Source organism: Nicotiana sylvestris, chromosome 3 (assembly GCF_000393655.2).
Source record: "Nicotiana sylvestris chromosome 3, ASM39365v2, whole genome shotgun sequence".
NCBI classification, from domain to species: domain Eukaryota; kingdom Viridiplantae; phylum Streptophyta; class Magnoliopsida; order Solanales; family Solanaceae; genus Nicotiana; species Nicotiana sylvestris.
In genome coordinates this window covers 40431316-40575494 of record NC_091059.1, presented here as the reverse complement: position 1 = coordinate 40575494, position 144179 = coordinate 40431316, and the positions used below count along the sequence as shown (strand labels likewise).

Genomic DNA, 144179 nt, shown 5'->3' with positions numbered 1-144179 from the left:
TTTTGATTCTGAATCATGGAACCTCCTCCTGATCCATCTTCACTTCCGCTTTGATCTGACCAGGTAATGATTCTACATTTTCAAAAATAGTTTGACATCTCTGTTTTTCTCCAAGGTTTGCTAATAAATCAGCCATCATGTTTTCTTCTCTAAGAGTATGTACAAAAACAAACTCTCCTTTGCCTGATAGTTCTTTGATTTAGTCAATGATCCTTCTAATCTGCCAAGGTGGTTTCAATTTGTTGTTAATCATATCAATAATTAGCTACGAATCAGATTCCACTATAATCTTGATTCTCCTCCTACTAATATAAAAAATTAAACCCTGCAAGATAGCTTTGGCCTCAGCCAAATTATTGGTGGATTGATCATAGAATTCAGGAAAAGTCAATATCATATTACCTAGGCTGTCTCTAAGAATTCCTCCACCATCTGAACTCCCTGGATTCCCTTTGCTACAGCCATCAGTGTTAAGCTTTAACCAATCATTATTCGGTTTTTGGCATCTAACCAATTGGTTATTAGTTATCTATTGTGCCTTTTCAAATGCTAAGCACATATCTCCCCATGAATGAGTTAATTGTAGCAGAGGAAATTGACAATCCAATAGAACCTTCTCTGGAAACCTGTTGATTTATGAACCTGACATTCATGTTTATATTATAAAACCTAGCAGAGCACTTACTCTTCAACAATTCCCAGCATATAACAGAAGGAATCCACTGTAGGAAAGTTGCATGAGCTTTATTCCTCGTCTTGTAAAGCCACCAAGTTGTCTGATATTTTCCATCTTATCTGAATGCCACAATAGCTACTAAAGAAAGACCACACCTGTTTTGCAAAATGAGATATAGTTTCTATCAGAGAAATTCTACAACTGACACACCTAGGAGGGACTGTAATGCCAAATTTCTGAATAGCATCATCTGTGGGTAACCTATGCTGAAGCAGTCTCACTATAAAAAATGATATGTTGAATGGAAGCTTTTTCTACCAAATAATCTTGGATGTCATGGAGATATTTCTTTGCCTTTTCACAGTCTGCCAGGCAGTTTTACATGTGAAACTTCCTATGGTATAAGGTGTCCAAATAGAAAAATCATCCCTCCCTACATTTATATCAATATTAATGATAGTATTGACAATATTTGTAGATAAGAAGGTTCTGAGTGAATCCACCTTTCATTTACCTTCTTCAAAGAAATCTTTGACTTTTGTATTCTTTGGTAAAACATCAAAATGAATTTGTTTTGCCAGGGGCCCTTCACCTGTTCAATTATCCCGCCAGAAGGAGATGTACGTGATCCTATCTTCCATAAGATATATTTCTTAGCATCTTCATTGATATCCATAAATCTCTTCCATGTATGAGATTGCCCATAAGTCCATTCGGGTGCTTCCTCTTGCAATTTTTGGTTTCAAGGAACTCTCTTAACGTAGTTTTCTGAGTTCTAAAACTCTACCATATCTTAATAGAGAAAGAACTACATATGCCATGCAAGGATTTAAAATCAACTCCACCTTCAAGAATGGGATAACATAAGTCTGCCCAAGCTTTCCAGTGATGTTTGCTTATATCCTCCAATTTTCCCCAAAAACAATTTGGCATGATCTTTTCCATTTGTGCTAAAATAATTTTTGGAGGGTGGAGTACAGACAATAAATTAAGAGGAAGAGCTTGTAAAATAAATTTCACCAATACATCTTTACCTCCATATGATAGCATCTTTCCTTGTCATCCTTGAAATCTGTTGGAAACCTTAGCCATCATGTTATTGAAGTAGAACACTTTCTTTCTACCATAGTAGATAGGGCACCCTAGATACAACATAGGGAATTGGAAATAAGGGATACCAATAGTGCATTTGATATCTCTAATCTTCTGTTCATCATAATTTGTTCGCACATAGGACCCTGACTTACTCCTATTCACCATTTGCCCTAAAACGTTTTCATATGGCTCTAGTTTAGACATAATCATATGCAATGACAAAGAGTCTCCATATGAAACAAGTATAGTATCATCTGCATAACACAAATGAGTAACTATAGGATCCTTTTTATCATATGAGTAAAGAATGAAACCCTCTTGTGAAAGTTTGTTCATCAACTGGGATAGAAGTTCTGCTTCAATCACAAATAAATATGAGGACAAGGGATCTCCTTGCTGGATACCTCTACTAGACTTGAAGAAACCATGCCTAACACTATTAATATTGATGGAATATCAAACATTTGAGATCAATCTCCATACTCTATCAACCCATATTTCATCAAACTCCATTCGTCTCAGTACTTTACATAAATAATCCCAGTCCACTCCGTCGTATGCCTTAGGCATATCCAGCTTTGGTAAATGAGCTCCTGCAAAAAAATCGCAAACCATTGGTAGTAAATCATCCTCGATGATCTCCCAATACTTGTGATAAAATTTTCCATATATGCCATCTGGTCCTGGGATACTGTGAGTATTCATGCAAAAGACTATCTCTTTTAATTCCTACATAGTTAGTGGTGCTATCAATTTACTGTTATCTGCGTCAGTCACCACCGTCAGAATACAATTTAAAATTGTGAAATCCCTATGTTGTTTTTCTTGTGAGAACTGCTGATGATAGGCTATAATTGCGTATTTTAGTCGCTTATTACACTCTTATATACTGCACTTTAATTGAGTTTGAGCTTTAATCGCTAGTGTTTTGCACTAATTATGTGTTTTATGCGTTGTAGGAGTGATTCCGAGCTACGTAGATATTATGGAATGAATTCAAGTGATTTGGAGCTTTGAAGTCTGAGTAAAAGCCCAAAGAATTAAGCCGGGATCGTGTTGGGGGATCAACAGATGATAGTTAAAACGAAACGAAGAATCGAGCGGGCATACGGTGCATTGTCTAGTAAAATACATATAACGTTTCACTCAAACTCCGTTTAGGTCCACAATATATTGTTGGAAAGCTATTTGAAAGGGCTACAACTTTCATGTTTTGAGTTTTATAAAATTCTCAATACCGCGGTGCATGGTGGGGCGCGAAGTGCGCTGCACCTGTGGAAATTTCCTACAGCCTGTCAGAATCAGCAATCTGAACTTTCCCACTGCCGCACCGCATGGTGCGGCGCGGTAGTGCAGATTTTACAGAGTGGTTGTCCTATTTCGCGCGGGAGAAAGTATTTTCGTCTGGGATCGACTCTACTTGGTATAAATATATGTAAAAACGCTATTTTGTGAATGTTGGACATACTTTTGACACAGATTCGACCTAAGGAGGCAGAGACACAATAGGAGCAAGGCGGGAAATTCTTCTACTAGTTTTTCCTTCCTCTTCCTTTTTTTCATTGTTGGTTATGAGTTTTAGTATTGTAGTTTTACATACTATTATGAATAGCTAATTTGTTATCTAGAGTTTTGATGGAACCTTTTGTAGGATAAATTCTTGTTATGTTTTTATATAATTGAGCTGTAGTATAATCTCTATTTGTTCAACTATGTTTTAGTTGTAGTTAATTGATAGTATCCTCAATTAGATGTGCCTATTTAGTATGTATTACTCGGGAGAGAGTGCATATTTAGGTAGTTGTCGAACAACATCACTCCCGACGTATGTGAGGAATCGATAACCAAGGGTTTAAAGGTGGTATTAGGGATAACGAAACCTTGGATGTGATCTAAGTGAGTTGTAATTAAAGCCAGCTAGCGTAACTTGGGAGAGTATGTCTAGTAAATTGTCGTAATTACTCGGGCGATAATTACAACACGCAGAGCACTCATTATTGGTAGAGAATACTTAGGCGAAATTATAGAAGACATAGCGGGAAGGATTCCGACAATTGGGGAAATCATAACTCTAAACCTCCTTAATATTTTCTCCAACCTGTATTATCTTTAGTGTTAATTTATTATTTTAATTTGTTAGTTAGTTAGTTAAAAACTAAAATCTAAATATTTATAAGTTAGGAACTGTTCAAGCTTGTCTTCTTAGCAATATTGAACAGTTGTAGCTAAGCCTTAATTTTCTGTGGGAATCGACTCCGGACTTGTAAACTGGATTATATTTGCAACGACCGCTTAGTCTTTTTTATAAGGCATAGTTGGGCGTGATCAAATTTTGGCGCCGTTGCCGGGGAACTAACGGGTGTAGTTGTAGGTGTACATATTGTTAGGTTTCAAGTTTGAACTTTTATGTTATTTTATTTAGTATTTGATTTTTTATTTTATTTTTTTTTATTTTAGTTTTATTTGTTTATTTGAGAAACATGGCATCATGGAATTATGAGAATTTTGATGTTGGTAATTCTACTTTTAATCCTCCTTATGCATATTGTAAAGGAAACCACCCAGGGCTATTCCCGAGAGCGAGTTTTGTGCACCAACTCAATCTTATGTGTGGAATGTGTGTGATATGTGTGGTGGTCAAGATGGTCTCATTAACGGTTGTGATTATATTTTTTACCTTCCCCTAACCCCTTACTTTGATGGTTCTTCTTTTTCTGGTGAAGTTAATAGGAACAAAGAACCCAGGGAAGCTGACCTAAAGAAGATCGAAGATATGTTAAAGTGCATTTTGGAACAACATAGTAAATTACAACTGCAGATAGAAAGGCACGAGGAAACTATTCACAACTTGAAAGTTCACATGAGTCAACTGGTTGAAGTTTTTAAGGCTCAACAAGCCAATATTGTGAATAGTATCCAAGAAAAGCGTGAATTAGATACAGAAATTGAGGAGCTAGAGGATAAGGCCAGAGTAAAACACCAACAATCAATCAAACTAGATTTTGAGAATGCCAATGTCGTAGAAGAGATACTAGAGTCAACCAAGGATATTGAGGATACATATTTAGTTGACTCTATTGTCATTAGTATTGAGAATATAGACAGTCCCAATATTCATGTAGTTGAGCGCATTGGTCCACACTCCAAGCATTTTTTCACATGGTGTTTGGATAATGTTATGGAAATAGAGTCGTCCGAGCCACTTGAGGAGTCAAGGAATGAGGAACAAAGTGCTTACATTTTGGAATTCTTCTTGCTGAAAGTCGGGATTACACACCTCATCCAAAGGCCAAGAAGTGCAGAATACTACATTGTTTTATTGGGCCAGTCAGATTCGTTCTACCACCCCAGGCGCATGATCACAGAGCAAAATCAAAACTTGGGGTTCAATTCATAAGTTTGAAGTGGAGGCAGAAAGTGATTCGCGTCGTACCACGACGTTAAATCAAGCGCTTGTTGGGAGGCAACCCAACTTTACTGCTTTATTTTATTTTTGTTTTGTTTTCTTAATGTATTATTTTGTAGTGTCGATTTTTTATTTTCTAGGAGTATGGAAAGAAAACCTATTGGAAGGATGCAACAACAAACCAGATGGTTGGAACTAAGTGTGAGGTACCCGCACGAAGGACCAAGCCCGGGAGAAGACTGAGTACCCCATGAGTTGCTAGTGCTTCGGCCTTTGTCCTACCAGGGCGTTTCTTTTACCCTCTTATTAGTATGGTGTGCGTTGGGGACAATGCACAATTTTAGGTGTGGGGTGAGGAGATTGTCTGGGTAATTTTCTATGCCATTTTAGTTATGTTAGTTTAATTGAATATTTTTTTTGTTAAATAGTAACGAATGGACTTTTCCCGACGATGGATATCCTAGACAATTTTCTTAGGGATTTAATTCTAAAGAAAAAAGGACAAAAAGATTTTCTTTGTAGGTAGTGTAGTAATTCCCCCTTGGTTTTTCTTTGTACTGCAATTCTTTTCCAAGGGTTTTGTATGAATCGGGTGTAGTTAGTTTTTTTTTGGAGTAGGAGCCATTGTATTGTGTTTTGAAATGAAGCAATATCTCTTGACTTTGTTATGCCTTGAGAATAGTGAGTACTTTGGTTGTGATGCTTAGGCTCAGTTTTTGACTCTTGTATAAGTACCTTAAATTATATGATTTTAACTTTGCTTAACTACTTTAACTAGAGTGTCTTGATGAATCCAATCCTAAGTGAGTTATGTGCCATGTGTGTGTAAGGTTTTGCATTATTCAGTGCATTGAATTTAATATCTAAAACTTGCCCCGTGTGTTTGCAAAGCAAAATAGTAATTTTGTTCAGTCTTGGAAGTGATATAGGCGTTTCTTTGTTGAGCCAGATATGTATATTTTACCCGCCTAATTTTTATGTATCGTAGCTAACCCTTTTGAGCCTGTAATCCTGTTTCTTTGGCAACTACATTACAAGCCTTACCCATTTGTTTGAATTAACCATCTTTTTGAACATTTTCACCTCTCATGAGCACTTGAATTGTTATGAACTTTGTAAAAGTTAAAGTGTGGGGTGATTGGTTTGGCTTTTGAGTGGAACTAATGAAATAAGAAGAAAGGTGCATTGTTTTAAAAAAGTAAGAGTCACTTGAATTGAAAACGAAAGAAAAGAAAAAAAATAGTTGTATTGTTATGAAGAATATTCCTTGTGTTGGCGGCTTTTGATGTAATTGTGCTTAAAGAAGTATGAAGTTAATATACATTAATGGGAAGGTGGAGTTTTGGTTTGACATAAGTGGGGTTTTAAATGTTAAATGTATGTATTAAAGTTCTTAGAGATGTGTAGTCACTCTTATATCTAAATGTATCCTACCCATCCCTTAGCCTACATTACAACCAAATAAAGTCCTACTTGATCCTAGACTGAATAAGCTCGATTAATAGAGTATTACATTATGGGCAAGCCTCTAATGCATCTTTTGTGGCATATGAATATTGTTTCTGAGAGTGAGTGAATTCTTTCTATCTTGAGTTCCTAATGGTTCTTAACTTTTATATTGTGTGGAACTACTCTCTTTTATTGTGTGAGGGCACTTGATTCATGAAGGAAAGGTAATATCAGTGACCTCTATGTTAGAATAAGTGGGTGAGTTGTGAATAATGCGTGGTACTTGTGAGTCAAATCTTGAGGTAAAGATGTTACGCTTTTGTGCTTATTCTATTTTAAATATTCTTGGTGTGATGCGTTAGGAAAATTGCTTAAAAAGGCCGTGTCTATATAAAGTGTAGTTTGATAGATCGAGGACGAGCAATGGTTTAAGTGTGGGGTGTTGATGATAGGCTATAATTTCATATTTTAATCACTTATTACACTCTAATTTACTGCACTTTAATTGAGTTTGAGCTTTAATCGCTAGTGTTTTGCACTAATTATGTGTTATATGCCTTGTAGGAGTGATTCCGAGCTATGTAGATATTATGGAATAAATTCAAGTGATTTGGAGCTTTGAAGTCTGAGTAAAAGCCCAAGAAATTAAATCGGAATCATGTTGGGGGATCAACAAACGATAGTTAAGAACGAAACGAAGAATCGAGCGGGCATACAGTGTATTATCTAGTAAAATACACATAACTTTTCACTCAGAATGCCATTTGGGATTCACAATATATTGTTGGAAAGCTATTTGAATGGGCTACAACTTTCCTGTTTTGTGTTTTAACAAATTCCCACTACCGCATCGCATGGTGCGGCGTGCAGTGCGCCGCGCCTGTGGAAATTTCCTACAGCCTGTCAGAATCAGCAATCTGAACTTTCCCACTGCCGCACCGCATGGTGCGGCGCGGTAGTGCAAAGTTTATAGAGTGGTTGACCTATTTCGCACGGGAGAAGGTATTTTCGTCTGGGCTCGACCCTACTTGGTATAAATACATGTAAAAATGCTATTTTGAGGAGGTTGGACATACTTTTGACACAGATTCGACCTAAGGAGGCAGAGACACAATAGGAGCAAGGTGGGGAATTCTTCTACGATTTTTTCCTTTCTCTTCCTATTTTTCATTGTTTGTTATGACTTTTAGTATTGTAGTTTTACATACTATTATGAATAACTAATTTGTTATCTAGGGTTTTGATGGAAATATTATCTAGGGTTTTAGAGTTAGTTTTACCCTCAACCAACCATTTGATACCAGATTTTTGTCTCTAGTAAGGCTCTTCATCCTTCATAGAACTAATCAAATTTGCATTGGCTTGATTAAGAGCACATATGTTAAAATCAGAATTATCTTGGATGGACCTCTCTTCTAGCTCTGCTACCTTACCCTCTAGTTCCTTAACTTTGTCAAATATATTACCAAGAGAACTCTTGGACTTTTGAGATAACTTTCTGCATGTGTTCTTCAACATCAAATGAAATCTCCAAAGAGGTGATCCCTAAACCTCGTCAGCCTAAGATTGTTCTACTATATTCATGAAGTCTTCTTGTTTGATCCATAAATCAAGGAACCTAAAGTATTTCACTGGTTCACTAAGCATTATCTTCATGGAGCATAAGAGAGGTTCATGATCAGAACCTGTCCTAACTAAGCGAATGACATTTGCGGCATTAAAGAGGTTCATCCACTTATGATTGACAAGGACTCTATCTAATTGCTGCAAGATTCTTCTTTGAGAAGACCAGCCATTACACCACGTAAAAGCAGAACCAGTGTAGCCAACCTCCACTAGTTCACAATTCATAAAACATTGGAGAAAAGACAAGCTTTTTTACATCCTATGTAGACCACTCCCTTCATCTCACGAGGGTCAGTGATACAATTGAAATCACCATAAATGAACCAAGGCATGCTATATTTGTCAGAGATGCTCCTAATTCCTAAGTTTATCCCACAATTCTCTTCTCAAATGATCTTCACATTTTGCATAAATAGAAAACATGAGAAATGAAGTTACATTGTGTTTCATAATACTAGACACATGTTGTTCATCCTCTTCCACCACCTCACAATCAAGATTATTTGACTGTTGTTGTTAGAAAAGGCATGTTGGTATCCCAATATTCTTTTGTATTTGTCCAACTTATTGGTCTTATAGAAAGGTTCACTTAAGAAAATAAAAGGAAATTTATGTGATCTAATCAATTGCTTCAGTCTTTCAAGAGCACCACTAGAATTGATGCTCCTTATATTCCAAAAAGGTACTTAAACTTAATTACTAATCTGAGAAGCTGTATTTCTGTGATTTTCCACATGCCCTTGATTGGTGTATCAGCTACCTCTTCCTCTTGTTGAATATCTACCTCCTCTTGTTCCACCTCTGCCCCTATGAGATGAGCAAATTGTATTGGTAGTAGTGTCTGTGGTCGAGGATATAGGAACGTCAACCATATTCTCGGAAGCAAAAGTCTCAAGCAAAATATCTACATATTTGTCACTATCGATCTCCTCACACTTCCTCTAATGAATTAGATCCCATCTGCTAACTATAACTTAACTCTGAGGGAATAATGAAGAGCAAACAAATCCTCTACTCGAAAGTCGTTGTTTTATAGTTAAGGTGCACGGGGTCTTACCATCTTGCCGTTGGTACTCCACATCTTTACGAAGAATTTAATTTCACCGGGTCCATGTCAAAGATAGCGGGGCAGTCATTACACCATTCGTGTAGATCGTTTTTCTCCCCTTCTGCTGTTATAGCTTCTTGCTTTGAAGGTATGCCGGGTTGACCTCTCTTGTTTCCATCCCACCGTGAGAAGGTAGAGAGCAAAACCAACCTAGCAAACAACTATTACTATGCAACCTATTGATATTGGAAGACCCAATAGATTATTCCAATGTATCATTTCTGGGTCCAATGGAATTCATAGGTATAGGAACAAGCCCTATCAATTAGAGATTTTTTCTTTCGACCATATTTCGATTGCTAAAACAATATATAAGGACCACTACTATAAAGAGTATTACATTCTTGATTGTGAAATATTGATTGCTTGTTGAACCCTGTGAATTGCGTGAAATTAGGATTCTCCAAATTTGGAGATCAAAGAGTTTTAGAAAACATTCTTGGTGGAAAAAATGTGAATGAAGGATCCCACTGAATTGAATTGTTCCAAACCTAGCTTTCCAATTTGAGAGCGAGATAAGCAAGCCTGAATCTATCCAATAAAAGAAGTGACGTTTTCTATGATCAATATCAAAACAAGACCTTGACTTTGAATCTAGATGATGGGTGGGAACCCTCACCCGCGCAATTTGATCTTTCTCCCATTGGCCGAGTCAAGCTATCACCTCGATTGGAATAGATTGACACAGCCCCTCTACCCCTACTCTAGTCAGCTTTCTATCTCTTTCTCCAACCTTTGATGATCCTCCTGCCGTCAAATCACGGAAGTTAAGAAGAAGTGATAGGCATGATCTTCCGATACCGATATATGATCCCTAATATGAGATGCAAAGTCTAGATTTCTTCCTAAAGCTAAAGTAAGGGCAATGCCCCGATCGCGCTCTGTAGGATTTGAACCTACGACATTGGATTTTGGAGACCCACATTCTACCTAACTAACATGCTCAAATCAAGGACACTCAATTTCAGGCTTTCGAAGCTCTGACGCTTTCTATCGCATTTGTTCTCTCTTTTGTTTACCTTTTATTTTCTCTTTATTTTTACAGAATATAGTGCCCAACAGTTTAATAGAAAGGGTGAAGTCTCGGGATCTGCTCTAGTTGAGTTGTTAGATGTCCTTCTCCGAAGTCGCTCCTCTATCTTTTGTGAACGAATATGAGTCGTTATGTTAAGCATCTAATCCTAGTTTTTATGTTATCCGTGTTAGAGGAATTAGATGTCCTATCTGATAGAAAAGGATCCCATGATCCTTAACTGATCTTACTTGGGATCGCAAATCTCAAGTTTGTCTATGAATAGAGTTCTGTCAATACAGTGTACCGAGTTATCAAGCTGATCTACCTTTTGTAAGAAGCTTCAATTGTTCGTTTACTCTAAGTCTTAATACTGACGCTATGGATTTCTATTTGGAAACACTTTCACTACAAAAAGAGCTCCTTCTGGCTATACTCTAGTTGGACAGTCTTAGTTCAGTTTGAGAAGTCAAGGAGGCATGCAAAAAAATTACAATGATATTAAAGAGTAAGGGAAAAAAGATCTAAAAAAAGATCTTTTTCCTAAAATTCCCCTTTCCTTCACTTAATATCATATTTCGTCTAAATGAATATTCATTTTACGTAGATGGTTTTATTTTATTGGACAACTATAAATTCTTTATTTGTCGAACGAGTAGTTTAAATCTATCGATTTTTGATATCATTTATCTACTTTGAAAGAGAATTCATTTGATGAAGGAGAAATTCCTTCGAAGGAAGAAGCTTCCGACCGATCCTCGATCTCTTTCTCAGTGGGAAACTATTGGCACAAGAAAACAAGGTAGTAATACGGGAGAAAGTGGTCCAAAGCGGCCCTCCATTCCTGCATTGAGGAGTAGATTGAAGGGCTTATCGCTTCTCCTACTGCTGCTCCTGACCCCGTCCAGCAGCCGACCGATTTGATGCCTTAACTTTAGAAAGATCATTTTTGTTCAACATTTTTTTTAGAAGTAGGGAAAGTAAGAGAAGAGTGAATGAAGACCTTTGACTCACCCCCTTTTTTAAGTAAAGAGGAAGTCGTGCAAGTAAGCGAAGTGGAATCTATTAGAATAGACGAGATGGAATTGCTATTGAGTCTTCGAGGCACTGAAAGAAAATCCCTAAGATTGATCTCACATCACGAGATAAGTATTTCTTCCATCATGACATCCGTACGCAGTTATTATTGTATCGGCCCAAAACCTCGCTATTTGATATTTACGCTGCTTCCTCTATCTCTATCAATTAAAGCCTTATATCCATAGAAAAAAATTGCTAGGTATTTTTATTTTTTCCTATTTTGACTTCTATGAAGTTTCTAAATATGGAAGAACTGACACAACAAGGGCGTAACCAACAGAAGATTCTCACCCTGTCCCCGACATTGTTCTCCGATGATGTCCCCTAGGCGAAAGAAGCTACCATTCTCTTTCTTTCTTCAATCGTTCCGATCAGGACATGTGGTTCATTTTGTCATTCTCTCTTAAATAAATAAACCTTGCCCTGGGCCGGGTCTTTCCCTATTGTTCTGTTCCCGCCACGAGAAAGACGCACGGAAGAGGCATTCCCAACACGTGGAGAATCCGTTGAGAGTTTGTCTCGATAGGGAACTATACGATCTTTTTCCCTAATGTATTGAATCAATAAAAATAAGAGGTCAGTTCTACGACCCCCTATTTTTTGCTCCAATATAAATTTTTTGGATCCTTTTATTCGCGAGGAGCTGGATGAGAAGAAACTCTCACGTCTGGTTCTATAGTATAGATGGAATTCAGAACAAATCCCTCACTTCATCCATATGTATAAAAAAGACTAGCCGCACTTAAAAGCTGAGTACTCTACCCTTGAGTTAGGAAGGCCGACGACTACATGAGAGGGAAGCTTTACCCCTTGATTTACAGAGATAGATATGAATTGACTAAATGACTAGATTCTCCCGAAACGCTAGCTAAGAACTTTTTGTATGAGAGATCTCATTCAAATAGTTTTTCATGAAGGCTCTCTTTTATTTTTAGGATGGAACCTCTATCCAGGACCATATGGCGCTATGGTGCGAAAGCATGGGGAACGAACATGATTAGATACCCTGGTAGTCCATGCCATAAACAATGAGTGTTTTCCTTTGGTCTACGCGGATTATCATAAGCATAATCATCACCATCTTCTGAACTTTCTTCATCTACATAATCCATGTCTCCTGCACTTTCATCATTCTCAGATGAATTCAAAATTTCATCTGATATGATATGTTGTGTCTCTCCATTGTTGTGATTTCTGTCAAGGTTAGTTCCAGATATTAATTTAATATAGTTGTGATGGCACTCTCATGGTTAGATAACATGGTTTGTAGTCTAATCTGTGACTCTACTAAGTGGTTTAAGTTCTTGATTCTCAGGAATTGAGTGAATGCTACTTTGCTCCTGGAACTTTGACTTTTGTTCAACCTTCTCACTTGGTTTGATTTTTAAAGTACTAGCATTATTAACCTTTTCTTGTTCATTAGGTTGATAGGTTCTTGTACTTCTTCATCACACTTTTGAGTTGTCTCATTCTCATTTTCCCTTTGAATTTCTTTTTGCCTCCGGTTCTTCCTTTCTTCAATTTTGGCACCTCAACATTGTATCTCGGAAGTGCATCATTATCCTATTCCGTATCCTCTTCTTCAATGGCTTAATCATTGTTTTCTTTATATAACTTTCCTTTACCCTTGCCCTAAACTTCTTCTAACATAATTGTATGGTTTCCTTCTATTAGTTCCCTGATCACAATGCCCCTATTAGCTTTGTTGGTTTGGCTGTTTCTTTCATTTTGATGTGTAGTATTCTGATCTTGATTTTTGTTTTGACTTTGTGTGCTTCCTATCTTCCTTTCTTTTGGTCCCTTCCTTCTGCTTACAATTTTGAATTCATCATCACTTTTGCTTCCTGTTTTTCTATTAGCAATTTCCCCCTTCTGAGCTCTAGCAATTTCTTCTTTTTGTGCTTTGATTCTCTCATCTCTGACTCTATTTCTACATTAAATTTATTGACCTTATAATTTACAATAAAGAGAATAACTTGGTACCCTTTCATACTTAATATCACACCATTTTCTGCACCTCTAAGCCTATTGAAGCCCAACCATAACTAGTCAAATTCTGGCTTTAGAAGGTCGATTTTAACTTTCACTTTAGCAACTTTTCCTCTAGATTTAGAGTATGTTGCCTAATCAGGAGAAACAACCACCCCTATAGATTGCATCATCTTAGAAATAATATTCTACTTGATCAGGTGCCATGGTAGTTGATGTATCAAAATCCATACTTGAATAATAGAAGTCTCTACTTCTGGTATGAAGTCAGGGGTGTACTTCATAAATTTTATTGGAGAGTCACTAATATCTACATATTCTTTGAATCTAAAATGATTATAATCGACATCATTCGGAACATCTATGTAGACATATTTAGGATCAAAATAAGGAATCTTCACTGGCCCTTTAAGATAAAATTGCCTTATGAAAACTTCCCATATTTCTTCCATAGTTGGTTTACCTCTATAAAACTTACCCACTATCGTGAGTCTTCAATCCTGAACAAGGTTGATAAAATAATCTGGAGAAGATAAGTAAACTGCCAACTTACCTAGATGTGTTCCATGTCTAATCTCCACTGGTCGTGTATTCTTTGTCTTAAATGAAGCTTGCAAAGGAAAGTTTGGAGATACTCTGTGTGTCATCTCTACGTCCACTATGTGATGATGGTCTGTTACCAATAACCTTTAGGTTGTTGCATGTGGTTTTGGTATAGGTTGTGTGTCTGACCCTTTATGGCTAATAGCTTCTCTAGGTTTGAATTTTCATTAGGAATGATGGACGATTGAAGAATAATGTTTTCTTCATTATTCAAAGTATTGCCATTTTGTCACTCTGGTCTGTCAAATTGGAGGAAATTTTGGGTTGTGAAGAGATAATTGATGTTATAGTGGTGGTTTGAGGTATTATGGTGGTGGAAACTGGTCTATTTACGCCATTAACATTTGTTAGTAAATTCGAATTGTTGGTTTTAACTGTGGTATTTTGGGTTGGTTGGTCTGAGTTAGCCGATGGTTTGAGGTGAATAGGTGGTGTGCAGGTGTTTGTAGCTGAGTTTAGGTTTTCTGTTAAGTTTTCATTGGTTGTAGGTGGGGCTGGTGGTGGGGTTGAGATTGGGTCATTTACTGACATTATAAACTTAGAAAGGGAAACTAGAGAGAAGGGAGATAAAACTTTGTCAAGTGCGAGAATTGACTAGTGTCACACCTCCTTTTTCCTAACACTCCCGGAAGGGTGTAAGAGAGTGTTTTCCAACTTAAACTGACAATCGAAACGGGATTTATTTATTTAAAGATTCAGAGTCGCCACTTGGAATAATTTATGGTGTCCCAAGTCACCAGTTTTAAATCCCGAATCGAGGAAATATTGACTCAGTTTTATAGTTCGCGAACACAGAAATCCGGGTAAGGAATTCTGTTAACCCGGGAGAAGGTGTTAGCCATTCCCGAGTTCCGTGGTTCTAGCACGGTCGCTCAACTATTATAATTGGCCTATTATCTGATTTTAATACATGTTTTAGCCTATAGTTCAATTTTAACTTTATAACCGCTTTTATTTAATTATTTTTAGGATAGATTCAACGTCATCTAAACACGTCTTGAACCACGTCACATAAATGCACCCGCGGTCCACGACACATTTTATCTAACGTTGTTGATATTTGGATTTGGGTCACATAAATGCACACCCAAATTTAGGAAAGTAATTTAAATTACACGCCTAAAGCAAACTACGCAAGTTCAGGGCATTTTCTATACAAATTTTGTATTTATGTGAGGGCCATACATTATAGGATTTTGTTTGTGTATGGCGCACCTCAAATTATTTTAAGAAAAGAATTGTGTTTAGCTAAGGGAAACCAAAAATACTCCTACTTATATCTAACTTAAAAAAAACTAAGTATCACAACCACGTCACGGGAACCGTACCCGTAATTGTAATAATTTAATTACTTGACTAAAATAAACTAGAACGTTCATGAATAAATTGTTTCTTCTTCCTCACTCGCATCACATTCTAACTAGTAGGATTAACAAAATCTATCTGCACACAATCAATCAACCTATAAACGACCAACGAAGTCATCTGTAAACATAAGCCAATAGGAAATGAAGTTATTATCAAGTTGACCCACTTTCCCCCACTTCTGACTTCCTAGTTAACAAAAAAATGCATTTTTATGCAATATGTTTATGCACTCCTATCTCTCATGCACCTGAATGGATAAAAGGGAAGATAGCAAACATATAAATGTGTATCTAATTTGTTACAGTGGGAATGACATGATACAGTATGGCAATTAGAACTACGAAAGCATATCAAATTGACGTGTGATTGTAACTTAGCAGGAATTTCAGCCACGTACAAACTTGTAACAACATCGACAAACACCCCCTACCCCCCGCTATACACATATAAAGAAACTCACAACTCACAGATGCAAAATTTACTGTCGTCAATATGTAAAGCTGCAAGAACTATGACATATGAGTCATGCAATGCTCACAAATGCTTCAAAGGCTATGCAAACTAACCTTATGCAACAGAAAGTAAATGGCCATCAACAACTGCAAATTCTTGCCAAAAACAGTAGTCCTTCCGGCCCAAAAAATGCAGTCAATCCATTTAACTCCAGTATTCAGTTATACCATTCAGTTCTGTATTATCCATGGTTTTTCTATTCATTTATCATCATAGAAACATAAAGGGGAAAAAATAACAGGACATATTGATATCCAGGATATTAAGGCAAACTGAATTGGCAATCAGGACAGTTGAAATGGCACTCAAACACGCGAAAGTCTTAAATAGGGCAAGCTGGATCATGGCGAGCCCACACAACTTAATGTGACCTTGCTCCTAATGCAACACTTATCAGAATGGACAAAAGGCACATAGCTCACGTGATGCTAGAAACTCCAAAATATCACTCGAACTAACGTTTTAAACATGATTTTACTATGAATGTGGATACTGTGACATGAAGGATCAACTGTGGCATAAGGCACTTAAACTATTTCGGAGAAAGAGAAGGAGATTCTTGAACATTGTTTTCTTACCAAAACTTAAACAAACTCGACTAGCAAATAAAATGATTTGAGAGAACAAAGCAATGCTGCACATGCTTCATATTAACTACTGTTTCAAGAGATTCAGTGACAAACGACTACTGGAAACATGAACATTAACCTCTGTGGCCTTAGAGGTGAAGCTAAATGTGTGTTGACTCACTAATTCAAGAATGAACCAAGCACACGAATTACTTGAGGCTCAAACTTCAGGTAAACCAACAAAAATGATCAAACAAGCAGGCTTCACTCTTTAGGGTTTCAAGAATCTGTTTTAGTGCTAAAATTTAACAAAATGAATGGGATGAGTTTATACAACTGCAGCCATTACATCAGTGCATACAATCACTCATCCAATATAGAATAAACAAGAAACACAAACAGGCCTGAATCAAGGCCAAAAGAACTCATCATTTAACCCAAGCAATGAATACTGACTTTCAGGTAGTCTTAAATAAAATCATCACAGAACATGAACACACGACACCAAATCGGGAACAATAAAAAAATGGAGAAGAAATGAACCAGGAATCAGTAACAACTTCGATTTACTTTGCTTAAACACTAATTACAACTGAAATCCAGAAGCTAATGCTAATCCGAACAGCAAACAGAGTCAAGTAGAAATCAATAGCTTGGACAACAACAAAACTTAGCAACTCTCAATCGAGCATCATTTTCAAACAGCCTTCAACCCCAGAGAGAAAGGACGGACTATATATTTTTGATTTTTTTCTCTCTTTTTTAAAAGTAGTCGAAAATGAAAAACAAACTCAGAGAATAATGAACATTTTTCTTTATGTATCTTTCGCTTGTTCTGGAAAAACTAAGCCAAAATTAAAAAAAAAACGAAGAAGAATTAGAATTACTTTTAACCCTAGCCCTCATGCCAAAAAATCTCTTCAAAAAAAATCCTCCTTAACGAAGAAGCTTACCTTATATATATACCTTCCCCCAAAAATCTCGAACCTCCTATTCCTTTCTTCACATACATGAAACTTGAAGATCTCTTTTGGAACCAATTCTGACAGATGGAAGGAAGGGATTGATCCTCAAATCAATCCATAGCTCCCATTTTTCGGAATTTATCCCTCAGAGATTTCAACTAATTCAGCACATGGTGTGGAAAAATTGTCAGAAGCCGTTAGAATATTCGGTGACTTGGTGAGATGGGGGTTGCATGAGTCGAGTTTGAGCTCACTCGCCTGAAATTTGGCGAGTCTGGATGCAGATTGAAGGTGAAGAGAGGATGAACATGCCGTTTCTGAGTTTGGGACTTTAGGATTAGGTTTTCTTGCATTGGAGGTATATTTGGATAATTGAAGTGCTGTGGGCCATTGGATGAGAGGAAGTGACGGGTGAGATTAAAAGGGAATTTGGGCTGGACGGATCTAGATTGGGGTGGGTCAAAGAACGGGTTGTGGGTTGTGGGCTGGAGAGGGGCGGGTAAGGAAGGGGAATTATTTGGGCCTGTTGAATTGGCCCAAGACAGCCTTTGCTTCAATTTCTTTTCTTTTTCTTTTTCAAATTCAATTTCCTTTTCTTTTCAAATCAAAATTAAAAACCCAAATTAACTCTTAAAACTGAATTAACTCTCCAAATTAAACTAATTACTATTCATAGCCTTTACAAAAATTAAATAACTCCTAAATTAAAAGAAAAACTATAAAATTTAAAATTAAAAAGTTAAAGACGCAAAATGAGTTATTTTTGTGATTTTCTATTTTTGTAAAACAACTAAATTACTAATTAATCCAAAAATGCAAAATTAAATTCTAAATGTAAATGCAATATATTTTTGTATTTTTCATGAATTAAATAGAATTAAAATGCGCAGACAAATGCAAACAATTAACGAAAAATGCTACAAAACTCTACGAAATTGCAAATAACGGGAAAATTTATTTTTCTTGAATTTATGGGAGTAATTCACATAGGGCAAAAATCACGTGCTCACAGCTGCCCGTCTTTGCTCGGAAACATGAAGAGTTTTCGTGCAACGATAAAGTGAGCAGATACGAGGGAAGCATTTTTGAAAGATTTGACCGCACCCTGCTTCCGAGGTTGCCTACAAATCCTTGGCTATAAAGGGAACAAGTCAGTGTAGTTCGGGAAGTTTCAGTAGCTGTGACTACCATGAAGCCGTGATTTCACTATTGCTGTCGCCGCTGCTACTGCTTACTGAACTCCTTATTACACCGTGACAAAATAATAGAAGCTATACTAAACTATGATCTATGAGTTACAAGAATCCTATCTATATCTTCAAACTTGATCTTGCGATTCCTGTTGCTTTGTTGACTTGTATTCTCCAGGTGAAGTCCCTTTGTTGCCGACTCGAATTGTAATCTGAGATGCTTTCCCTTTTTTCCAGGTGGGTGCCTGATTGCTGAACTTGAACCGTCTTCCTTCGAATATTGCTGCTTTCCCTTTGTTCTCCAGGTGGGCTCCTGATTACCAATACTTTGAGTTACTTTGTTCTCCAGGTGGGCTCCTGATTACCGACACTTAAATTGTTTCCCTTCCTTAAAACTAGTGTTGTTCTCCCTTGCTCTCCAGGTGGGCGCCTGATTGCCAAAATTTTAATTGTATTCCCTTGCTTTCCAGGTGGGCGCCTGATTACCAAAACCTTAGCTGTATTCCCTTGCTCTCCAGGTGGGCGTCTGATTGCCAAAACTTGAACTGTATTCCCTTGCTCTCCAGGTGGGCGCCTGACGGTCGAAACTTGAACTGTACTCCCTTGCTCTCCAGGTGGGCGCCTGATTGCCAAAACTTGAACTGTATTCATTGCCGAAACATGAACTGTATTCCCTTACTCTCCAGGTGGGCGCCTGATTGCCGAAACTTGAACTGTAATCCCTTGCTCTCCAGGTGGGCACCTGATTGCCGAAACTTTAACTGTATTCCCTTTCTCTCCAGGTGGGTGCCTGATTGCCAAAACTTGAACTGTATTCCCTTGCTCTCCAGGTAGGCGCCTGATTGCCAAAACTTTAATTGTATTCCCTTGCTCTCTAGATGGGCGCCTGATTGCCGAAACTTTAATTGTATTCCCTTGCTCTCCAGGTGGGTGCCTGATTGCCGAAACATTAATTGTATTCCCTTGCTCTCCAGGTGGGCACCTGATTGCCAAAACTTTAACTGTATTCCCTTGCTCTCTAGATGGGTGCCTGATTGTCAAAACTTGAACCGTATTCCCTTGCTCTCCAGGTGGGCACCTGATTGCCATAACTTCAACTGTATTCCCTTACTCCCTAGGTGGGCGCCTGATTGCCGAAACTTGAACTGTATTCCCTTACTCTCCAGGTGGGCGTCTGATTACCAAAACTTGAACTGATCATCTGAAATTGCTGCCTTTGAACCTGATTACAACAAAACAAACAAAACAAAAGAAATTTTCCTGCCCCAGTTTGGTGCTGTGCGCATCTATGAGTGTTAATTGAATCACGTCACCAAATATCTCTATGAATTTGAAAGCTAAATCCTATTTTCCAGGAGGGTCCTGAAAACTCCTAGTTAAATGACAGCTTTACATCTAAATTATATCTTCTAAAGGTATGACTCCCACTAAACCTTGTTATCTAGGAGGGTCTTAAAACTACATCCCATTATCCAGGAGGGTCCTGAAAATCAAAAATCAAGTCTTATCTTAAGAGTGACAACTTTTACGGCTGAATTATACTACCCTACAACAGAACTTACGCTAAATCTTGTTATCTAAGGGAAATCTTAAAGCTAAGTCCCATTATTCACGAGGGTCCTGAAAGTTCTTAATTGAATCCTATCTCAAGCATGAAAACTTTGAAGCCAATTTATATTCCTTTGGGGTACATTTATGCTAGATTTTGCTATTCATGAATGTTTTGAATTTTAAACTAGGTCCCATTTTCCAGGAGGGTCCTGAGAATTTATGATCAAACCTATCTGGTGCTTGTTTTCCCTTACGGAGGGTTTTTCCGAAACAAACAAAATTTCCTGCCCCTATTTCAATCAAAGAAAAATCTTGTCAGTTTAAAATGTGGTGGTTAGTTTGTGGCATTATTGCTGAAGGTGACCTCTCTACTACCGTGCTTTGTTTTGACTGGCTTCCCCGGATTGGCCAAAAACCGTTTGACTTTCTGACTAACTTTCACCCATATGACCTTGGATAACCCGAGTGTTCTATACCCAACTGTTGTGTTATATCTCTGACCCATCTATCTGCACCTCTGCATCTCCCACGAAATTACTAAACCATTTCACTAATGGAACTTTTGCTGACCCTTTATATCCCATTTCACATCATACTATCTCTAACAATGCTTTGGCAACGCTGTGCTTTTGTGCAATTTTGGAAGTTGGTAGAGAGCTTTGAAATCCTTTCTTATTTGCTTAAACAGAACTGACATTGGAAACATCTTAGAGAAATAAATCTAGAAGAAATGAAATGCAATAACTTTGAGAGTTAGGGAAAAGAAAAATCCAAAACTAGAAGACTGTCTGAAAGGGAAAAAGAAAAGAGACTTATCTGAGTGGAGCAGCCGACACCAATGATCATGACATGCATTTCGGATTAATCGGCCCAGTCTGTCCAACCAACCAACTTTCAGTTGTCGTACTTTACGCCCCAAGATCTTCAAACCCCAATTTCTTCACCAAAACCTTGTCCTAATTCGGCCTGCGGTGCCCTAAAGGATTTTCACCAACAAACCTCTCTCATTTGTTCATCTCTCAACTCACTTTCGCCTTAAGGTGCCCGTGAAGGTTTTCCACTAATAAGACTCTCTCATTTTGATTTCTCTCATCTTTCGTCGCCTTATGGTGACGGCAAGGGTTTTCACCAATAAGACTCACTCATTTTCATCTTCTTTGTTTGGACTGGAGTGTTGCCCCTGATATGAATCGCCTCCACTTGCTCGACTTGGCATCTCTCGAAGACTGATCGAAAGGTCTTTCTTTGGACCGTAATGTGAGTTTGGATGGGGTTAGAAAGAAAGGGTATCAAAAGGCTCAAAACAATTCAAATGGGTTCAAGATTACAACTTTCGGAATCAGATTTCTTACAACAACCACAACTTCTGCCTCAATTTCTTTGCTTGGGGGACTTTTGAATTTTTACTTTGATGGGACCGAACCATGAGGCTGCCTACGTATCCTTAAAAGGAATGAGGTCGAACGGAGTTCATGACATAGAAATGGCTTTGCTGTTGTGATTTTCTCTTTTCTCTTTCTTTTCTTTCTCTTTTTTTCTTTCCTCCTTTTTTTCTTTTTGTTGTTTTGTTGTTCTCTCCTTTTTCTTTTCTTTACTTCTTTTTTTTTCTTTTTTTTCCTTCTCTTTTCTTTTCTATCTTTTCCTTTACTTATATTTTGTGACTGTGTTTCTGAACTTTGCTACTGATTCCAAAAGAGGGGTATGAAATGAAATAAATAAGGCTCAAAAGGGGTAACAAATGATAAATTGTTTTGATAGCAGAACAAAATACCTTCGTCATTCTAATCTTCAGAACATGCCAAGTGCAAACAAATACAATTTAAACCAGAGAAATCATACATAATATCTTTTGACTGCATCAGAATTGATAGCCATGTCTACACATTTGCCTTCTATATCTGTTAAATACAAATCACCATTGGATAACTCTCTCGTTACGGTGAACGGCCCCTGCCAATTTGGGGCGAACTTGCCTTTTGCTTCACCCTGATGTGGAAGGATACGTTTCAATACTTGTTGACCCACTTCAAACTTCTGTGGACGCACCTTCTTATTATATGCTCTTGCCATTCTCTGTTGATACAACTGGCCATGACACACTGCTGCCAATCTTTTCTCATCGATCAAACTCCATTGCTCCAGGCGGGTTTTGACCCACTCATCATCATCAATTTCGACTTCAGCGACAATCCGAAGGGATGGGATTTCAACTTCCGTAGGTATCACTGCTTCAGTGCCATATACTAACAAATAAGGAGTTGCCCCTACTGAAGTGCGAATAGTAGTGCGATAACCCAACAATGCAAATGACAACTTTTCATGCCACTGCCTAGAACCCTCCACAATTTTCCGAAGTATCTTCTTTATGTTCTTGTTGGCTGCCTCGACTGCTCCATTCGCCTTGGGGCGGTATGGGGTGGAATTGCGATGCATAATCTTAAACTGCTGACATGCCTCTTTCATCAGATGACTATTGAGATTAGCACCATTATTTGTAATGATCACCTTTGGGATCCCGCACCGACAGATGATATTTGAGTACAAAATCGACCACCACTTTCTTGGTCACAGACTTGAAAGTTTTAGCTTCAACCCACTTAGTGAAATAATCAAAGGCTACTAGAATGAACTTGTGCCCATTGGATGCTGCTGGATCAATCGGTCCAATGACATCCATGCCCCAAGCAACAAAAGACCATGGTGCAGACATTGTGTGCAATTCAGATGGCGGAGAATGAATCAAATCTCCGTGTACTTGGCATTGATGACATTTGCGCACAAAGCTGATACAATCTCTCTCTATGGTGATCCAATAATAACCTGCTCGGAGAATCTTCTTTGCCAGAACGTACCCACTTATATGTAGTCCACAGACTCCAGAATGTACTTCGGTCATGATAGCTGTGGCATGTCTAGCATCTATGCATCTTAACAATCCAAGATATGGAGTTCTTTTGTACAAAACTCCTCCACTAAAGACAACTCCACTTGCCAAACGACGAATTCTTCCCTTTTGATCACCTGTGGCTTGTACCGGATATACTCCCATTCTGATGTATTCCCTGATGTCGTGGAACCACGACGCACCATTAAGTTCTTCTTCCACCATGTTATAGTAAGCATGCTGATCATGGGCCTGAATATGCAAAAGGTCAACATAAGCCTTATCTAGGTGAGGTAACATTGACGCCAGAGTAGCCAAAGCATCGACAACCTCATTATGGATCCATAGAATATGCCTGAACTCTACTGATCGAAACCACTGACAAAGATCATGCAAAAATTATCGATACAGTATGAGTTTCAAATCCCGTGTTTCCCATTCTCCCTGAATTTGGTGAACCAAAAGGTCCGAGTCTCCCAAGACCAAGACTTCCTAGACACCCATGTCGGTAGCTAACCTTAAACCCAAAATGCATGCCTCGTACTCAGCCATATTGTTAGTGCAATAGAAATGAAGCTGAGCCGTAAAAGGGTAGTGATGCCCTGTTTTAGAAATAAGTACAGCTCCTATCCCAACGCCTTTCATGTTAGTAGCTCCATCAAAGAAAAGTTTCCAAACTGGCTCTTCAACCTGTTCCAACTCGTCAATGTGCATTATCTCTTCATCAGGGAAGTAAGTCTTCAAAGGCTCATATTCTTCATCCACTGGATTCTCGGCCAAATGATCGGCCAATGCCTGGGCTTTCATTGCAGTCTATGTCACATATACAATGCCAAATTCTGTTAGTAAGATCTACCACTTTGCGAGCCTCCCTGTAGGCATAGGCTTCTGAAAGATATACTTTAGCGGATCCAAACTAGAGATAAGGTAAGTTGTGTAAGATGACAAATAATGCTTCAACTTCTGTGCTACCCAAGTTAGGGCGCAACATGTCCTTTCCAGGTGAGTGTACTTAACCTGATAAGATGTGAACTTCTTACTGAGATAATAGATGGCCTGCTCCTTCCTGCCAGTGATGTCATGCTGACCCAACACACAACCAAATGAATTGTCCATGACCATCAAATACAGAATCAAAGGTCTCCCCGATGCTGGTGGCACCAACACATGTGGGTTTGAAAAGTACCCCTTTATCTTATCAAATGCTTCTTGACACTCATCTGTCTACTTCATCACAACATCATTCTTCAGTAGTTTGAAGATAGGCTCACAAGTTGTCGTAAGCTGAGCAATAAACCTGTTGATGTAGTTCAACCTCCCTAATAAACTCATCACCTCAGTCTTGTTCCTTGGGGGTGACAATTCTTGGATAGATTTGATCTTTGACGGGTCCAATTCAATACCTCAACGGTAGACTATGAATCCCAACAGTTTTCCAGACGGCACCCCGAATGCGCACTTTGCAGGATTGAGGTTAAGATTGTACCTGCGAAGCCTTTGGAAGAACTTTCTCAAATCTCTGACATGGTCAGACTACTTTCTAGACTTTATGATTACATCATCCACATAAACCTCGATCTCCTTGTGTATCATGTTGTGGAATATGGTCGTCATTGCCCTCATGTAAGTTGCCCCAGCATTTTTCAAACTGAAAGGCATGACCCGGTAGCAGTATGTTCCCCATGGCGTGATGAATGCCGTTTTTTCTGCATCCTCCTCATTCATTAGGATCTGATGATAGCCCGCATAGCAATCCACAAAATACCCAATCTCACGTTTGGCTCAATTATCAATCAAAATGTGGATGTTTGGCAGTGGAAAGTTGTCCTTTGAACTTGCCTTGTTGAGATCACGGTAATCAACACACACTCTAGTCTTACCATCCTTTTTTGGCACAGGCACAACATTGGCTAACCAAGTGGGATACCGCGTGACTCGAATGACTTTTGCCTCGAACTGCTTTGTGACCTCTTCTTTGATCTTCACACTCATGTCGGTTTTCAACTTCCTAAACTTCTATTTGACGGGAGGAAATGCCGGGTCAGTGGGCAATTTGTGAACCACCAAGTCAGTTATTAGACCCGACATGTCGTCATATGACCATGCAAAAATATCTTTGTACTCAAACAATGCTTTAATCATCTCTTCCCTGAGTTGCGGTTCAAGATAAACGCTTATCTTAGTTTCTCTTTTATATTATCTGGGTCCCCTAAAGTGATTGCTTCGGTATCACTCAGGTTGGGCTTGGGTTTTTCTTCAAAATGGCTTAATTCTTTACTAATCTCTTCAAAGTCCTCATCCTCATCGTATTCTGATTTATCATCACACTCTATTTCTTGAATTATTATTTCAGAATTATATTGGCTTTTAAGACTGGGAAGAAGATTCCTCATGTATGTCATGTCATTGAAACCAGCATGAAAAGAACTGTACAAGGAAGAAAAGAAAAACAAAAATAAAACTATCAGGAATGATGAAAAAGGGGAAATTGCATTTCATTGATATCAAAAGATAACAAGGTTTATACATCCAAACGGACGGAACATAGAATCTGAATTACAACCCTAGAATAATCCAGATAAACTGAAAGAAAATCAAAGCAAACTACCAAAACTCCTTTCGGGTAGGGAGAGGAGTAGCTTCCCAATTGTTAATCTTTGCACTGGGCCCGACAAATTGCACATCCGCCTTGTTGGAACCTTCTCCAACTTCCACCATATTTACATCGTCGAACAACCTTTCAAACCTTTCAATCAACTCTTTATCAAGACCAACCACAGAACTGGGAACTGTTGTTACTGGGCGCTTCTTGGCGCCAGGCTTGACAAACGATCTGGAGAGACGTGGGAGCGGCTTTGGGAGGACCCATGCCCTCTGTTTCAATTTTCTGGCTCTTTTCATGTCTGCGGCTGTGGGCTTGAATCCCAAACCAAATGTATCCAAGTTTTTGGGGAGAGACACCAGTTGTACTATACCTTGAAGAGATGCACCCAAACCCTTACCAGGTACAAAACCATTTTTCAACATTTCAAAAGCCACCATGACTGATGCGGTGGTTACCCTCGACATTGCAACGCATTTCCCTTCTGGAATTTTCTCGACTGATACTGTGTCAAAAACCTGATATACCCAAGGCCCCTTGTCGTCTTCAACCTCAACGAACGGAACAATGACATAACTGGGAACACACAAATTATCTTCGCCGTGCACAACAATTTCCTGTCTATCCCATTCAAACTTGACCATCTGATGCAGAGTAGACGGGACTGCTTTGGCAACATGAATCCAGGGTCGACCTAACAACAGATTGTAGGAAATAACCACATCCAGCACCTAGAATTCCATGATGAATTCAACTGGTCCTATTGTCAGCTTAAGGACTATATCACCGACTGAATATTTCCCTCCAACGTCAAATCTCCGCAAGCAGATACTGTTCTTGTGAATCCTTTCATCATCCACTTTCAACTTGTTCAGAGTGGAGAGAGGGAAAATGTTCGCACTGGAACTATTTTCAACCAATACCCGGGTAACCACAGAATCTTCGCATTTCACTCTAAGATAGAGGGCTCTATTGTGCTCAGGACCCTCTACAGGCAATGCATCATCAGAAAAAGTGACTCTGTTTACCTCAAATATATTGTTGGCTATCTTTTCCAAATGGTTTACTGAGATTTTGTCAGGAATGTGGGCCTCATTCAGGATTTTCATCAAGGTTCGTCGATGCTCGTCTGAATGGATTAACAATGACAACAGTGAAATCTGAGTAGGCGTCTTCCTCAACTGCTCCACAATGGAATAGTCTTGCACCTTTATCTTTCTCAAAAAGTTTTCTGCCTCTTCTTCGGTAACAACTTTCTTCACAAGCACTGGGTTATCTTTGGAGGTTTTAGCTTTTCGTAACTCCTCGGGGGAAAAACATCTACCTGACCGAGTCAATCCGTGGGTCTTATAGACTTCTTCTTTAACTTCTTTTCTTTTGTAAGTCATTGTCACCCATTCATAATTCCACGGGATAGCCTTGCTGTTGACTATTGGTAACTGGGTTACAGGCTTGATAATGACCGGATCTATGCGTGCACCCTCTACAATTACGATAGGCTTGTTTTCCACTCCTGGCACAACCACTTTTTCCCTTTCCTGTTTCGTGGCAACATCACTTGAGAACCCTTTCTTGACTACCGCAGATGGTTCGCTGTTTGTCCCGCTCAATTTGATCACTGATCTATCACTTATTGATTTTTCAACCGGCTTAACCTCGCTGGACCGAATCATCATGACGGTCTGTGAAGGTTTCTTGGGCTCCCCTCCCTAATGCACTATCTCGATCATATTTGTCTCCTGATGGGTTGGCAACAGGTTCTGGTTGATGTTGGGTGCCTTCGGAGCTTGGACTTCAATCCGATTTGTATCAATGAGCTCTTGGATAGCATTTTTCAATTGCCAGCATTTCTACGTGTCGTGCCCCGGAGCACCAGAACAATATTCGCATTTTACAGAATAATCAAGATTTCTCAGGGGAAGATTTGGCAATTTTAACTTGATCGGCCTTAGCATATCCAATTGTCTCAGCCTGTGGAACAAACTGGTATAGGAATCTCCCAATGGACTGAAGGTTTTATTCTTCTGCAACCTCTCATTTTTAAATGCTTGATTGGGCCGGAAATCTGGTCTAGAAGGGTTTCAGTAGGCTCGTGAGGGCGGGTAGGTGTTTTGTGGGGCTGGCGCACTCCATTGTACATGGGCAGGAGGTTGAGTGTATGTTTGGAAATGGTGGACAGAAAAGTGGAGGTCTGGTGGTGGGTAGTAGTGTTGGGGTGGATTATACGGGGTATGGGGGTAGGTTTGGTGGTGGGGTCGAGGCTAATTATAGTGGTGAGATGAACCCCTAGGTCCGAACCAAGCTCCTGAATCAATCATTGCCACGTCCTCTTTCTTCTTCTTTCCAATTACTCCCCAGTTCCGCTTTGAATAGCCTGGGTGGTTCCCTTAATAGCCAAATAGCTCATGATTTTGTTTGAATTAAGTCCTTCTTCTACCATACCGCCCATTTTCACCACTTCATTGAAGGACTTGCCTATAGCTGATACCTGATGACCGTAGTAAGTAGGTTCTAAGGCCTACAGATAATAATCCACCATTTCACTTTCTTTCATTGGAGGGTCAACCCTTCCTCCCTGTTCTCTCCATCGAAAACCATACTCCCTGAAGCTCCCATTATGCTTTTTCTCAATCTTTGTCAAAGACAGACGATCCAGAATAATCTTGAGATTGTACTGGAAGTGACAAGCGAATGCTTGGGCTAGATCATCCCATGTATACCATTTTCCGTGATCCTACCGAGTGTACCACTCTAGCGCCGAACCACTCAAACTCTGACTGAAATACACCATTAGTAACTCGTCTCTCCCGCCAGCTCATCTCATTTTGCTACAAAACCTCTCAAATGCACCACCGGATCTCCGTGCCCATCATACAAATCAAACTTGGGCATCTTAAACCCAGCTGACAATTGAACATCTGGGAATAAGTATAGATCTTTGTAAGCCACGCTTACCTGACCTCCCAACCCCTGCATGTTTCTGAATGACTGTTCCAAGCGTTTAACTTTCCTGAACATCTCCTCATGTTCGGGATTCTTAGATGGTTTCTCAGTTTCCATAGGGATATCAAAAGGAGGAGTGAAGGAATAGGGTTCTAGAGCATTGAATGTGGGCTCTGGGGGGTAATATTGGTTATCGTGGGCATGGAATAATGGCTCGCTGGAGGATCGTTGGAGTGTAGCGGGTGGGGGTGCCACAAAGAAAAGAGTGGCTGGTGGAGGAGGGTATGAAACTGGTTTGGGTGGTAGAGCTTGTGGTGTTTGGGAGGTGGTGCTTTGGTAGTGGTGGTAAATGGGAAATCTTGGGGATGAATCGGTAGCAGGAGGTTCCTGAGACTGAGCCAATAGAGGGACAAAGGTAGGGTTGGTGGGATAAAGTGGTGGTGGGTGCCCTTTTACCCATGCTTGATACATCTCGGCCATCTGTTGTTTTAACTTATACATCTCTTCTTTCAAATTGACATCCAACTCTTCCCCCTCCCTCGAAAGATCGATAACACTTGCATCAAGTTCTTGGTTAGCCATGATCAACTTGTTTTTGGATCGGGTGTTGTATGGGTGAGTTGCCAGAATGCCAACAAACTAACCACCTTCCTGTACTATTATCAACAACAAACTTGTTAGCAGCTAGAGCTTAACAGATAGGCAACCACACATTTGGGTGAATGTAATGCACCTAAGCAGTTAACCATTTCTATCATGCATATGATCGGTTGCTTGCGTAATCCCGACTTTTCTCTTATTTCTATTTGCAACTTCTCTTTTTCTCTCTCTTTTTTTCTCCTCTTTTTTTCAATCCTTTTCTCTTTTTCACTCCTTCCCCTTTTTTTGCTTGATTTCTCGTTGTTCTTTATTCTCTCATTTCTCTTTCTTATTTTGCCATTGCTCCCTTCTCACGGTTTTTTATTTTCTCTCTCTTTTTCTTCTTTTTCTTTTCTCTCTCTTTCTTTTTTTATTTTCTCTCTCTTTTTCTCTTTTGGTTATGATCGAATCCTATGGAGATTGCCTATGTATCATGACCCCTCATGAATCAGATCTTTACGTAGTTTTGGGAGATAAGTGTAAAAATAAATAATAAAAATATTTTGGGATTTTCAAAATTTTTCATAAAATAAACGTTTTGATTACAACGACTCAAAAATTAACAGACTCTAAAAAGAAACTAACAGACTCCAATGGAAATATGAAAAAATTGACTCGAAAACAGACTAACAGACTTCAAGATGAAAAAACAGACTAATAGAATCCAATGAAAATCATGAATACATCAATGCCTCAACTGTTCTTGGGGCCCGCGGGACATCATTCGATCTCGCCACAGGCCTACGCGCCAAATCCCCTTGGTCATCACAGTGGTGAAGAACATGGATCTAGTCATGACCTCACACTTACTGCATTTCATTGTGATGTAGTCGACGATCCTTCTGACCCTTTCTCTTATGACACCCTTTTCTTGCAACAAACGCCCAATCTGTTGGGCCCTAACTTCCAAGGTTTGTTCAACTATATGATTCTGTTCTTGAAGTTGTTGCAGATCTCTTTCTAACTGTGCCATCGCTGCATAATAGTGTTCTCTTTCTGCCTTAAAGTCTTTTGCTTGCTTGATCATTTTGTTCTTAAAGATAGTGACCCTTTTCTTCAACTCCACAACCTCATTGTCATATGTTTCTTTTAACTGTTTAACCAAGCGCTCTCGTTCTTCCGCATTCTTAGCCAATTTTGTTCGAGCCCTTGCTAATTCACCCTCCACCTTGTTCAAATCAAAACCATACTCACTCACCTCTGCCTAAGGTTCTTTATAAGCTTTTCATCTTTTGCACTTCTGGCGGGATTTTCAGCTGCTATTTTTATTTACCGAATTTGGGCTCGAAGGGATTCATTTTCCTTGGCTAGCTTTTTCCTCTCACCCTCATCTGCAGCGACTTGCAAACCATTCTCGAATTGAAGGTCCTTGACTTGCTTTTACAGCTTGCTTATGGTAGCCCTATATTCATTTTCTTTGGCCAACCAATCCCATTGCGCTTGTGATGCCTCAACAAATTCTTAAAGATGGGGTCTTTTGGCCGGCCTTCTAAACTCAATTTCCCTTTTATACCAAGCAAGGTACCCTGGTGAAACTTCACCTTTGGATAGATCGCGCACACAGCTATTTGCTGTCAGGTACTGACACTCGCTCCAAATCTGGCGGACTGCTGCTTCATGAAACTGACCATCAGGACCAATCTCGACTACCTGAGCACTAAGGTCTTCATCTTTTGGAACTGTTTGACATCTCCCCAACTGTCTCAAAACCCGGTATGGGCCATAAAGCTGGATACTTTTGAGACCCATCAGGAGGAAGTGAGGTTTGGTAGCTGGCATGTATACAATTTCATCTATAGGAAGCCACCCGAACATCCATTCTATTTGGTCTGCAGTGATGGAACGGAGATGTGATATCCATTTTGTGACCCCTTCTGGCAGGCTAAACCCGTCGACCCTTGTATAAAATTTCTCTATACAGTTTTTCTCTATCGACCCATAGCTCATGTATTGAGGACGATGACATAGATGATCAATCATCCTTATCTGTAGCAACAAGTTGCACCCTTCAAAAAAGTCTCCTCCAACTTTGCAGGCTGTGAGAGCGCAGAAGATTTCAGACACTATCATGGGTGCGAGGGTGCTTTTGGCCTGAGTAAGCAAAGTGCTGATGACCCCAACTATCCGTATATCGATATTTCCTAGGAAACACCAGAAGACCCAAGAATACCAACATAAAAGCAAAACACCCGTGTTCTTCCCATTTGAGGCAATTCCCTTTGCTACAAATTTTGCTTTCTGGATTATTAAACCCTCCTATCCGTATCGCTGGTATATAAACTACGGAGTGGAAAAACCAGCTGCCAAATCTGGATTGTGGACACCCTGCTTATCTTTAAGGAATCTAGGAACCTCTACATAGCGACGACTCTTGGAGTAATAAGATATTTGTGTCTCATAGGAACCTCAGTGCTCCCAATATATCCGGCTATTTCTTCCAAAGTTGGGGTGAGTTCAAAATCTGAGAAATGGAACACGTTGTGGGCTGGGTCCCAGAATGTAACCAACGCCTTTATGATGTCTCCTCTATACCTGATCTTCAACAACCCGGTGAGACCTCCCAAGTATAGATTGACCTTATCTTGCCCTGATTTACCCAAATCTTCCCACCACATACATAGCTCCAAAGGGATCTTGTTCTTGACTGTTATTGGAAAATTTTGACTCGTGCTCATTATGCACATTTATTAGGGTGATTAAGCAAAATCATGACACATTTGACTCAAGAAAAGTTAATATTTTTTCAAATTGTCATTTCAAAAATAAAACCCGGCTTTGAAAATATGGTCTTTCAGCACTTCCGGGAAGAAGATTTTAAGGTTGTGCTTGCTAACCAGCCAAAAATTCGACAAAGAGACCAAAGGTGGATGCTCTTGCTAAAACAGCCTTCCGACGTCCTTTTGGGGACATTCTGCTATTTTAGACAAAAAAGGAATCACCCTGCTTATTTAAAATAATATTTTTGTTCTTTTTGGGCTACTTTTGCAAAAGGGAAGTTGGACCCGACGGGGTTTACCTACGTATCCCACATCTGGTGAGAATCAAACTGGCATAGTTCGGGCAATTTTGACAAAACAAAAACCAACTATTTTCAAAAAACCTTTTTTTTCGAAATTTCGGCAGAGTTTCAGTATATTTTGGACATTGGTTTTTCAAAAACACGCAGTTATCTCTCTCAGCCCTCACATTGACATTCCTTCTCTCAGCCGGTGAACATTCAAATCCGAAGCAAATAAATGCACACGTAGCAATTAAGATGCATCAGGATAGTCTTTTCATTTCGGGTACACCTGTCCTAGACAGACCCAACCCCTGTTTTGATTCTCCAAAGTCAAATGCACATGATGCAAACAAACATTCCTACTATGGATCCGACATGAGGCTGAGTTATTCTAGGTTCATAACCTGGGTATTTGTTCTAGACTTGTGTACCCGAGCGGATAACTCAAGCCGAGGAGGGGGCAACGTACCGGGAACCAAAAGTTCATCCGGCTTAGTAACTTTTCCGAGTCTCTTTCTTATTTCAAGGTATGACACTAACATAATAAGGAGTCACGACCAGCGTGCACATCCCCGAAGATGAGAAGAGAAGGGTTTCGTAGCAGTTTATATACAGTTCAGATAATATCAAAGTGGTAAAAGCAACATTTAGCACATTAGGCCCAAACATGTAATAAAATCAGATAATAGATAAAGCCAAATATAACAATTCATCTAAGCTCGAATTCTGAACCCTGAACCAGAGATTCTGGGTTCGGGTCCCCAACAGAGTCGCCAGAGCTGTCACACCTTCTTTTTGCTAACACCCCCGGAAGGGTGTAAGGGAGTTTTTTCCAACTTAAAGTGACAATTGAAACGAGATTTATTTATTTAAAGATTCAGAGTCGCCACTTGGGATAATTTATGGTATCCCAAGTCATCGGTTTTAAATCCTGAATCGAGGAAAGATTGACTCTGTTTTATAGTCCGCGAATACAGAAATCCGGGTAAGGAATTATGTTAACCCGGTAGAAGGAGTTAGGCTATCCCGAGTTCCGTGGTTCTAGCACGGCCGCTCAACTGTTATAATTGGCCTATTATCTGATTTTAATACATCTATTAGCCTATGGTTCAATTTTAACTTTATAACCGCTTTTATTTAATTATTTTTAGGACAAATTCAACGTCATCTAAACACGTCTTGAACCACGTCACATAAATGCACCCGCGGTCCACGACACATTTTATCGAACGTTGTTGAGATTTGGATTTGGGTCACATAAATGCACACCTGAATTTAGGAAAGTAATTTAAATTACGCGCCTAAAGAAAACTATGCAAGTTCAGGGCATTTTCTATACTAATTTTGTATTTATGTGAGGGCCATACATTATAGGATTTTTTTTGTGTATAGCGCACCTCAAATTATTTTAAGAAAAGAATTGTGTTTATCTAAGGCAAACCAAAAATACTCCTACTTATATCTAACTTAAAAAAAACTAAGTATCACAACCACGTCACGGGAACCGTACCCGTAGTTGCAATAATTTAATTATGTGCCTAAAATAAACTAGAACGTTCATGACTTAATTGTTTCTTCTTCCTCACTCGCATCACTTTCTAACTAGTAGGATTAACAAAATCTATCTGCACACAATCAATTAACCTATAAACGACCAACGAAGTCATCTGTAAACATAAGCCAATAGGAAATGAAGTTATTATCAAGTTGACCCACTTTCCCTCACTTCTGACTTCCTAGTTAACAAAAAAATGCATTTTTATGCAATATGTTTATGCACTCCTATCTCTCATGCACCTGAATGGATAAAAGGGAAGATAACAAACATGCAAATGTGTATCTAATTTGTTACAGTGGGAATGACATGATACAATATGGCAATTAGAACTACGAAAGCATATCAAATTGACATGTGATTGTAACTAAGCAGAAATTTCAGCCACGTACAAACTTTTAACAACATCGACAAGCACCCCCTACCCCCCCGCTATACACATATAAAGAAACTCACAACTCACAGATTCAAAATTTACTGTCGTCAATATGTAACCTGTAAGAACTATGACATATGAGCCATGCAATTCTTACAAATGCTTCAAAAGCTATGCAAACTAACCTTATGCAACAAAAAGTAAATGGCAATCAACAACTGTAAATTCTTGCCAAAAACAGTAGTCCTTCCGGCCCAAAAAATGCAGTCAATCCATTTAACTCCAGTATTCAGTTATACCATTCAGTTCTGTATTATCCATGGTTTGTCTATTCATTTATCATCATAGAAACATAAAGGGGAAAAAATAACAGGACATATTGATATCCAGGATATTAAGGCAAACTGAATTGGCAATCAGGACAGTTGAAATGGCACTCAAACACGCGAAAGTCTTAAATAGGGCAAGCTGGATCATGGCGAGCCCACACAACTTAATGTGACCTTGCTTCTAATGCAACACTTATCAGAATGGACAAAAGGCACATAGCTCACGTGATGCTAGAAACTCCAAAATCTCACACGAACTAACGTTTTAAACATGATTTTACTATGAATGTGGATACTGTGACATGAAGGATCAACTGTGGCATAAGGCACTTAAACCATTTCGGAGAAAGGGAAGAAGATTCTTGAACATTTTTTCCATACCAAAACTTAAACAAACTCGACTAGCAAATAAAATGATTTGAGAGAACAAAGCAATGCTGCACAGACTTCATATTAACTACTGTTTCAAGAGATTCAGTGACAAATGACTACTGGAAACATGAACATTAACCTCTGTGGCCTTAGAGGTGAAGCTAAATGTGTGTTGACTCACTAATTCAAGAATGAACCAAGCACGCGAATTACTTAGTGCTCAAACTTCAAGTAAACCAACAAAAATGATCAAACAAGCAGGCTTCAACCTTTAGGGTTTCATGAATCTGTTTCAGTGCTCAATTTTAACAAAACGAATGGGACGATTTTATACTACTGCAGCCATTACATCAGTGCATACAATCACTTGTTCAATATAGAATAAATAAAAAACACAAACAGACCCGAATAAAGGCCAAAAGAACTTATCATTTAACCAAAGCAACGAATACTGACTTTCAGGTAGTCTTAAACAAAATCATGACAGAACATGAACACACTACACCAAATCACGAGCAATAAATAAAATGGAGAAGAAATGAACCTGGAATCAGTAACAACTCTGATTTACTTTGTTTAAATGCTAATTACAACTGAAATCCAGAAGCTAATGCTAATCCGAATAGTAAACAGAGTTGAGTAGAAATCAACAGCTTGGACAACAACTGTCACGACCCAAACTGGAGGGTCATGACTAGCACCCGACCATACTTGCCGAGCACCAACGTACATTTTATCTAACCATTTTTTATTATCTTTTAGGGTTGACGAGATCAATATAAATGGTAGACCTGAATCATGAACAACTAGCAATAAAATATGATGGCATGAACATACACAGCAGGGGATGACCAGACAATCAAGAAACTACATATAAGTATGAGCTACCACGCTACCATGAAAGACTATACAACAAAAACCAGCCGACAAGGCATACAAAACTATACATGAGTCGACATTTGTCTATGAGTCTCTATAGGAAGATAAGTACTGCAACATAGCCGGAACATGGCCCCGACATACCCATAATGCTATAACAAAAATGCATACCAAGACCACGGCAAGTCCGGAGAAGGGAACTCGCCAATCACTGCTGAACTGGACAACCTACTATGGTGGGGGAGCTGCACCTGCCTGTCTATTAGGTCCTGCAGCACGACATGCAGCGTCCACAAACAAAAAGACGTCAGTACGAATAAAGTACTGAGTATCTAAGGCAGGGAATCATAAATATGAACAGTAATGTAAGCAGGGATAGAGAATATACAACCTGGAACATCTGAGTACCTCTGAGGGCTACTGACATGAAATGCATGATACATATATATGTATACATAAATGTTTAAAACATACGCCTCTGTGGGCATCATCATCATCATATCGTACCCAGCCATAATAGGCTTGGTAAAAACGTACCCGGCCATCATAAGGCTCGGTAGAATCGTACCCGGCCACGTGGAGCTCGGTAAAACCCAACTGATCAGTGGTTGCACAATATGTGCCGTTCCTGGCCGACTATAGCGCGGCTTGGTAGAGTAAAATAGATACATATATATAATGCATGCTCGACTCATGGAATCACATTCTAAGCCTTTCGGAGTGACGTAAGGTCGGTATCCTTTGTACACGTTATTAGGACCAATTCTTCATTACGAACCATATAAGAATCAGGAAGTAACAACAACATTGATAACATAAGAATAAGAGAAGCAACATTAACATCAATCGTTCCATAAGAGGGATAGCAATGTAAGTACTGCTAGCTTCTAAGAGTAGAATATCTTTGGAAGCTCGTTCATTACATTATGTACAATCGGAGTCGTGCAAAAGAAGAAAAGGGATAGCCTCACATACCTTGTATATACTTTCCCAATCACAAGCTATGCAATTGTCACAACTTCTTAGTCTACAATAAGAGAAATGATACTATCGTTATCATTTAAGCGTCATAACTATTATGTATCGACCACAACCTATTTTACGTTGAAACCGACAGCACCTCCCCTATATATATGACTTCACACCATTCCAAACAATCACCAAACAGCCCAAACAACCTCAATAATAAACATATTGAGCCTCCCAAAACAGTCCACGCACAACCTAATCACATCATACATACGACGACCACCGTAGTCGTGTCAAACGACCCGGAAATATTACGAATAACTATCAGCCCACAACCCTACATATATATGGTATTTCTCCACATCCTTCCACCTCCAAAATTCCACAAAATAGTAGTAAAACACGCAGCCCAATAGCAACACAAAACAGTCCACAAAACAGTCCGCTACAAGTGAATAACTCGAACTCACGGCTTCTGATCACCGTCCCGTGAGTTCTTACATGTATAGAACTAATTACCATGAATTCACAGCAGAGAAAAATGTATGAAATATGGCAGTAACTTATCTTACTTGTTGGATAACTCAACCCTTCCCTTGGTTCTTCAAACTCTAGGTTTTACCTTCAAATAGAACTTGAAAGAGAGGGAAAATCGATTAGGGTTTGTGTGGGATTTTTGGGGAGGAGTTGCAGGGGTTAATTTTGGTTTTGAGGGTCTGAAAAATGGATGAAATAACTGAGTTCATAACCCCTTAAAATTCCTCTCTTGACCGACTTAGGGCTTTTAATTTTGTCCTATCATTTTGGCAAGTAGGTGATGCACCTACTTGTCATATACCAATCTGCGCAGGCTTGTCAAAATATGAATATCTCTATACTCCATGATCGTATTGACAAACGGTTTAATGAGTTGAAAACTAGACTCATAGATCTTTAATTTTATGGGTAGATCACCCCGTAATTCCTTGTAAATTAGGAGAAAAGCTTAGAAACATTTAACCTAATGTTTAAGTAAAATTATGAACCTAAGTTGCGACAATATTTGTCGACTTTTGTTTCATAACTCGTTTGACTTCAAGACTTATGATACGGATATTATATGATTCAAACACTTTAATACATGACCTTGAGTGTATTAAGAACCTCTAGGTTTACCTGAAAATATGAGTTACAACATCCTTGATTCGTTTAACTTCTTATACTTGTTAATCACCCTTATACACCCTTGTATCACTTAAGACCAATAGGATTAACTTCTTATCATCTCAAAGGTAATTCCTTCTTGAATTTATATAACTAATATATGGAATGAACTAACATGTGTGGATATGGGTTGTAACAGCAACAAAACTCAGCAACTCTCAATCGAGCATGATTTTCAAATAGCCTTCAGCCCCAGAGAGAAAGGACAGACTATATATTTTTTATTTTTTTCTCTTTTTGAAAAGTAGTCGAAAATAAAAAACAAACTCAGACAACAATGAACATTTTTCTTTATGTATATTTCGCTTGTTCTGGAAAAACTAAGCCAAAATTAAAAAAACGAAGAAGAAGAAGAAGAAGAATTACTTTTAATGCTAGCCCTCCTGCCGAAAAATCTCTCCAAAAAAAAATCCTCCTTAACGAAGAAGCTTACCTTATATATATACCTCCTCCCCAAAATCTCGAACCTCCTCTTCCTTTCTTCACATACAGGAAACCTGAAGATCTCTTTCGGAACCAATTCTGACATATGGAAGGAGGGGATTGATCCTCAAATCAATCCACGAATCCCATTTTTTAGAATTTATCCCTCAGAGATTTCAACTAATTCAGCACATGGGGTGGAAAAATTGTCAGAAGCCGTTAGAATATTTGGTGACGTGGTGAGATGGGGGGTGCGTGAGTCGAGTTTGTGCTCACTCGCCTGAAATTTGGCGAGTCTGGACGCAGATTGAAGGTGAAGAGAGGATGACCATGCCGTTTCGGAGTTTGGGACTTTAGGATTAGGTTTTCTTGCATTGGAGGTATATTTGGATAATTGAAGTGCTGTGGGCCATTGGATGAGAGGAAGTGACGAGTGAGATTAAAAGGGAATTTGGGACGGACGGATCTGGGTTGGGGCGGGTCAAAGAACGGGTTGTGGGCTGGAGAGGGGCGGGTAAGGAAGGGGAATTATTTAGGCCTGCTGAATTGGCCCAAGACAACATTTGCTTCAATTTCTTTTCTTTTTCTTTTTCAAATTCAATTTCCTTTTCTTTTCAAATCAAAATTAAAAACCCAAATTAACTCACCAAATTAAACCAATTACTATTCATAGCCTTTACTAAAATTAAATAACTCCAAAATTAAAAGAAAAACTATAAAATTTAAAATTAAAAAGTTAAGGACGCAAAATGAGTTATTTTTGTGATTTTCTATTTTTGTAAAATAACTAAATTATTAATTAATCCAAAGATGCAAAATCAAATTCTAAATGAAAATGCAATATATTTTTGTATTTTTCATGAATTAAATAGAATTAAAATGCGCAGACAAATGCAAACAATTAACGAAAAATGCTACAAAAATCTACGAAATTGCAAACAACGGGAAAATTTATTTTTCTTGAATTTATGGGAGTAATTCACATAGGGCAAAAATCACGTGCTCACAGCTAGTACTTTGTACTTATTGCATATATTATGCTTTGTAGGAGGTGATTTCGCGTAAGGAGCGATTTTGAAGCTAATTTGGATGATTGGGAGCTTTGAAGTATGAGTAAAAGCCCAAGTGTTAAATCGGGATCGCGATTGGGGGGGGGGTGAGGACATAATCTAGATGATAAAAATTTCTACAATAAGAAAAATGCACTACCACATCACGGGACGCTGGGCTGCTAGTTAAAAATAAGTAGCTCTTTGAAAAACTCCATGTGCGCGGCCACATAGGGTGGCACGTGTCACGACCCAAACTGAAGGGCCACGACGGGCTCCCAGTACCTTACTCAATCGAGTACCAAAGAAACATGTCTTTCCTATCGTATTATCATAGATAAATGGGCTAGATGGGTCGTTATGAGATATCAAGAATAAAACATAAGGGAATATTAGATATAGGATGACCCAACATAATATATATAACCTTATACATGTGACATACGGGCCTATAAGGATGACATGATCATTTCTACACTCAAAACATTGGCCGCCAAGGCCATACCAGTATCCATATACATGAAAACTATTTACAAGCCTCTAGGAGTATATAAAAGTCACAAAGGTCGGGACAGGGCCCTGCCATACCATTCAATACATGTCTAAATCATACTAACCAAATAGGCAACTCCGGAGCAAGTGAAGTGAACCAACACCTTCTGTTGAGCTGATAGCCTACTAGGACGATTGCCAACCTATTTATCGGAACCTGCGGGCATAAAACGCATCATCCCCAGGCAAAAAGGATGTCAGTACAAATAATGTACCTAATATGTAAGGCATGAAAGCAGTATATAAAGACATGAAAGAAACATGGAGTAAGGAACTCAACCTATAAGTCTGAATAGTTCTGTGTATCATGACATGTGTAATGTTATGCATATGAATATAAATATCATATCATGCATAGGTATATGCGTATATAACACCATCAAGCCTCTGAGGGCATCCCATCTTATCATCTCGGTCTCTGTGGGCGAAATCATCAATGTATACCAGCTGATCAGGTGGTGGTGGGTATATAATGCCATAACCTTTCCCCATATCCCATATACATATAACATATACGTATATAATGCCATCTGGTCGTGGGTCAATGCACATGAATAAATGAATGCAATGCATAAGAAGTAATTCAATAAGATCTTTCGGGATGTCATAAGATCAATATGTCCTCGGTAATATCATGGAATAAACTTTATCAACTTACGTATTTTCTGAGATCCATGAATAGACGATATAATAATAGGACACATGGAGAATCAAGAACATAGGCACCCCTAGTACTTCTAAGAATAGAGTCATTTGTGAATAGAGTCATTTGTGAAAGTTCTGCGTTTGCTCATTTTGTTTGTGTCATATGGATCATACCAAAAGAAAAAAGGGATAGACTTAACATACCTCAAGTCATTAATGCAACTTAAAACAAGCTTAAGACAACTAGCGCGCCAACCCTATAACAAAGAAATACGTGTAAAACTTAGATGGCGCTAGTAAATAACGTATATTAAACAATAACACGATTCTAAAATAAAATGGGTAGCATTTCCCCTGATTTTACTACTCCCACAAGATTACTATAGGTGAGACAAAAACGCAATACAACCAGCAATTCTAAAACAACCTAACTACTATTCGGGACCTTTAATACAACAAAAACCCCAAACATACCATAACACACCCAATCAATAAGTTATCCATTAGCCTGAAATTGCAATGACGAATGACCAGTATACTACCCTATCATAGGTGGCATTTCTTCATGCCCTTTATCCTCCCAAACTCCATAAATCAGAAGCATGATAGGCCAACACGAGTGAACTACACAACTGTCCACTAAAAGTGAAATAAATTAAACTCACAGCTTCCGATCACTGTTCCGTGAGTTATAACTATTAGGAAACAAATTTATCAACTTTCATTGATATTAAAAAGCTTAAATAAAAAAATTAGGCATTTTCTTAACTATAAAGTACCTTCCGAAACTCAAACTACAAAGAAAAAGAGAGGCAAACTAGCAATATTTACGTCATAGGGATCGTTCTAATGTTATCGCTTCTTGATTTCGTACCCAGGATGTTAATATTATTTGAAACCCTAGAAGAGAGCTTATGGATGTTCTCTGGTTGGGTTCTATGTAAAAATAATGAGAGAGATAACCTAAGACCTATATATATATATATCAATTTTTGAAAAGTCAAAGAGGTGCTAGCTTGGCACCCTAGCATTGACCTATTTTTCGACGTTTATATCATTTTATCCGGATGTTGTATAAATGAACGGTTAAGGAATTTGAAAAATAAATTACAAGACCTTCAATTTGGTATATAGTATGTTCCATAAAGATTTCATATAACACACGAAATGTATTACTCAAAAAGCTTCAGTGACACACCTACTTGTCACCTATGCAGACTGCGCAATCTCACAAAACTGCAAATATCTCTCTACTCCAATATCGTATCGATAAAAGGTTTAATGCGTTAGAAACTAGACTCATAGATATTCAATTTGATATGTGGATCATCCTGTAATTCAAAGTATATTGGGAGAAAAGATCCTCTATATTTGACCTAATGTTTAGCACGTTTATGAATATAACTTGTGATGACCTTTGCCAACTTTTATTCGACAACTCACTTGAATTTAAAACCTAATACACGACTATTGTCATACCTCCTTTTTTCCTGCACCCTGGGAGGGTGTAAAGGAGCTTTTTCAATTAAAGGACAATCGAAACGGGATTTATTATTAAAAGATTCAGAGTCGCCACTTGGGAGATTTATGGTGTCCCAAGTCACCGGTTGAATCCCGAATCGAGGAAAAGATTGACTCTGCAATACAGTCCGTAAACCAAAAATCCGGGTAGTGAATTCTGTTAACCCGGGAGAAGGTGTTAGGCATTCCCGAGTTCCGTGGTTCTAGCATGGTCGCTCAACTATTATATTCAGCTTAATTATCTGATTTTAAACAATTATGAACCTATGTGCAGATTTTAACTTTCGACCACTTTTAATTAATTTTTAAAGATTGAACGCCATTTAAAACATGTCTTTGGATCGCGCGAAATGCACACCCGAGTTTAGGAAGGTAATATTATTAAAATGCACGCTTAAAGTGACTATGCATCTTCAGGTTTGCGATGGCCATGGAAAATTTGTTAAATGGCACACCTCAGATTCTAAGTATTTTAAAAGGAATAATTAAGCGAAGGCCACGCCATTGTCATTTTGGCTTGACATGGCACACCTAGATTCTAAATTAAAAGGGATTATTTCAACTACATTCAGAGGGCCATAACTTTTTATGTTATTGGTACTTCCTTTAACTGGTAAATTATTTCGCTAAAGCTAAATCAAAAGACCAACCCAGCATAGCGATTATATGGCCCAATTGGCGAAGCCTGGTTTGAGCAACCCTTGATACAAGCCCAATACGTGAAGAAACTGGGCTCCAGGTGAAGCCCAACACAACAACCACGCTATTTGAGCAAAAGGAAACAAACACGATCTGGCCAAAATCGATGGCCCAATACACCACGGCTAGGGAACTGGATATTTTTAATGGTTTAGGCCAAACCTCGAAAGTAGGCCGAATTCAAGGATATTGAAACTGAGAGGCGAAGGCCCAGAGTCGAGCCCTTAAAGGAATCAATCTAACAAGGCAAATATGCTGATCCACAAATCCTTTCAAACACAAAATTAAAACTCAATTTGCTACTGAATAATATGCAGCTTTAAACTACGCAAAACTCGAGCTACCTTTAGATACTAAACATGGAAGCAAAACTTAACAAATCCTAAGAAATTAACCACTGAAACACTTAACTACATAGTCACATGGATAGCTTAACTTTAAACATACTCTTTTCAACAACCTTAATACTAAAGTTGACTTACATAACCAGCCCTTTCATGCATATTTGATACCCCCACGGTGAACTACCAAGCTGATATTACTACAGCAGTCCATATTCAGAATGAGCAGAAAGAAGTATAAGAAAATTAAGCTAAGCTAAACAATTTCGAAGGTGCAAAAACATTGAATAACAACTACATTAGTATAAATCTCTATTCGAGGGAACCAATTTTCATATTCATCCATTTTCATACATTGGAAGGTGAGATGAGTACCTAAAATGAAAGGAACAAGTAAATAAAGAAGGATCAACAGTTTGTACTTCAGCAGAGATTGACAGCAGCAACAAAACAGCCCAGATTCAGTGATGAAACCACAGAATTAGTTCCAAATCCAAATCAATTCACACTCAACCTCAGGTGAACCAAAAATGCTTCAAAACATTGAAAACTTTTAGAAACCCAAACAAAAGATCAATGGAACAGTGAAAACTTCAAACAAAACTAAACCCTGGAGCTTTTCCAGCACAAGATCAAGCCATTTTCACTCAAAAGGCTTCAGAAATTGTTTTGTAATCCAAGAACAACTTAAAATTTTGGGCAGAATTCTAATGGAATAGTATTTTCTTCCCTAAATTTTAGTCGTCTGGCTTTCTGATTTTTAGCTCTTAAAACTCTGACTTGAGCTCTAAGTAACAATGCCTTTATAGGCAAGCTACTAGGGCAGCCCCAAAGAGTTCAAAATTGCACTTAAAACCTTCTGAAATTTTCATTTTAGCATAGAAATCCCTAGTGTAAACCTCAGAATTTTAAAATAGCCTCCACCCCAGCTTCTAGGAAGCTTCCTAGTTCAGTTATATAAGATTCCCCTACTTATATTCCTCAATTTACCCCTTAAGCCTAGGTTATTTACCCTTCAAATCATGGGTCAATTTAAAACATAACCCCATCTCAACTATGAGCCTGAATACTATAGTCCAAGTTCACAAACTTCAGGTCATTAATCACCAAGCACTAAGGCTCAAATGAACAAGGCTATTTTGGGCCCAAAAAGAAAGAAAGGAAAAAGAAACGAGGAAGGAAAAGGATTGAATCTAAAGAACTCAAATGATTCAAGCAAAACAGAAAACAAACTTAATTAACCTAGCAACAATTTATGAAGCAAACGAATGTGCTAAACAAGACAAACAAACAAACAACTTAACAGTATTGGCCCCAATTATTCCTAATGACCTAATCCTAACGAGTTCTAAAAAGAAAGAAAAACGACACAGAAGAAGAAAAATACTTACTGACTAATCGGAGGCAGACATCTCTCGATTAGAATTGCTAGTTTTGGGTCTTGCATGAGGCCGATGGGCTTTGAAATGAATCGAAGTCCATGCCAGTCACTCATTCTCGAGGAGAAAAGTCGACATGGCATAAACTTCGAGCCATTATCGGCCCAGAAGCTTGAACCTGGCAAAGTGAGCGAGATTAAAGTTCTGGGACTGAGTCTTGGATCCGAGATTCGACGAACTGGGCTACGATTCGAGGGAAACCAATCAGGGATTTGGAATGAGGGGGGATTGGTGGTCATGGGGGTGTTATTTTGAGGGTGATTGGAGGTGTTAGGGTTTTGGTCGTTCTCTTCGATTCAAGAATCGAAGAGTTCTAGTAAGATTCTAGGAAGAGGGTTTGGAGATTTGGAATGGTGAGGTAGAGAGGAATCAGAGGTGTAAATTTGGTAGTGTTTGGATGCCGGCCGCCGCCGTAGGCGATTTTCGGCGGGCGGCAAGAGGTGGTTTAGGGCGGGGCAAAAGGGGGGGTCTCTGAGATGGAGAGGGACGAAGATAGGGGGGGTAGCGTTTGGACAGTTATATACTAATCAGAACCCACTTTCGGACCGTTAGATCAAATGCAATCAACGGCCCAGATCGCAGGGTCATTAAAATGGGGTCGTTTGGATAAATGGAGGGAAATCAGACCGGGTCAGGGTCAGAATGGGCTGGGTTTGGACGGGTTTAAGGGGAATTTTCGAGTTGGTCTGGGGAATTTCTATAAAAACGGCCAAAAATCAAATCCCCTCCAATTATTCTTTTTTTTTTGTTTTTCTTTCTTTTTTTTTCAAATTCAAATCTCTTTTTTTCAAATTAAAATAAAATCCTTAATTAATTCAGAAAACTAAATTAGCCTTTAAAAAATACTAATTAATCATAAATAATAATTATCACAATTAATTAAGAATCAAATTTAAAGGAAAACTACCCAAAATCAAAAACCAAAATTAGAATTTGCAGAATGAATTATTTTTTGTAATTTTCCCCTTTTTTATAAAACAATTAATTTGTTAATTAATCCTAAAATGTAGACTTAAATCCTGAATGCAAATGCAACATGTTTTGTATTTTTCAAAATTAACATGCACAGACAAATGCAAATAATTAACATAAATGCTACGAAAACTCTACGAAATTGCAAACAATGGAAAAATTATTTTGTTTTGAATTTGAGGGAGTAATTCATATAGGACAAAAATCAATGTGCTCATAGCTGCCCCTCTTTGCCCAGAAACACGAAGAGTTTTCGTGCAAAGATAAAGTGAGCGGATACGAGCAATTTTTACCCGTTTGAATACTCCGTGGGAAGCATTTTTTGAAAGATTTGACCGCACCCTGCTTCTGAGGTTGCCTACATATCCTTGGTTGTATTCGGGAAGCTTCGGTAGCTGGGACTACCAAGAAGCTGTGATTTCACTGTTGCTGTTGCTGCTGCTGCTACTGCTTACTGTATTCCCTTATTACACCATGATAAAATAAAAAGAAGCTAGACTAGACCATGATCTATGCATTACAAAATCATATCTATATCTTCAAACTTGCTCATGTGGTTCTTGTTGCCTTGTTGACTTGTATTCTCCCAGCGAGATCCCTTTGTTGTCGCCTTGAATTGTAATCTGAGATGTTTTTCCTTTTCTCCAGGTGGCTGCCTGATTGTTAAACCTTGAACTGTATTCCCATATTCTCCAGGTGGGCGCCTGACTGCTGAACTTGAAATGTATTCCCTGCTCTCTAGGCGGGCTCCTGACTTTAACACAAAACAAAGAAAATTTTCTGCCCCTGTTTGGTATCTAGGCACACATGTAAGTGTAAAACGGATCACATTACCAAATATCAATAAGAATTTGAAAGCTAAAACTTGAATTGTACTCCCTTGTTCTTCAGGCGGGCTCCTGATTGCTGACTTGAAACGTATTCCCTGCTCTCCAGGTGTGCTCCTGATTGCTAAACTTGAAATGTATTCCATGCTCTCCAGGCAGGCTCCTGACTTCAACAAAATGTATTCCCTGCTCTCCAGGCGGGCTCCTGACTTCTAACTTTGAAATGTATTCCCTGCTCTCCAGGCGGGCTCCTGACTTCAATCGAAATGACTAAACAGAGGAAATTTTTCTACCCTAGTTTGAGTATCTGGGAACATATACAGGTGTAAAAACGAATCACATTACCAACTATCAATAAGAACTTGAAAGCTAAAAGTTTGAATTGTACTCCCTTATTCTCCAGGTGGGCTCCTGATTGCTGACTTGAAACATATTCACTGCTCTCCAGGTGGGATCCTGACTGCTGACTTGAAATATATTCCCTGCTCTCCAGGAGGGCTCCTGACTTCAACAAAATAGACAAAAACAGAGAAAAGTTTTCAGTCCCAGTTTGGAGGTTGGGCACGGATGTGAGTGTAAAACTAAATCATTTTACCAAGTATTACTAAGAATTTGAAATCTAGGTCCCATTATCCAGGGGGTCCTTACAACTCTTAATTAAACGACAATTTTAAATCTACGTTATATCTTCTAAGGTGTGACTTCTGCTAAATTTTGTTATCTAAGAGGGTCTTTAAACTATTCCCCATTATCCAGGAGGGTCCTGAAAATCAAAAATCAAGTATTATCTTAAAAGTGACAATTTTTATGGCTGAATTATACTACCCTACAGCAGAATTTATGCTAAATGTTGTTATCTAATCGAAATCTTAAAACTAAGTCCCATTAATCAGGAGGGTCCTGAAAACTCCTAATTGAATCCTATCTCGAACATGCAAATTTCTAAGCTAACTTATATTCTTTTGGGACACATTTATGCTAGATTATGCTATTTCTGAACTTTAAACTAGGTTCCATTTTCCAGGAGGATCCTGAAAATCAACAATCAAACCTGTTTGGTGACCGCCTTTCTCCGCGGAGGGTTTCTCCGAAACAACCGAAATTTCCTTCCCCTGTTTTAATCAAAGAAAAATTTTGTAAGTTTAAAATGTGGTGGTTAGTTGATGGCATTCTTTGCTGAAGGTCTCTCTTGTGCATTGTTTTGTTTTGACTTGCTTCCCGCACTGACCCTGGTCTGCTTGACTTTCTGACTGACTTTTAAAACCCCATGACTTTGGATGACCCGAGTGTTCTATACCCGAACCATTGTTTCACACCTCTGACCCCTTTAACTGAACCTCTGCATCTCCCATGAAATTACCAAATCATTTTGCCGATGGAACTCTTGCTGGCACTTTACATCATGTTATCTTTGGTATGCTCTGGCCACACTGTGCTTTGCAATCTTAAAGCTGGTAGTGAGTTTTGAAATTCCTTCTTATTTGCTTACACAGAACAGATATCGGGAACATCTTAGAGAAATAAACCCAAAAGAAATGAAATGCAATGACTTTTAGAGTTAAGGATAAGAAAATCCAAAACTGGAAGACAATCTGAAGAGGAAAAAGAAAAAGGACTTATCTGGATAGAGCAATTGTCACTAATGATCATGACATGCATTTTGGATTAATCAGCCCAATCTGTCCAACCAATCAACTTCCAGTTGCCACATTTGTTGCCCCGGAATTTCCATAACCTGATTTCTTCGTCCAAACCCCGACCTTGTTCATCCTGCGATGCCTTGAAAAGTTTTCACCAGCAGACCTCTCTCATTCGTTGATCTGTCAACTCAGTTTTGCCTTAAGGTGTCGGTAAGGGTTTTCACCGATAAGTCTCTCTCATTTTTAACATTTCTTTTCCCTTTTTGGACCAGAATGTTTCCCCTGATGTGACTCACCGCTACTTGATCACCTTGGCATTTCTTAAAGATTGATCAGAAGGTCTTTCTTTGGACCGTAATGTGGGCTTTTGGATGGGGTTAGAAAGAAAAGGGTATAAAAGGCTCAAAGCAACTCATCATTGGTTCAAAATTACAACTTTCAAAACCAGATTTCTTACAACAACCACAACTTCTGCCCCAATTTTTTGCTTGGGGACTTTTGGATTTTATTTTGATGGGACCGAACCGTGAGGCTGCCTACGTATCCTTAGAAGGAATCAAATCGAATGTAGTTCATGACATAGGAATTACTTTGTTTGTTGTGATTTTTCTTCTCTTTTTCTTTCTCTTCTTTTCTTCTTTTTGTTTTTCTTTTTGTTGTTTTTTTCTCTCTTTTTCTTTTTCTTTTCATTCTTTTCTTTCTCTTTTCATTCTTTCTTTCTCTTTTCTTTTTTCTTTCTCTTTTTCTCTCCTTCATTTACTTATTTTTACGCTTGTGTTTCCGATATTTGCTATTGATTCTGAAAGTGGGGTATGAAAGAAGATAAATGTGGCTCAAAGGGGTAATGAGGGATAAAGTGTTTAGATAGCAGAACAAAATGCCTTCGTCATTTCAATATTCGAGACATGCCATATACAAACAAGTACAATCAAAGAAAGAAATCATACATAGTATCTCTTGACTACATCAGAATTGATAGCCATTTCTACACATTTGCCTTCTACATCTGTCAAATACAATGCACCATTGGAAAACACTCTAGTCGCAATGAATGGCCCCTGCCAATTTGGGGCGAATTTTCCTTTTGCTTCAACCTGATGAGGAAGAATGCATTTCAATACTAACTGCCCCACTTCAAACTTTCATGGATGCACCTTCTTATTGTATGCTCTTGCCATTCTCGGTTGATACAACTGGCCATGATACACTGCTGCCAGTCTCTTCTCATCGATCAAATTCAATTGTTCCAAGCGGGTTTTAACCCACTCCTCATCATCGATCTCAGCCTCCGCAACAATTCGAAGAGATGGAATTTTCACTTCTGCGGGTATCACTACTTCGGTGCCATACACCAACAAATAACGAGTCGCCCCTACTGAAGTACGGACAGTAGTGCGATAACCTAGCAATGCAAACGACAGCTTTTCATGCCACTGCCTAGAACCTTCCACCATTTTTCGAAGTATCTTCTTTATATTCTTGTTGGCCGCCTCAACTGCTCCGTTTGCCTTAGGGAGGTATGGGGTAGAATTTTGATGTGTAATCTTGAACTGCTGATATACCTCTTTCATCAGATGACTATTGAGATTAGCCCCATTGTCTGTAATGATAACCTTCGGTATCCCGAACCGGCAAATGATATTTGAATGGACAAAATCAACCACCACCTTCTTGGTTACAGACTTGAATGTTTTAGCCTCTACCCATTTGGTGAAATAATCAATGGCCACCAGAATAAACCTGTGCCCGTTGGACGCTGCTAGCTCAATTGGTCCAATGACATCCATTCCTCAAGCAACAAAAGGTCATGGTGCAGCCATTGTATGTAATTCAAATGGTGGAGAATGAATCGAATCTTCATGCACTTGGCACTGATGACATTTACGCACGAAACTGATACAATCTCGCTCCATAGTGAGCCAATAATAACCTGCCCGAAAAATCTTCTTTGCCAGCACCTACCCACTCATGTGTGGTCCACAGACTCCAGAATGTACTTCGGTCATGATAGTCACGGACTTTCTGGCATCTACACATCTTAATAACCCGAGATCTGGAGTTTTTTTGTACAAAACTCCTCCACTGAAGAAAAATCCACTTGCCAAGCGATCAATTGTTCTCTTTTGATCACCTGTGGCTTGTACCGGATATACTCCCCTTCGAATGTATTCCTTGATATCGTGAAACCAAGGCACCCCATCGAGCTCTCCCTCCACCATATTACAATAAGCATGCTGATCACGGACCTGAATATGCAACGGGTCAACATAAGCCTTATCCGGATAATGTAACATCGATGCCAGAGTAGCCAAAGCATCAGCGACCTCATTATGAATCCTCGGAATATGCCTGAACTCTATTGCTTGAAACCGTTGACAAAGATCATGCAAACATTGCCGGTACAGTATGAGTTTTAAATCCCGTGTTTCCTATTCTCCCTGAATCTGGTGTACCAGAAGGTCCGAGTCACCCAAGACCAAGACTTCTTAGAAACCCATATCCACAGCCATCCTCAAACCCAAAATGCATGCCTCGTATTCTGCCATGTTGTTAGTATAGTAGAACCGAAGCTGAGCCGTAACAGGGTAATGATGCCCTGTTTCAGAAACAAGTACCGCTCCTATCCCAACGCATTTCATGTTAGCAGCCCTATAAAAGAAAAGTTTCCATCCTGGCCTTTCAATCTGTTCCAACTCATCAATGTGCATTACCTCTTCATTAGGGAAGTAAGTCTTCAAAGGTTCGTATTCTTAATACACAGGATTCTCAGCCAAATGGTCGGCCAATGCTTGTGCTTTCATCGCAGTCCGAGTCACGTAGACAATGTCAAATTCTGTGAGCAAGATCTGCCACGTTGCGAGCCTTACCGTGGGCATAGGCTTCTGGAAGATATACTTCAACGGATCCAAACAAGAGATGAGGTAAGTAGTGTAAGATGACAAATAATGCTTCAACTTCTGTGCCACCCAAGTGAGGGCGCAACACATCCCCTCAGGATGAGTGTACTTAACCTCGTAAGTTGTGAACTTCTTGCTAAGATAATAAATGGCCTGCTCCTTCCTGCCGGTAATGTCATGCTGGCCCAACACATAACTAAATGAACTGTCTAGGACCGTTAAATACAGAATCAAAGGTCTCTCTGGTTCTGGTGGGACCAACACATATGGGTTTGACAAGTACCCCTTTATCTTATCAAATGCTTCTTGACATTCATCTGTCCACTTGACTGCAACATCTTTCTTTAACAGTTTGAAGATAGGCTCACAAGTTGTCGTGAGCTGAGCAATAAACTGGCAGATGTAATTCAATCTTCCCAACAGACTCATCACCTCAGTCTTGTTCTTTGGAGGTGGCAATTCTTGGATGGCTTTGATTTTTGATGGGTCTAATTCAATACCTCGTCGGTTGACTATGAATCCCAACAACTTTCTAGATGAAACACCGAACGCGCATTTTGCAGGATTGAGCTTGAGATTGTACCTGTGAAGCATTTGGAAGAACTTTCTCAGATCTCTAACATGGTCAGACTGCTTTCTAGACTTTAAAATCACGTCATCCACCTAAACCTCAATCTCCCTGTGTATCATTTGGATTGCCCTCATGTAGGTTGCCCCAGCATTTTTTAAACCAAATGGCATGACTCGATAGCAGTACGTTCCCCATGGCGTGATGAATGCTGTATTTTCTGCGTCTTCTTCATCTATTAAGATCTGGTGGTAGCCCGTATAACAATCCACAAAAGAACCAATCTCATGTTTGGCATAATTATCAATCAATGTATGGATGTTCGGCAGTGGAAAGTTATCCTTGGGACTCGCCTTGTTGAGATCTCGATAATCAACACACACCCTGGTCTTACCATCCTTCTCTGGCACAGGCACAACATTGACTAACCAGGTGGGATACCGGGTGACCCGAATGACTTTGGCCTCAAACTGTTTGGTGACCTCTTCCTTAATTTTCACACTCATATCAGTTTTAAATTTCCTCAGCTTTTGCTTGACAGGGGGGAATTCCGGATCAGTGGGCAATTTGTGAACCACCAAGCCAGTTCTTAGACCTGGAATGTCGTCATAGGACCATTCAAAAACATCTTTATACTCGAACAATGTTTTAATTATCTCCTTTCTGAGTTGTGGTTCAAGATGGACACTTATATTAGTTTCCCGAACATTATCTTGGTCCTCTAAATTGATTTCTTCTGTATTACTCAGGTTAGGCTTGGGTTTTTCTTCAAAGTGGCTTAATTCTTTACTAATCTCTTCAAATGCTTCATCCTCGTCATATTTCGATTCAACATCACATTCTATTTCTTGAATTACTATTTCAGAATTAGATTGGCTTTTAAGACTGGGCCGAAGATTCTGCATGCATGTCATATCATTGAAGCCAGTATAAAAAGAACTGTACAAGGAAGAAAAGAAAACAAAAATAAAACTATCAGGAAGAGAAGAAAAGAAAAATTGCATTTCATTGAAATTAAAGATAACGGGGTTTATGCATCCAAATGGGCGGAACATAGAATTTGAATTACAACCCTGGAATAATCCAGATAAATTGAAAGAAAATCAAAGCAAACTACCAAAATTCCCTCCTGGTGGGGAGAGGAGTAGATTCCCAATTGTTAATTTTTGTACTGGGCCCAACATATTGCACATCTGCCTTGCTAGAACCCTCTCCAGCTTCCAACACGTTCACATCGGCGAATATCCTCTCGAACCTTTCCATCAAATCTCCATCCACATCAACCACCGAACTGGGAACCGTCGTCACTGGGCGCTTTCTAGTACCAGGCCTGACAAATGATTGGGAAAGATGCGGGACAGGCTTTGGAAGGGCCCATGCTCTCTGTTTCATTTTTCTAGCTCTTCTCACGTCTGCGACTGTGGGCTTGAACCCCAGACCAAATGTATCCAAGTTTTTAGGAAGAGAAACTGGTTGTACGATACCTTGCAGAGATGCACCCAAACCTTTGCCCGGTACAAAACCATTTTCAGCATTTCAACGGCTACCATGACTGATGCAGCAGCTACCCTTGGAGTCGGCACGCACTTCCCTTCAGGAATTTTCTCTACCGATACCGTATCAAAAACCTGATAAACCCATGGCCCCTTGTCGTCTTCAAACTCTATGAACGGAACAATGGCATCACTGGGAACACACAAATTATCTTCGCCATGCACAACAATTTCCTATCTATCCCATTCAAACTTAACCATTTGATGCAGAGTAGACGGGACCGCTTTGGCAGCATGAATCCAGGGTCGACGTAACAACAGATTGTAAGAAACAACCATATCAAGCACCTGGAATTCCATAGTAAATTCAACTGTCCCTATTGTAAGCTCGAGCACTATGTCCCCTACTGAGTCTTTCCCTCCACCGTCGAATCCCCGAATGCAGATACTGTTCTTTTGAATTCTGTCATCATCCACCTTCAACTTGTTCATAGTGGAAAAAGGGCAAATATTTGCACTAGAACCATTGTCAACCAGTACCTGAGTAACCACAAAATATTCACATTTCACTGTCAGATAGAGGGCTCTATTATGCTCAGTACCCTCCACGGGCAACTCATCATCAGAAAAAGTGACTCTGTTTACCTCAAATATCTTGTTAGCTATCTTTTCCAAGTGGTTTACTGAGATTTTGTCAGGAACGTGGGCTTCGTTCAAGATCTTCATCAAAGCCCGACGGTGCTTGTCTGAATGGATCAATAATGATAAGAGCGCGGTCTGAGACAGTGTCTTCCTTAACTGCTCCACAATTGAATAGTCCTGTATTTTCATCTTTCTCAGAAATTCTTCTGCTTCTTCCTCGGTCACAACTTTCTTTACCAACACTGGGTTATCTTTTGAGGTCTTAGCTTTTCTCAACTCTTCGGGAGCAAAGCATCTCCCCGATCGAGTCAAACCATGGGTCTCACACACTTCTTCTTTAACCTCTTTCCACTTGTAAGTCACTGTAACTTGTTCATAATTCCATGGGACTGCCTTGCTGTTGACTATCGGTAATTGAGTTACCGGTTTGATAATGACAGGATCTGTGCGGGCGCCCTTCACAATTACCAAAGGCTTGTTCGTCACTCCTGGCACAACCACTTTTGCTCTTTCATGTTTTCCTGCAACGTCACTTGAGGACCCCTTCTTGCCTCCACAGATGGTTCATTATTTGTCCCGTTCAACTTGATCACAGACTTCTCACTTGTTGACTTTTCAAATGGCTTGGCTTCACTGGCTCGAATCATCATGATGGTTTGCGAAGGCTTCTTAGGCTCCCCTCCCTTATGCACTATCTCAATCATATTAGTCTCATGATGGGTCAGCAATGGGTTCTGGTTGATGTTGGGTATCTCCGAGGCTTGGACCTAAATCCGATTAGTATCGATGAGCTCTTGAATAGATGTTTTAAATTTCCAGCATTTCTTTGTGTCATGACCCGGGGTCCCTGAAAAATACTCACAACTCACCGAGCGGTCAAGATTTCTGGGAGAGGGATTTGGCAGTTTAACCTTGATCGGATTCAACATACCCAACTATCTCATTCTGTGGAATAAACTAGTATATGATTCTCCCAATGGAGTAAAAGTCTTCTATTTCTGCAACCTCTCATTCTTAAAGGCTTGATTGGGCCGAAAACCTATTCCAGGGGGATTCTGTAGGCTTTTGGGGGTGGATAGGTATTTTGGGGAGCTGGCGCATGCCATTATGCTTGAGCAGGAGGTTGGGTATAGGTTTGTGCGTGATGGACGGAAAAATGGGGATCGGGCGGTGGGTAGTAGTTTTATGGTGGGCTATATGGAATGTGGGGGTAAGTTTGATGATAGGGTCGAGGCTAATTGCAGTAATGTGAAGGGCCCCTGGACCCGACCCAAACTCCCGACTCGATTGTCGCAACATCCTCTTTTTTCTTCTTCCCGAGTACACCTCCAGTACCGTTTTGAATGGCCTGGGTGGTTGCTTTGATTGCTGAATAACTCATGATCTTGTTGGACTTGAGTCCCTCCTCAACCATGCCTCCCATTTTTACAACCTCGTTAAAGGACTTAACCACTGCTGACACCAAGTGACCAAAATAAGTGGGTTCCAAAACCTGCAAGAAATAATCAACCATCTCATTTTCATTCATCGGAGGGTCAACCCTCGCTGCTTGTTCCCTCCAATGGAATCCATATTCTCTGAAATTTTCACCGGGCTTTTTCTCAATCTTTGTTAATGACAGATGGTTTGGGATAATTTCAAGATTATACTGAAAATGGCAGGCAAAGGCTTAGGCCAAATCGTCTCATGTGTACCACCTGCTGTGATCTTGTCTGGTATACCATTCTAATGCCGATCCACTCAAACGTTGGCTGAAATATGCCATCAGCAATTCATCTCTTCCGCCTGCTCCTCTCATCTTGCTACAAAATCCTCTTAAGTGTGCTACTGGGTCACCATGCCCGTCATACAGATCAAACTTGGGCATTTTGAACCCTGCTGGTAACTGAACATCTGAGAACAGACATAAATATTTATATTCCACACTTACTTGACCTCCCAACCCCCTCATATCTCCGAATGATTGTTCTAAGCTTTTGACCTTTCTGACCATCTCTTCATGCTCGAGATTTTTGGGTGGCTTCTCGGTCTCTGCCGGGAGATCAAGATGAAGGGTGTAGAACATGGTTCTGGGATTTTGAAGGTGGGTTCAGGGGGTAATAGTGGTTGTCATGAGTCTGGAATAGAGGTTCACTGGAAGATTAGTGTAATGCAGCGGGTAGAGGTGCCATAAAAATAGGAGTGATTGGTGGAGGAGGGTATGGGACTTGTTTGGGTGGTGGAGCTTAAGAAGTATGGAAAGTGGTGGCATAGCATTGTTGGTAGAGGGGAAAGGCTGGAGATAAGTTCACAGTGGGAGGCTCCTGAGGTTGGGCCGATGGTGGGATATAAGCAGGGTTGGCGGGATAAACCGGTGGTGGATGCCCCTTTGCCCAGGCTTGGTACATTTCAGCCATCTGCTGCTTTAACTTATACATATCTTCCTTCATTGCATTAACATCCAGTTCCTCCACCTCTTTTGACGGGTCAACAATACTTGCCTCCAATTCTTGGTTGGCCATGTTCAGCTTGTCTTTTGATCGGGTATTGTATGAGTGAGTTGCCAGAATGCCGATCAACTAACCACCTGCCTGGACTCAATACATCAACAACAACCTTGTTAGTGGTTAGGGCTTTAACAAATTTGTAACCACACATTTGGGGAATAAATGCACCTAAGTAGTTAACCGTTTCTACCATGCATTTGATCGGCTGCTTGCGTCATCCCGGTTTTTCCACTTACAACTTTCCTTCCTTTTCTCTTTCTTTTCATTCTGGCCTTTGCACTTCTTTTTTCATTTCCCTCTTGTTTTGCCATTGTTTCTTTTCTCTTATTTTCTCTCTTTTCTTTTCTTTTTCTCTCTTGTTTTTCTCTCTCTTTTTCTTTGGTTATGGTCGAATCCTATGGAGATTGCCTATGTATCATGACCCCGCATGAATCAGACCGAGCGTAGTTCTGGGACATAAGTGTGAAATAACACATTTTTGGGATTTTCAATTTTCATAAAAAGCAAAAACTTTGATTACAAAGACTCCAAACTAACAGACTCCGAGAGAAACTAACAGACGCGGATGAAGAGACGAAATACAGACTCCAAAAATAAACTATCACACTCCAACAAAAGAAAATACAGACTTGAACACAATTGACAGACTCCAGCAAAAGAAAATACAAACTCAACACAACTGACAGACTCTAACAGAAAAGGAAATACAGACTCAAATGAGAAATCATGAATACATCAATGCTCCTGGTGCCCGCGGGACATCATTCGGTCTCGCCGCAGGCCTATATGCAAGATCCCTTTGAAGTCGGTCCAAGTCACTCATTATCTGCTTAACGAATGTCATCACTACCGCGAAGAAGGTAGTGCGAGTCATATCCTCATAGACTTGGCACTTCATAACAATGTAATCGGCAATGTTTCTAATTCTCTCTCTTATGACACCTTTTTCTTGTAACAAACGCCCGATCTACTGGGCCCTGGCTTCCAAAGTTTGCTCGGCCACATGATTCTGCTCTTGAAGTTGTTGCAAATCTATTTCTAATCGTGCCAATACTGTATAACAATGTTCTCTTTCAACCTTGAAGTCTTTCGCATGTTTGATCATTTTGTTTTCTGTGGCAATGACCCTTTTCTTAATCCCGCGACCTCATCGTCGTACTTTTCTTTCAACTGCTTAACCAGGCGTGCTCATTCATCTGCATTTTTAGCCAACTGTATTCGAGCCTTGGCTAGTTGATTTTCTGCTTTGTTCAAATCAAAACTATAGTCACTCACTTTCTGCCTTAGGTTAGCTATGAGTTTCTCATCTTTGGCACCTCGGGCTAGGTTTTCTGCCGCTATTTTCATTTTCTGAATCTAGGCTCGAAAGGCCTCATTTTCTATGGCTAGCTTTTTCTTTTCCCCTTCGTCGGCCGCGACTTGCAAGCTATTTTCAAACTGAAGGTCCCTGACTTGTTTTTCCAATTTGCTTATGGTAGCCCTATACTCGTTTTCTTTGGCCAACCAGTCCCATTGCACTTATGCTCCGTCAGTGAACTATTGGACATGGGGTCTTTTTGCAGGCCTTTTGGGCCGGGACCTTTTACCATACCAAGCAGTATAACTAGGCTCTACCTCGCCTCTGGATAGATCTCGTACTTGAGTATTAGGCCCTAAGAATCTGCACTGATGCCAAATCCGGCGCACTCTTTCTTTTGGGAAGGCAGATTTTGGCTCTAACTCAATGACCTGCCGACTCAAATCTTCATCGTGTGGGATGGTCTAGTATCGGCCTAACTGACATAGGACTCTGTGCGGAGCATAAGGCTGAACACTCTGAAGACCCATCAACAGCAAAAAACATGCCTCAGCCGACATATATATTACTTCACTGATCAAGAGCCACCCGATCGACCATTTGATCTTGTTTTCAGTCAGAGATCTCAAATGGGCATTCCATGCTTCCGTACCATCCGATAACTTATAAACCTTTACCCGCTTTTCATGTTTTTCGATGCATTCAAAGCTAGTCATACCACAATTCAAGTATCCGGGACGGTGGCAAAGGTGTTCCTCCATCCATAGTTGTAGCAGCATATTGCACCCTTAAAAGAACTTCCCTCCTTCTCGACAATGGGTCAGAGCTCCGTAAATTTCCGCCAAGATCAGCGGCATTATAGTCCCATTTGCCTTTTTCATCATAAAATCGACTATCCCTACAAGTCCCAACTCTATGTTCCCGTCTTTTCTAGGGCAAACCAAAATACCCAGGAACGCTGCTATGAAAGCTAATCCTCTCTGAGCTTACCACTTGTCTTGGTTTCCCGCGTGAGTAAGACCGGTATCTGGCGTTTCGAAGCCACGGGGATTCCCGTAACGTCGATACAGAAAGTAGAAGGTACAAAATCCTTTGGCCAAATTTCCGTTTCGGATGTCACGACTAATGCTCAATAAGTCCAAAAATTTATGAGGGGTTACTGTTCTCGACGCCACCGGGTATTGACTTCTAAGATTCCCTTCGAAACCGGCATAGCCTGCTATCTCTTCTAGTGTAGGAGTTAACTCGAAATCAGCAAAGTAAAATACATTATGCGCTGGGTCCCAGAATGGTATCAAGGCCTCAATCACGTCTTTTCTTGGCTTAACCTTCAAGAGCCCGATAAGACCACCCAATGCTTTTGTCACAGCCTTTATGCTATCTTCCCCCAAATCATGCCACCACATATGTAGCTCCAAAGGGATCTTTTCACGGACTGAGAAAGGTTCATTTTGAATTGTGCTCATCCTGCATATTTATTAAGGTGATTTTAATTAAAAGGAAACTATGACTCATTTTGACTCAAGAAAAATGACCATCTTTTTTCCAAAATTTTCACACAAATATCCGGCTTTGTCAATATGGCCTTTCAGCACTTCGAAAATGAAGATTTTAAGGCTGTGTTGGCTAACTAGCCAAAACCTTTAAAAGTGACTAAAAGTGGTTGTTCTTGCAAAAACAGCCTTCCGGTGCCCTTTTAGGGACATTTGGCTATTTCTGACAAGAATGGCATCACCCTAATTATTTTCAAATTAAAGTAAATTTATTTTTCTTTTGTGTTATTTTTGCAAAAAAGAAGTTGGACCCGATGGGGGTTGCCTACGTATCTCACACCCTGTGAGAATCAAACTGGCGTAGTTCGGGAATTTTTTTTTAAGAAAATAAACCCAACTTCTTTTTCTTTTCCCAAAAACACAAAGATATTTTTCTATTTTTCTTTAAAATCCACAAAATTCCCCTCTTTTTTTCAAAATTTTGGTAGAGTTTCAGTATACTTTAGGGACATTGGTTTTCACCGCAGGTAATTACCTCACACTGCTATTTTCTTTTCCAAATTCTCTCTCTTTTATTCAAAAGTCGGTCAGCATGCAAGTCTGAAGCAAATAAATGCACAAGTAGCAAATAAGATGCATCAGGATAGTCTTTTTATTTCGAGTGCACCTGTCCTAGACAGACCCAAACCCTGTGTTGAGTCTCCAAAGTCAAAATGCACATGATGCAAACAAACGTTCCTACTAGGAATCCGACATGAGGTATTGTTATACTAGGTTAAAAACCTGGGTTTATTTGTTCTAGACTTGGCTTACCCGAGCAGACAGCTCGAGCCGAGGGGGGCAGCGTATCGGGAATACAGAAGCTTCGCCAGCTTTGCAACTTGTCCGAACCTCATTCTAAATTTGGAATATGACTCTAACAGAAAAGAAGTCACACGAATTGCACACTTCTTCATGATATAGAAGACTCAGAGAGAAGAGGGATTTCACAACAGTTTATATATACAGTTCAGATAATATCAAAGCGGTAAAAGAAACAATTAGCACATTAGGCTCAAACATGTGATAAAATCAGATAAATAAAGCCAAAATAATAACAATTATTCTATGCTTGAATTCTGAACCATGAACCAAAGATTCTGGGTTCGATCCCTAGCAGAGTCGCTAGAGCTATCACACCTCCTTTTTTTCCTACACCCCGGGAGGGTATAAAGGCGTTTTTCTAATTAAAGGACAATCGAAATGGGATTTATTGTTAAAAGATTTAGAGTCTCCACTTGGGATATTTATGGTGTCCCAAGTCACCGGTTGAATCCCGAATCGAGGAAAAGATTGACTCTGCAATACAGTCCGCGAACCGGAAATTCGGGTAGGGAATTCTGTTAACCCTGGAGAAGGTTTTAGGCATTCCCGAGTTCCGTGGTTCTAGCACGGTCTCTCAACTGTTATATTTGGCTTAATTATCTGATTTTAAACAATTATGAACCTATGTGGAAATTTTAACTTTCGACCGCTTTTAATTAATTTTTAAAGATTGAACGCCATTTAAAACACGTCTTTGGATCGTGCCACATGAAATGCACCTGCATCCTAAACATATTTTATTCAATGTTTTAAGATTTGATTTGGGTCACATGAAATGCACACCCGAGTTTAGGAAGGTAATATTATTAAAATGCGCGCTTAAAGTGACTACACATCTTCAGGTTTGCGAGGGCCATGGAAATTTGTTAAATGGCACACCTCAGATTCTAAGTATTTTAAAAGGAATAATTAAGGGAAGGCCACGCAATTGTCATTTTGGCTTGGCATGGAACACCTAAATTCTAAATTAAAAGGGATTTGTTCAACTACATTCAGAGGGCCGTAACTTTTTATGTTATTGGTACTTCCTTTAACTGGTGATTTATTTCGCTAAAGCTAAATCAAAAGACCAACCCAGCACAGCGATTATCTGGCCCAATTGACGAAGCCTGGTTTGAGCAACCCTTGATACAAGCCCAATACGTGAAGAAACTGGGCTCCAGGTGAAGCCCAGCACGACAACCACGCAATTTGAGCAAAAGGAAACTAACACGATCGGGCCAAAATCGATGGCCCAATACACCACGGCCAAGGAATTGTCTATTTTTAATGGTTTGGGCCAAACCTCGAAAGTAGGCCGAATTCAAGGATATTGCAACTGAGAGGTGAAGGCCCAGAGTCGAGCCCTTAAAGGAATCAATCTAAAAAGGCAAATATGCTGATCCACAAATCCTTTTAAACACAAAATTAAAACTCAATTTACTACTGAATAATATGCAGCTTTAAACAACGCAAAACTCAAGCTACCCTTAGATACTAAACAGGGAAGCAAAATTTAACAAATCCTAAGAAATTAACCACTGAAACACTTAACTACATAGTCACATTGATAGCTTAACTTTAAACATACTTCTTTCAACAACCCTAATACTAAAGCTGGCCTACATAACCAGCCCTTTCATGCACATTTGATACCCTCACAGTGAACTACCACGCTGATATTACTACAACTTTCCATATTCAGAACGAATAGAATGGAGTATTAGAAAATTAAGCTAAGCTAAACAATTTTGCAGGTGCAAAAACATTGAATAACAACTACATTAGTATAAATCTCTATTCGAGTGAACCAATCTTCATATTCATCCATTTTCATACATTGAAAGGTGAGATGAGTACCTGAAATGAAAGGAACAAGTAAATAAAGAAGGATCAGCAGTTTGTACTTCAACAGAAATTGACAACAGCAACAAAACAGCCCAGATTCAGTGATGAAACCACAGAATTAGTTCCAAATCCAAATCAATTCACACTCAACCTCAGGTGAACCAAAAATGCTTCAAAACTTTGAAAACTTTCATAAACCCAAACAAAAGATCAATGGAACTGTGAAAACATCAAACAAAACTGAACCCCGGAGCTTTTCCAGCACAAGATCAAGCCATTTTCACTCAAAATGCTTCAGAATTGTTTTGTAATCCAAGAACAACTTAAAATTTAGGGCAGAATTCCAATGGAATAGTATTTTCTTCCCTAAATTTTAGTCGTCTGGTGTCTTTCTGATTTTTAGCTCTTAAAACTCTGACTTGAGCTCTATGTAACAATGCCTTTATAGGAAAGCTACTAGGGCAGCCCCAAAGAGTTCAAAATTGCACTTAAAACCTTCTAAAATTTTTATTTTAGCTTACAAATCCCTAGTGTAAACCTCAGAATTTCAAAAGCCCCCACCCCAGCTTCTAGGAAGCTTCCTAGTTCAGTTATATAAGATTCCCCTACATATATTCCCCAATTTACCCCTTAAGCCTATGTTATTTACCCTTCAAATTATGGGTCAATTTAAAACATAACCCCATCTAAACTATGGGCCTGAATACTATAGTCCAAGTTCACAAACTTCAGGCCATTAATCACCAAGCACTAAGGCTCAAATGAACAAGGTTGTTTTGGGCCCAAAAAGAAAGAAAGGAAAATGAAACAAGGAAGGAAAATGATTGAATTCAAAGAACTCAAATGATTCAAGCAAAACAGAAAAACAAACTTAATTAACCTAGCAACAATTTATGTACCAAACGAATGAGCTAAACAAGACAAACAAACAAACGACTTAACAGTATTGCCCCCAATTATTCCTAATGACCTAATCCAAACGAGTTCTGAAAAGAAAGAAAAACGACACAGAAGAAGAAAAATACATACTGACTAATCGGAGGCAGACATCTCTCGAATAGAATTGCTGGTTTTGGGTCTTGCATGAGGCCGATGGGATTCGAAATGAATCAAAGTCCATGCCAGTCACTCATTCTCGAGGAGAAAAGTCGACATGGCATAAACTTCGAGCCAGTATCGGCCCAGAAGCTTGAACCTGGCAAAGTGAGTGAGATTAAAGTTCTGGGACTGAGTCTTGGATCCGAGATTTGACGAACTGGGCTAGGATTCGATGGAAACCAATCAGGGATTTGGAATGGGGGGGCTTGGTGGTCATGGGGTGTTATTTTGAGGGTGATTGGAGGTGTTAGGGTTTTGGTCGTCCCCTTCGATTCAAGATTCGAAGAGTTCTAGTAAGATTTGAGGGAGGGGTTTTGGAGATTTGGAATGGGGAGGTGGAGAGGAATCAGGGGTGTAAATTTGGTAGTGTTTCGACGCCGGCCACCGTCGTAGGCGATTTCCGGCGGGCAGCAGGCGGTGGTTTAGGGCGGGGAAATAGAGGGGGGGGGTAGCATTTGGATAGTTATATACTAATCAGAACCCACTTCCAGACTGTTATATCAAATGCAATCAACGGCCCAGATCTCAGGGTCATTAAAATAGGGTCGTTTGGATAAATGGGGGGAAATCAGACCGGGTCAGGGTTGGAATGGGCTGGGTTTGGACGGGTTTAAGGTGAATTTACGAGTTGGGCTAGGGAATTTCAATAAACACGGCCCAAAATCAAATCCCCTCCAATTCTTTTTTTTTTTTGTTTTTCTTTCTTTCTTCTTTTTTTTCAAATTCAAATCTCTTTTTTTTCAAATTAAAATAAAATCCTTAATTAATTCATAAAACTAAATTAGCCTATAAAAAATACTAATGAATCGTAAATAATAATTATCACAATTAATTAAGAACCAAATTTAAAGGACAACTATCCAAAATCAAAAACCAAAATTAGAATGTGCAGAATGAATTAGTTTTTGTAATTTTCCCCTTTTTTATAAAACAAGTAATTTGTTAATTAATCCTAAAATGTAGACTTAAATCCTGAATTCAAATGCAACATATTTTGTATTTTTCAAAATTAACATGCACAGAAAAATGTAAACAATTAACAGAAATGCTACGAAAACTCTACGAAATAGCAAACAATGGAAACATTATTTTGTTTTGAATTTGTGGGAGTAATTCATATAGGGCAAAAATCACGTGCTCACAACTATCATGTGAATAAAAAAAAACTCATAACATAAACTCCTTATCATGTTAAGCGCCCTAGTCTCACCCTAAACGTACATGCTATAACATTCCCAACTTGTCGACATTTGGCGAAACTTATTTTCTTCAATTTGTTTAGCTTCTTAGCCTTTCAACCCTATTGGTACTTGTTATCCATGATCTTAAATATTTGTAAACTCCAAGGTAATATGACCAAATTACTTTATGTACTTTCCTAGATTATCTCATTTCTGAGATTGAATCAATTGACTCACAAATACTCTCACGTACGAAGATATAGGTGTAACATCATCCCCCCCTTTGGAACATTCGTCCTCGAATGTTAACTGACGCGCTTATCAATCTATAACCCATAGCTCTTATGAATATTTTAATATTGTCCTTGCCATCTAGGCAATTATTCTGTGAATAAATCCCAAGGCCAGGACATTCCCCCCCTTTAGTCCTCTTTCTCACACCCTGACTTGTTGTCTGAATTCTTCCAATCTCGTAATTGTTACTACCTTCTATCAGCCTGTACGACTCTGACCTTGTAAGTGCCTATGTGAATCTTCCCTCCTTTTTCCTCAGGATTTTAGCCAATATCTAGGTCTCGCATACAGAACTATGACAAGCTGTCTCTCTGGGCATCTATAGGTACACTGAAGTTCTTCGCTCGCTACTTTTTCAAACTTACGACTATTGATATATCTTGTTTCATAGCCTCTGTTATCTATGCTTATGGATTTACTACATCTAGGTGGGTTATAATATACAGTACATTTACTTTGATTTATAATTATCGAGGTCTTCTATCCAACTCCAGGTTACTCTCTCGCTGCTTATCATATTTGTATAAATATAAGTCTTTTAGTTCTTAATTACTGTTCATCTTAAGAATGATGGCCTAATCTCATCTCATACTATATAACTTTTATCCGTCTATTATTGATTCACCTTAATGTTGATCCATAATATACTACTGATAACTTGAAACCTCTTACATAATACATTGTCACTAAGGCTCACGTCGTATCGGGGAACGTTTGAAGTGAGTTGCCTTATCCACCTAGGGACGATACTATACATCAATAACCGTATTTCATAGTATCCTAACTTGTTTCATCATATGGGGGTAGTCTAATATTGTGCAATTCATGAAATCCCTTTTCTTTAAATCATTACTCAATCAAAGGCATAAATGCCATCCTCTTATCTATCATAATTTTACCTTTATTCTACTAGCAGGCCAACATTCCATCTCTTCTAAATGCTTCTAGTCTTAGACTCTTTTTGAGTTAATTCAAGCTATAATGAGCTTTCTATAACTTACGGCAACTATAAGCTCTCTTGTTTTGATGAGCTTAATCCCGAGGACTTACATATTCTTGTCACCTTCTCACTGTCTTTTCTTATCCTTACTCCTATCTACCTAAAACCTTGTTTCTCTACAATATTTTAGCTTGAGACCTACACATATCTATTCATACTACTCGCAACCTTCCTTTAAGTTACTAGCACCATAGATTTCCTTTCGTGCCTTCTTAGTTACCTTTAAAAATAAGCAATTACTTTTCCTAGCCGTTCTGCCACTTGCTGCATGGATATTTGGCTTATCATATTGCCCCTGAATACTGGAATTCCCTGTAACTCGTATGATCTCAAATATTACTTTTGAATTCCCATTATTAGTCATGATAGATGCCACTTTCTTATGGAGAGCATACAATGTTGTGGTGAGGTTGTTATTACAAGATAATTTCTTCTTCAAGTTACTATACTTAGGTTGAAGCCTTCTTCCTTATTTTCTCAGGTAGCCTTTCTTTATAATACTTAAGGGAGACCATTTGACTCCTGTGAAGCTACTAGCTTATTATATCGTATACCCAAAATATTTTTGATGTTCTTACTCACTTACAGTTATCCTTAGTTACTAACCTCCACGCCCTTGTGCTTGTAGGGTTGCTTCTGAACTGAAAGTTTTGACTGTCTTCCCAATGGCACCGTCGTTTATTTTCGTAATACTTATACAGTACCTTTAACTACCCTAACTCACATCTGAATATTTCTCAAGGATTACGATATCATATCTATGAGACTGAATTCACTATGTTAGGGTTCACTATGTTTATCTTGCATAATCTACTGATTTGTTTGTACCCTCTTGTTTAGCCATAACTAGGCTTTTCCTTAATTAACTACTAAACTACTCGTTGGTCCATTCTCATATCTATATTCTGTGTAATCTCTCTTGGGTTATCCCCTTTGTCTTAACTTACCCCTCGCACTGGCTCCTTATCTATCAAGTGTCCATTCACACTTATTTATCAATAATATCCTAGCCAAGAACTCTTACTGCCTCTCCCCGACATCGTGCTTGCATAATGTTTTGGAGTCGCGACATATCTGTAAGATCTAAGTAAATGTAACCTTATCCTTTTCGCCTTTTTACTACATTTTCCTTTACCAGTCTATAGTTACTTGAACCACTTAACTCCGACTTAATAATACATCCCACTATCTTCTCCCCCATTTAGGGGAGTACTAAGATTTAGTGCTAAAACGATCTACCTATAGATGTTTTACCACTTCATCTTTGACATCTTTTCACATCAGTAATGACCCTTACTCACCTTACGGTAACCCTTTTGTACCAAGGATAACTAAATTTCTTACGCACAAGGGTGACACCTAGTGTAACTGGCACACTTAGTCCCTTAAGCTTAACTCTACTCACAGTGCTTGCTTTAGAGAAGCGTCTTCCTGAGTGAACTTTAAAGGTTATTCTTTTGTTGTCCATTCTATTATTGTCGGAACACGATCTCTAAAATTATCACGATGTCGACTATTATCAAATCATCTAGTCCCTAATTCATGTTCGATTTTATCTTGTTTACTAGACCATACTAATTTCTGTTACTACAGGGGGTCTAACTTAGCCTTCTGGTAATCACGTTAGAGTCACCAACTCATTTATCAAAACGAGAATATGACCTTTGGCCTATACTCTTTAATTGACTCAATGCCTCGCCTCGTCTTTTCCTTCACTTGACTATAGACTCTAAAATACCACTTTTGTCACGACCCAAACTGAAGGGCCACTACGGGAACCCGGTACCTTACTCAATTGAGTACCAACATAACATGTCTTTCTTATCATATTATTATGGGTAAATGGGCTAAAAGGGCCGTCATGATATAACTAGAATACAATATAAGGGAATACTAGACATATGATGACCCAACATAATATATAAGCTTATACATGTAACATACGGGCCTATAAAGCCGACATGATCATTTCTACACTCAAAACATTGGTCTCCAAGGAAATACTAGTATCCATATACATGATATCTCTCTACAAGCGTCTAAGAGTACATAAACATCACAAAGGTCGGGACAGGGCATGCCATATCAGTCAATACATGTCCAAATCATACTGACCAAATAAGCAACTTCGGAGCAAGTGAAGTGCACCAACACCTTCCAATGAGCTGATAGACTACAAGGACGATTTTCAACCTATCTATTGGGACCTGTAGGCATGAAATGCAATGACCCCAGGTAAAAGGGATGTCAGAACAAATATAGTACCGAGTATGTAAGGCATGGAAGTAATATAAAAAAAACATGAAAGAAACATTGAGTAAGGAACTCAACTTGTAAGTTTGAATAGCGCTGTGAATCATGACATGTATAATGTCATGCATATGCATATAATATCATATCAAACATAGGTATATGCTTACATAACACCATCAAGCCTCTGAGGGCATCTCACCATATCATCTCAGCCTCCGTGGTAGAAATCATCAATGTATACTAACTGATCATGTGGTGGTGCATATATAACGCCCCATATCACATATACATATAATATACGCTTATATAACTTCATCCGGTCATGGGTCAATGTACATGTATAAATGAATACAATGCATAAGAAGTATGTCAATAAGATCTCTCGGGATGTCATAAGATCAACATGTCTTCGATTAATATCATGGAATAAACTTTATCAAGTTATGTATTTTCTGAGACCCATGAATAGATGATATAATAATAGGACACATGGGGAATCAAGAACATAGGCACCCCTAGTACTTATAAGAATAGAGTCCTTTGTGAAAGTTTCGTGTTTGCTATTTTTGTTTGTATCATATGGATTATTCCAAAAAAAGGGGTAGCTTTAACATACCTCAAGTCGTCATTGCAAATCAAAAACAAGCTTATGACAACTAGCGTTCCAACCCTATAACAAAGAAATACATGTACAACTTAGATTGCTCTAATATATCACGTATCTTAATGATAACTCGATCTAAAATAAAACGGGTTGTATTTACCATGATTTTACTGCTTCCTCAAGCCTACTATTGGTGAGACAACAATACAATTGTCATACCTCCTTTTTACCTACACCCCCGAAGAGATGTATATAAGGGAGTTTTTTCCAACTTAAAGTGACAATCGAAACGGGATTAATTTATTTAAAGATTCAGAGTCGCCACTTGGGAGATTTATGGTGTCCCAAGTCACCGGTTTTAAATCCCGAATCGAGGAAAAATTGACTCTGCTTGACAGTCTGCGAACCAGAAATATGGGTAAGGAATTCTGTTAACACGGGAGAAGGTGTTAGGCATTCCCGAGTTCCGTGGTTCTAGCACGATCGCTCAACTGTTAGATTCGACTTAATTATCTGATTTTAAACAATTATGAACCTATGTGCAGATTTTAACTTTTGACCGCTTTCAATTAATTTTTAAATAAGATTGAACGTCATTTAAAATGTTCCTTTGGATCGCGCCACATGAAATGCACCCGCAATCCTAAACACATTTTAATCAACGTTTTAAGATTTTGATTTGGGTCACATGAAATGCACACCCGAGTTTAGGAGGGTAATATTATTAAAATACGCGCCTAAAGCAACTACGCATTTTACTTGGTGAGGGCCATGGAAATTTGTTGAATGGCACGCCTAGATTTTGATAACGAAAGGGCTAAATCATTAATTAGATGACTAGGGGAATCTACATCCTTTATTTTAAGCTAATGTTCTCTAAACTTAATGCTTAATGGGAAGGCAAATTAACTGACCGTTTGATTGTTTTAATGAGACCTAGGTCAGCATCGGGCCTTGTAGCCTCAAACTGGCCAGGCCTGGTTAGATAGGCAATACATGAGGGGGCTTAGGAGTCCATCAAGAGAGATGGTAATGTAGCAGAACAGGCCCAAGAGGCCTATTTCGATGGGCTGCCTATTGTATGCCCACATTAATCCCCAAATTGACAACATGGACATGTATGGCATCAACCAAAATGTCTAACACTATTGCAATTTAAACAACCTGATACAGTTAAACAAGACACTAAACTGAGTTTAAAATTCTCAATTAAAATACTAAAACCTCACACCAACCTAAACTAGAACAAACCAAATTGGGCTGGTTCAATAGCCAACCTCAAAACAAATTTGCAGAAAGGAAGAAACAACATTACCAATTATACAATTCTAAAGGATAGAATAATTCAGACTACTAAGATGTTCAATAATAGACAAACCCCTTACATGTTCGATAGTAGCTAACTATTAACAGATGAACAGGCTAGTACAAATCACATGCTTGAGCTTGAACTTCTATTACAGTGGTCTCATGACGCCTGTATGTCTAAATAACCATTTCGATAACTTTGTAACCTATATGTTTATCACTTCAATTCATTTGAATTCCAAACCTCATACTCAAATCCCCTTAGAATCAATCCAACGAGCAAGCATGTATTCACTTTTCTAGACTTTAGCAATATGAGGAAGGGCTGGACTAACATACATAATATATGATTTACATATATATAATTACATAGAAGTGGAAGAAATAGAAGCAATAAACTTCAGTTTCAACTTGTATCCGAAGTACTTCATATTCAAAGGGCAGATTCATATTTCACATGTTGTTATAGTTCCAAGGGATACCTGGAGATTGAAAGGAAACAAAAGAAATAATGATCAGTGGTTGAGCATCAACAGAACAGTAGCAGATATCAGTCCCAGCAGAAACCAGCTCAAACCCAGAAAATGATGTGCAACAGTTAACAAAATTTGACCAAAACTTCAACCAAACTCTTAAACCACCCAAATCAAACCATTTCAGCCCCAGAAAGATCAGATATCATTTCAGGAATTCGAAACTTAAAAGAACTCGATGAAACAGTGACTTTCAGTGAAATTCTTAGCCGTATTTGTTTTCTGAATTTTTCAACTTGTCAATCTCTTTCTTTTTTTTATCTCCCTCCCTTGAAAGGCAAGTTTTGGATGCCTTTATAGGTAAGCTACTAGGGCAGACTCAAGGAGTCAATTTTTGCACTTCAGCCCCTTTTCTAATTTTTGTTTTAGCTAAAATGTCCTTAGTTAAGAATCAGTATTGCAAACAAATCCCCTCCCCAGCTTCCTAGAAGCTTCCCCAGGTAGTTACAAAGATATTCCCAAGCCTAGACTACCCAAACTACCCTCCACAGACCCTGAAATTACCCTTAAATCCAATCTAGGTGAAGTTGACCCAGGACCCAAACCCTGGCTTGCCAATTGGGCTAACCCTTCTTCTTTGGGCCTCTGAACTTTCAAGTCCCATCAACAAACCCATCCCTTACCAAAACAATTTGGCAAACCTGAATTGCCTTGGCGTCCAAAACTAAAATTTTAACTAAACAACAAATAAAGGATTCCGCAAACAAAAATGGAAAATAAACAAACACTAAACCAAACTCTAACTAATAAAAGAAGAAAAATGGACTAAGAACAAAATTAATGGAAAAATCCGAGAGAGAGAAGAAACAAATGAAGCATTAAAGGAAATTGCAGAGTAAGCAATAAGGGTACAAAGTACCTGAACAAAAAACAAATGGTGAATTTGCATGGACTAACCGGCCGTTTCAACTTGGACCCGAAATAAGTGTTATTTGGGTCTTTCTTATGAGAACAACCCACTTAACACTTGTTTCTAGTCCAAAAAGTCTTCAAGCTTGGGGAACAAACACACCAGACCTCAATGGACGAGACAGAGGTGAAGAGGGAGTTAAAGTCCCAGATTTTGATTCCAGATTCGAGGAGATTTGGACTGATTCGAGGAAAACCATGTTGATATTTAGACGGAGGGGAGTGGGAGGGTCCAAGGGTGTTGATTTGGGAGTGATTGACGGTAGCGCCACCGGAAAACTTGTTGAGTTGAAAGGCGGCGTTAGGGTTTATTCTGTGATTTAAAATTCGAGAAGATCGGGCAACATTCGAGGGAAACTGACCCAGGATTTGGGAAGAGGGGGTCGTGGAGGTCCCGGGGTGTAACTTTGGTGAGGATTGGAGCCGGCGCCGCCACCGGATGGTGGTGGGATTTCAGGGCGGCGGGCTATTAGGGTTTGAAGTTTCTGAGGGGTGAGGAAGACGAGTGAGGGGTAGGGGGGGTTGTTTGGACATTTATATACCAGGTGTCTTCCACTTCTGAGCCATTAGATCGATTAACCTCGACAGCTAAGATCTATCCTGACTAAACGATGACGTTTTGGTTTAAGGGGGAGAGGGAACCGAGTAATGGGGCGGGTTTGGGCTGGATTGGGATAAGTTTGGATGGGTTTTACATTGGGCCTGGAAAGATTAATTACTTAGCCCAAAATTCCAATCCTCTTTCTTCTTTTCCTTTTCTTTTCATTTCTTTTTTTTCTAACTTCTTTTAAAATAAATCTAAATTAATTCCTAATCAAATTATCCTATCCAATTAATTTGACTAGCTATAAATAATAATTACCACAACTAATTAAATACCAAGTTAAAGAAAAACCACCAAAATTCAAAACTAAAACTAAAGAATGCAAGATAAACTATTTTTGTGATTTTTCCATTTTTATAAAACAACTAAATCACTTAATTAATGCAAAATTAAATCCTAAATGCAAATGCAGAGTATTTTCATGAATTAAATAAAATAAACATGCACATACAAATGCAGCCAATTATCAGGAAATGCCACGAAATCCACAAGAATTGCAAATAATGAAAGAAGTTATTTTATTTTGAATTTATGGGAGTAATTCATATATGGCGAAAATCACGTGCTCACAGCTACCCATCTTTTCTCGGAAACACGAAGAGTTTTCGTGCAAAGATAAAGTGAGCGGATACGAGCAATTTTTTCCCGTTTGAATGCTCTGTGGAAAGCATTTTTGAAAGATTTGACCGCACCCTGCTTCCGAGGTTGCCTACATATCCTTGGCTAAAAACGAATCAGGTCAGTGTAGTTCGGGAATGTTTGGTAGCTGGGACTACCATGAAGCTATGATTTCACTTTTGTTGCTGCTGCTGCTACTGCTTACTGCATCCCCTTATTACACTATGATAAAATAAAAAAAGCTAGACTATGCTATGATCTATTCATTACAAAAAATTGTCTGTAACTTCAGACTTGCTCTTGTGGTTCTTGTTGCGTTGTTGACTTGTACTCTCCCGGCGGAATCCCCTTGTTGCCGCTTTGAATTGTAATTTGAGATGTTTTCCGCTTCTCCAGGTGGATGCCTGACTGCCAACTACACTTTGAGATGTTTTTCCTTTCTCCGAGTGGACACTTGATTGCTGAACTTGAATGTATTCCCTGCTCTCCAGGCGGGCTCCTGATTGTTGAACTTGAAATGTATTCCCTGCTCTCCAGGCGGGCTCCTGACTTCTAACTTGAAATGTATTCCCTGGTTTCCAGGCGGGCTCCTGACTTCTAACTTGAAATGTATTCCCTGCTCTCCAGGAGGGCTCCTGACTTCAACGAAATGACAAAAACAGAGGAAATTTTCTGCCCCAGTTTGGGTATCTAGGAACATATGTAAGTGTAAAACGAATCACATTACCAACTACCAATAAGAACTTGAAAGATAAAATTTGAATTGTACTCCCTTGTTCTCCGGGTGGGCTCCTGATTGCTGGCTTGAAACATATTCCCTGCTTTCCAGGCGGGCTCCTAACTTCTAACTTGAAATGTATTCCCTGCTCTCCAGGCGGGCTCCTGACTTCTAATCTTGAAATGTATTCCTTGCTCCCCAGGCGGGCTCCTGACTTCTAACTTGAAATGTATTCCCTACTCTCCAGGCGGGCTCCTGACTTCTAACTTGAAATGTATTCCCTGCTCTCAAGGCGGGCTCCTGACTTCTAACTTGAAATGTATTCCCTGCTCTCCATGCGGGCTCTTGACTTCTTACTTGAAATGTATTCCCTGCTCTCCAGGCGGGCTCCTGACTTCTAACTTGAAATGTATTCCCTGCTCTCCAGGCGGGCTCCTGACTTCAACAATATAGACAAAACAAAGAAATATTTCTGCCCCAGTTTGGATATCTGGGCACAAATGTGAGGGTAAAACTAAATCGTATCATCAAATATTACTAAGAGTTTGAAATCTAGGTCCCATTATTCAGGGGGGTCCTGACAACTCTTGATTAAACGACAATTTTAAATCTACATTATATCTTCTACAGGTGTGACTTCTGCTAAATCGTGCTATCTAAGAGGATATTTAAACTACTCATTATCCAGGAGGGACTGAAAATCAAAGGTTAAATTTTATATCAAGGGTGACAACTTTCATGGCTGAATTATATTACCCTACAACAGATTTTACGCTAAATATTGTTATCTAATCGAAATCTTAAAGCTAAGTCCCATTATTCAAGAGGGTCCTGGAAACTCCTAATTGAATCCTATCTCGAACATGCAAATTTTTAAGCTAACTTATATTCCTTTGGGATACATTTATGCTAGATTATGCTATTTCTGAACTTTAAACTAGGTCCCATTTTTCAGGAGGGTCCTGAAAATCAAAAATCAAACCTGTTTGGTGACTGCCTTTCTTCGCGGAGGGTTTCTCCGAGACAACCAAAATTTCCTGCCCCTGTTTTAATCAAAGAAAAATTTTGTCTGTTTAAAATGTGGTGGTTAGTTGATGCCATTCTTGCTGAAGGTCTCTCCGCTGCATTGTTTTGTTTTGACTGGCTTCCCCGAACTGGCCCTGAACCGCTGGACTTTCCGACTGACTTTCAAAACCCTATGACCCTGAATGACCCGAGTGTTCTATACCTGAACCATTATTTCACACCTATGACCCCTTTAACGGAACCTCTACATCTCCCATGAAATTACCAAATCATTTTGCCGATGGAACACTTGGTGGAACTTTACCCCACTTTACATCATGCTATCTTTGGCATGCTCTGGCCACACTATGGTTTGCAATCTTGAAGCTGGTAGTGAGCTTTGAAATTCCTTCTTATTTGCTTAAATAGAACTGACATCGGGAACATCTTAGAGAAATAAACCCAAAAGAAATGAAATGCAATGACTTTCAGAGTTAAGGATAAGAAAATCCAAAACTGGAAGACTATCTGAAGAGGAAAAGAAAAGAGACTTATCTGAGTAGAGCAGCTAACACCAATGATCATGACATGTAGTTTGGATTAATCGGCCCAATCTGTCCAACCAATCAACTTTCCGTTGCCATACTTTGTTGCTCCGAAATTTCCATAACCTGACTTCTTCACCCAAATCCTGACCTTGTTCATCCTGCGGTGCCTTGAAAGGTTTTCACCAGCAGACCTCTCTCATTCGTTCATCTCTCAACTCACTTTCGCCTTACGGTGCCCGTGAGGGTTTTCACCAATAAGACTCTCATTTTTTGATTTCTCTCAGCTCTCGTCGCCTTATGGTGCCCGTGAGGGTTTTCACCAATAAGACTCTCTCGTTTTTATTTCTCTCAGCTCTCATCGCCTTACGGTGCCCGCGAGGGTTTTCAATAAGACTCTCTCATTTTTAATTTCTTTTTCCTATTTGGACCAGAGTGTTGCCCCTGATATGAATCACCTCTACCTTCTTGACTTGGCATTTCTCGAAGACTGATCGGAAGGTCTTTTTGGACCGTAATGTAGCTTTTGGATGGGTTTAGAAAGAAAGGGGATAAAAAGCTAAAAACAATTCAAATGGGTTCCAAATTACAACTTTCAGAATCAGATTTCTGATAACAACCACAACTTCTGCCCCAGTTTCTTGTTTGGGGACTTTTGGATTTTTACTTTGATGGGACCGAACCGTGAGGCTGCCTACGTAACCTTTAAAGGAATCAGGTCGCACGTAGTTCATGACATAGGAATTGCTCTGTTGTTGTGATTTTTCTTTTTCTCTTTCTTTGCTTTCTCTTTTGCTTTCTTATCTCTTTTGTTGTTTTTCTTCTTCTTTTTTTTCTTTTCATTCTTTTCTTCCTTTTCCATTCTTTTCTTTCTTTCTTCATTATTTTCTTTCTATTTTTCTCTCCTTCCTTTACTTATCTTTTACGGTTGTGTTTCCGATATTTATTACTGATTCCGAAAAAGGGGTATGAAAGAAAATAAATAAGGCTCAAAGGGGGTGAAAAAGGATGAAATGTTTAGATGGAAGAACAAAATGCCTTTGTCATTTCAATATTCGAAACATGCCAAATATAAACAAGTACAATCAAACAAAGAAAATCATACATAGTATCTCTTGACTGCATCAGAGTTGATAGCCATTTCTACACATTTGTCTTCTACATCTGTCAAATACAATGCACCATTGGACAACACTCTAGTTACAACGAACAGCCCCTGCCAGTTTGGGGCAAACTTGCCTTTTGCTTCAACCTGATGTGGAAGAACGCGTTTCAATACTAACTGACCCACTTCAAACTTCCGTGGACGCACCTTCTTATTGTATGCTCTTGCCATTCTCTGTTGATACAACTGGTTGTGACACACTGCTGCCAATCTTTTCTCGTCGATCAAACTCAATTGTTCCAAGCGGGTTTTGACCCACTCATCATCATCGATCTCAACCTCCGCGACAATTCGAAGGGATGGAATTTCCACTTCTGCGGGTATCACTGCTTCGGTGCCATACACCAACAAATAAGGAGTCGCCCCTACTGAAGTACGGATAGTAGTGAGATAACCCAGCAATTCAAACGGCAGCTTTTCATGCCACTGCCCAGAACCCTCCACCATTTTTCGAAGTATCTTCTTTATGTTTTTGTTGGCTTCCTCGACTGCTCCATTCGCCTTGGGGCGGTATGGGGTGGAATTGCGATGTGTAATCTTAAACTATTGACACATCTATTTCATCAGATGACTATTGAGATTAGCACCGTTATCTATGATGATTACCTTCGGTACCCCGAACCGACAAATGATATTTGAGTGCACAAAATCAACCACCGCCTTCTTGGTTACAGACTTGAATGTTTTAACCTCAACCCACTTGGTGAAATAATCTATGGCCACTAGAACGAACCTGTGCCCGTTCGATGCTGATGGCTCAATTGGCCCAATGACATCCATGCCCCATGCAACAAAAGGCCACGGTGTAGACATTGTGTGTAATTCAGCTGGTGGAGAATGAATCAAATCTTCATGCACTTGGCACTGATGACATTTACGCACGAAACTGATACAATCTCGCTCCACAGTGAGCCAATAATAACCTGCCTGGAGAATCTTCTTTGCCAGCACATACCCACTCATGTGCGGTCCACAAACTCCAGAATGTACTTCAGTCATAATAGTTGTGGCATGCCTAGCATCTATGCATCTCAGCAATCCAAGATCTGGAGTTCTTTTGTACAACACTCCTCCACTAAAGAAAAATCCACTTGCCAACCGTCGAATTGTTCTCTTTTGATCACCTGTGGGTTGTACGGGATACACTCTCATCCTGATGTACGCCTTGATGTCGTGAAATCAAGGCTCCCCATCGAGCTCTTATTCCACCACATTACAATAAGCATGCTGATCGTGGACTTGAATATGCAAAGGGTCCACATAAGCCTTATATGGGTGATGTAACATTGACGCCCGAGTAGCCAAAGCATCATCGACCTCATTGTGAATCCTCGGAATATGCCTGAACTCTATTGATTGGAATCGCTAACAGAGATCATGTAAACATTGTCGATATGGTATGAGTTTTAAATCCCATATTTCCTATTCTCCCTGAATCTGGTGCACCAGAAGGTCCGAGTCACCCAAGACTAAGACTTCCTGGACACCCATATCCATAGCCATCCTCAAACCCAAAATGCATGCCTCGTACTCAGCCATGTTGTTAGTATAGTAGAACCGAAGCTGAGCTGTAACAGGGTAATGATGCCCTGTTTCAGAAACAAGTACCGCTCCTATCCCAACGCCTTTCATGTTAGCAGCCCCATAAAAGAAAAGTTTCCATCCTGGCCTTTCAACCTGTTCCAACTCATCAATATGCATTACCTCTTCATCAGGGAAATAAGTCTTCAAAGGTTCATATTCTTCATCCACGGGGTTCTCAGCCAAATGGTCGGCCAATGCTTGTGCTTTCATCACAGTCCGAGTCACGTTGACAATGTCAAATTCTATGAGCAAAATCTGCCACTTTGCTAGTCTTCCCTTGGGCATAGGCTTCTGGAAGATATACTTCAATGGATCCAAGCGAGAGATAAGGTAAGTAGTGTAAGATGACAAATAATGTTTTAGCTTCTGGGCTACCCAAGTTAGGGCGCAACACGTCCTCTCAAGATAAGTGTACTTAACCTCGTAAGATGTGGATTTGTTACTGAGATAATATATGGCCTGCTCATTTCTGCCGGTGATGTCATGCTGTCCCAGCACATATCCAAATGAATTATCCAAGACCGTCAAATACAGAATCAAAGGTCTCACTGGTTCTGGCGGGACCAACACAGGTGGATTTGAGAAGTACCCCTTTATCCTATCAAATGATTATTGACATTCATCTGTCCACTTAACCGCATCATCTTTCTTTAATAGTTTGAAGATGGGCTCACAAGTTGTCATGAGTTGAGCAATAAACCTGCTGATGTAATTCAATCTCCCCAATAGACTCATCACCTCAGTCTTGTTCTTTGGGGGTGGCAACTCCGAGATAGCTTTGATCTTTGACAGGTCTAATTCAATACCTCGGCGGTTGACTATGAATACCAACAACTATCCAGACGGGACACCGAATGCGCATTTTGTAGGGTTGAGCTTGAGATTGTACCTGCGAAGCCTTTGGAAGAACTTTCTCAGATCTTGGAAATGATCAGACTGCTTTCTAGACTTTACAATCACATCATCCACATAAACCTCGATCTCCTTGTGTATCATGTCGTGGAATATGGTTGTCATTGCCCTCATGTAGGTTGCCCCAGCATTTTTCAAACCAAATGACATAACCCGATAGTAGTGCGTTCCCCATGGCGTGATGAATGTTGTCTTTTCTGCGTCCTCCTCATCCATTAAGATCTGGTGGTAACCCGCATAACAATCCACAAAAGAACCAATTTCATGTTTGGCACAATTATCGATCAATATATGGATGTTCGGCAATGGGAAGTTATCCTTGGGACTTGCCTTGTTGAGATCTTGATAATCAACACACACCCTGGTCTTACCATCCTTCTTCGGCACATGCACAACATTTGCTAACCAGGTGGGATACCGGGTGACCCGAATGACTTTGGCCTCAAACTGTTTGGTGACCTTTTCCTTAATTTTCACACTCATATCAGTCTTAAATTTCCTCAGCTTCTGCTTGACCGGGGGGAATGCCAGATTAGTGGGCAATTTATGAACCACCAAGCCAGTGCTTAGACCTGGCATGTCGTCATAGGACCATGCAAAAACATCTTTATACTCGAACAGTGTTTTAATTATCTCCTCTCTGAGTTGTGGTTCAAGATGAACACTTATTTTAGTTTCCCGGACATTATCTTGGTCCCCTAAATTGATTGCTTCTGTATCACTCATGTTAGGCTTGGGTTTTTCTTCAAAATGACTTAATTCTTTACTAATCTCTTCAAAGGCTTCATCCTCGTCATATTCTGATTCAACAACACAATCTATTTCTTGAATTACTATTTCAGAATTAGATTGTCTTTTAAGATTGGGCCGGAGATTCCGCATGCATGTCATATCATTGAAGCCAGCATAAAAAGAACTGTACAAGGAAGGAAAGAAAAACAAAAATAAATCTATCAGGAAGGGAGAAAAAGGAAAATTGCATTTCATTAAAATTAGATATAACAAGGCTTATACATCCAAATAGACGGAACATAGAATCTGAACTACAACCCTGGGATAATCTAGGTAAACTGAAAGAAAATCAAAGCAAACTACCAAAACTCATTCATGGTGGGGAGAGGAGTAGCTTCCCAATTGTTAGTCTTTACACTAGGCCCAACAAATTGCACATCCACCTTGCTAGAATCCTCTCCAGCTTCCACCGTGTTCACTTCGTCGAATATCCTCTCGAACTTTTCCATCAAATCTCCATCCTTATCAACCACCGAACTGGGGACCGTCGTCACTGGGTGTTTTCTGGTACCAGGCCTGACAAATGATCTGGAAAGACGCGGGACTGGCTTTGGAAGGGCCCATTCTCTTTGTTTCATTTTTCTGGCTCTTCTCACATCTGCGACTGTGAGCTTGAATGCCAGACCAAATGTATCCAAGTTTTTAGGAAGAGAAACCGGCTGTACGATACCTTGTAGAGATGCACCCAAATCCTTGCCCGGTAAAAAACCATTTTTCAACATTTCAAAGACTACCGTGACTGATGCAGCTGCTACCCTTGGTGTCAGCATGCACTTCCCTTCAGGAATTTTCTCTACCGATATCGTGTCAAAAACCGGATAAACTCTATGAACGTAACAACGACATCACTGGGAACACACAAATTGTGTTCTCCATGCACAACAATTTCCTGTCTATCCCATTCAAACTTAACCATTTGATGCAGAGTGGACAGGACCGCTTTGGCAGCTTGAATCCAGGGTCGACCTAACAACAGATTGTAAGAAACAGCCACATCGAGCACCTGGAATTCCATAGTAAATTCAATTGACCCTATTGTAAGCTCGAGCACTATGTCCCCGACTATCTTTCCCTCCACCGTCGAATCCCCGAACGCAGATATTGTTCTTGTGAATTCTTTCATCATCCACCTTCAACTTGTTCATAGTGGAAACAGGGCAAATATTTGCACTGGAGCCGTTGTCAACCAGTACCCGAGTAACCACAGAATCTTCACATTTCACCGTTAGATAGATGGCTCTATAGTGCTTAGTACCCTCCACGGGCAACTCATCATCAGAAAAAGTGACCCTGTTTACCTCAAATATCTTGTTAGCTAACTTTTCCAAGTGGTTTACTGAGATTTTGTCAGGAATGTGGGCTTTGTTCAAGATCTTCATCAAAGCCCGACGGTGCTCGTCTGAATGGATCAATAATGACAATAGCGAGATCTGAGCCGGTGTCTTCCTTAACTGCTCCACAATGGAATAGTCCTGCACTTTCTTCTTTCTCAAAAATTCCTTTACTTCTTCCTCGGTCACATCTTTCTTCACCAACACTGGGTTATCTTTGGAGATCTTAGCTTTTCTCAACTCTTCGGGGGCAAAGCATCTCCCCGATCGAGTCAAACCATGGGTTTCACACACTTCTTCTTTAACCTCTTTCCTCTTGTAAGTCACTGTAACTCGTTCATAATTCCATGGGACTACCTTGCTGTTGACTATCGTTAATTGAGTTACCGGTTTGATAATGACAGGATCTGTGCGGGCACCCTTCACAATTACCACAGGCTTGTTCGTCACTCCTGGCACAACCACTTTTGCTCTTTCATATTTTCCTGCCATGTCACTTGACGACCCCTTCTTGACCTCCACAAATGGTTCATTATTTGCCCCGTTCAACTTGATCACAGACTTCTCACTTGTTGACTTTTCAAATGGCTTGGCTTCACTAGCCCGAATCGTCATGACGGTTTGCGAAGGCTTCTTAGGCTCCCCTCCCTTATGCACAATCTCAATCATATTTATCTCATGCTTGGCCGACAACAGATTCTGGTTTTTATTGAGTGCCTCCGGGGCTTGGACCTCAATCCGATTAGTATCCATGAGCTCTTGAATAGCTGTTTTCAATTTCCAGCATTTCTCTGTGTCATGATCATGACCCGGGGTCCCTGAACAATACTCACAACTCACCGAGCGATCAAGATTTCTGGGAGGGGGATTCGGCATTTTAGCCTCGATCAGATTCAACGTACCTAACTATCTCAATCTGTGGAATAGACTAGTATATGACTCTCCCAATGGAGTGAAAGTCTTCTGCTTCTGCAACCTCTCATTCTAAAAAGCTTGATTTGGCCGAAAACCTATTCTAGAGGGATTTCTGTAGGCTCTTGGGGGTGGATGGGCATTTTGTGGAGTTAGGTATGGTCTTTGAGGAGCTGGCGCACGCCATTGTGCGTGAGCATGAGGTTGGGTATAGGTTTGTGCGTGATGGACGAAAAAATGGTGATCTGGCTGTGGGTAGTAGTGTGGTGGTGGGATATATGGAGCGTGGGGGTAAGTTTGGTGGTAGGGTCGAGGCGGGTTGTAGTAACGTGGAAGGTTCCTGGATCCAACCCAAGCTCCCGACTCAATTGTAGCAATATCCTCTTTCTTCTTCTTCTCGAGTACACCCCCAATACCGTTTTGAATGGCCTAGGTGGTCGCTTTGATTGCTGAATAACTCATGATTTTGCTGGACTTGAGTCCCTCCTCAACCATGCCTCCCATTTTTACAACCTCAGTGAAGGACTTGCCCACTGCTGACACCAAGTGACCAAAATAAGTGGGCTCCAAAGCCTGCAAGAAATAATCAACCATCTCACTTTTATTCATCGGAGGGTCAACCCTCGCTGCTTGCTCTCTCTAACGCAACCCATACTCCCTGAAACTCTCACCAGGCTTCTTCTCAATTTTTGTCAATGATAGACGGTCTGGGATAATTGTAAGATTGTACTGAAAATGGCAAGCGAAGGCTTGGGCCAAATTGTCCCATGTGTACCACCTGATATAATCTTGTCTGGTATACCATTCTAATGCCGATACATCAAACTTTGGCTGAAATATGCCATCAACAATTCATCTCTTCCGCCTGCTCCTCTCATCTTGCTACAGAATCTTCTTAAGTGTGCTACTGGGTCACTATGCCCATCGTACAGATCAAACTTGGGCATTTTGAACCCTGCGGGTAACTAAACATCTGGGAATAGACATAAATCCTTATAGGCCACACTTACTTGACCTCCCAAACCCCTCATATCTCTGAATGATTGTTCTAAGCTTTTGACCTTTTGATCATCTCCTCATGTTCAGGATTCTTGGGTGGCTTCTCGGTTTCTGCCGTGAGATCAAGATGAGTGGTGTAAGTATATGGTTCTAGAAATTTGAAGGTGGGTTCAGGAGGATAATACTAGTTATCGTGAGTCTGGAACAGAGGTTCACTGGAAGATCGGTGTAATGCAGCAGGTGGAGGTGCCACGAAACAGGAGTGATTGGTGGGGGATGGTGTGGGACTTGTCTGGGTGGAGGAGCTTTTGATGTATGGGAAGTGGTGCCATGGCATTGTTGGTAGAGGGGAAAGGCAGCAGATGAGTTCACAGTGGGAGGTTCCTGAGGTTGGGCCGATGGTGGGATATAAGCAGGGTTGGCAGGATAAACCAGTGGTGGATGCCCCTTTGCCCAGGCTTGGTACATCTCAGCCATTTGCTGCTTTAACTTATACATCTCTTCCTTCATCGCATTAACGTCCAGTTCTTCCCCCTCTTTTGACGGGTTGACAATACATGCCTCCAATTCTTGGTTGGCCATGTTCAGCTTGTCTTTTGATCGGGTATTGTATGAGTGAGTTGTCAGAATGCCAATCAACTAACCACCTACCTAGACTCAATACATCGACAACAACCTTGTTAGCAGATTGGTAACCGTACATTTTGGGTAATGAATGCACCTAAGCAGTTAACCGTTTCTATTATGGGCTCCAAAGCCTGCAAGAAATAATCAACCATCTCACATAGGGATTGTCTTTGGATTAGTTTCAAACAATTGGTATTCTATTCTATTCAATGGTCAAGCTCATGGTTTCTTTAAATCCTCAAGAGGAGTAAAACAAGGTGATCCTGTATCTCCAACTTTGTTTATCTTGGCAGCGGAAGCATTATCTAGGGGCCTCAATGCACTTCATACTAACCTGTATTTTTGTGGATTTGGAATGCCAAAGTGGAGTCCAAAAATAAATCATTTGGCGTATGCAGATGACATGATTATTTTTTCATCATCTGATGAAACTTCTCTGTTGCTGATTATGCAAGTGTTGAATGCATATGAAAATGCATCTGGACAGCTTATTAACAAGACCAAATCAGTTGTGTACCTGCATCATTTAACACACATGTATGTGGTCAGCAAGGTGGAAAGGATCACAGGCATTCATAGAAATGAATTTCCGATCACATACCTAGGTTGTCCTATTTTTTATGCAAGGAGAAAGCTGGAATACTATCAACCCCTAATTACTAAGCTAATGGACAAAATGCAATCCTGGCAGGGCAAATTATTATCAGTAGGGGGAAGGGCAGTTCTCATACCCCATGTGCTGCAAAGCATGCCTATGCACCTACTATCAGCTGTAAACCCTCCCAAATATGTGATAAATAGGTTGCACAAATTGTTTGCGCAATTTTTCTGGAGCAGCTCTGTAGGAGGAAATAGTAGGCATTGGGCTTCATGGAATACCTTATGCATTCCAGTTGAGGAAGGAGGAATAGGTTTCAGGTCACTACATGATGTAACAAAAGCATTATTCAGCAAGTTGTGGTGGAATTTCAGAACTAAACCAAGCCTATGGAGCTCTTTTGTATGTCAGAAATATTGTAAGAAAATGAATTCAATAGTTGTTCCATGGAAAAGGGGGTCTCATATTTGGAGAAAAATGCTGGAATGCAGAGATCTTATTGAACATCAAATCTTTTGGCAAACAAAAAAGGGATCCTCACTTTTTTGGTTTGAAAACTGGACAGGTCTTGGGGCACTATATTTTTTAGTTCCTCAGGACTTTGGCATAGATGAAACAGTACAATATGTACATGAAGTTACCTTAAATGGTGGGTGGGATGTGGACAAGCTATTTGAATTGCTTCCTGAAGACTTAGCAGTACACATTCTAGAGAAAATCAAACCACCTTCACCTCAGCAGGTTCTTGACGTGCCTTGTTGGATGCTGGAAACAAGAGGACATTTCAGTGTTAAGTCAGCATGGGATTATACGAGAAGAAGAGACAAACCAATAATAGCTTATAGAATGATATGGGTAAAGGGACTGCCTTTTAAAATAGCATTTTTCATGTGGAAAGTGTGGAAAGCAAAGTTACCTTTAGATGATTTCTTGAAAAAGGTAGGCTACTGCATGCCATCAAAATGTTGGTGTTGTGCACATCCTGATGAGGAATCTCTTCAGCATTTGTTTTTTAGATCAGAAACTGCAAAGACAACTTGGAAGTATTTTCTATCGAGGGCAGGAATAGTTGTGGAAGGACTTACACTACACCAAGCAATCACAAAATGTTGGACTGCAAATGTTTGCTTAAGGCTTAAACCGGTAATGCAAGCACTCCCTTCATGTGTAGTATGGGAACTCTGGAAAAGAATAAATAGTATGAAGTATGGTCAGGCTGTGACAACCAGCAGGGTGATTTATCAAGTGTCATCAAATCTCCAGGCATTGGTGAAATTGAGAAAGCCAGGGATGGACATGGTACCTCACAAATGGAAAGACCTTCTAGTCATGATGGAAAATTTCACTCCTCAACTTAAAGTTACCAAAGTCATGTGGGAAACACCAAGTACAGGATGGCTAAAGGTTAATACAGACGGGGCATCGAGGGGAAATCCAGGCAGGAGCTCACTAGGTTTTTGCATAAGAAATGAAAATGGTGACATAGTCAAGTCTGTAGGGAGGGAGATTGAGGAGACAACAAACACAGTAGCTGAAGCGAAGGCCATGTTAGAAGCACTAAGGTTCTGCAAATTACAACAATACTCTAATGTATGGCATCAAACTGACTCAATGTTATTAAAAAAGATAATGGATGGGATTTGGAAACCACCATGGATCATATCTGAGCAGGTAGAGGAAATGATGCAACTAATGAGTGGGGGCAATTACACAGTTACACATATTCATAGAGAGGGCAACAAGTTGGCTGATCATTTGGCTAATTATGCTTTAGATCATGGAGAGATCGAGTGCCAACAATTCTGGCAGCTAGATGCACAAGGAAGGAGGTTGGTTAATGAAAATAAGATGCAATGTCCAAGTTTAAGGATAAAGGTGGACAGAAGATAAGAAGCAAAGAGAATAGAAATAGCAAGAGGCATGTCATCTTGATCGACCATCAAATCCAAAGGGAGGAGGGTGTCTCTAGCGACGAGGTACAATTATGCTATATTAAACAACAAAAACTTTCCAGTAATCAAGATGGGCACGTGATATTATGCTCATTAAAAGATAACAATGCTATTGGAATATGCACAAGCACGCTAGGGACTAGGCATGGAGGGATGCGAAAAAGATTTCATGAAAGCACATGGTTTACTCTGAAAAACAAGAAGAATGTCGTTTGGTTGGGGATGCACAATCGAGCAAACAAATGCAGGAATGAAAAAACAATGCACAAGCATGGAGGGTAGCAAATGATGCAACAAGAGCATTTGGGGAACACACATGCTAACACATAGAAAAGAACGCTGGAAGGTAAAGCATGCTGGACATAGAGGAGTTTGTTACTTGAGCATGCGGTTGATGAATATGGTAGACCGTGTCCATGAAATAACAAAAAATGGAATTGAATCCATCGAGAATGGATTGGAGTGGTCCAGCAAGAGCATGTGGTCTTGCATAAAAAAAGAGGGCATATTTTAATGGAAATTCAAAAAGCATGCTATGGCTAGGCAGCTTATCGATAAAGGAGGCAAGGCTGTCGAACATGAATTGTTCACCAAGAGTACTCACGTGCTTTTGGAGTGCAAAGCACAAAGATGCCCCCATTGATCAACCCAAGGAATCAAAAGGAGCACAGATAGGAAAGAAGACACAACTACTGCACAGAAGACATTAATCTTGACGAAAGATTAATGGGAGATGGAGAGTGATCGAACGCGGAGGATAGGAAGTGCCAAAACCTCATGCACATGCTTGGATAAAGTTTTATATTTCAATGTTTAATAGCTTAATGTTACAAAAAAAAATATGCACAAGCATGGAGGGTACCAAATGCTGCAACATGAGCAGCTGGGGAACACGCATCCTAACACATAGAGAATCACGTTGGAAGGTAAAGCATGCTGGACATAGAGGATCTTGATATGTGAGCATGTGATTCCTTATCTCACTTCGAGAAATGGTAGACCGTGCCCATGGAATCTCGCACACTGGAATTGACTACGTCAAATTTGAAGAGACACGCATGGCCTAAGAATGGTTTGGAGAGTGGTCCAGCAAGAACATGGGGTCTTGCAACAAAAACGAGGTCATATTTTAATGGAAGTTCTATAAGCTTGCTGTGTACATTCTGGCAGCTTATCGAACAAGGAGGCAAGGTCGAACATGAATTTTCTCACCAAGAGTAAATGGAGCTCACGTGATTCGGGAGTACAAAACACAAAGCTTTCTCCATTGATCAAAAGGAGTGCAACGAGGAAAGAAGACATTAGCGTACAAAATCACATGCACATGCTTGGATAAAGTCTTATATTTCAAATTTTAATAGATTTAATGTTTTATCAAGGTTGAGTGCAACACTCAATTTTGATAATAGGATATTTGTTAACTGCAAACTTTATTTCGTTCATTCCGTAGGATAACTAGACATTGTATTTTGTCGTTTATCATGTTATAAATAAAATTAACCCTAGGCGTCTGCCTAGCGGATTATTAAAGACAAAGTAGTAGTAGTAGTATATTAGCCTTGACTTTCAGCCAGCTAATAATAAGCAGGAGCAGAGAACAGTAGTAGAGAAGAGAGCAAGATGGAATGCAGGTTTGAAAGTAGTAGTAGTGTGTAAGAGTATGCAATTCGAAGTGCGTTGTAAAAAGTATTGAATTGTCCGTCTCCAAAAGCGCAGAAGGGTAGTCCCTTTTATAGTGCAGAGAAGCAAGTAAGAAAGGTAAGAAAATAGTTTACAATCAATCACATAGAATTTCCCTTCAGCTAAGGGATTTGATTTCAAACGGGTAGAAGGTAATTAAGGAAAGAATTTGATCAGAATCTTTTCCAAAGTAGTACAAGAAGGGAAAATACATAGGAACTATTTAAGGAAAGAGTTTGATAGCAACACAGTTTGTGAAAATAAGGAAAGGCAATCAATCAACAGTTAGTAGAATCAGAAATTGAGTTTTGGTATTAATGAACCCAACCAGAAAAGGTGAAGAAATGTTTAATCAAAGAGAATCAGTAACAATCAATCAAACCCCATTAGAGTATTTCAGAATCAATCAATTAGTAGTTGGCAAAACCCCTTTTGAAGAAAGAATTCCTCATATATAAAGCACACAAACATGTCAAACAAGAATGAACTGTCATGCTAATTAGAAAGAATCTAGTATAGAAAAGTTTAGAGTTATAAACAAAGAGTCTCAAATTCAGTACATAGACTCAAACTTAGTTTGAGAGAATCCAGGGTTCCGTAATAGAACCCTAGTCCGAGCACGAGATTAAATTCGCCAAAACCCCAAATCCTAGGGTTTTCGACTCGAATCAGATGTAGAGACGAGAAGACAAATAACTGAAACAGGCTCAGAGGTCTTTTTCAGAGACTCATGAGAAAACAAACAGGTAAAATAGTATGTTCGGAACAAACATAGTGAAAAAGCTGATTTGAAGCATAAAGAACATGTTTTAAGAAAAGCTTGGAACTTAAACAAGTTCAGAAGACAAAGAGGTAGTGTAAACTTATGGAAACAGTAGATGAAACATGTTTAGAAAGAACAAAGTCCAGAAGAAGGAAAATAAGAACTAAGAGCTTAGTAGAAAATACAGTAAAGGAACACAGGGGTAAATGAACACATAAGATAAACGTGTGAAAGCATGATAGAAACCAGTAGAAGAAAGAACGGAGCACAATAGAAGAACATGAAAAATAAGGCAAACATAATGATACGGGAGAAGAACATGCTAGGTAGAAAAGAGAACATACAAACATAGCATAGACAGATTCACACAAAAAAAAGAAGAAGAAGAAGAGTCAGAAAACATTTTAAGATTTTTTCAGAAACCCTAAATCGAAGAGAAACAAATTTTGAAAGAAAAGATTGGGGAAAACGTTTCAAAACTCCAGTAGAACATAGATGTAGCATAGATATAAGAAAAAAATAGGGAAAGAACCTCGAATAGCTTAGGGTTTTGGAGAAACCCTAGAAATGAGAAAGGCTTGGAAGAAAGTCCGATCTAAGTCGGATTAGATCAGAAATAGGCTCAAAAGAACAAGAGCCACCGGAGCAAGGTCGGAGATGGCTGGAATCTTAGAATCGATGAAGGTCTGAGTGAAGACCTTCGAGGTCTGGCCTCGATCCTTCGAGTGTCAGGCATGCAAGAGCCGGAGGAGGTGAGTATAGGTCGTGTATGGCCTGAGAGGCCATGGATGCTGGTGAGTCGGAGGTTGAAGATGGGATGAGAGAGGCTAGAGTTTCAGGAACCTTCGAGAGAGTTTGAGAGATAGAAAGATGAGGAGTCTCGAAAGAATGAGACGGGGGGAAGGGGGTAGATGAGGGTTTAATTATGGAAAAGGGGATCTGGGCCGTTGATTTTATTTGATCAATGGCTCAGATTAATTCAGAACTGGGCTGGGTTAATTTAAGGATTGGGCTGGGGCGGATTTGGTTTGGTCTTGGGTTAATTGGGTTGGGGTTAAATTGAGACTAAAATTAAAATCCGAATGGGCTATAATTGCAATGAAATGAGGCTAAATGTTAAATAGCCAGTTTTCCCTTTTTATTTTATATAAAATAGTTAAAACGATCTTAAAAGCAAATTAAAAGTAATGACCCAATTAATAATATATAAATATCAATTTAAAAATATTGGAACCAATTTTACAATTATAAAATGCTATTAATCTTAAAGTAGGCTGTAATTGCAATTATATGCAATTTAGCTTCTAAAATACCAAATAAATTTGTAAAAATATACAAAAATTATCTTAACTATATTTTGGTATAAATATGGGAATAAAATAAATTATTCACCAAAACTGATGATTTTGGGAATAATTATGGATTTTGCACTGCTAAAATAGACAATAAATTGATTTCAAAAATCTTAAAAATTAGGGAAAAAATACCAAAACTCTTGGGGCATGCTTATATGTGTGTGTACATGCTATTTTGAAAGTATTTTATATAAAAATATATAGGGAAAAATTGGGTATCAACAGCTGCCCCTCTTTACCCGGGAAGGATGAAAGAGTTGTCGGGTAAAGATAAGATGTCCAATTTTGACCGGAAGTGGTGATTTGAAAGGAGTTTTGGCCGAGCTCTGGTTCCTGCACTACCTACATATCCCTGGTCTCATAGGAATCAGTCCATATGTAGTTCAGGATCCATTGACGGAATATGCCGATGGAGATTTTTGAAAGGAACGGACGCGATGTTTATGTTGCGAAAGGTGGTTGAAATCTAATAGACTGCGGGAACCAGAGTAGGATCGCTCCTGATGAGACGGCTATTGATAGTCGGTGTACCTGCAAGTAAGCAATACAAACATATATCGTGCATAAACTTAAACGTGATGCAAGTTCTCATTGGACCATGAATGCTGTCTTTGGACGCGTAGGATGATGTCCTCGGACCATGATGTCCTGGGCCATGAAGCGTATGATAAAGGATTCACAGGCTATGAAATGACGTTCTCGGGCTATGAGAATGATGCCTCTGAACTATGATGCCTTTGAATAATGATATGCGAAAGATAAAATGGGGTCCTCAGCCATGGCATGGTGTTCTCGGGCTATGCAAATGGTGCCTCCGAACAATGACGCCTTTGGACAATTTGGTGATCTTTCAGCCCATGAAATGCAGAAGGTGGCTATCTTTCAGCCCATGAAATGTAGGATTCAGCGATATTTCAGCCGATGTAAGATGTAAATAAAAAGTGGCAATATTTTAGCCATGCGAGAAAGATAAGGTGGCGATCTTTCAGCCGATGCAGGATGGAGACAGAGCTTAGTCTCGGAAGGCAGAAAGGTAGCCTTGTGCAATGTGGGAAATTCAGATGGAGGTAGAGCTTAACCTCGGAAGGCAGAAAGGTAGCCTTATGCAGAATGCAGATGGAGGTAGAGCTTAACCTCGGAAGGCAGAAAGGTAGCCTTATGCAAAATGCAAATGGAGACAGAGCTTAGTCTCGAAAGGCAGAAATGTAGCCTTATGCGATGCAGATGGAGGTAGATCCTAACCTCGGAAGGCAGAAAGGTAGCCTTATACAATGCAGAGAAATGCAGATGGAGGTAGAGCTTAACCTCGGAAGGCAGAAAGGTAGCCTTATGCAAATGCAGATGGAGACAGAGCTTAGTCTCGAAAGGCAGAAAGGTAGCCTTATGTGATGCAGATGGAGGTAGAGCTTAACCTCGGAAGGCAGAAAGGTAGCCTTATGCAATGCAGAGAAATGCAGATGGAGGTAGATCTTAACCTCGAAAGGCAAAAAGGTAGTCGTATACAAAATGCAGATGGAGACAGAGCTTAGTCTCGAAAAGAAGAAAGGTATCCTTATGCGATGCAGATGGAGGTAGAGCTTAACCTCGAAAGGCAGAAAGGTAGCTTTATGCAATGCAAAGAAATGCAGATGGAGGTAGAGCTTAACCCCGGAAGGCAGAAAGGTAGTCTTATGCAGTGCAAGAATGTGAAAAGGCGATTAGTAGTAAGATCTGTTAGCCGATTACGACAATATGACTGCTGGGGAAATTGTATACGGATAGCAATTGCGCATAAGTGATGATTCTAAGAATTTGTATTCTTGAGAGTGCATAAATATACCTAATGATATTGCGAATTGAGTGCCTGCATCCAAAGAAAAACCGTGAGTTCTGTAAGGGGAAAGGTTAGTTCGTCTTCCCCGGGCTCTTGATGTTGTGTGTTATTGGGGTAGTGTCTCTAAACAACAGCAATTCAGATAATAGTTATGCATGCTTTAGTAAATATAGTATAAGTATATGATCGAAAATAGCTTTCTTTAGATGAACCAACGACTGCGACGTGGTTCAAGACATTGCAACCTCTTTTTCTCCGGAATTTTGAGGGTCCTCCTCAAAATTCTGCTCCAGTTTGCTGAGCGGACATTTCTGACGGCTGTGCTGAATTACTTAAAAACATCTTTGGAATTTTGAGGGTCCTCCTCAAAATTGTGCCCCAGTTCCAATAGCGGGAAAAATGGAATTTTTATTAAATTATGACCGAACCCATAGGGCTGCCTACGTATCCCCTCTTAAACGAGAATCAGGTCAGGCGTAGTTCAAATTACATCATAGATGGAATCATAAGTGGTTACACATAATATCGTTTTATTGCATCTGAATTGATTGTCTTCGGCCAGACTTCTCCATCCATCCATATCTGATGATACCCAGCGAAACAATTAACAAAAAACTGCAACTCATGCTTGGTGCAGTTGTCGATAAGAATGTGTATGTTAGGCAAGGGGAAGTTGTCTTTGGGACTGGCCCGATTGAGATCCCGGTAGTCAACACAAACTCTAACTTTCCCATCTTTTTTTGGCACTGGCACGATGTTGGCTAACTATGTCGGATACTCTACTACCTTGAGAACCTTGGCTTTGACTTGCTTGGTAACCTCTTCTTTGATTTTCAAACTCATGTCGGGTTTGAATTTCCTGAGCTTCTGCTTTACCGGCGGGAATGTTGGATCTATTGGCTGTTTGTGAGATACAATGGATGTGCTGAGACCAGTCATATCATCATATGACCAGGCGAATATGTCTTCATATTCCTTCAGGAACTCCGTGTACTCTTTCTTTTCTGATGGTGACAGGTGAATACTGATGCGTGTTTCTTTGACATTCCCTGTATCTCCCAGATTAATGACCTCAGTTTCGTCCAAGTTAGACTTAGGCCTATTTTCAAAATTCTCAACTCCTCTGACAACCTCTTCTGGTATATCATCCTCTTCTGAGTCCGTATCCGTTTGTTGCGTCGTCTCATTGCAAGTCACAATCATTGGTTCATCGTCAAGGCAAGTAATAGTAATGCTGTGTAAAATAAAGTGAATGATAGAAAATTAATAAGAGCGAGATATATAATAAACTAAAATGCTTCGATTAATTTCATAATTGTTTTGAGTATCAGAGCTCTTTTCAGAATTAAAGACAATGCGGAAATAAAATCAGCTAATAAAAATTAAAGTGTGATGCATGGTGCTTTTGTTTAGCCTTGCTACCCCGAAGCTTTCCGGGCCCTGGTGGTTCTGATTGACCAATTGCTAAGGTGTTCTCCTTGGTTCACAACTTGTATAGAAGGGCCTTCCTCCCCTTCCTCATCGATAATAACACAGCAGTCCATATCTTCATCCTCCAGGAACAGATTCTTCACGGCTGCCAATGCTTCATCTTCCTCTGACCCATATATAATATCTGCCGGCTGGAAAGTCTGCTCTAGGTGAGGTATCAGATGCTCCAGTGGGTAGTAGGGACCGCGCCATGGTGGCGACCAGTGATTGAACTCCTCCCAAGTGTACTCATACCCCAAACCAAATATAGTGCCATATTTCTTCAGCTTGATGGGTTTGGCGATTCCCTGGAGGTTTTTGCCGAGTCCCATTCCAGGTTCGTATCCACACCAATTCAGGATACTTTCAATCTTGTTATCCTACCATTTATCTTTGTCTACAACGTTGACTCTTTCAATATGGTGGTATGTTTCTCCGCCTATTCTCCTTCTGCCTCCAATCATCGGGATGGTCTGGCGACTATATATGGGGTTGCTACCATCGCCATGAATGATCACCTCTTGGTGATTCCATTCGAACTTCACTGCCTGATGCAGGGTCGATGCTACAGCTCCAGCGGCATGGATCCATGGTCATCCCAACAGCAAATTGTAGGATGCTGGGACATCTATCAGTTGAAAGTCAACGTCGAACCAGGTTGGCCCCATTTGCAAGCATAGGCTGATCTCTCCGATAGTAGACCTTTGGGACCTATCAAAGGCTTTGACATTGATGGCCCCCTCTTTGATCTCGTGCAGGCTCTTTCCCAATATTCTAAGAGTTATCAACGGACAGATGTTGAGGCTGGAGCCTCCATCGATCAAGACTCTAGTGACGAAGTAATCCTCGTATTGCACGGTGATGTGTAGGGCCATGTTGTGACTCAGCCCTTCCGGCGGTAGCTCATCTTCGTGGAAGGTGATTTTGTGGCTTTCCAGTATTTGTCCTACCATATTTACCATTTCGCCCCCAGTTATGTTGCTGGGCACACAAGCTTCGCTCAATATCTTCATCAAGGCATTTTTGTGTGTGTCAAAGCTCTGTAGAAGAGCTAAGATGGAGATCTGTGCTGGTGTTTTGTTCAACTGTTCAACAACCAAATACTCCTTAGCTTTTATTTTTCTCCAAAGATCATCGGGACTAGTTTCAATAGTCTGTCCCGAGGCTTGCTTACCGGACTCAGCTAGGTGCTCTGGAGTGTAACCCCTGCTTGTTCTGGTCATACCCTACGCAGCAATTGCTTCTCCCATCTTGGTCTTTCCTTTCCTCCTTGCTTCAGCTATGTAATTCCATGGCATGGCATTTGAGTGGAACGGTGTTATGTCTGACATTGCTACAGAAATGGGTACCCTCGGTGGTAAAACAGAAACATCAAAGAGTATAGGTGCCTTTGGAGCCCCAAACTCAACCTCAACTGGCCCGGCCACCTTCGCAGAAGAAGGTGCTTCAAATTCAAGAGGCATAGACATATTGACTTCATCGCCCCTGAAGGGCTGGTTCTGGACAACAATCGGGTTAAGTGTGACTGCCGGTTTCTTTAGCTCATCATCCTCAGCAATCAATCCTATCGATCCCTTGGGGTCCCAGTCATCTTCGATCTCGATCATGTGAATTTCCCCACCTCTGTGATCAGGCAGAGGGTTGTTGCGGACATTGGGAGTAGGATCCTTTTTACGATAACCTATTGTCGATCAGAGTTTGAATCTTGTCCTTCATCGAGCGGCACTCATCAATGGTATGTCCCTTCATGCCGGAGTGGTACGCACAGGTCTTATTAGGGTTGACCCACTGGGAAGGATTTTCTGGAGTTATGGAGGGGATAGGGGAGACGTAACCAGTAGCTTTAAGTTTCTCATACAGCTGGTCAATTGGTTCAGTGATGGTTGTATATTGTCTGGGAGGTCTGCGGTCAAAATTTGGTTTGGGTCTAGGGAAATTTTAGCGAGTGGGGAGTGATTGGTAGTGATAGGGTTGGGCATTATAAGCTTGGTAAACAGGTGCAGGTTGAGAGTATGTGGGTGAAGTAGGTTGATATGTGGGAGGTGGAGATGATTGGTAAATGGGTGGTAGATTTTGGTAAGAGGGTGCGGGTGCTTGGTAATTCGGGATAGGCTGATATGTAAGTGGAGGTGACAGGTAAGTGTGGTATTTTAGTGGTGATTTGGCTCCCTGTGCGACCATCACGGCATTGACATCCTTCTTCTTGGACGTGCCACCGGACTGTAAAGCCTTGTTGGTGGCCTGCAATGCTTCAATATTAGTAACCATACCATTCTTAATGCCTTCCTCAATTCTTTTTCCCAGCTTGATGATATCGGAGAATTTCTGGCCCTCGATCAGCATCAACCTCTCATAATATTATGGGTCCTGAGCCCGGACAAGAATCTGTTCATTTGTTCCTCTTTTAGGGCCGGCCTGACCTTAACAGCCTCTGATCTCCAACGAGTAGCATACTCGCGGAATGTCTTGGTAGGCTTCTTCTTTAGATTATGGATGTAGAATACATCCGATGCATTCTCTGTATTGAATTGGAACCTATCCATGAAATCCGATGCCATACCTACCCAGCTTGTCCATTTCTTGGGGTCCTGACTAATGTACCAGGATAAAGCATCCCCCTTCAGGCTTCTCATGAAGAGTTTCATACGGATTTTCTCATTCCTTCCGACTCCGACCAGCTTATCACAATATGTCCTCAAATGGACTCTGGGATCTCCCGTGCCATCGAACATTTCGAACTTGGGAGGTTTGTATCCCTCCGGAAGTTCAACATCTGGCTGAATGCAGAGGTCCTCATAATTCAGCCCCTCTATGCCTTTGTTTCCTTCCATGACCTGGACTCGGCTGGTCAACTTCTTGAGTTTTGCTGCCAAGTTTCTGATAAGAGAGTCCTTGTCATCAGACTCAAGTGCACTTGAGATTTGTTGAATGTGGTAGGGTATGGTATCTACGTAGATGGGAGTATTGTGGGGGTGGTCGTTTGTGGTGTTCAGTGGTTCAGGAATGAGTAGTGGAGTGTGGCATGTGTTTCAGTGTTGAGCATGAGTGGGTTACATCTATGGTTGCGGGGTGATCTGTAGAGGTGCGGGATTTTGAGCATTTGAAAAGTTGACATCAGGAGCGGTGAGAGTGAATGATAAATTTGCCAAGTTCCGAACTTGATCCAGTTCTTCTTGGAACTTCAATAGTTTCTGCTTAAGTTGGGCAGCATTTTCCTTAGCAACTGGGGTACCCTGAGGAATCTCAGTTCTTTCAATTTCCTTTCTGGCACTTGAATCTCTCATTCTACCTTTGTTCTTGTTCCGGATAGGACTCGGAGGAGGAGGAGGTGGAGGGCCCTTGGATCTCGTACTGTATGATGATGGTGCCAGAATGAACGAACTAACCTTTGGGGAGGGGAATAAAAATAAAGAAAAACAAAAAAGGTAACAAGTTAGTGCGGGTTATGAGAAGGAAATGTTGCAATATTTAAGCACATTGTACAAGAATATAAATCGCGTCCTAATTTGGGTGCCTCGTTGTGCCCGAGGTAGGCCTAGTAACAAATTAATTTAGAGAACTCATAATGCTAAATGCCTCATTTTATTGATAAAAATAAGACGACTCCAAAACGATGCTAAGTAACAGGAAATAAAATGTCACTAGTGGCCATCGGCCTTATTACACCATTAAAAGCAAAATAAAAGACTCCTAACTACTTGGTCCCAAAAGGACCTTCCCCAGATTTGGTATCTTTATCCCCCTCGAACAGCTTCACCAGCTCGCGCAGTCCTAATAGCAGATAAGCTTGGGCCAAATGTCCGCCTGCATTCCCTTCAGTGTTTCGATAATCTTCAATCCTCTTGAGGAACTTTCCTTCTAGCTCCACTAGACCCCGCTCCAAATACCCTAGTCGCTTGTTGGCGCTGACAGCCATATCCTTCCATTCCTCGATTAATTTCTGATGGGCTTCTTGTATTTCCTGATGCTCACTTTCACACCCTCGAATTCTCTTGCGCAGTTGATTGTACTTAACCCATGCTTCAGCTTTCTGGTCGATGATTCTGTGTCCGTGAATGAACCCGGGCTGACCCATACCATTGTGATTATCTTCCAACCAACCCGAATAGTGCGACACGCAACCAGCATGATACATGTCTGGCTCAATAGATTCTTTCCCCAAAACAAGCTTGCAATGCCACATGTGTTGAGCTTGGCATTTGTGAGGGCTATCATCGTCTTGGAAATCAGCCCTAAAGTGACTCATTTTGTCGACCCTTGGTATGATTTGCTTCCTTCCAGCCTGCCTCATGGCTCGGAGGGGAACGTAGGGGTAAGTTCCTCTTAGACCAATGAGTATGAGAAATAGTGTGTCTCGGGATCGAACAATGAATTCTTCCGTAGGGAACCATTCGACCATCCACTGTACCTGGTCTGCTTTTAGATTCTCAAATAGTTCCACCCATCTTCCAGCGTCCTCTAGCTGAGTGAACATGTTAGGCATATAGTTCATATGCCTTGGCTGGTGGAAGGCAATGTGATCATCCCAGTCTCTGCGTAAGATCTCTTGTCGGTATTCTCTTTTCTGGAGGTGCTCCATGCGCCAGAGCTGAAGTAATAAATTGCATCCCTCAAAATGACTGGATTTTTGCTGACAGTTGTCCAGAGCCCAGTATATCTCAGCAACAATCATGGGCACTATACTGAAAGGCTTTCCCCCAATTCCTTCCATCAGAGTCTTTGTTACCATGCCCAGTCTGGTGTGGATTTAGCCTTCTTCATAGGGAACACTATCATCCCCAGGAAACAAAACATGAATACGAAGACCCTTCTGTGAATATGCCCCAGTGAGGTGAGGGCAAATTCATCTGAGTAGGTGCGGTATGACTTGCCATGGCCATACCTCTCGTACAGATAGTCGAATGGGATGTAGGAGTCTTTCAAACAGGTCAAGTCTGGGTTCTTCTTCAGTCCCATCATCTTAAGGAAACCCCTACCCTTGCGATTCTCTGGCATAAGCAAACCTGGAGTCTCCCAAAGAATACCACCTAAGCCTATTATTTCTTCGAGCAAAGGAGTCATTTCAAGGACCCCGAAGCGGAACACGGACTTGTCACTATCCCAAAACAGAGTTGCAGCCTCTATGATTTTGTTGTCAGATTGGATTTCTAGAAGAGAAGGCAGATTCCCTAAGTATTTGCGGACGAGTGTCTAATCACTGGAGTGGAGATCTTCCCATCAATTCAGCAGCCTTGGATGAATGTTGGTTACCATGCCAAATCTGGGGACTTCGTGCCTCATTTTCTTCAAAACAAAGTGTTAGACCCCTACCCCGCCAGAATTGACTATTTAAACCAATAATTAGCATAAAAAGCATTTATTTCTCCAAATAAATGCATAGAACGTGTAGGTGTCCGTTTGGGTTTCAAGGAACCCGATGGACTTTGGACAAGGCTATCTTAATGAGTCATTATGTGGACAACATAACTGACTCGGCTAGGTTTGACCATGATGCATGCACAGTTAGACAAAGTAAGGTTTCTATCGGGGTATTAGACAGGTACACTTGAGCGGACAACTCAAAAGGGAAAGACACGGAACCATCGACTGCACCGCTAATCGACTGGTTTTACCGCAAATACGCCTTTGCCAAATTTAAAGGGTAATAATATTGGAAGAGCGCAACCACTCATTATAAGCGTTGCTATGGTATTTGTTTGGCACGAGTGGAATATGATGTTGAAGATGCAGTTTACAAGAATGAAACAAATTGACATATATTTTCACGTTCATAAGATAAATGATTACAATAAATGCAGTAATTACAACAGTATTGAAATAAAGCAGTAAAGGAAAGCAGATAAAGGAAAGAAAAGACATGAAGAGCCAAGTCAGTTTCGTAGTGAATGAATAAAAAATAGTAAATAAAGCAATTAATGAGATAGTAAAGTCACAAGCAACATGCAATGGTAAAAGCCTAAAGAATTTCCCCAGCAGAGTCGCCATGCTGTCGACGCCCCCTTTTTCTAATGCGTGGAGTCGAAATCGGGTATACGACATTGGGAGGACAACTCTATTCCCTTTCGAGAATTGGGTTTTGGAATTTTGAAGAGTCTCCACCTAATGATTATAGTGCATTAGGACACTTTAAGAAAGGTTTGAGTTGGAAAACTAGAGTTCGGGTAAGGGCCAGAAATTATCTCAAGAGGAAGGTGTTAGGCACCCCTGAAGATCCACTAGTGTGGTTCCCGGCCATGTTACAATTGTGACTTTACAAATAAACAATCAAGGCTCAAATAAGGACATGCATACAACATTGCAATTAGGTTGAAAACTTTTGAAGGTAAGTAGAGAGGGTAGAATTTTATATAAAAATTTTTTTGAATAGTTTTACAAGAAGAGATGAAAGCAAATAAAGGGAGGGGGTCCTAGGTTTGTGATTAATATGGATCACTTCGATGCAATATCTAGCAATCACTCCTCAGAAGAGGGGTCGCACGTGATATTAGCGCACCGGTCATCATATCCAGATTCTACCCTTCCCACCCCGTTAAGGTATTAAAGCGCAGAATAGTATCGTTACTTATTGCATGCTATTACCCGTCCCAATCCTATCAATCTCGGAGGCATTGAGACAACTAATCCTAAAGGGGAGGGAGTTGGGGCTTTTATGGTTTTAAAAAGATAAAATTCTAGGGCGACAAACAAAACACATAAAGCAGATATGGGAAAACACATAACAGTTGAAAGGCTCAAATAAACCTCCTCAAGTCAGAAAATCATAGAGTTTAGCATGTCTTACATGTACTGATTAGGTCTGAATTAAACTTAAAAAAAATGCGTGAGGCAGACTGATTTATTACATACTTCAGATAAGAAATCCGAATCAGTCTTGCCTGTTGGTTGGAACTATCAAAGACCAATGCACTTATGGTTTTTACCCTAAAGATTGCCTAGGTGAAACCTATAGGCATGATATCTAATAATACAAAGTATACTGATTTTAAGGAAAAGGTTTACTGATTTTAGAAAAAAGGGATCTGCAGATTTTAAGACGGGTTTTAGATTCGAAACGAGGCTGATTCAATTAACTGATCCTATAGGCATGGTTTCTAAGTGTCATTGATCTTAAACAGTTGCAAGAATCCTATATACATGATATCTAGGCGTTACTAATTTTAAACGTTTATAGAAGTGCAGAAGTCCTATAAGCCTGGTGTCTAAAATACTTATTGTTATTTAAACCTATATACACGTTTGCCTGATGATAGATGCATATGCAGAATACAAAAAGTCATATAGGCATGATGTCTATATGAAGATGCAGAATTTTAGAATCGACTTACAAGAAATTGCAGAAAACCCTATAAACATGGTATCTATATGAGAATGCAGAAAATCTTATGGACATGGTATCTATGTGACAATGCACAGTTTCAATGATTTATAAAATGCAGAACTTTAAAACATAGTAATTCCTATAGGCATGATCTCTAGATGAGATGCAGAATTTTATAAATGATAACCCCTATAGGCATGATATCTACCCCTTGCATGCATAGTTCCCCATCCTTTTCCACTAGCCGACCCCAAATGTTTATTACAAGATTATTACAAACCAGAATTGATAAAAGAAAAATAAAATAAAATTACATCAGAAAACTAAAAGTCCCAACCAAGGAGAGCCTGATTCGTACTTCTATCTGAAGCATGAAGTAAACAAACTCCACAGATCAAGTTCCAAAGCCTTTCTCTTATTTGGGGTATGTCAAAGTTCCCAAGAGTCTCAAAGGGGCTCCGGGCAATGCTTACACCCCAAATATATTTCAGAATCAAGGACATAGTGCAGTATGGAAGGGCCAGCCCTCAAATGTCCAAGTTCAGAGGGAACTCAAGGTCCCAAAGCAAGGCTCATAGGAGGGGGCAGAACATAAAATCTAAGAGTAGGTGCAAGTGCAGGGGAGGGGAGTGATAAGCTGGTGGTCATGCCAAGCAACTTGAAGTACTGGCACACCCCTGACCAACTTGTCATTTCAAGTTGAGGAGTTAGGGTTTATTGAAAGCCAGGCTCAGGCTTGGGCAGCCATTTAAGAGGCTACCAGATCATGAGCCTTAACTCAGCATACATAGGGGGTAAGGGTAGGGGATTCATAACAGAAATAGTAGACAAAGAAAAAGTGGGCAAAGGACATGATCAACAATAAAACATACTGACACCCTTTACTTGGGGTTAAAATTCCATTCATGGACAACAACTCATGTTGCCATGCCTTGAATCCCCATTTACAAACACATAGAGGGCAAAGGTATAGGGATCAAGCATTCACAAGAAAGTAAAGCAAACAGCAGCATATGAACATGTCAAACTTTGCAGGTAATAGGCATAGATGTAAAGGTTCTAAGTAAACACATTAGGATGATTGCTAGGAACTGAATCAAGACATACCAGTAAAAGAGCAAGAGCAGGATGCAAAGACAAAGTAGTAGTAGTAGTATATTAGCCTTGACTTTCAGCCAGCTAATAATAAGCAGGAGTAGAGAACAGCAGTAGAGAAGAGAGCAAGAGGTAATGCAGCTTTTGAAAGTAGTAGTAGTGTGTAAGAGTATGCAATTCGAAGTGTGTTGTAAAAAGTATTGAATTGTCCGTCTCCAAAAGTGCGGAAGGGTAGTCCCTTTTATAGTGCAGAGATGCAAGTAAGAAAGGTAAGAAAATAGTTTACAATCAATCACATAGAATTTCCCTTCAGGTAAGGGATTTGATTTCAAACGGGTAGAAGGTAATTAAGGAAAGAATTTGATTAGAATCTTTTCCAAAGTAGTACAAGAAGGAAAAATACATAGGAACTATTTAAGGAAAGAGTTTGATAGAAACATGGTTTGTGCAAATAAGGAAAGGCAATCAATCAACAATTAGTAGAATCAGAAATTGGGTTTTGGTATGAATGAACCCAACCAGAAAAGGTGAAGAAAGGTTTAATCAAAGAGAATCAATAACAATCAATCAAACCCCATTAGAGGATTTCAGAATCAATTAATTAGTAGTTGGCAAAACCCCTTTTGAAGAAAGAATTCCTCATATATAAAGCACACAAACATGTCAAACAAGAAAGAACTGTCATGCTAATTAGAAAGAATCTAGTATAGAAAAGTTCAGAGTTATAAACAAAGAGGCTCAAATTCAGTACATAGACTCAAACTTAGTTTGAGAGAATCCAGGGTTCCATAATAGAACCCTAGTCCGAGCACGAGATTAAATTCGCCAAAAACCCCAAATCCTAGGGTTTTCGACTCGAATCAGATGTAGAGACGAGAAGACAAATAACTGAAACAGGCTCTGAGGTCTTTTTCAGAGACTCATGAGAAAACAAACAGGTAAAATAGTAGGTTCGAAACAAACATAGTGAAAAAGCAGATTTGAAGCATAAAGAACATGTTTTAAGAAAAGCTTGGAACTTAAAAAAGTTCAGAAGACAAAGAGGTAGTGTAAACTTAAGGAAACAGTAGATGAAACATGTTTAGAAAGAACAAAGTCCAGAAGAAGGCAAATACGAACTAAGTGCTTAGTAGAAAATACAGTAAAGGAACACAGGGGTAAATGAACACATAAGATAAACGTGTGAAAGCATGATATAGAAACCAGTAGAAGAAAGAACGGAGCACAATAGAAGAACATGCAAAATAAGGAAAACATAAAGATACGGGAGAAGAACATGCTAGGTAGAAAAGAGAACATACAAACATAGCATAGACAGATTCACACAAAAAAAAGAGTCAGAAAACATTTTAAGATTTTTTCAGAAACCCTAAATCGAAGAGAAACAAATTTTGAAAGAAAAGATTGGGGAAAATATTTTAAAACTCCAGTAGAACATAAATGTAGCATAGATATAAGAAAAAAAATAGGGAAAGAACCTCGTATAGCTTAGGGTTTCGGAGAAACCCTAGAAATGAGAAAGGCTTGGAAGAAAGTCCGATCTAAGTAGGATGAGGTCAGAAACAGGCTCAGAAGAACAAGAGCCACCGGAGCAAGGTCGGAGATGGCCAGAATCTTCGAATCGGTGAAGGTCTGAGTGAAGACCTTCGAGGTCTGGCCTTGATCCTTCGAGCATCAGGCATGCAAGAGCCGGAGAGGGTGAGTATAGGTCGTCCATGGCCTGAGAGGCCATGGATTCCGGTGAGTCGGAGGTTGAAGATGGGATGAGAGAGGCTAGAGTTTCAGGAACCTTCGAGAGAGTTTGAGAGATAGAGAGATGAGGAGTCTCGAAAGAATGAGACGGGTGGAAGGGGGTAGGTGAGGGTTTAATTATGGAAAGGGGGATCTTGGCCGTTGATTTTATTTGATCAATGGCTCAGATTAATTCAGAACTGGGCCGGGTTAATTTAAGGATTGGGCTGGGGCGGATTTGGTTTGGTTTTGGGTTAATTGGGTTGGGGTTAAATTGAGACTAAAATTAAAATCCGAATGGGCTATAATTGCAATGAAATGAGGCTAAATGTTAAATAGCCAGTTTTCCCTTTTTATTTTATATAAAATAGTTAAAACGATCTTAAAAGCAAATTAAAAGTAATGACCCAATTAATAATATATAAATATCAATTTAAAAATATTGGAACCAATTTTACAATTATAAAATGCTATTAATCTTAAAGTAGCCTGTAATTGCAATTATATGCAATTTAGCTTCTAAAATACCAAATAAATTTGTAAAAATATACAAACATTATCTTGACCAATTGCTAAGGTGTTCTCCTTGGTTCACAACTTGTATAGAAGGGCCTTCCTCCCCTTCCTCATCGATAATAACACAGCAGTCCATATCTTCATCCTCCAGGAACAGATTCTTCACGGCTGCCAATGCTTCATCTTCCTCTGACCCATATATAATATCTGCCGGCTGGAAAGTCTGCTCTAGGTGAGGTATCAGATGCTCCAGTGGGTAGTAGGGACCGCGCCATGGTGGCGACCAGTGATTGAACTCCTCCCAAGTGTACTCATACCCCAAACCAAATATAGTGCCATATTTCTTCAGCTTGATGGGTTTGGCGATTCCCTGGAGGTTTTTGCCGAGTCCCATTCCAGGTTCGTATCCACACCAATTCAGGATACTTTCAATCTTGTTATCCTACCATTTATCTTTGTCTACAACGTTGACTCTTTCAATATGGTGGTATGTTTCTCCGCCTATTCTCCTTCTGCCTCCAATCATCGGGATGGTCTGGCGACTATATATGGGGTTGCTACCATCGCCATGAATGATCACCTCTTGGTGATTCCATTCGAACTTCACTGCCTGATGCAGGGTCGATGCTACAGCTCCAGCGGCATGGATCCATGGTCATCCCAACAGCAAATTGTAGGATGCTGGGACATCTATCAGTTGAAAGTCAACGTCGAACCAGGTTGGCCCCATTTGCAAGCATAGGCTGATCTCTCCGATAGTAGACCTTTGGGACCTATCAAAGGCTTTGACATTGATGGCCCCCTCTTTGATCTCGTGCAGGCTCTTTCCCAATATTCTAAGAGTTATCAACGGACAGATGTTGAGGCTGGAGCCTCCATCGATCAAGACTCTAGTGACGAAGTAATCCTCGTATTGCACGGTGATGTGTAGGGCCATGTTGTGACTCAGCCCTTCCGGCGGTAGCTCATCTTCGTGGAAGGTGATTTTGTGGCTTTCCAGTATTTGTCCTACCATATTTACCATTTCGCCCCCAGTTATGTTGCTGGGCACATAAGCTTCGCTCAATATCTTCATCAAAGCATTTTTGTGTGTGTCAAAGCTCTGTAGAAGAGCTAAGATGGAGATCTGTGCTGGTGTTTTGTTCAACTGTTCAACGACCAAATACTCCTTAGCTTTTATTTTTCTCCAAAGATCATCGGGACTAGTTTCAATAGTCCGTCCCGAGGCTTGCTTACCGGACTCAGCTAGGTGCTCTGGAGTGTAACCCCTGCTTGTTCTGGTCATACCCTACGCAGCAATTGCTTCTCCCATCTTGGTCTTTCCTTTCCTCCTTGCTTCAGCTATGTAATTCCATGGCATGGCATTTGAGTGGAACGGTGTTATGTCTGACATTGCTACAGAAATGGGTACCCTCGGTGGTAACACAGAAACTTCAAAGAGTACAGGTGCCTTTGGAGCCCCAAACTCAACCTCAACTGGCCCGGCCACCTTCGCAGAAGAAGGTTCTTCAAATTCAAGAGGCATAGACATATTGACTTCATCGCCCCTGAAGGGCTGGTTCTGAACAACAATCGGGTTAAGTGTGACTGCCGGTTTCTTTAGCTCATCATCCTCAGCAATCAATCCTATCGATCCCTTGGGGTCCCAGTCATCTTCAATCTCGATCATGTGAATTTCCCCACCTTTGTGATCAGGCAGAGGGTTGTTGCGGACATTGGGAGTAGGATCCTTTTCTACGATAACCTTATTGTCGATTAGAGTTTGAATCTTGTCCTTCATCGAGCGGCACTCATCAATGGTATGTCCCTTCATGCCGGAGTGGTACGCACAGGTCTTATTAGGGTTGACCCACTGGGAAGGATTTTCTGGAGTTATGGAGGGGATAGGGGAGACGTAACCAGTAGCTTTAAGTTTCTCATACAGCTGGTCAATTGGTTCAGTGATGGTTGTATATTGTCTGGGAGGTCTGCGGTCAAAATTTGGTTTGGGTCTAGGGAAATTTTAGCGAGTGGGGGGTGATTGGTAGTGATAGGGTTGGGCATTATAAGCTTGGTAAACAGGTGCAGGTTGAGAGTATGTGGGTGAAGTAGGTTGATATGTGGGAGGTGGAGATGATTGGTAAATGGGTGGTAGATTTTGGTAAGAGGGTGCGGGTGCTTGGTAATTCGGGATAGGCTGATATGTAAGTGGAGGTGACAGGTAAGTGTGGTATTTTAGTGGTGATTTGGCTCCCTGTGCGACCATCACGGCATTGACATCCTCCTTCTTGGACGTGCCACCGGACTGTAAAGCCTTGTTGGTGGCCTGCAATGCTTCAAGATTAGTAACCATACCATTCTTAATGCGTTCCTCAATTCTTTTTCCCAGCTTGATGATATCGGAGAATTTCTGGCCCTCGATCAACATCAACCTCTCATAATATTATGGGTCCTGAGCCCGGACAAGAATCTGTTCATTTGTTCCTCTTTTAGGGCCGGCCTGACCTTAACAGCCTCTGATCTCCAACGAGTAGCATACTCGCGGAATGTCTTGGTAGGCTTCTTCTTTAGATTATAGATGTAGAATACATCCGATGCATTCTCTGTATTGAATTGGAACCTATCCATGAAATCCGATGCCATACCTACCCAGCTTGTCCATTTCTTGGGGTCCTGACTAATGTACCAGGATAAAGCATCCCCCTTCAGGCTTCTCATGAAGAGTTTCATACGGATTTTCTCATTCCTTCCGACTCCGACCAGCTTATCACAATATGTCCTCAAATGGACTCTGGGATCTCCCGTGCCATCGAACATTTCGAACTTGGGAGGTTTGTATCCCTCCGGAAGTTCAACATCTGGCTGAATGCAGAGGTCCTCATAATTCAGCCCCTCTATGCCTTTGTTTCCTTCCATGCCCTGGACTCGGCTGGTCAACTTCTTGAGTTTTGCTGCCAAGTTTCTGATAAGAGAGTCCTTGTCATCAGACTCAAGTGCACTTGATATTTGTTGAATGTGGTAGGGTATGGTATCTACGTAGATGGGAGTATTGTGGGGGTGGTCGTTTGTGGTGTTCAGTGGTTCAGGAATGAGTAGTGGAGTGTGGCATGTGTTTCAGTGTTGAGCATGAGTGGGTTACATCTATGGTTGCGGGGTGATCTGTAGAGGTGCGGCATTTTGAGCATTTGAAAAGTTGACATCAGGAGCGGTGAGAGTGAATGATAAATTTGCCAAGTTCCGAACTTGATCCAGTTCTTCTTGGAACTTCAATAGTTTCTGCTCAAGTTGGGCAGCATTTTCCTTAGCAACTGGGGTACCCTGAGGAATCTCAGTTCTTTCAATTTCCTTTTTGGCACTTGAATCTCTCATTCTACCTTTGTTCTTGTTCCGGATAGGACTCGGAGGAGGAGGAGGTGGAGGGCCCTTGGATCTCGTACTGTATGATGATGGTGCCAGAATGAACGAACTAACCTTTGGGGAGGGGAATAAAAATAAAGAAAAACAAAAGGTAACAAGTTAGTGCGGGTTATGAGAAGGAAATGTTGCAATATTTAAGTACATTGTACAAGAATATAAATCACGTCCTAATTTGGGTGCCTCGTTGTGCCCGAGGTAGGCCTAGTAACAAATTAATTTGGAAAACTCATAATGCTAAATGCCTCATTTTATTGATAAAAATAAGACGACTCCAAAACGATGCTAAGTAACAGGAAATAAAATGTCACTAGTGGCCATCGGCCTTATTACACCATTAAAAGCAAAATAAAAGACTCCTAACTACTTGGTCCCAGAAGGACCTTCCCCAGATTTGGTATCTTTATCCCCCTCGAACAGCTTCTCCAGCTCGCGCAGTCCTAATAGCAGATAAGCTTGGGCCAAATGTCCGCCTGCATTCCCTTCAGTGTTTCGATAATCTTCAATCCTCTTGAGGAACTTTCCTTCTAGCTCCACTAGACCCCGCTCCAAATACCCTAGTCGCTTGTTGGCGCTGACAGCCATATCCTTCCATTCCTCGATTAATTTCTGATGGGCTTCTTGTATTTCCTGATGCTCACTTTCACACCCTCGAATTCTCTTGCGCAGTTGATTGTACTTAACCCATGCTTCAGCTTTCTGGTCGATGATTCTGTGTCCGTGAATGAACCCGGGCTGACCCATACCATTGTGATTATCTTCCAACCAACCCGAATAGTGCGACACGCAACCAGCATGATACATGTCTGGCTCAATAGATTCTTTCCCCAAAACAAGCTTGCAATGCCACATGTGTTGAGCTTGGCATTTGTGAGGGCTATCATCGTCTTGGAAATCAGCCCTAAAGTGACTCATTTTGTCGACCCTTGGTATGATTTGCTTCCTTCCAGCCTGCCTCATGGCTCGGAGGGGAACGTAGGGGTAAGTTCCTCTTAGACCAATGAGTATGAGAAATAGTGTGTCTCGGGATCGAACAATGAATTCTTCCGTAGGGAACCATTCGACCATCCACTGTACCTGGTCTGCTTTTAGATTCTCAAATAGTTCCACCCATCTTCCAGCGTCCTCTAGCTGAGTGAACATGTTAGGCATATAGTTCATATGCCTTGGCTGGTGGAAGGCAATGTGATCATCCCAGTCTCTGCGTAAGATCTCTTGTCGGTATTCTCTTTTCTGGAGGTGCTCCATGCGCCAGAGCTGAAGTAATAAATTGCATCCCTCAAAATGACTGGATTTTTGCTGACAGTTGTCCAGAGCCCAGTATATCTCAGCAACAATCATGGGCACTATACTGAAAGGCTTTCCCCCAATTCCTTCCATCAGAGTCTTTGTTACCATGCCCAGTCTGGTGTGGATCCTAGCCTTCTTCATAGGGAACACTATCATCCCCAGGAAACAAAACATGAATACGAAGACCCTTCTGTGAATATGCCCCAGTGAGGTGAGGGCAAATTCATCTGAGTAGGTGCGGTATGACTTGCCATGGCCATACCTCTCGTACAGATAGTCGAATGGGATGTAGGAGTCTTTCAAACAGGTCAAGTCTGGGTTCTTCTTCAGTCCCATCATCTTAAGGAAACCCCTACCCTTGCGATTCTCTGGCATAAGCAAACCTGGAGTCTCCCAAAGAATACCACCTAAGCCTATTATTTCTTCGAGCAAAGGAGTCATTTCAAGGACCCCGAAGCGGAACACGGACTTGTCACTATCCCAAAACAAAGTTGCAGCCTCTATGATTTTGTTGTCAGGCTGGATTTCTAGAAGAGAAGGCAGATTCCCTAAGTATTTGCGGACGAGTGTCTGATCACTGGAGTGGAGATCTTCCCATCAATTTAGCAGCCTTGGATGAATGTTGGTTACCATGCCAAATCTGGGGACTTCGTGCCTCATTTTCTGCAAAACAAAGTGTTAGACCCCTACCCCGCCAGAATTGACTATTTAAACCAATAATTAGCATAAAAAGCATTTATTTCTCCAAATAAATGCATAGAACGTGTAGGTGTCCGTTTGGGTTTCAAGGAACCCGATGGACTTTGGACAAGGCTATCTTAATGAGTCATTATGTGGACAACATAACTGACTCGGCTAGGTTTGACCATGATGCATGCACAGTTAGACAGAGTAAGGTTTCTATCGAGGTATTAGACAGGTACCCTTGAGCGGACAACTCAAGAGGGAAAGGCACGGAACCATCGACTGCACCGCTGATCGACTGGTTTTACCGCAAATACGCCTTTGCCAAATTTAAAGGGTAATAATATTGGAAGAGCGCAACCACTCATTATAAGCGTTGCTATGGTATTTGTTTGGCACGAGTGGAATATGATGTTGAAGATGCAGTTTACAAGAATGAAACAAATTGACATATATTTTCACGTTCATAAGACAAATGATTACAATAAATGCAGTAATTACAACAGTATTGAAATAAAGCAGTAAAGGAAAGCAGTTAAAGGAAAGAAAAGACATGAAGAGCCAAGTCAGTTTCGTAGTGAATGAATAAAAAATAGTAAATAAAGCAATTAATGATATAGTAAAGTCACAAGAAACATGCAATGGTAAAAGCCTAAAGAATTTCCCCAGCAGAGTCGCCATGCTGTCGACGCCCCCTTTTTCTAATGCGTGGAGTCGAAATCGGGTATACGACATTGGGAGGACAACTCTATTCCCTTTCGAGAATTGGGTTTTGGAATTTTGAAGAGTCTCCACCTAATGATTATAGTGCATTAGGACACTTTAAGAAAGGTTTGAGTTGGAAAACTAGAGTTCGGGTAAGGGCCAGAAATTATCTCAAGAGGAAGGTGTTAGGCACCCCTGAAGATCCACTAGTGTGGTTCCCGGCCATGTTACAATTGTGACTTTACAAATAAACAATCAAGGCTCAAATAAGGACATGCATACAACATTGCAATTAGGTTGAAAACTTTTGAAGGTAAGTAGAGAGGGTAGAATTTTATATAAAAAAAAAATTGAATAGTTTTACAAGAAGAGATGAAAGCAAATAAAGGGAGGGGGTCCTAGGTTTGTGATTAATATGGATCACTTCGATGCAATATCTAGCAATCACTCCTCAGAAGAGGGGTCGCACGTGATATTAGCGCACCGGTCATCATATCCAGATTCTACCCTTCCCACCCCGTTAAGGTATTAAAGCGCAGAATAGTATCGTTACTTATTGCATGCTATTACCCGTCCCAATCCTATCAATCTCGGAGGCATTGAGACAACTAATCCTAAAGGGGAGGGAGTTGGGGCTTTTATGGTTTTAAAAAGATAAAATTCTAGGGCGACAAACAAAACACATAAAGCAGATATGGGAAAACACATAACAGTTGAAAGGCTCAAATAAACCTCCTCAAGTCAGAAAATCATAGAGTTTAGCATGTCTTACATGTACTGATTAGGTCTGAATTAAACTTAAAAAAAATGCGTGAGGCAGACTGATTTATTACATACTTCAGATAAGAAATACGAATCAGTCTTGCCTGTTGGTTGGAACTATCAAAGACCAATGCACTTATGGTTTTTACCCTAAAGATTGCCTAGGTGAAACCTATAGGCATGATATCTAATAATACAAAGTATACTGATTTTAAGGAAAAGGTTTACTGATTTTAGAAAAAAGGGATCTGCAGATTTTAAGACGGGTTTTAGATTCGAAACGAGGCTGATTCAATTAACTGATCCTATAGGCATGGTTTCTAAGTGTCATTGATCTTAAACAGTTGCAAGAATCCTATATACATGATATCTAGGCGTTACTAATTTTAAACGTTTATAGAAGTGCAGAAGTCCTATAAGCCTGGTGTCTAAAATACTTATTGTTATTTAAACCTATATACACGTTTGCCTGATGATAGATGCATATGCAGAATACAAAAAGTCATATAGGCATGATGTCTATATGAAGATGCAGAATTTTAGAATCGACTTACAAGAAATTGCAGAAAACCCTATAAACATGGTATCTATATGAGAATGCAGAAAATCTTATGGACATGGTATCTATGTGACAATGCACAGTTTCAATGATTTATAAAATGCAGAACTTTAAAACATAGTAATTCCTATAGGCATGATCTCTAGATGAGATGCAGAATTTTATAAATGATAACCCCTATAGGCATGATATCTACCCCTTGCATGCATAGTTCCCCATCCTTTTCCACTAGCCGACCCCAAATGTTTATTACAAGATTATTACAAACCAGAATTGATAAAAGAAAAATAAAATAAAATTACATCAGAAAACTAAAAGTCCCAACCAAGGAGAGCCTGATTCGTACTTCTATCTGAAGCATGAAGTAAACAAACTCCACAGATCAAGTTCCAAAGCCTTTCTCTTATTTGGGGTATGTCAAAGTTCCCAAGAGTCTCAAAGGGGCTCCGGGCAATGCTTACACCCCAAATATATTTCAGAATCAAGGACATAGTGCAGTATGGAAGGGCCAGCCCTCAAATGTCCAAGTTCAGAGGGAACTCAAGGTCCCAAAGCAAGGCTCATAGGAGGGGGCAGAACTTATAGTCTAAGAGTAGGTGCAAGTGCAGGGGAGGGGAGTGATAAGCTGGTGGTCATGCCAAGCAACTTGAAGTACTGGCACACCCCTGACCAACTTGTCATTTCAAGTTGAGGAGTTAGGGTTTATTGAAAGCCAGGCTCAGGCTTGGGCAGCCATTTAAGAGGCTACCAGATCATGAGCCTTAACTCAGCATACATAGGGGGTAAGGGTAGGGGATTCATAACAGAAATAGTAGACAAAGAAAAAGTGGGCAAAGGACATGATCAACAATAAAACATACTGACACCCTTTACTTGGGGTTAAAATTCCATTCATGGACAACAACTCATGTTGCCATGCCTTGAATCCCCATTTACAAACACATAGAGGGCAAAGGTATAGGGATCAAGCATTCACAAGAAAGTAAAGCAAACAGCAGCATATGAACATGTCAAACTTTGCAGGTAATAGGCATAGATGTAAAGGTTCTAAGTAAACACATTAGGATGATTGCTAGGAACTGAATCAAGACATACCAGTAAAAGAGCAAGAGCAGGATGCAAAGACAAAGTAGTAGTAGTAGTATATTAGCCTTGACTTTCAGCCAGCTAATAATAAGCAGGAGTAGAGAACAGCAGTAGAGAAGAGAGCAAGAGGTAATGTAGCTTTTGAAAGTAGTAGTAGTGTGTAAGAGTATGCAATTCGAAGTGTGTTGTAAAAAGTATTGAATTGTCCGTCTCCAAAAGTGCGGAAGGGTAGTCCCTTTTATAGTGCAGAGATGCAAGTAAGAAAGGTAAGAAAATAGTTTACAATCAATCACATAGAATTTCCCTTCAGGTAAGGGATTTGATTTCAAACGGGTAGAAGGTAATTAAGGAAAGAATTTGATTAGAATCTTTTCCAAAGTAGTACAAGAAGGAAAAATACATAGGAACTATTTAAGGAAAGAGTTTGATAGAAACATGGTTTGTGCAAATAAGGAAAGGCAATCAATCAACAGTTAGTAGAATCAGAAATTGGGTTTTGGTATGAATGAACCCAACCAGAAAAGGTGAAGAAAGGTTTAATCAAAGAGAATCAATAACAATCAATCAAACCCCATTAGAGGATTTCAGAATCAATTAATTAGTAGTTGGCAAAACCCCTTTTGAAGAAAGAATTCCTCATATATAAAGCACACAAACATGTCAAACAAGAAAGAACTGTCATGCTAATTAGAAAGAATCTAGTATAGAAAAGTTCAGAGTTATAAACAAAGAGGCTCAAATTCAGTACATAGACTCAAACTTAGTTTGAGAGAATCCAGGGTTCCATAATAGAACCCTAGTCCGAGCACGAGATTAAATTCGCCAAAAACCCCAAATCCTAGGGTTTTCGACTCGAATCAGATGTAGAGACGAGAAGACAAATAACTGAAACAGGCTCTGAGGTCTTTTTCAGAGACTCATGAGAAAACAAACAGGTAAAATAGTAGGTTCGAAACAAACATAGTGAAAAAGCAGATTTGAAGCATAAAGAACATGTTTTAAGAAAAGCTTGGAACTTAAAAAAGTTCAGAAGACAAAGAGGTAGTGTAAACTTAAGGAAACAGTAGATGAAACATGTTTAGAAAGAACAAAGTCCAGAAGAAGGCAAATACGAACTAAGTGCTTAGTAGAAAATACAGTAAAGGAACACAGGGGTAAATGAACACATAAGATAAACGTGTGAAAGCATGATATAGAAACCAGTAGAAGAAAGAACGGAGCACAATAGAAGAACATGCAAAATAAGGAAAACATAAAGATACGGGAGAAGAACATGCTAGGTAGAAAAGAGAACATACAAACATAGCATAGACAGATTCACACAAAAAAAAGAGTCAGAAAACATTTTAAGATTTTTTCAGAAACCCTAAATCGAAGAGAAACAAATTTTGAAAGAAAAGATTGGGGAAAATATTTTAAAACTCCAGTAGAACATAGATGTAGCATAGATATAAGAAAAAAAATAGGGAAAGAACCTCGTACCGAAACCCTAGAAATGAGAAAGGCTTGGAAGAAAGTCCGATCTAAGTAGGATGAGGTCAGAAACAGGCTCAGAAGAACAAGAGCCACCGGAGCAAGGTCGGAGATGGCCGGAATATTCGAATCGGTGAAGGTCTGTGTGAAGACCTTCGAGGTCTGGCCTTGATCCTTCGAGCATCAGGCATGCAAGAGCCGGAGAGGGTGAGTATAGGTCGTCCATGGCCTGAGAGGCCATGGATTCCGGTGAGTCGGAGGTTGAAGATGGGATGAGAGAGGCTAGAGTTTCAGGAACCTTCGAGAGAGTTTGAGAGATAGAGAGATGAGGAGTCTCGAAAGAATGAGACGGGTGGAAGGGGGTAGGTGAGGGTTTAATTATGGAAAGGGGGATCTGGGCCGTTGATTTTATTTGATCAATGGCTCAGATTAATTCAGAACTGGGCCGGGTTAATTTAAGGATTGGGCTGGGGCGGATTTGGTTTGGTCTTGGGTTAATTGGGTTGGGGTTAAATTGAGACTAAAATTAAAATCCGAATGGGCTATAATTGCAATGAAATGAGGCTAAATGTTAAATAGCCAGTTTTCCCTTTTTATTTTATATAAAATAGTTAAAACGATCTTAAAAGCAAATTAAAAGTAATGACCCAATTAATAATATATAAATATCAATTTAAAAATATTGGAACCAATTTTACAATTATAAAATGCTATTAATCTTAAAGTAGCATGTAATTGCAATTATATGCAATTTAGCTTCTAAAATACCAAATAAATTTGTAAAAATATACAAACATTATCTTAACTATATTTTGGTATAAATATGGGAATAAAATAAATTATTCACCAAAACTGATGATTTTGGGAATAATTATGGATTTTGCACTGCTAAAATGGATAATAAATTGATTTCAAAAATCTTAAAAATTAGGGAAAAATTACCAAAACTCTTGGGGCATGCTTATATGTTCATGTACATGCTATTTTGAAAGTATTTTGTATAAAAATACATAGGTAAAAATTGGGTATCAACACGCACCACAGTCCGCACATCAACCGAGGCAACCCCTTATATGCTGGTTTGCGGTATAGAGGTTGTTATTCCCACCGAGGTAGAAATTCCTTCCCTAAGGATCATACAGGAAGCTGAACTCGACAATTCAGAATGGGTGAAAAGTCGTTACGAACAGCTAGCTCTTATAGACGGAAAGAGAATGAATGCAGTTTGCCACGGTCAGCTTTATCAGAATAGAATGGCCAGAGCATTCATCAAAAGAGTCAAGCCAAGACAATTCGCACCGGGGCAGCTAGTGCTAAAGAAGATTTTCCGGCATCAGGACGAGGCCAAAGGGAAGTTCTCTCCCAACTGGCAGGGTCCGTACATGGTCCACCGGGTTCTAACAGGAGGAGCCCTCACACTTGCAGAAATGAACGGAAAAGCTTGGCCGAAGCCGATAAATTCAGATGAGGTGAAGCGATACTATGTGTAATTTTTATGCTTTAATTTATGATGTAATTTGAACTACGCCTGACCCGATTCCCGTTTAAGAGGGGATACGTAGGCAGCCCTATGGGTTAGGTCACAATTCAATAAAATTTTCATTTCCCCCGCTATTGGAAACTGGGGCAGAATTTTGAGGAGGACGCTCAAAATTCCAAAGTGATTTCAGCCATTCGCCGCAAGAAGCCATCAGAAGCAGCAGCCCAGAAAACAGGGGCAGAATTTTGAGAAGGACCCTTAAAATTCTGGAGCAAGAGAGGTTGCAATGTCTTGGACCACGTCGCATTCGTAGGTTCATCTAAGGAAAACTATTCTCGATTATGTATATTTTTTTACTAAATCGTGTATGTCTGTTACCAAAGTTGCTTCATTTAGCAACACTACCCCAATAATACGCACAGTATCACCGGAACAGAGCCGAACAGGTCAAGCAGAGCCAGCGAGAATACGAACTAACCTCCCTCTTTTACAAAACTCACGATTTTCTTTGGATGCAGGCACTTGAGTTGCAAAATCATCAAATAAACTATACACTCACAAGTCTCACATTACTCGAAAATACTACTCTCAGAACCGTCGCACTTGCTCATTGCTACTATCCGCATGCAGTGTCCCTAGCAGACACAGTATTCCCAGCAGTCGCAATAACACAATCCTCTATCAGCTAAGAAAATTCTATTATTATTTGTCGTTTTTACTTCCTGCATAAGGCTACCATTCTTCCTTCCGAGGTTAAGCTCTACCTCCATCTGCATTCTCTACATTGCATAAGGCTACCATTCTGCCTTCCGAGGTTAAGCTCTACCTCCATCTGCATTCTTTGCATTGCATAAGGCTACCATTCTGCCTTCCGAGGTTAAGCTCTACCTCCATCTGCATTCTCTGCATTGCATAAGGCTACCATTCTTCCTCTGAGGTTAAGCTCTACCTCCATCTGCATTCTCTGCATTGCATAAGGCTATCATTCTACCTTCCGAGGTTAAGCTCTACCTCCATCTGCATTCTCGGCGTTGCATAAGGCTACCATTCTGCCTTCCGAGACTAAGCTTTGTCTCCATCTGCATATCTTGCATTGTATAAGGCTACCATTCTACCTCCCGAGTTTAAGCATTACCTCCATCTTGCATGGCTAAAAGATCGCCGCCTTCATTTACTTCTTGCATGGCTGAAAGATCGCCACCCTTATTTACTTCTTGCATGGCTGAAAGATCGCCACCTTCACTTACTTCTTGCATGGCTGAAAGATCACCACCCTCATTTACTTCTTGCATGGCTGAAAGATCGCCACCTTCACTTACTTCTTGCATGGCTGAAAGATCGCCACCTTCGTTTACTTCTTGCATGGCTGAAAGACTGCCACCCTTATTTACTTCTTGCATGGCCGAAAGATCGTCATCTCATTTACATTTGCATGGCTAAAAGATCACCACCCTACTGCATCTCATGGGCTGAAAGATCGCCAAATTATCCAAGGGCATCATCGTTCAGAGGCACCATTTGCATAGCCCGAGAACACCATGCCATGGCCCGAGGATCCCTTTTAATCTATTGCATATCATTATTCAAAGGCATCATGGTTCGGAGGCATCATTCACAAAGCCCGAGAGAATCATTTCATGGCCCGCAAATCCTTTATTATACGCTTCATGGCCCAAGACATCATGGTCCAAGGACGTCATCCTAACCGTCCAAACAAAGCATTCATGGTCTAACGGGAACTTGCATCATGTTTAAATTTACGCACAATATACACTTGTATTGATTATTTATAGGTAAACCGGCGAGCAACGGCCGTCTCAGCAGGAGCAACCCCGCTCCAGTTCCCATAGCTCTACTAGACTCTAACCATCCATCCCAACCCGAACATCTCGTCCGGCATATTCCGCCGACGAATCCTGAACTACATATGGTCTGATTCCTGTAAGACTAGGGCTATGTAGGCAGCTCATGAATCAGAGCACGGTCAAGTTCTTCAAACCGTTTTGTTCGGTCAAATTGGCCATCATATCTTTACCTGACAACTCTCTCATCCTTCCCGGGTAAAGAGGGGCAGCTGTTGATACCCAATTTTTCCCTATGTATTTTTACATGTAAATACTTTCAAAAAAGTATATATATGCATATATAAGTATGTCCAAGTGTTTCAATAATTTTCCTAATCTCTAAAAGATTTTTAAACTTATTTATTGCCCATTTTAGCAGCACGAAAACCAATAATTATTCCCAAAATTATTATTTTGGTGAATAACTTACTTTATTCTTATATTTATACCAAAATATAGCTAGGGTAATTTTTATATATTTTTTACAAATTTATTTGGTATTTTAAAAACTAAATTGCATATAATTGCAATTTTAGCCTATTTTAAGACTAATAGCATTTTATAATTATGAAATTAGTTCCAATATTTTTAAATTAATATTTATGTATTATTAACTGATCCACTACTTTTAATTCTCTTTCAAAGTCATTTTTACTATTTTTATAAAATAGAAAGGAAAAACTTGCTATTTAAAATCTGACCCATTTTTATTTTTAATTATAGCCAAATTTGATCCCCTTAATTGACCCAATTTCAAGCCCAATTTTGTACCATCCCAATTTAAATTTAACCCGCCCGGCCTTCCCTCTTGATCTAGGCTGTTGATCATTTTTGATCAACGGCCACGATTTTCCCTTTCCTTTTTAATTCACAAACACTACCCTAATCCCCTCATTTCTCACCAACCACTGCCTCTGAACTCTCAAAATCTCTCAAACCTTCCCTAACCCTAGCCCCCTCTCACCGTCTTCCACCATAAACTCACCGGAATCCATGGCTTCTCAGGCCATGGGAGTTTTAAACTCGCATCCCTTTGCTCTTGTACACTTGGTACTTGAATATTCGGGGTCTGACCTCGAAGGTTCTCACTCAGATCTTTGCCAGATCGAGGTTTCACGGCCTTCTCCGACTTTGCTCTAGCGTATCCTGGTCTTATGAGCCTGTTTCTAACTTCTCCGGCTTGGATTGGAGACCTTTTCAAAGCCTTTCTCATTCTAGGGTTCTTCTGAAACCCTAACTCTTCGAGGTTTTCTCCGATATTTCTTAGATCTGTTATATATCTATGCTCTACTTGGGTTTTCAAAACATTTCCCCAATTTCTTCTTTCAAAAAATTATTTTTTTTAAGGTCTTTCTTTTCCGATCTAAGGTTTTCTAAAATGTTTAAGTGATTTCTGACATTCCTTTTCCTTTACGTGTACTTGGTCCTACTGTGTTCTTGTATTCTTCCTTTTATCATGCTCTTGTATGACTATCTTACTGTATTCTTCTATATGTGCTTTTCTGCTATAATTTTCTGATGTTTTTGTGTTCTTCTACTGTACTTTTCTACTAAGTTCTTAAAGTTCTTTGTTTGCCTTCTACTGAGCCCTGTTTAAGTTCCTTTTAGAAAAACTCCTTAAGCACGTTTCTTCTACTATTCCTACCAGTATTTCCATTATGTTCTGTGAATCTCCCTATTGTATTTTTCTACCGCGTTCATAAGTGTGCTTACTTCTTTTCTTCTACTGAACTTTGTTTGAGTTCTTCTAAAAGAGCTCTTAAGCATGTTTCCTCTGCTATTCTTATCAGTATTTTCCATTCTATCCTTTCAATCCTGCTACTGTTTTCATGTTACTTTGCTATCATGTTCTCTCATAAGTTCTGAAAGAAGCATGTTAGAAGCTTCAATTCTCCTCTGAAACCTCTACATATGTCTCGACTCAACTTGCTTGCCCTCTCCTTTATGTTTTCTGGTTTGTTCGAACTAGGGCTTTATTTCAAAGACATCTTAGCTCTTTCAGACTGGTTTTAAACCTCTGAATGAGTTTGGATATCTTTGTTTTCATACAATGTTGAACCTTTTCTTTCTACTGATTTTACAAAGGCATGACAATTCTTTCTTGTTTAAGCATGTCTGTATGCTTTTATATGTGTGTTGAACCTTTCTTCAAAAGGGATTTCCAACTTATGATTGATTCATAATATTTTTTTAGGATTGATTGATTGCTACTGATTTTCCTTAAGTAAAACTTTTCCTCACTTTTCCTGACTTGGTTCATTCGTACAAAGCCTTCAATTTTGATTTCTTGGCTGTTAACTGATTTCCTTTCCTTACTTGCGCAAACCGTGTGCTATCAGACTTTTTCCTTAAATAAATCTCTGTGTATTTACCTTTCTTGTACTGTTTGGAAAAGGTTTTGATCAATCCCTTTCCTTAATTAGTTTTGCCCGGTTGATATTAGAATCCCTTAATCAAAGGGAAATTTTTGTAATTGATTTTCAAATCATTCTCCTACCTTATTCTGCTTGCCTTCTACACTATAAAAGGGCACGACCCTTCTGCACTTTAACACACTCTCAATTTAACACTTTTATACTACTCAAGTATCACAGTTCTCTAATCATAGCATTCTGACTATTTGCTTGCACTTTGGCTTCACAAGACTACTGCTTTCTTTTCTTGTTTCCTGAAAATGGTATGTTCTAGTTTGATTTTCAACCTCATCCTGATGTGTTTATTTTACATCTTTTACACCCATGTCTGCTTTACTGCCTATGTTTAATGTTAATTTCTTTTAATTGTTTCTGCTAAGAATCCCTGTACTCTTATTCCCCTCTATGTGATTTGAGTTGTAGTTCATGACATGACAATATGCAAGTTATTGTTCATGTTTGGACTTGATCCCTTAGAGGATCCTGACTCCCAAAACAATGTGTTCTAACAGGCTTGTGGGGTGTGCCAGCACTTCCCATTGCTTGGTATGACCACTAACTTGTCCCAGGTTCTCTACCACTTCCCCTTTCCCCTTTTCAAACTCTGCACTTACAGTTACTCTTAGTCTCTAAACTCTACCCCCTTGCTGTAAGCCTTGCCTTGGGACCTTGAGTTCCCTCTGAACTTGGATACTCGAGGGCTGACCCTTCCATATTGCACTATGTTCTTAATCCTGTATATGTTTGGGTGTGAGCACTTCTGGAGTCCATTTGAGGCTCTTAGGGAACTCTGACACATCCAAATAAGAGAAAGGCTTTGGTTCATGATCTCTTGAAGTTGGTTCATCTCATATTTCAGACCTGGAGTCTGAATTAGGCTCAACTTGGTTGTACTTTAATTTCTTATGTAATTTTTCTTTTCTTATTTATTATGGGCTGTAATAATTTGTAATAACTATTGGGGTTGTTAGTGAAAAAAAGGAGGGTAAATAATGCATGCAATAGGGGTAGATATCATGTTCATAGGTATTTATTATACTTCTGCAATCATGTCCTGCTTTCACTTCTGTGTTTTTATATAGAAATCCTGTTTATAGGTTCTACATTTTCATATAGAAAACATGTCTAAAGGTTCTACATTTCATAACGCTGTATATCATATAGATAACATGTCTATAGGACTTCTTGAATTCTGCATATGCATCTATCACTAGGCAAACGTGTTCACAGGTTTTAATAACAAACAATATTTTAGATACCATGCCTATAGGACTCCTGCATTTTTATTTCGACTATAAACGTTTTTAAATCAATAACGCTTAGAAAGCATGCCTATAGGGGTAATCAACCAAATCTGAATCGCCTCGCTCATTTTAAGTTTAATCTGCAGAACTTGGTAAAAAACTGGCAACCTTTCTGTAATCAGTTTACATCTTTGTTTCTTTGACTAATAGATAGCATGCCTATAGGTTTCGCCTAACACCTAGGCATGTTTTAGGGTAAAAGCTATAACTGCGCCAGTCTTTGATAATTACAACCAGCGGGCAGGCCTAATTCAGACTGCTTATATGAAAATATGTGATAAATCAGCCTGCTTTAACATTTTTTTTAATATAATTCAGACCATAACTAGTACATGTAAGACATGCTAAACAATCTGTCTTTAAGTTGAGGAGGCCTGTTTGAGCCTTTTAATGTTATGTGTTTTCCCATATCTGCCCTATGTGTTTTGTTTGTCTCCCTAGATTTTGTCCTTTAAACCATAAAAGCCCAATCTCCCTTCCCTTTAGGACTAGTAGTCCCAAATGCCTATGGAACTGATAGGATTGGGACGGGTAAGAGCATGCAATAAGTAACAAAACTATTCCGCGTTTTAATACCTTAACGGAGTGGGAAAGGGTAGATATGGATATGATGATCGGTGCGCTAATACCACGTGTAACTCCTTTTTCTGAGGAGTGATTACCGGGTATTGCATTGATATAATCCATATTATTTGTAAACCTAGGACTCTCTTCCCTTTACTTGTGTATTTTATTACTTTTCAGAATTTTCAAACTATTTCCTCAAAATTTCCGCTTTCTCTGTTTCTTCAAACTTTAATTTATTTGCAGCCATAATGTGACAATCCCTCATATTTGAAACCTTTATTTGCTTACTTGTTACTTGTACTTAAAGTCACAATTGTAGCCTGGCCGGGAACCACACTAGTGGATACTGAGGGGTGCCTAACACCTTCCCCTCAGGATAATTTCTAGCCCTTACCCAATCTCTGGTTTTCTAGATCAATTCCTTCCTAGTATCCTAATGCACTTTAATCATTAGGTGGCGACTCTTCAATTCAAAACCCAATTCTTGAAAGGGAACGAGTTGCCCTCCCAAATGTCATAAATCCAATTTCGCGATAAAAAGGGGGCGTGACACTTACATATGATTACAAAAGCCCACGAAAGGTCCTTACATAGGAACAAAGAAGCAGAAGAGTGTACATACAATAAAAGCCTAAGAACCTAGCCTATCCTCAAAGGTGCATCCTTAATAGCAACATTTTCGATATCATCTCCTCAAGCACGCATCCTCAAAGACAATATCTTCCAAGCACAATCCCCTCGGGAGTCTTATCTCAATTCTCTAGAATGGCATTTTCAAAAGGAGAGACGATAAAGGGGAAATCGACGGAGAAGAGCAAAGTGACGCGGAAGAGGTAGGAAGTAAAGAAGAAGTGTCTGGGTGAAAAATCTGGCTATTGCTGTAAAGCCATTTCTTGAGACGTTGCCCCGACATGGGAGGCAACAACTAGTAGACAGTGCTGCCACACTCCCAAGGAATCCAAAAAAGATGTAATGCACCAAGCCGGGGGAGGAGGGTGAGCAGCGGTGTATAATCCAAGCCTCCTCTTGAGCAGCGGTGTATAATCAAAATATTTTGTCAGGTCAGAGGAAATTAGTCCTCAGCTTCATCGTCCCGAGCCGATGGAGATGACCACAACAACAACAACATAAAAATACCATAATCTCACTCGACCAGAGAAGGTCCGGAAGATAGGCCGTTGCATGCCCCATATCGCCATGAAATCTTGAGGCCATGGGCCCCAAACATGGTGAACGACAAAGAATAAAGATAGCGAGAAAGGAGGAGTGGACAGGTATGGAAAAATACTTAGGTAAAAAGTTGATCCCAAGAGACCCCCATTTATAGAGAGAGGGGTAACGTAACCGGCGGTGCTATTATTACCCTCGATAAACGTAATAGCAGGCGCATCAAATGTTTCCATGGGAGCTGAATTGATGGCGGCGTTATGGCTCTGATTAATGAGAAAATGCAACACGTTGAACGGTCCTGGAAAAATGAGACGACGAAATGTTTCGATAATCATGGAAGCTTGCGTCATCAGCACGATGTCATTACGGGAAGCCCGCAGAGTGGGATGTCAAAATCGTTTTTGTCTCTTCTCTCTAAGAAACGTAGGGACTATCTGTATACGGTCAAATTGGGGGAACCAATTTCTCGCTAATAAGGCATTTCAGGAGAGCACCCAGAAGGCTCGAGATGGAGGACCGAGTACCCTCCCCCCGAGATCTATCGGTACCTGGCCTGGGGATAATATTGGCCGAGACCACAATGAGCATGGGGAGTTTCCGAAGAATGCGGCCGGGCCCGGTTAAGTCTATCAGGCTAGTCTAAAGCTGGTCTGCGCCAACATCATGAAGCTAGTAAGCTGTCCCATCCCGTTTTCATTATCATTAATTCATCTTGTACTATGTTGGGATTTTCCCTCCTATATAAGGGGGATCCTTGGCACTTTGTAAACCCTATTTCTCCAACTATTCTACATGAAATATACTAGAGCTCTTTCTTTTCTCTCTAACATATTCTCTCGACACTATTGCTATTGCTTACTACTTTCATACTTGTTCTTCATTTATTGTTTGTTATTGGTCATGAAGAGGTTCCTTTAATTATATTCTAACTGTTAGTCCCTTACCAATTACCCCCGATAGCTCGAGCCCGAGCACAGGCATCGACCTCAAGGCCCCTTATCGGTTAGTCTGAGGCCCGGACAGCTAACCCCTTGGTTTGAGTATAACTCTATTTTAGCTCGCATTTCATCTTTTATCTTCACACATCTAGCATCAAATGTTTTAACAACTAGCATAAAAATAGATCACATATTTTTAGAGTCCCATCAATAAATTTAATTGTTATTACCATTTTTGCGGTAAACAAACTAAAAGCTAATAACTCAACAAGAATGGTATTTCAACAAATTACCACTTTGGCTCAACTTGAATCACAACCTTTATAACTTCAACACCAATTTCAAGAATGAGATATTCCAAGAAATAACAACTTCAAGTAAGAAACTCAACGGTTAAACAATGAATAAGTGATAGAGAGAACAATGACTTCAACTAAACATATAAAGATAGTTAGCAAGTAAGAGATAAGGCAATATAAATAATGTCAAGTAAAGCATGTGAAGATAGACTAATGATGTTGAATATAATATATTATGACAACTTAATTAAAGGCATGAAAGGAATCTACATAGCTAAAACTGGTCAATTAGCCACATTTAGCCTGTGTACACACTCATCACCTTGCGTATACTGCTTCTGCATATCACAATTTAACACAAAACAACACCAATCCTAAGGGGTAATTACCCCACACAAAGTTAGGCAAGACACTTAACTAAAAACACGATAACTCAATCCACTAGTAAGTTTTTCCTGCGATTATCCAACTCCGAACGGCCCAAATCTAGCAACAACAACTCCATACCATATATACAAATAATAGAAAGCTATTTCGAACAATAAAGTTGCAATCTTTAAAGAGAAACAAAAAGTCAACTCATAAAGTCAACCCCGGGCTTGTGTCTCGGAACCCGACCAAACTTATAAAATCCGAACACGCACTCGATAACGAGTCCAAGCATACAAAAATTACTCAAATCCGACTTAAAATCGTCTTTCAAATCCCCAAAATTTGGACTAAAAAGTTTCACACTTCCCCATATTTTCCAACTCAACTCACCATTTAAATGACAAATATAACGATAGATTCATGTATAATAGCCAAATTCGAGTTAGAATCACTTACCCCAATGATTTACTTTAAAATATCTCAAATAAATGCCACAAACCGAGCTATCTAGGTCAAAAGATGAAGAATGAAATAAACCCTCGAACACACCCCTTTTCTGCCTAGCGATTTCGCACCTACGAACCCTCAGCCGCATCTGCAACTCCGCACATGCGAAATTTCTATCATAGGTGCGGTCCTCACTTAGTCCAACTCCCTTCGCTTCTGCGAGCCCACTTCTGCGGAACTTTGACCCTACCTGTGGTCCTTCACAAACCCTCACAGTTCCATTTCTGCGAAAGAAAACTCGCGCCTGCAGATGCGCCTTTATGCCCAGGCTCTACATCTTCAACCCAGGCCTGGGATGGTCTCTTTTCGCTTCTACACTTGTTCACTCGTACTAGCGAGTCCGCACCTATAGCCACTCCCACCGCAGGTGCGATAACACCAGAATAGCTGAAGCTTCAGCAAAATAATTAAGTCCAAATTTGTTCGATTTCAGTACGATTCACACCCGGGGCCTTCTGGACACAATCCGAATATACCAACAAGTTCCAAAACACATGACAGACCTACTCGAGGCTTAAAATCACATCAAACAACAACGATTTTACGAATAGCAACCCAATCCAAGCCTATAAAAACTATGAACATCTGACTTCCAAAATTAATGTCGATTCATACTAAAACAACTCCAATTGACCTCAAATTTTGCACACAAGTCATAAGTGGCATTACAGACCTATTCCAACTTTTGGAATTGGAATCCGACTTGATATTAATAAGGACAACTCCCGGTCAAACTTCCTAACCTTACGAACCTTCAACATTCTAAGTTTTACCAATTCAAGTCGAAATGATCTACAAACATCCAAATCAACATCCAGACATTCTCCTATGTCCAAACTCACCATACGGAGCTATTGGAACAGTCAAAACTCCATTTCAGAGCCGTCTACACAAAAGTCAAACTACAGTCATCTTTTTCAACTTGAACTTCCAACCTTGGGACTAAGTGGCCCATTTCACTCCGAAGCACACCCGAACTATGACGAAACACCCCTGACAAGTCACATAGCCACAATACAACGTAGAGGATACAGTAAATAGGGGAACGGGGCTAAAATAATCAAAATGACTGGCCGGGTTGTTACATCCTCCCCTTCTTAAATAAATTTTCGTTCTCGAATTAGTGTAGAGACATACCTGAAGGGGTGAAAAGATGAGGATAACGACTACACATATCATGCTCCGTCTCCCAAGACACCTCCTTGACTGGTTGACCCCTCTATTGAACATTCATTGAAGCAATGCTCTTCGACCTTAACTTCCAGACCTGCCTGTCCCAAATGGCCACCGGCTCCTCAACATTAGAGAAATCATTGTCCAACTAGACTGAGCTAAAATATAACACATGAGACAGATCACTGTGATACTTCCAGAGCATAGAAACATGGAATACTAGATGAACTCAGCTAGACTAGGTAGCAACGAAAGTTTGTAAGCCACCTCACCAATCCTCTTAAGAATCTCAAAAGGTCTGATATACGTAAGGCTTAACTTGACACTCTTCCCGAACCTCATAATACGCTTCATGGGCGAAAATAGGAGCAAGACCCGCTCTCCAACTATGAATAGGACATCACAAACTTTCCATCTGCATAACTCTTCCTTCTAGATTGGTTGTACGAAGCCGATCCTAAATCAACTCATCCTTTTCTAAATCATCCTGAACCAAGTCAGTACCCATTAGCCTTGCCTCACTCAATTCAAACCAACCCACCGGAGACGGACACTTCCTTCCATACAAGGCCTCATATAGAGCCATCTGGATACTCGACTGATAGCTGTTGTTGTAGAAAAACTCCGCAAGCGGTAAGAACTGATCCCAATAAAAACCAAGCTCCATAACACATGCACAAAGTATATCCAATAATATTTGAATAGTGCGCTCGGACTGTCCGTCCATCTGAGGGTGGAATGTTGTACTCAACTCAACCCGTGTGCCTAACTCATGCTATACGACTTTCCAGAAGCACAATGTAAACTTTGTAACCCAGTTAGAGATGATGGATACATGCACGCCATGAAATCGAACAATCTCACGAATATAAACCTGAGCCGGTTGCTCTGAAGAATAAGTATTTACTACTGAAATGAAATGAGCTGACTTGGTCAACCGATCCATAATTGCCCATACTACATTGAACTTCTCCTGAGTCCGTGCGATCCCAACAACAAAATACATGGTAACTCACTCTCATTTCCACTCGAGAATCTCAACTTCTTAAGCAACCCACCTGGTCGTTGATGCTTATACTTCATTTGCTGAAATTTTAGACACTGAGCTACATAATCCACTGTCTTTCTTCATCCTTTTCCACCAACAATGGTGCCTCAAGTCCTGATACATCTTAGCGGAACCCAGATAAATGGAGTACTATAACTATGGGCCTCTTGAAGAATTAGCTTACGCAAAACATCTGTATTTGGCACACAAAGCCAGCCCTGCATCCATAACATACCGTCATCCCCAATGGTAACCTTCATGGCATTGTCGAGCTGAATCATGTCCATGAGTACAAGCAAATGGGGATCGTCATACTAACGCTCTTTGATTCAGTCATATTGAGAAGACCAAGAAACCACGCAAGGCAGAACTCGACTAGGATCCGAAATATCCAATCTAACAAAGTGGTTGGCCAAGGCTTGGACATCCAATGCTAATGGCCTCTCCGTTGCTGGTAGATGTGCTAAACTGCCCAAGATCTCCGCATTTCGACTCAAGGCATTGGCCACCATATTGTCCTTCCCAAGATGATATAGAATGGTGATATTATAGTCATTAAGAAATTCTAGCCACCTCCATTGACGCAAGTTAAGATCCTTCTATTTGAACAGATGTTATAGACTTTGGTGGTCAGTATAGAGCTCACAAAAAACATCGTACAAATAGTGCCGCCAAATCTTAAAGGCATGAACAATAGCTGCTAATTCCAGGTCGTGGACATGATAATTATTCTCAAAAACCTTCAGTTGTCTAGACCCGTAGGCAATCACCCTACCGTCTTGCATCAACATTGCACCGAGGCCAATACGTGATGTATCACAGTACATAGTGTAAGACCCCAAACCCCTTGAAAACGCCAACATTGGGGCAGTAGTCAAAGCAATCTTGAGCATTTGAAAGCTCTCCTCACACTCCTCGATCCATATGAAAGGAGCACACTTCTGGGTTATCTGGTCATATGTGTAGCAATAGATGTGAAACCCTCTACAAAACGACAATAATACCTTTCCAAACTAAGAACACTCCAGATCTCAGTAGCTGACGATGGTCTGATCCAACTCTACATTGCTTCAATCTTCTTCGGATCTACCTTGATCCCTTACTCGACACCAGATGACCCAAAAATGCCACTAAATCAAGCCAAAATTCTCACTTTGAAAATTTTGCATGAAACTTCTTTTCTCTCAAGGTCTGGAGGACAATCCTCAAATTTTGCTCATGATCCTCCCAGATCTGGTAGTACACCAAGATGTCGTCAATCAACACACTGATGAATGAATCAAGATGGGGCTGGAATACACTGTTCATCAAGTGCATGAATGTTGCTGGGGCATTGGTCAGCCCAAATGACATCACAATGGATACATATTGACCATATCAAGTCCTGAAAGCAATCTTCATGTACGGATCCCAAATCTTTAGGTGGTGACAACCTGGCTGCAAATTAATCTTAGCAAACACCCTGGCACCCTATAACTGATCAAATAAGTCATCAATGCGTGGCAATAGATATCTTTTCTTCCCAGTGTTTAACTGCCGATAATCAATACACATTTGCATAGAACCATCCTTCTTCTTTACAAACAAGACCGAAGCACCCTAGAAGGACATACTAGGCCGAATGAAACCCTTATCGAGCAACTCTTGCAACTGCTCCTTTAACTTCTTCAACTCTGCTGGGGAAATACAATATGCTGAATAGAAATGGGATGAGAGCCCAAAAACAAGTCAATACCAAAATCGATATCCTTATCAGGCGGCATGCCTAGAAGATCTGCCGGAAATGCATATGGATAGTCTCTCACTACCAGAAATGATTGAACGTTAGGAGTTTCAACACTGACATATCTCAAAAAGGCTAGATATGCATCACACCCCTTCCTAACCATCCATTATGCCTTAAGGAAGGACATAACCCTACTAGGAACATAATCCAAAGTACCTCTCCACTCCAATCGCGACAAACCTGGCATAGCCAATGTCACCGTGCTGGTATGACAATCGAGAATAGCATGATAGGGTGACAATCAGTCCATTCCCAAAATAACATCAAAGTCCACATTACTGAGCAACAATAGATCAACTCTGGCCTCAAAACCACCAAGAACAACTAAACATGACCGATATACACGGTTACCAATAATGGAGTCTCCTATAGGCGTGGACACAAAGATAAGAGAACTCTAAGAAACATGGTATATACCCAAATACGGAGCAAAGTAAGATGATACGTATGAATAAGTGGAGCCTGGATCAAATAAGACTGATACATCTCTATGACAAATTGGAACAATACCTATGATAACTGCATCCAATGAAATTTCCTCCGTCCTACCCGAAAAAGCATAACATCTAGTATGGCCTGCCCATCTAGGGCGACCCCTAACGGCCTGACCTCTACCCCTAGCTGGTTGTGCAGGTGGAGTGGCAACTGGTGCGGCAACCACATCTTAAGAAGTCTAGGGACCTTGTGGAATACATGGAGCCTGAGTAGTTTGTGGAGGTGCACCCCTCTTGAGTCTAGGGTAGTCTCTCACCATATGAAAAGTACCACCCCACCCAACATAAGCTCTCGGAGGACGTGACTACTGAAACTGACTTGCGCCTGGTCGGCTGGACCGAGCGCTGAAAGCACCCCGTGCAGAAGGTGCACTAGACAGTGGATGAGCATAATGGGCAACTTGAGACCTGGGAGAAGCCGGAATACCAATGGAAGTTGGAAGTGCTGAATGAACTAGACATCTCGCATAGCCTCTACCATGACGGGCTGCAACTGGGGCACATGCACCACTATACCTATTGGAACATCAAGTCCTCTTAGCGTCTCTGTCCTCCCTCTTCCGGCTCCGCATACCCTCCAATCTCTGTGCAATCTCTACCACCTACTGCTATGGGGTATCAATGTCCAACTCTCAAGCCATGATGGATCTAATAGCATAGTTGAGCCTCCTCTCAATAAATCAACGGACTCACTATGTTACTATGGAAACTAAGGCACGTGCATGTCTGGACAACTCACTGAACCTGACGGCATACTCTGATATGGTCATAGCACTCTAGTACAACTGCTCAAACTTTGCGCGTCATGCAACCCGATGGCTCCAGGGAACAAAATCTCTCAAGAACATTTCCGAAAACTGAGCCCATGCAAGTGAAACTGCCTCGATTGAGCTACCCTCCTCATAAGCCCGCTACCACTCGTGCGCTGGGCCCAACAACGAGAATGTAGTGAAAGCAAACTTTCTTGTCTCCACTATACCCATGGTATGAAGAATACAATGACACTTCTCCAGTAAAACCTTGCGTATCCTCTACAGCTAGGCCACTGAAAGTAGGAGGGTGGTACTTCTTGTACCTTTTGAGTCTGCGCTGCTCCTATTCAGACATTTTTGTCCTAACCTCGGGCTGAACTAAGACAATAGGCTACACTAGTATAACATCTGGACCCTGGTCAACATGGACCCGCTACTTTACGGTACGAGCTGTGAGAGTCTGTACTGATCTAAGTCAATACCTAATAGCCTAGCCTTATCCGACTCAAACCAACCAACCGAAGAACGACACTACCCCCATACAAGGCCTCATACAGAGCCATCTACATACTCAATTGGTGGCTGCTATTGTTGGCAAACTCGGCAGGAGGTAGAAACCGATCCCAAAACCCCTAAAATCAATGATATAATTGTGTAGCATATCCTCCAATAACTGAATAGTGCGTTCGGATTGTCCGTCCGTCTGGGGATGGAATGTTGTACTCAACTCAACCCGTGTGCCTAACTCTTGCTACACTACTCTACAAAACTGTGATGTGAATCGCGTGCCCCGATATGAAATAATGGACACCAGCACACCGTGAAGGCGCACAATCTTGCAAATACAGATCTCATCCTAGTGCTCTGAAGAATATGAAGTCCCAACTGGAATGAAGTGTGCGGAATTAGTCAACCAGTCCACAATCACCCAAATAACATCAAACTTCTTCAAAGTACATGGAAGCCTAACTACGAAGTCCATGGTGATACGCTCCCATTTCTACTCAGTAATCTTAAGGCTCTGAAGCAAATCACCCGGACTCTAATGCTTGTACTACACCTGTTGACAAATCAAGCACCGAGCTACAAACTCCACTATATCTTTCTTTATCCTACTCCACCAATAGTGCCACCTCAAGTCCTGGTACATCTTTGCAGCACCCGAATAAATGGAATACTGCAAACTGTGGGCCTCCTCAAGAATCAACTCACGTAGCCCATCTATATTAGGCACACAAATTTGACCCTACATCCGCAACTACCTATCATTCCAAATAGAAACCTCTTTGTCATCACCATGTTGAACCGTGTCCTTATGGACAAGAAAATGGGGGTCATCATACTAACGCTCTCTAAAACGATCATATAAGGAAGACCGAGAAACCACACAAACTAGAACCCAACTATGCTATGAAACATATAACCCCACAAACTGATTGGTCAAGGCCTGAACATTTGATGCAGGCGTTCTCTTACCAACAAGAATGTATGCAAGGCTTCCCATACTTACTGACATTCTATTCAAGGCATCGGCCACCACATTTGCCTTCCCAAGATGATACAAAATGGTAATATCATAGTCCTTTAGCAGCTCCAACCATCTCCGCTGCCTCAAATATAGATCCTTTTTCTTGAACAAGTGTTAAAGACTCCGATGATCCGTAAATACCTCACAAGACACAGCGTAGAGATAATGCCTCCAAATCATCAATGCATGAATGATGGGTGCCAACTCTAAATCATGAACATGGTAATTATTCTCATGAGGCTTCAACTGGCATGAACCATAAGCAATCACTCTACTATCCTGCATCAAGACACACTCAATACCAATCTGAGAAGCATCACAATACACTGTATATGAACCCGATTTTGAAGGCAAAACTAGAACTGGTGTTGTGGTCAAGGAAGTTTTGAGCTTCTGAAAGCTCTCCTCAAACTCATCGTACGACTTAAATGGAGAACCTTCTGGATCAACCTGGTTAAAGGCGCTACAATGGACGAGAAAACCTCAAAGAAGTGACGATAATATTAGTCAGGCCGAGAAAACTCCGAATCTCAGTAGCTGAAGACAGCCTGGGACAACTATGAACCGCCTCAATCTTCTTCAAATCCACCTTAATCCCCTCACTGGACACCATGTGTCCCAAGAACGCTGCTGAACTGAGCGAAAACTCACACTTTGAGAACTTGCCATAAATCTTCTCCTCCCTCAACCTCTGTAGTACAATCCTTAAATGATGTGCATGCTCCTCTTGGCCACGTGAGTACACCAGGATATCATCAATAAATACTATGAAAAATGAATCAAGATATGCCTGGAACACACTGTTCATCAGATGCATGAATGCTACTAAGGTATTGGTTAGCCCAAAACTCATCATAAGGAACACATAGTGACCATAACGGGTCTTGAATGTCGTCTTCAAAATATCCGAGTACTGAATCTTCAACTAGTGACACCCCAACCTCAAATCAATCTTAGAGAGCACTCTCATTCCCTGAAGTTGGTTGAATAATTCATCAATGTGCAACAAATGGTACTTGTTCATAATTGTAACTTTGTTCAACTGCCTATAGTCAATGCACATCCGCATAGTACCATCCTTCTTCTTCACTAAAAGAACTAGTGCACCCCAACGCGTCATACTAAGCCTAATGAATCCCTTATCAATAAGCTCTTGAATTGATTCTTCCATTCCTTCAACTCTGCTGGTGCCATACGGTACAGAGAAATAAAGATGGGCTGAGTGCCCGACACAAGGTCAATACCAAAATTAATATCCCTATTGAGTGGCATGCCTGACAGGTCTACAAGAAAAATATCCGAAAAGTCTTGCACTACCGAAACAAAATCAATAGTAGGAGTATTGGCACCAATATTCCTCACAAAAGCCAAATATGGAAAACACCCTTCCCAACCATCCATTGGGCCACTCTACTTGATCATAGGTAACCCCGGCATCACCAACGTCGTGGTCTTAGTGTGACAATCCAGAATAGCATGACATGGGGAGAACCAATCCACGCCCAGAATCACGTCAAATTCAACCATGCTAAGCAATAAGAGATCAACTCTAGTCTTCAATCCCCCAATAGTCACCACACATGACCGATACAAATGGTCTACAATAATAGAATCGCCCACTGGCTTAGATATATGAACAAGTGAAACTAAGGGCTCACAGGGCACATCTAAATAACAAGCAAAATATGATGATACATACGAATAAGTGGAACTAGGGTCAAATAATAGGGAAGTATCCCTGTGGCATGCTGAGACAATATTTGAGATCACTACATGTGAAGTAACGACCACTAGCCAGGGAGGGAAATCATAGCATTGAGCCTGACCACCACCTGATCGGCCTCCCCCTCTAGGGCGACCTCTAGCTGCTTAAGCCCCACCTAAGATGGCTGAGTGGGTGGTGAAGTAACTGGTACGAAATTCACAACCCCACTCCTCTACTAAAGTTGACCTCCCAAAAGATGGGGACAATACCTCTTCAAATGACCAAACTCTCTGCACTTAAAGCAACCCCGCTACAATAATAGCGGGGGGGGGGGGTACTGAAGCGAACCCCGAGAACAAGAATAACTACTAGAGGGACCTGACACAAATGAATCCTGAACTGATGGAGCACGAGATGAACTCTGATCTGGGAGGGTACTGAAAGATGACTGACCTGGACGATCACTATATGGGCCATGGCTAGCTAATGCACCATGATGAATTGGACAATCCATATGAGCAGGCCTAGAAGAAGACCCTTGTTGTGGTAGGATTTCCCTTAAGAAGAAACACTACTGAAACCACCTAAACCACGAGACCTTATGGCCTCCCTCTCCTCACGCTCCTGAGTACGGACCTGCTCTACCCGTCTAGCAATATCAACCACCTTATCGAACCTAGCACCTGATGCAATCTCCTGAGTCATGACAAAATGCAATCCATAGTTGAGGCCATCAATGAACATCCTAATCCTCTCCCTCTTTGTGGGAACCAACCAGATTGCATGATGAGCCAACTTTGGAAATCTCATCTCATAATGGGTCACGGACATACCCTCCTAGCGTAGCGGCTCAAATTGCCTATGCAACTCCTCCCTGGGTTTCTATGGCACAAGCTTCTCCAAGAAGAGAACGAAGAACTCGTGCTACGTAAGTGGTGCACCACTTACTAGACTACTCAATTCATAAGCCTCGAACTTTCTGAACGCTTCCCACAACAACTAAAAAGTAGTAAATGAGACTCCACTAGTCTCTAGAATAACCGATATGTGAAGAATCTGCTGGCATCGGTCTAAGAAGTCTTGAGCATCCTATGACTCTATCCTACTAAATGATGGAGGCCTGAGCCTTCCAAACTGTTCTAGCCTTTTTTGCTCCTCAAACCTCATCGGTGGACCCACATAGGCCTGAGGAACTACAACCGACTGGACTAGTAGTACCTCCGGTGTTTGAAGCCCCTGAACTACCTACTCTAGAGTGTAGGCAGTAGGAGTTTGAGCACCTCCTCTGTCCTGAAATGTGGCTGGGGCGACCGAAACTGAAACCGCCTAAGCAAGGCTAGTGCATATAGTGTATATTCGGTCCAGAGCCTCCGGAAGGCCTGGAATCACAATGGGGACAACAGGTCCCACTAGCTCAACCACATCTGGAATCTACTCCTAAGCTGGAGCAACTGGTGGCTACGTGGGTGGTACTCTGGCTGATGTGCGAGCTACAACTCAGCCTCTACCAGGAGCCTGGCCTCTAGTAGCCCTAGTTGGTGGTACTGGTGGCCGTCCGCCTGCTCTGGTACCATGTTTCCTCACCATCTGTGAAAGAATATAATAATAGAAGTTTAGTTTCCGTAATCAACAAATCTGCACGACAAGAATACAAGATAGTGAAGTTTTCCTAATGGTTCGGTAGCCTCTCAAAGATAAGTACAGACATCTCTATACCGATCCACAAGACTTTACTAAACATGCTCATGACTCGTGACAGCTATGTAACCTAGATTCTGATACCAACTTGTCATTACATAAAATCTCACACATTGTGAAGTCGACAATCGCCAATAACTACGCATTTTGAATTAAAACATAACGAAACATGTTTAACGGTGAAATTCTCATAAATAACCAATAAGAAATATTGCGACTCAATACAAAATCCACCAAAATCTGGGTGTCACTGAGTACTTGAGTTACTAAAATGTCAACACAATCAAACTGCTAATACAACTGTCTAGAAAGATAGAAGAGTGCTAAATAACTGGAAAAAGGAGAGTCGAGGTCTACGGATACCGAAGCAGCTACCTCAAAAGTCTCCAAATAGATGGAGCCCCAAATCTTGCAATCGTTGTGTCTAGAAGTACCTGGATCTGCACACGAAGTGTAGAGTATAGTATGAGTACAACCGACCTAATGTAGTCAATAAGTAACATGACTAACATTGGGTTGAAAGCAGTTACGAGCTCAAATAGGTATAGTCCAAATTCTGATTATAATAATACAGATATGATAGGAAAAATGACAGTAACAATTATGAGAAATATCATAATCTGTTTATATACAGTACAGAAATATAGACATGCTTTCAATTTTAACAGTTTAAGTTCAACACGGATAAAATATGCCAAGTGTGACTGATATAACGAATGTTACATCTCTATTTCTACATGTTAAATGTGCATGTCACATGTAATGCATCACAATAATAACCTCACGTACTCACACTCTCAGAGTACTCAATACGACTGACTCAACTCTCAATTATCACACTCAATCACTTAGCATTGTATGGTACCAATGCTCACTAATGGTATGTAAGACTCTGGAGGGGCAGATCTTGCCCAAACACTATTAAAACCTGTTGTGGAATGCAGCCTGATCCCATCATAAATCAATAATACCCCCTATGATGTGCATCACGATCCCATCTTGAATAATTAATACTCGTTGCGGCGTGCAGCCAGATCCCATCAATACCACTCACACTTCGGCCCTAAAGTCATAACTTAGTCATAAATCTCTCCAATCTCTCGGGCTTACAAATCTCATGCCTATCATCCCAAATAAGTATAACATGATGTGAAATAAATAGAAACAGAAACTAAGATATGATATACAAATGATGAATGCAACTGAGTACATAACTGCAATTTAAACAAATAACTCAACAACAAAAATGATTTATGTGGGCCCCAGTAGTACCAACATATAGCCTAAACATGATTTCTAACATGAATCACAACTCAATTTCTCTAAAACATGGAGAATACATTGATAATAACAAGATTAGATAACTACACAGTTCCACGGAATCAACCAATTCACGATTACTATAGTGCAAGTCCACATGCCCGTCACCTAGCATGTGCGTCACCTCAACACCAACCACATAACACGTAGTTTGGGGATTTATACCTTCAGTATCAAGTTTAGAAGTGTTTCTTACCTCAAACCGTGCAAAATATCTACTTCAACAAGCCTTTGCCTCGCGAATCGACCTTTGAACGACGCGAATATTGCCACAAACAACTTCATACAATCAACACAAGCTATATGAATCAATTCCATATGATAAAGCTAGGTTCTTTAACAAAAGTCAAAATGTCAACCCCAAGCCTAGGTCTCGAAATTCGACAAAATAAACAAAATTCGAACACCCATTCAACAACGATTCCAACCATACCAAAATTTCTCAATTTATATCTCAACTCGACCTTCAAATCCTCAAATTAAAGTCTATGAAATTTCTACAATTTTCACCATTTTTTTCCAACCCAAAACACTAATTAAATCATAAACTCAATGATGGATTCATTTATATTAACCAAATCCAAGTTAGAATCACTTTTCCTAATCAATATCTTGAAAATCCCTTCACGAATCGCCTCTATTCGAGCTCCTAAAGTCCAAATGTAAAATAATACTCCTATCCACGTTTTTGAAATTATATAATCTGCCAAGTTATTCCTATTCGTGATAGTGGAAAGTCCCTTGCGATCACGAAAAACAAAAAGTTGTCGTCATATTGACCTATTCGAATGCAGAAAACTAGCCATGAACACAATGCATAGAATCACAAACCTACGCAATCACGGGCTCCCTCTCGCGATCGCGAAGAACAAACATGTGGGTTCCCTGGGGCTCCCCCTTGCTTATTTGCGTAGGCGACCCAACACCCCCGTTCGTGATGCTTAATCAACCAAAGCTCTATGATCACAGACCAATTCTTGTGAACGCGAAACTTCTCACACGATCGCGAATAAGGAAACTAGACCTGAAACATCAGCAATAACACAAGTCCAAAATTCACTCTGATTCCAATCCGAATCACACCCAAAGCCCTAGGGACCCCATCCAAACATAATATCAAGTCCTAGAACACAACTTGAACTTAGTCGAGGCCTCAAATTACATCAAACAACAACATAAATACGAATCTCACCCCAATTCAAGCCTAATGAAACTAATGAATTTCAAACTTCTATCATCGATGATGAAACCTATCAGACCGACTCCGATTGACCTCAAATATTGCTCACAAGTCATAAATGATACAATGGACATATTCCAACTTCCGTAACTAAAGTAAAATCCCGGTAACCATAAGGTCAACTCTCGTCAAAACTTCTCAACTCTACAAACTTCAACTTTTGCCAATTCAAGCCAAAATCTCCTACAAACTTCCAAATCAATATCTGTACATACTCCTAAGTCCAAATTTACCATAGAGAGCTATCAAAACTATCAAAATCTATCACGGAGTCGTCTGCACATAAGTCAACATCTGGTCAACTCTTTCATTTTAGGCTTCAAACCTTGGGACAAAGTGTCCCAATTCATTCTAAAACATCCCTGAAACTAAACTAACCACCCCCTAAAGTAACATAGCAACAAATTAGAATAGAATAATCAATAAATGAGGGAATGGGGCTATAATACTAAAAACGATTGGTTGGGTCGTTGCAAGTAAGAAATAATTTTCTTTATAATTTATTCCCTACATGTGGCTCTCACAATTATTTCAAACAGTACACCTTTTTTACCTTTTTCATAGTTCCACTCAAACCCAACCATACCTCCACTTAGCTTTTATTTAGCTCATAAATATTTCAAGTGTTCATGAGATATCAAATGTTCAAACAAATGGTCAGTTCTAGCAAAGGGGTCAGGCTTGTAATGATTAGAGGCTCAAACGGGCTAACTAGGACATATAACAATCATGTGGGTAAAAAGTATATATTTGGATCAACAAGGAAACAACTCTCTCACTTCCTCGACTGAAAAAGACTACAATTTCGCTTTACAAACACTCGGGGCAAGTTCTAGATATCATCTGCATACACAAAGTATCAACAAACCTTACTCACATCATGGCACATAACTCACTCCGGACCGATCTGACTCTCTAGTCACAGCAGTTAAGCAAAGTCAAAATTTAAAAATTTAAGGTACTACAATACAGGAGTCAAGAGATGAGCCTAAGCATCACACCTAAGGCACTCATTGCTCTCAAGCCACAACAAAGTAAAGAAAATTATCTTCCATTAGTACAACGACACAAGATTCTTTATTCCTACAAAAATAAATATAAAACTAACTATACTCGGTTCAAGTAAAAGCCTTAAAAGAAAACTGTGACACAAAGAAAAACTAAGGGGAAACTGTTACACTATCTGAAAACAACTAAAATAAAAGACATATTTTTAAATTTTTTAAATTTTTTTTTTGTATTTTTTCTTCTACCTTAATCCCTTAAGAACATGGTCGAGGAGATCCATTGTAGAGAAAAGTGAAAAAAAAGTTCTTGAATAATGACTAAAACACAAAAAAATGCATATTCATATGCACGTCCCCTACCCCATACTTTAAATTGTGGCATGTCCCCATGACACACAAATAAAAATCAAGAGATAAAGAAAACTCCTCTGAATTGTTTAGTTTAGGTCTAAAACCATGTCCGGGTTCACTTTACACGCCCTGCATTCAAAGACTTAACAAGCATATCATCTATGTAAACTTCCATAGTTTTCCCTATTTGCTTTCCAAACATTTTGTTCACGAGCCGTTGATAAGTGTCTCCGGTGTTCTATAGCCCGAAGGGCATAACATTGTAACAATATGTACCAAAATTCGTGATAAATAAAGTTTTTCCATGATCCTCTGGGTTAATATTGATATGGTTGTATCCGTAATAAGCATTGAGGAAACTCATTAACTCATGCCCGGCTGTGGCATCAATAATTTGATCAATGTTTGGCAATGAGAATGAGTCTATTGGACACAACTTATTTAAGTCCTTATATTCTACGCACATGCAAAATTTATTCTTCTTCTTTGGAACTGCTACTATGTTAGCTAGCCAGTCAGGATACTTTACCTCTCGAATTGAACAGATATCAAGCAAACAAGTTACCTCTTCTTTGAAAAATATTTTTCTGGCCTTGGTAATAGGACATTTTCTCTGTCTTGCCGGAGGGATGCTGGGATCCAAGCTTAGTTTGTGGACGGTCACGTCTGGCGGGATACCTGTAATATCTGCATGCGACCACGCAAAGCAATCAATATTAAATTTAAAGAATTCAATAAATCCAGACCTGAGTTTGGGGTGCCGTCCTGTCCCCAAGTGAAACATCCTCTCTAGGAACTTTTCAAATAATGTGACTTGTTCAAGTTCGTTCGCTATGGATTTTGTTGTGTCTATTTCTTCTAGTACCTAAAAATATCTTGGTACCTGATAAGATTCTGACTCCTCCTCCTCCTGGTTGACTTCGCTCGGCTCAGGAGCAGGATCCGGTTCTTGTAATGCGATACCGCACGCTCCTTCTTTTTTCTACTAGAAACGGAGATTACATTCATTTCTCTCGCTGCCGGTTGGTCGCCTCTTATTTTTTTAATCCCCACGGGAGTTGGGAATTTCAGTCACTGATGATACATTAATGGCATCGCCTTCACCTCGTGCAACCATTGTCTCCCAAGGATGATGTTGTAACCCATATTGTCGTCTACCACTTCGAAAATGTTCGTTTTCATTACCCCTTCAACATTCGTGGGTAGTAGGATCTCTACTCAGGTAGTCACACTTGCTAGGTTGAACCCGCGAGGAGTTTTGTGGCCGGAATAATACTTTCAGTGAGCTTGGCTTGCTCCAACACCCTCCATTATATGATGTTGGCTGAACTTCCTGGGTCCACCAAAACACGCTTAATTGTAAAATATAAAACATTTAAAGAAATTACCAATGCATCGTTGTGCAATAGCAGCAGTCCATCTACGTCTTCCTACGTGAAAGTAATGTTGCCTTCAGCAACTTCCCGGAGACTCTTACTGTGGGTTACTGACACCTTCGTCTTTTTTGCTGCCGAAAATGTAACTCGATTAATCTCATTCCCCTGAAAATCATGTTGATCGTCAGTTGCGGGGGATCTTCTCCTGCTTTGGAAAGCTCTGCGTTATCACGATTGCGACTGAAGATGATGTAATGATCTGGCCGGTCATTTTGAGAATTAACGCCCTGATACCCTATTAACTGCTTTCCCCGTATTTGTTTCTGCTATGGTGAGTTTTCGGGAAGATGGTTTTGAGTTTCAGAGTGTTTTGGGATACTTAGTCCCTAAATGAGAGCTTAAGCTTTAGAATTTAGACCATAGTCGGAACAGTGTGAAGACGACCTTGGAATGGAATTCTGTCGATTCCTTAGCTCCGTTGAGTGATTTTGGGCTTAGGGGCGTGTTCGGATTGTGTTTTGGAGGTCGTAGCTTATTTATGCTTGAAATGCCGAAAGTTGAATTTTTGAAGTTTCCGTATTGATAGTGAAATTTTGATATCGGGGGCGGAATACGATTTCGAAAGTTGTAATAGCTCCGTAGTGTTTAATGTGAGTTGTGTACAAAATTTGGGGTTAATCGGACATGGTTTGTTTGGTTTCGACATCGGTTGTAGAATTCTTGAAATTTCATGTTCATTAGGCTTGGGTTGGAGGGTGAATCATGGTTTTGGCGTTGTTTGATGTGATCCAAGGGTTGGATTAAGTTCGTATGATGTTTTAGGATTGGTTGGCATGTTTGGTTGAGGTCCCGGGGGCCTCGGGTGAGTTTCAGATGCTTAATAGAAGTGAATTTGGACTTAGGCAAATTCTGAAGTTGGCTGCTTCTGGTATTTTCGCACCTGCGGAGGGGAACCCCGCAGGTGCAGCTCATAGAAGCGAGGAAAGAGGTCATGGGTGCGGTCTTGGGTATGAAGACCAGTGGTCACAGATGCGACTCAAGAACCACAGAAGCGGAATCGCATCTGCGAAGATTTGAGCGCAGATACGGTGCTTGAGGGATTTAATGAAAATCCGCAGATGCGGAGCCCTGGCCGCAGAAGCGGGACCGCAGGTGCGTTCCTGGGAGCACAGATGCGGGCATCGCTGGGCAGAAAAAGGAAAATTCGAGGGTTTGAAGTTCATAACACCAAATTTGATTTTTAGCTCGGGAGAAGGAGATTTTGTGAGGTTTTTGAAGAGGAAATCAGTGGGTAACGATTGCTAACACTATTTCGTTTATATTTCATCAATATATAGTAATTTTCTCAATCTAATCGAAGAATTTGAGTGGAAAAATGGGAATTTGGGGGAAAAGTTCCTCAATCGAGTTTTTAGGTTTTGATCGAGTTTTAGGTGTCGGAATTGAATAATTTTTGGACGAGTGTTCTCGTGAGTGAATGGGTGTTCTAAATTGGTAAATTTTGCTCTATTCCGAGACATGGGAACGGGGAGGATTTTTGGGCATTTTTCTATTTTCTTACCTTAGCTTCGATTCCTTTAGCTAAATTCGTTGTTTTTAGTTATATTTACATTATGAAATTGATTTGATTAGATTTGGGCCGCTCAGAGTTAGATACTCTTGGAAATAACGTGATTTCGGATTGATTTTGAGTTGGTTCGAGGTAAGTGGCTTGCCTAACCTTGTGTGGGGGAACTCCCCTTAGGATTTTGGTACTGTATTTATAGGAATGCTGTGTACGTGAGTTAACGAGTGCGTACACGTTATAATTTTTGAAAAACCCCGTTTTCATTAAGTAAATATCTATGTTTTCTTTAAATTGAGTAATACTTGTACTTGAAGCCTCCTGTTTAGCTTAGGAAAAGCATGCTTATGTGACCTAATTGTCTTGCCTGCTTTAACTGCTTACTTCGATTCTGTACAACATGTTTAGAGTAGAAATTCCTATTTGTTATCGAATAGAACTGTAGATTTTTTTAGACTGTTGTGTATTTATTTTGGGACTACGGATTGGTATTCCGGGAGATCCCCCTGCATGTTTACTTTGGGACTATAGATTGGTATTCCGGGAGACCCCCCTGCACGGTTATAATTGGGACTATGGGACGAGATCCGGGGAGATTCCCCTGTACTAGATATTTACCTTGGGACTACGGATTGGTATTTCGGGAGACCCCCCTTCACATTTATGATTCGGACTACGGGACGATATCCCGGGAGATCCTCTGCACATTTACATCTAAGACTACGAGATGATATCTTGGGAGATCCCCTGTTGCTATTTCTGTGTGTTGAATTATATTCTTTCTGTGATTTTATTCTTGTTCGACTGTTAGTATTTTTACCTATACTGCCACATTTCATACTGTTACTTTGTTTCATATATATATAACCAGTAGGGCCCTGACCTTCCTCGTCACTACTCGACCGAGGTTAGGCTTGACACTTACTTGGTACTGTTGTGGTGTACTCATGCCCTTTCCTGCACATGTTTTTTCATGTGCAGATTCAGGTTCTTCTGCTCAGCCATACTATCAGTGAGGCGAGGCAATTTTAGAGACTTCGAGGTATATCTGCCGCGTCCACAGACCAAAAAGTCCCTCTTTATTCTCCCTTTTAGCTATAAACCTTCTATAATTACTTTTGTTTATACTTTTGGAGTTAAAAACACTATGTATTTTCTCTAGTTTGTGATTCATGAGATTTCGGGTTTTGGTAGTGTTATTATTGGTCAAGATTGCTATTATTGTATATGCCAAACGGCATTTTTAAACACTTTATCTATATTTACCTATTAGATGGTTAGTTGTACTTTTAAATTCCTTTTTTTGCAAATTTGTTAGGCTTACCTAGTCGTAGAGACTAGGTGCCGTCACGACATTTCACGGAGGGAGAACTTGATTCATGACAAGTTGGTATTAGAGCTCTAGGTTTATAGGAGTCATGAATCACAAGCCGGTTTATTAGAGTCTCGCAGAATCGGTACGGAGACATCTGTACTTATTTACGAGAGGCTATGTAACTCTTAGGAAAATTCCACTTCATTTGATTTCCTTGTTGTGCGAGATGTTTGATATCGAAACTCTAAACCTCTATCTTCTATTCTCTCACAGATGTTGAGGACACGTGCTACCGGAGATGACCAGGCACCCGTGCCCCTACTAGAGTTGCCAGAGGTCAAGGCCGGGATAGAGGCCAAGGACGCGCTCATAGTGCAGCCATAGCACCCAATCGAGCTACCATAGATGAGCCACCAGCAGCTCCAACTGGAGCCCAGGAACCTGATACGCCTACTGCTACTACTATTCCAGGTCTTCAGGAGACCCTTGCACTGTTCGTGAGCATGTACACCACTCTAGCTTAGGCAGGGTTGATTCCCTTGCTGCAGCCACATCCCAGGCCGGGGGAGGAGCATAGACTCCCGCCGCCCGCACCCAAAATAGCAGGTCCAGGTTGATCAAATCCCAGAGGTTATATCGGTACCGCCTGTAGCCCCAGTTCTGCCCGAAGATAGGGGAGCAGCTTTAGAGGACGAGCAGTGGAGGCTTGAGAGGTTCAAGAAGTACAAGCCTCCTACATTCAGTGTTTTAGCGTCAGATGATGCTTTGGGATTTCTGGAGGAGTGCTATCGTATCCTCCGCACTATGGGTATATCAGGATCGAGTGGGATTTCTTTCACTGCCTTCCAACTTCGAAAATAAGCCTATCAATTGTGGCATACTTTTGAGTTGGACAGTCCAGCTGAGACAACTTCCCTTACATGGACCCAGTTTTTAGATATGTTTTTGATGGAGTATGATCCTCAAAGCCTCAGGGACGCATGAGCATTTGCGCCAGGGTAACTATGACTATTTCGGAGTATGCTGTCCATTTCACTGACTTGGCTAGGCATGCACCGACGTTGGTTTCTACAGTTCGTGAGAGAGTTTGCCAGTTTATTAAGGGGCTTATTCCCAGCATCAGGTCTAGCATGGCCCGGGAGTTGGAGATGGATATTTCTTATCAGCAGGTGGTGAACATTGCTAGGAGAGTAAAGGGCATGGTTGCTCAGGATAGATAGGAGAGGGAGGCCAAGAGGTTTCGAGTCGGGCCATTATTCTGGTTCCCATGCTCCAGCTGCAGTTCGTCATGGTAGGGTTTATATGAGTCGCCCCGTTCATTCAGCTCTTCCACCAGCCCGTGGTATTCCATCTCCTCCTAGACCTCAAGAGCCTTATTATGCACCTCCAGTATCTAGTGCGCCTCCTGTACGGGGTGCTTTCAGTGGTTAGTCCAGCAGAACTGGCCCGAGCCAGTTACAGCTGCCACGTCTTCCTTGAGCTTGTTTTGAGTGTGGCGACACATACCAATGGTGAGACGTTTCCCCAGACTTAGGAGGGGTATACCTCCGCAGACTTCTCAGCCATAGTGTGCTCCGTAGAGTTGCCAAGATATGATCACAACACCAATTTCTACCCCACCTGCCCAACCAACTAGAGGTGGAGGTCGGGGAGGTAGAGGTCGTCCTAGAGGGGGAGACCAGGCTAGATATTATGCCCTTCCTGCCCGTACTGAGGCTGTCGCCTCCGATTCTCACAGGTATTGTCCTAGTATGCCATAGAGATGCATCGGTTCTATTCGATCCAGGATCCACTTATTCTTATGTGTCCTCTTATTTTGCCCCGCATTTGGGCGTATCTCGGGATTCTTTAAGTTCCCCTGTTTATGTTTTAACTCATATGTGAGATTCTCTTGTTGTGGACCGCGTTTATCGGTCGTGTTTGATTGCTGTTAGTGGTTTTGAGACCAGAGCCGATTTATTATTGCTCAGCATGGTAGATTTTGATGTTATCTTGGGCATAGATTGTTGTCGCCCCATTATGCTATTCTTGATTGTCACACCAAAACTATGACGCTGGCTATGCC

General features: G+C 40.3%; 1 protein-coding gene across 1 annotated transcript; it reads left to right on the top strand.

Moving 5' to 3' along the window:
* Positions 1 to 113935: 113935 nt before the first annotated feature.
* Positions 113936 to 114352, top strand: LOC138887268 (uncharacterized). The gene has a single exon (XM_070168996.1). The coding sequence runs from the start codon at positions 113936 to 113938 to the stop codon at positions 114350 to 114352; it is 417 nt and encodes a 138-aa protein (XP_070025097.1).
* Positions 114353 to 144179: the final 29827 nt, after the last annotated feature.

What these genes read in the sequence shown, in the direction of transcription:
- LOC138887268 (XM_070168996.1), top strand. Translation starts at nt 113,936, where the DNA reads ATGCTGGTTTGCGGTATAGAGGTTGTTATTCCCACCGAGGTAGAAATT.